Source organism: Pezoporus flaviventris, unplaced genomic scaffold (assembly GCF_033815535.1).
Source record: "Pezoporus flaviventris isolate CSIRO_AGI_PZ_B2104156 unplaced genomic scaffold, CSIRO_AGI_Pfla_v1 ptg000040l, whole genome shotgun sequence".
Classification (NCBI taxonomy): domain Eukaryota; kingdom Metazoa; phylum Chordata; class Aves; order Psittaciformes; family Psittacidae; genus Pezoporus; species Pezoporus flaviventris.
This window is the reverse complement of record NW_026892588.1, coordinates 9,044,263-9,184,839: the sequence shown is the minus strand read 5'-3', so window position 1 is coordinate 9,184,839 and position 140,577 is coordinate 9,044,263. Positions and strand designations below refer to the sequence as shown.

Sequence of the window (140,577 nt, the reverse complement as noted above, 5' to 3'; positions counted from 1 at the left end):
TGGGGAGCTCTCCCCTCACTGGGGAGGCTAAATTCCTTCTGCAGAAGAAACAGGAGCCTTGCCTTGGGTTCTGAGGTCCCAACAGCACCAGGGCAAGTTTTTTGTCCCTGCCTTTAAAGGGACTAAAGGAATTTGCTGAGATGAGTGTATTTCAGAAGCCTGGAGATATAATAGTTGTGATCTCATGTCCTGTTGGAAAAGAGTGTGAATTGCTTTTCTTAGCTGTTAGCAAGAACAGGAGATTCGTCATTTGTCTGAAGACGGTATGGCTGTAGATTTGGAGAGGGAATCATCAAGAGGAGAAAGTCATTGTTGATTAGGGCCATTGGCTAAAGCACAAAACTCAAAGACTATTCCAATACTGGGCACTGTGCAAGGAAAGCTGGATGAGTATTTGTAAGTAGCAAAAAAGCAAGCTGGGTCATTAGGACAAATGGGGTTGCACGGGGAGAAGGACCTGCTATGACCAGGGTCTTCCAGCATTCCTGGTGATGGTGCTGGTATCAGAAAGCAAAGGTTGGGTTTGGATGGATCTGACTCTGTGTTTTTGTTTGGTTTTGGTGGAACTGGGTTTCAAGAAGGAAGAACTGCTTGTCCTTCACCTCCAACACCAGCAGCGGGATAAGGAAAAAGATGGGGAAGAGTCAGACGGTAAAACGGGTTGGAAAGTTTAGTGGGATCAAGGTCTAGGAGACATCAAACAAGATAATTTTATGAGGGGCGAGGTGGTTCAGTGCCCAAATACAACCAAGGAGTGGTCAGCATAGATAAGATTACCATGAGCAAAGTGGGAGAGGAGTGTCGCTGATAGGGAGCAGGAGGCATGGCCAGGGCTGCGGGTGTGCGGGAGGAGTGTTTGCATACACTTGTGGGTCAGGGAAAACACAGTCAAGCTGAAGCTGCCTTCAAGGAAATCACGGGTGGATCCTGATGTACCATAAGGAAGAGAGAGCTTTGGGGAAAAACTGAAAGAGCAAAGACCCAACCACAGAACTGACCTGCACGCTCGGTCTGGTGGCAGGAAGAGGGAAGGCTGCTTAACAGCACACCTCGTAGTTTGCAGGCAGGAGAGTTTTCTCATCAGCAGCTTGGGAAGCAGCAAACCCTTGCACCCCACATGCTGTGGGTCTGGTCTCAGCTGTCCTCCACAGCCAAACCCCTCAGTTCTGTCTGACATCTGCAATGTACACCTGCATGTTAAGGCAGGGACATTAAGTCCTGGAGCATTCCCTCTACAACAGCTGAGCAAAGCAGGGCTTGCACGGACCTTGCAAGGGCATCGGGATACAGCGTAGGGAAATCCCTTGTGTACATTTGTTGCAAAAAGAGCAAATATTGTCTTTGCATTTGACAATTGAGGGTTGTAAAGCGTGGATTACTTGGCAGCAGACAGTCATCATTGCAGCCCATAACCTGGGCAGCGGCATGCTTCAGGCAATCCCCAACTATTGTAACATTTTTATGCCTTCTTTTCTTTCTTTTTCTAGTAGAAATATAATTTAGGAGCCAATTCCTGCCACTGGACCATGTTCTGGGCTCAGGGATGTACTGTGTGGCAGAGGATTTGGTTACTCCTGTGGAAATGTTGGGGGTTTTTACATCTTTCACAGTGTTTTTTGATCTATAAATCCAGGCAGCTGCATGTAGGAAAGAGATGCGAAGGAGGGGTGTGTTTCCCTATACACATCTGTATACTTTTCCAGCTTATGTATTTCTTTTGGACTGAGTGATCTCAGCCATTCTCCTGCAGGAGGATCTCTTCGTGTAGTGAGTGTTGCTCATATACAAGCTCTAAAATAAATAGCCTGTCTTCCACTGACTATTAAGATTTTGGGGATATTCTTATTACTTCCCAAAGTTCCACCCTCCTGTCTTCCCCCCCCCCCCGCCTTGGAAGCTCAGGAGAGTAAAGTGGAAGAAGCCTTCAGAGGTGGGCAGGTTGGGGTCTCCTGCTAGGGGCCATGACTTTCCACTATGGGCAAACAATATTGCTTTGGCCCTCTGGAGCCCAAAATGTAACTGTAACAGTACTGTGTGGAGGGAAAGAGCTAACATAGAGACCTTACTCCTAGGCCTCTCCAAACATTTACTCCAGACAGATTCATTTTGCACCTTCCTGCAGTGACTGCTCTTGGCCCCATCCTACCTCACTGTCATCAGTCACACAGGAGCTGTTTGACAGGTTCTGTGAGGATCTCCACTCCTCTTTACAGTTCCCCAGGCAGCTCTTGTGACCATCTAATGAATTAATCATAAAGTCACAGACTGGTTTGGGTTTGAAAGGGCCTTAAAGCTCATCCAGTTCCAACCCCCTGCCATGGGCAAGGATACCTTCCATTGGTTGTTGCCCCCACAGCTGGATGCAGGACTGCGGGTTTAATTATGAACTCCAGGAATTAAGCCCTGTCTCTTTCCATCCCTGCCTTTCCATTCATCATAGCAGTGGTGTTGCTATGGGAAGGCTGTTGGGCGCAGGGGTTAGCATAGATGCATGTACATGAAAGCCAGAGCCAGGAGCTGCCAGTGCTTTCTCCTCAAAGGTGAGCAGCACCATCAATGTTTTTGCCGTCCCTATCTCCAAGCAGGGCTGCCAAGTAGAAGACATTGAAAAGCGAGGTAGGGATGACTTTGGACATGAGTGCCACCACCTCAGCATGAAGCTGTGGAAGCAGAGCAAGGAGTTAACCTTCAAGTCACTCCTCCAGGTGGCAGAGAGGAAGGGAAAGTGACCATATCACGCATAGTAGCACCTTCCCAAGCCCCTGGTTCCTGCAAAGCAAAGCCAGGCTCCCACCTAGAGGAGTGTCCTAGATCCTGGAGGCTCCATAGAGGCAATTCACTGCTTTGAAATAAAAACAAACCTGATTTTTTTTACCTGACCTTGGGTCTGACCTGAGGCCAGCACATGCATGCTGGGGTTATCAAGCATTTCTTGTTTGTTTTGTGGGCTTCTTTCTTATTTAACCCAACTTGCCAAGCATTTTGCTGGCTGACTCAGTGACCAAGGGATGCTCCTCCAGCATGCCCCCCTAAAACCCTCTTTTGAAACAGCCCACCTTTCAGAATAGGCTTTTCTGAAGTCCAGTCTGTGTGTGCCTGTTTGGTAATGCCAGTGACAGTGTTGACAGTGCATTATCTTAAGTAAGCAATAGGGAAAGAGGGAGCCACAAGATAAGGGAATACAGCTCACTTGCCCCAGTATATGGCATGGGGTAGTGCGAGTGCCTGCTGCCTACCAGCACTGCCAGCAACAGTGCCTCCTCCTAGAGCACACATCCAGCCCCCGGAGCAGCAACCTCCCTCTGACCCTACAAGCTTCTGATCCCAAGAACACCCACCTCAAAGATGGTTTACCCCCTGGCTCTCGCTTCCTCACCCTTGTCTGCTTTATAAGTTCAGCACAAGGCTGGGAGACCCCCTTTCTCCTCCCAGAGCCTTACTTTATTCCCTGCTAGCTTGAGGGAAGTGCAAAATGTGCAAGTGGGTCTTTGAGGCTGATGCAAGGGCTGAAACATCACCTCGGACATCTCCCATGTGCACACCACACCAGCCACTGTGGCCATACCCGACATTTCACAGGGATGCTTTGGTGTCAGCATTGGACCTCAGCCTTGCTGCTGCATCCTCATACCTGGGGGCTGCTGGCAGCCCAGCCTGCACACCTCTTAGCCCCACCAGGTCGAGTACTTGTTGAACATGTCTCCTCTGGAGGAGGTTTTTGTTGGGATTGACTGGATAGTTGCCAAATCTTTGCTTTGAACTCTGAGAAGTGTTGTCCAGACTGGAGGGAACAGCCCCCTCTCTTTCTTACCAAAATGCATGGCCTGGGAGGTGCCCCATGAACTGCGTGTCTGTGAGGGACCTTCCCCCGTGTGTTTGCTTCCCTTTTAAATGAAGTACATCTTGGAAAGAAGTCAAGTGTCTTGTATAAACAGCCTGGAGTCAGGATCGGTCAGGCGCTCCAAAGGAAACGTGGGGATGATTAAGAGGGGATTTTGTACGTATGTGTGTGTGTGGGTGCATGTGGGTGCACGCCTCGGGCCTCTCTGTGCTGCTCCCTGTGATTGCTGCTTGCCTGCAGCTCCAAAAATACACCAGGGTCTGATGGGGGCATCTGATCTGGAGGGTCGGCACTTTGTGAGAGTGTCCCTGACTCCTTAACCTTCGTGTTCAGTGCAGTTATTTTGGCTTTGCATCAGCGAAACCTCTCTTCACATGAGCTTGGCTCTTGTTTAAAAACCCCTTCTTCGTTAAGTGTTATGGAAGATGAATGATAGCAGCTCCATCCCCTCCTGGTGTTGCTCAGTGAGTACATGCAGCCAGAGCAGCACATCTGGTGCTCTGTGCAGCTGGAACGGACCAGGTCAGTGCTGCTTTCCATGCACCAGCAGGCTGTGGGTGGTCAGCATGAACACAGGGGCTCCTTTTGGGGGGGCCTCCAAGCAAGCCCCTCTCCCAGCTATTTGTACTCAGAGCCTCCAAGGTTTGGGAAGTTGGTACTTTGAGTTGGATCTGCTGAATGCAGGGGAAGTCTGAGGTCAGGCACATCTCTCACCTGCAGACAAAGTACATCTAGAAAAGCCAAGCTCCAGTCGCACAGTCCTGCAGCAAAGTCATCCCCTGAAGTCTTTCTCTCCCCACGTCACCACTCTCCAGCTGTTTCTCTCACCATGCCACCCTTACAGCAGGCAGCCCCAGCTTGCTCCCAGGCATTTTGGAATCCGTGGCCCTGTTTTGTCCATCCCCACGTTCTCACCAATGCATATCACTAGGCCATCTCCTGGCTCCTTTGACCACAGCTTGTTCCTCTCATCTCCTGCCCTCCATCCTCTCATAAAGCACAGACAGTGCTGGTTCCCCATGCTCCTTCGATGCCTCTACCTTCTCCCCATCCCCTGCCAACACCAGCATTTCAGGGAGTCAGGCTGCTTCTCCTCATCTTCCTTCCCTGAGAGCATCCTCTCCCCCCAACACTTCTTGTGTCCCCATCTGCCCTGGGATTCGGCTGCCATTTGATGCACTAAATTCAGTCGCAGTGATCCATCTCCTTCCCTCCCCATTGGTAAACAGCTTTGCTTCTCCAGCTAATGCCTCATAACGGGAGAACTCTTCCTCCAGCTGCTCTGCATCTCTGGTGTCCTGGCCCTCCACTGTTTAGCCAGTGCCTCTTTATTTGAATGACTTAAATAGGGTCTGGCCAGAGATACAGCCTGGCTGGACTAATCACATGGTGATCCCAGGTCAGGATAAAAGGAGAAGGTGGCAGATCCAGCTTTCACCTGTAGGACTACGTGCTAGGATGGGTATTTTTTATGTAGGAGTCGATAGCTGGAGGGTGTAGAGGTCATTCTGCTTCAAGAGTTTACTCTCAGATGTTTCACTTCCACTTTGTCCCAGTCTGGGTGAGTTTCCCATGTTACACTCCACGTCATTGCTCTGCGGCTTTATACTGGGGCAAAGTCCCGGCCTGGGACTTTGTCCTCTCCTGCTCAGCTGCTGTGGTGGCAGATACCTGCCTGATGCTATCCTATCTGCTGACACCCCTCCAGAATGTGGCTGGGGAGTTCAAGATGTCAGCTTGTCCCTGAGACCCTTCTTCCCTCTTATTTTGTCTCCAAGTTGTTCCCAGCCTGCCCTCACACTACCAGGGCTCCATTTGCTCTTTCATCTCCATCCTCTTCTCCCCGACTGCCTGTCAGCATCTCTCCCATCTCTTATGCTTTTAGATATCCGTCTGTGTCTTCTGCCTGGTGCTATCCTGCCTTACTGGAGAAGCTTCCCATAAGCTCTCTTCTTCCCTATTTTTGAACCAAATTCTCTTGCTATTGCTGGAGCTGGTTCTGCATCCTCTCTACTCTCCAAAAAGCCACTTCACCCACCTACAGCATTTGTATCCCTTGTGTTGGATGGACAATTTAGTTCTTATTCTGGGTTGAGGATTTTTTTTTCATACAATGGGTCATGGCTCTGAGCACTACCACCGTTTCACATAAATACTAATACAGAAGATTGCTGCTCTCCTAGCCAAGGACGTAAGGAATTTGTCAGCCCTGCAGTACCTTTGATCCTACATTCATCATCTTGGGCTTCCAGCCGTTATCTTTGTGGGACATGCTTCCGGTATTCAGCAAATATTTGATTTCCTGTAGATTTAAATTAAAAGATCTTCTTCCCCCCCCCCCCTTTTTTTTAAATGACTTTAAAATACCTTTGGCACCATGTGGATGCATTCCATTCCAAGAAAAATAAAGGAGAACTGTTCTGGCTAAATATAGATCAAAAGACACTTGTGAACTGCCTCTTGCATCCCTGGCTGAGAGCACTTCCCTTTCCCAGGCCACCGGGGCTCTTTCGACCACTCTCCTGCCCTGCCCTATAAACTCTCTGTATTCTCTCCTCTGCTCTGGGGAGGCTGTGCCTCCCTCCAGCTTGGGTTCTGGCCCAGCTCATAGCCTCACTCAAGGGAAAGATGCTGTTTTTAGACTACTACAGAGGTTTTCCAGTAGTGAGGCTGCATTATGCATACTTCATGCTTTCCCTCTGGGGCTTTTAAAGCCCCTTTTCAGCTTAATCTTGCAACATGCCTTGGAGCAGGTTCTGTTAATTGGCTTTACAGCTGAGTGGATCCAAGGGACCAACTGGAAATACTGCATCACAGGTAGTCTAAACCAGTACAGCTCCCTTTCAGCTGTCACACAGCAGCCACAGGCTTGGCTCTAACATGGAGCACAAACCGAGTCAATGCAAAGTCAAGCCTGTCTCATTTATCTTTGTACGACACAGGAGGGACATGAAGCTGTTGGAGCGAGTCCAGAGGAGGCCACAAAGATGCTTTCCTCTGCTATGGGGACAGGCTGAGAGAGCTGGGCTTACTCAGCCTGGAGAAGAGAAGGTTCTGGGGAGACCGTAGAGCAGTACAATGGGTCCTCCTAGGGCTCTTGAAGTTTGCACAACAGTTGCCACAGTGCCAATACCAATGAACGTTAATAGCAGTAAAACAGAGGAAAGCAAAAGCAGAACTCATTGTCCTGTCTTCTGAACACTGCATCACTCATTTTGCAAAGCAAAGTTAACCAGGGACTGAGCCCTTCAAGTAGATCTGTTGCATGTCAGAGATGCAGCCATGTTGGTCAGCTTGAGTCCACTTGTGCGTGACTGTCAAATCCCTTGCATGGGACATGGTCACCAGCAGTTACACACCAGTGGGGCACTATCTGTACTAACTGGGATGGGACTTTCCTTTGCCCACAGGTGTTTGTGCTGTGCCATGGGCTTCTCCAGCTCTCCCAGCTCCTCTACAGTGCCAACTTCAAGAGCAGCCTCACCACCATCGAGAAACGCTTTGGGCTCTCCAGTCTCTCTTCAGGTTTCATCTCTAGCCTGCATGAGGTAACTGAGTGAGAAGCTCATGTGGGGGCCCTGAGGGGTGGCCAGTACCTTCCCAGAATAGGGTCTCAGAGTTTTTCACACATTGGTTATGCCTACATGTTCTGGATGAAGCAACTATTGCTGTGCATTTGGACACCTCTTCACACTTCACTTCTACTGTACCATATGGTGTGAGGTTGAGCATAAGGTTGTGTGGTGAGAACATGGCCTTGGAGAATGGCAGCAGAGAGCAGGTTGCTTCAGAGGAGACCATTTCACATACATCTCCAGCAGAGACAAGACTGGGAGGCAGAATACATGCAACATGATTCTTCTCTGTTCATTACAGTTCTTACAGCTTTTGTGAAGAGTGTTTTATTGTGAGTAGTATCCACACAACTCTGTGAGCAATTTCAAGTGGAAGTATCAGTTTTCATAGGTTTCTCATTGGCTTTAGAAATGAACCTGGCCCGAGTCATTCCAAGCTTTCTCTAAAAGGAGACCGGTTCAGCAGTCTCTCCAAGATCTAGCCTTTTTCTCCAGTGCTCCCAGCTCCTGACGGCGTTATGGCCAAGGACTGACTTTCACTGGCACATTGCTGAGCTGGCTGAGTATTTTCTCATGAGCACTTTCTAATCACTTACTCCTCTTGAACAGGTTTTCTAGTTCACTTTGTCATGAACTGCATCCTTTCTGGTAGCTCTTCAAGGCCAACTAGGAAAAGACTTGCTGCCAGAGCCTTTCTTGCGATGGCACAGAGAAAGAATTGCTTGTGGGCAGCTCACCTTCCATGCAGCTGGTCTTTTCACATGCGATCCTTCACCAAGAGGCTGGCCACTGTGAATCCTCGCAGGTCCTTGGGGAAGTGGATGCCCAGGTCTTTCCACAACCATTACTTACATCTGGTTCAAAGCCTAGTGACAACAGTGAAGGATTTCCCAGTGATTGTGACTAGGTCCAAACCATGCAAAGAAAGACACCCAGTATGGGCAGTTGTAACATTGCTAATGATGAACTGGCATAATTAAGCTCTGCAGAGTGTCTCAAAGCTGTAACCCATGTGCTCCTTATCCACTAGAAACCTTACATATACTTACAGGAATTAATGCCTGGAGAAGTAATACCAGAGCAAACATCATGTAGAATAGTCTGTTACTGTAAGAATATAAAGGGAAAATGGCTGGAATAGGACATATGCCATCTGTTAAAGAATAACAGCTTGCAGACAACAGACACATCTCAATTTCTTTGCTTTATAAGAGCAATTTCTGTGCCTTATTCCAGTTCTGTGTGAGCTGCTCTGCCTGTCCAGGGCCACAGTCTTTTTGCTTGGTGGGTGCAGCAATTTCAGCAACAGGAATCACAGACAGACAAACAAGGGAGCCTATGTAAACATAAATTAAAAGTATTCTTAGCTATACATGTCGAGAGTAAAATAACGTCCAGCTTGTCCCAAGCTGTCTAAGCCCATGTAATGGTCATTTTATGCTGTTCAGCCACTTGCCTGAGTAAGCTGCATGTTTTTGTAGCTTTTAGGCTGATTATATCTGCAGTTGAAAATGTCCAGAGTTACAAACATTTGCAATGAGCTGGACTTTGTAGCTGGCCTTGTGTCTGTTTAGAGTCATGGGAATGGAGGCAATATGCTTCATTTCTGACTCTGTTTGGGGGAATTATTAGTTTATGGCACACTCTATGGGGGAAGGGCAGGTGTGGGTGCTGAAAAAGCCCCAACTAGATCACAGGGAGGATATGTGGATGACTGTCAATGACAACAAAGGGTACGCACAGGTGACAGAAGCCGAAGAGCTGGCCCGCCGGCTTCTGATGAGAAGCAAGCACTGACGTGCTGTGAGTGTGCAGGGTGGGTATGCTCTTGTGGGGGTCAAACACCACCTGGTAGGAGAGCACTTACACAGCAATGGGGAATCAGTTATAGGGTCTTGACCTCCTCCACGATGCCTTCTGACATCCCCCCTGTTTCACTCTGCCCGCTCCAGATTGGCAATGTGGTCCTCATCATCTTCGTCAGCTACTTCGGCAGCCGAGTTCATCGCCCGCGGGTGATTGGTGCTGGGGGGCTGCTGCTGGCGCTGGGAGCATTCCTGGTTACCCTGCCCCACTTCCTATCAGGCCCCTATGAATACACCACGCTCAGCACCGGTAAGTGCCTCCCCCTTATCACCATCAGCCGTTCTAGCACAAATCCATCTCCAGCTGTCCTGGGCTGGGTTACCCGTGCCTACCCAAAAGGAGGGATTGTATCCACACAAGGTTTGGAAGGAAAACTTAGGGCAGAGATTTGCTATTTCATGCCTGACTTCAGCATAGCTTTGCAACTCCTTCTGAATGCAGTAACTGCTTTCGAGATCCCTTCTGCCTCTTCAGGGCACGCGTTCCAGCCGTTGTTTCAGGTGAGGAGGGCTGTAATCATGGTAACGTACTTAAATTCCCCGTAGAGGCTCCCGGAGGCCTCCAGAGGGAGCAGTCTGTGTTTCAAGTTCAGCAGGCAGGATCTCCTCTCCAGGCTGCTCAAAGCCCCATCCAACCTGGCCTTGAGCACCGCCGGGGAAGGGGCATGATGACAGCACTGTTATTAATGATGAAATGTCATTTAACTATCAAAAAATAACAGCCAAGGAGAGAGTGTGAAAACAACTGTGAGTAGAGAGTGCTGCTGATGGGGCAGTGACTTTGGGATACCCTGAAGCCCGGGGATGCAGGAGATGCTGGTTCTGCTGCTGATGCCCTGTGTGACTGTGGACAAATAATTTCACTTCTGCTTCTTCTGGGGCACTGTTCTGTTTCTTGAAGGGACTCAGAGGCTCTGTAGTACCTTGCTACTGAGGCTTTGTGCTTTTCTGAATGCTGAGCTGGATTCATACCCAAACAGTTCTTGCCATATCTGTCTCATTTGGATAGCTCAAGAAGTTAACAGCTGTGGCACTGCAGATCAGTCACAGAGGTGCTGCAGTATGAGAAGTGAGGTCGTCTCTGGGCTGCTGAGCAGTATGTGGGTGATAGAGCAGAATTAAGATCTCCTGTCCCCAGGGCCAGTTCTGTCTAGCCAGTAAGCGTTATGATCTGTCCTAAGAAGATTTTTACTGGTGTAACTGGGCAGACTTTGCGAACAAACCAGTGTGTATGACAGCAGCTCATTTTCTGTGCAGCATGCAATACGCAGCAGAGCCTACATCACATGCCACAAGGCTGGCTTTGGACTTCCCAAAGCAACATCAGCCCCTAAATCCTCAGGATGCCAATGCCTCAGGCTCCTAATGCCTCAGGAGCCTTAGCCTCCTTGGGGATTGGCACCTCTGAAAACCCTAAAACATATTGGCTCTGCACCAAGTTGTTCCCCCCGTACCTGTGCCACTGAGGGGAATGGCAGTGGTCGCAGCAGTGCCAGCAGGGAAAGCCTTCCACTTCTGAGTTAGAAGATGCTTTTTCCTCCTTTTGAGCCTCATGCACTGCATCCTAGCTTGATACTCTGGGCTCAGGGAGCCTTGGCTGAGCCAGGAAGCTGCTGCATGGCCTTAAGCTAGTTGCTGCCTTTAGTTAGGTCCTGACCTTGATGCACCTCAACAGAATGCAAACCCCAGTTGCAGTGAGGACAGGTTCACAGGTGCCTGACAACTTCTGCTCCCACCAAAGGGTTAGAGATCCTCTGGCTTTGCTCTCCCCCATCAGCTCAGGGAAATCTGGTGCCGCCATGGCTGATGTGCAAGCCCAGACCCCATGAAAATGTTATTAAAAATGATCGCCCAGCGTGGGGCTGAGAGTGTGCCAGGGCTTACACAGGAATATGAAGACCAGCTCTGTGCTGGCTTGCAGCCACCTCTCTGCTACACAGCCTCATAAATCTCCATGTTTTCCAAATCAGCCAGTTTGGAGAGTGGATCATGCATCAGAAGCCAAGTTTTCTGACAAATTTATTTGCAGGGGTAGAAACTGGTCAGGATTCAGGACAGGGGCTTCTCTTAGCACAAAGGAAACAAGTCAAAGGAGCAGGTATCATCCTGCTCCCTGCCTGAAGCCATAGGTGTCTTGGCCCAGTATTTACAGCCCATGAAGATATTCCAGTTGTGGTTAGAGTTTGGATGGAAGCCTTGAGCAGGCTGACATGTCTGGACAGTATGAAGATGTGAGGCCCTTGCTTTGGAAGGAGGTGGGCTGCTGAATGGAGATTCATGGGCAAGGTGTCCTGCTCGGGGCAGCCAGGTTGCCCCAGGTAACATCCCTTTCTGTTCCTGCCCAGGTACCACTAGGGACCAAAGACCAAAATCAGCCATGGGTTATTAGGTTTGTCCTCACTAAACAAAGAGCAGCCCCACTGTACAGCACGCAACCTGGTGTGAGGCTTCTGTGGCTCTTGCTTTGGCTGCAGTATAATCCTTATTAGAAAATGAGGCTACTTCTGATGGGCAATGTGAACCCTTTAGGCAATGCAGCTTGGAATGGACTCACATAGGGATTTTTGTGGTGACCTGCTATTAGGAATGTGCTTCTGCACTATGCCAATGGAAACCACCCATCACCTGAAAAATTTGTGTCTGTTTGCTCAGAAGCATAGAAAATCCACAGTTATTACCTTAATAAGAAAAATGTGATAGGAATGATGAGCTAATTACAAATAATAAAGAGAAAAAGAGAAAAGTCAGAGTGGCAAGAGATAGCATCAAAAGTCCAGGACTTACTCTGTTTGCTCCATAATGCTTTCTTTTTGCATGAAAACCAGGTTTTTTTCATCCGTGAATATTTAGGCTTTCCCACTGGCCTTGATACCTTCACAAAGGAAGGGAAAAGTGGTAAGAACTGCTAAATAAAATGAGCAACCCATCTGGAATCCATCAGTGTGTTCCGACTCAGCAGCTCTGGGAGATCCCCCAGTGTTTAAGGGGTTTATTGTGGGAGGAGGCAGGGGATGTGCTCAGGATTATAATGCTCACTCTTCTCCCTTTCAGGTAACAAAAGCCAGGTCCAAGCTGAACTCTGCTATGCAGAGAATAAGTTTGTGTGCCCAAACACCACCCAGGATCCCCAGAAGGAGGCCAGCAGCATATGGGCAATGATGGTCATTGCACAGCTGCTGGCTGGAATCGGGACAGTCCCCATCCAGCCCTTTGGGATATCCTATGTAGACGACTTTGCAGAAGCAAACAACTCCCCACTGTACGTTGGTAAGTGAGACCATTGCTGTATATTGTTTTGTTTCCACTGGACCTTAAAGGCGAGATGTAGAGATGACAGGTAGGAATGCTTTTCTGGAGAGGAACCTGCAGACAAGCGCTGAGCAGCCAGTGGGACTCAGATGAGATCCTCCCCATCAAAAGGCTGGGCTGTGTCCCCCTCCCTTTCATAGTCAGCTGTTTTCTGTAGGGTTGTATTTGTGGTGCGGATATTAGGAAGCTGAAGAATCAGGGCAAGGAGATGAGATGGATGCGCTGGGGCTTCTATGTTGTGTCTGCGAGAACTCATGTCATCCATAGGGGTAAAGAGTAGAAGGGAAACCTCCTTAGAGGCCATCTCCTGCTCTTTCTGAGCATCAGTTGATCATGGTTTAAGCAGAGATATGACAGCCTGCAGAGGCCAATTAACCCAGCTTTTGCATCAAGGCTTCAAAATTGACATTTTTGCCATGGGATCAGTGCCTGCCTATGGAGACTCCCAGCCTCAGGAGGACTTCCTGACTGCAGATGTGTGCTGGCTTCCATGTTAAATTGCTCTTTTTTCCCTGTGAATGGCAAAACCCATCTGGTGCTGGCCTGCCTATGTGAGTTTTGAGCTCAGTCCATCAGTTATTTAAAACACCAATTCCTCCTGATGCCAAACAATGTCCTTAAAGCAGCCAAAGGCATCAGAGTGATTTAGGAATCGAAAGCAGATGTTCCAAAATAAGGTAAGCACTAAAGGAGAAGGAAAGCCTTTGGAACTGGACTCCCAAGGACAGGTTTTGGACAAGCACTGAAGTGCTTGGCAGGGTCTCCAGACCCACCCAGGCGTGCTGTGCTCCAGGCTCGTGCTGGAAAAGGCTGCTGCTCCACCTAAGAGCTCTACAGAAAGCCTTCCATGTGGGTAGTACTCGCTCCTCTCAGCTCAAATATAGTAGTCTGGGCTGGCAAAAGGAGGGACAGAGCATCCTTGTCTTCCCTCTGCAATGAGTGGTCTCTGTTCCCAGGACCTCTGAGCACACTTTGGAATCCCAAACCTGCAGGTCCTGAAGATGAAGGAAAATGGAACTGGTTTGTTCTTTGTAATATAGAATATTATATATAAATATATATATTATATGTAAATATATAAATATAAATTATAAAATATAGATTTAAATATACATATATATGAATATATATGAATATATATGATTCTATGATTCCAAATATATAAAAATATATTTTATATATATTTATGCACATATTCCACAGCTGGGGCTCTGGGAATGTCAGTGTCAGGTGATATGGCTACTGAGTCTGAATTGCGTCAGTCTTGTTTTGGTTTAGGTCTTTACATCTTCCTATGAAAGGGAACACTACTGTCTATGTATGAGGTTAAATACTCCTTCTCTCGTGACCCTGCCCTTCAATACGTCAATTTATGTTGTAGAAACAAAAGCACTGCCTTCCCAACTGGGGGGAAAAATAAGAAAGCTTTTTAAACAGGTGCACAGCTGGGGCACAGCAATGGGATCAGGTGCTTTCATACCCAGTATACTCAAAGGCTCCTGACCACCAAAGTACACAGGAATAGTCAGTGAAGTTCAAGCAAACTATCTCTCTTTGATCATAAGAAGATTGTGCAGAGAGTTTCTTTCAGGGAGGGATCTTAAATCCTTTCATTCCAAAGAAGTCAAAAGGAAATATTTTGACCTCACAAGTTAGGTCCATGTCATCTATTTTTTGAAAGGGATAGTTCAGCTGAACCAAGGTGGATCTGCCAGCCTTCTTGCTCTCAGCATTTTCCACCTCCCCTGAAGTTTGCACCAAGAGTCTTTGCTTGGATCTAAGGACTGAGAAGGCTTTGTTTCCTTGGACTCCTGCAGGAGATGAAGGTCTCTGTTACCTGCTGGAGCCCAGGATGCAAGCATCCTGCCTCTCTCTGTGGCTCCCCCTTTTGTCACAGTGAATCATGGATATTCATGGTGTAGCTGACAGCTTCTAGCACATCAGCAAAGCCTTGATTACAGCAGAGCAGAGGGACTTCTGCAGGCAGCTGCCTGCCCTCCTCCTAATCCTTTTGGATAAACACCATGTTTAGTATCTGAGCAATGGGAATCTTCCCATCATCTGTTGCTTGATAAAAGATGGGTTTCTCTCCTCTCCATATTGTAACACCATTCATGCCTCACATGGGAAGACAAAAAACACACGGAAGTTATTGTTCCCTTCTCACACTGGCTCTGCTCCCTCTTTTCAGCCATTCTCTTTGCAATTGCTGTGTTTGGCCCTGCTTTTGGATACTTGCTGGGATCTGTGGTGCTGCGGCTCTTTGTGGATATTGGGAGAGTTGACATTGGTGAGTATTTATTTCTCAAGGAGCGATTGCCCTCCTAAAAGTCCTCTGTGAGGCAGAAGGTCACTCTGAGAGATAGCTTCAGCCACCAGTCCCATGAGCCCCAGAATGGCTCCCCTGGAAAGAGCCCTCGTACATTTCTCCACTCCATCTCCCCATGAGGAAGGCTACAGATGGTCCTGAAGCAGAGCCCTGTGGTAGGGACATTTCAGTGTCCTACTCATGGGGCTGAACTGAAACACTGGTGAGCATTGCTGAGGTCTACCTACTGCCACCATGCTGAGGAAGTATCACACTACTCCAACATGGTGGTGGAGAAGCGTAGGGACATCTGAAGCATTCAAGGATGGAGAAGGCAATCACAGGGCAACCACTGCCCTGTGGGTACACAGGAAGGCTCGAGTCTACTTCTCCTCCTCCCCACCGGTATCTGCAAAGAGAGGGATCAAGCCAACCCCACCACAAGGCTTATTTTCTTTATCTGTGGTGCGTGCTTATTATTTCTGGTAACTTAATCACTAAAGAATTCTCCCCAGCTCCATCATTAACATGGCTTTTTCCTGTGTTTCCTTAGAGAGATCAGAGCTCGCCTGACATTTTTGTCCGCTGCCTGATAAGAATAATAAATGAACCTGGGGCAGGAAACAGCAAAAAGCCTTGGCTGGCTCCCTGCAGCGGCAGACAGATTTAGCAGCCTCTGCCTGGTCGCTCCATGATGACGTCCAAGCTGCAGAGTGGAGTGGTCCTGTTTGGGGAAGTGGAGCGATTGTTTCAGTGGGGTGTGGGCTCCTCTCCTGCCGCACCCTGGCACAGGGCTCCCACCCGGAGGCTGCTGCTGGTTCCTTTCCCAGCCTTAACGTCCTGACGATGGGGCGATGCAGTCCCCATGCCAAGCCAAGCAATCCATCAAGCTCCCGTGAGCATCGCTTGGCCCAGCTGAAGGATGTCTGCACTGGAGACGGAGCGGCTCTCACCTTCTCCTCCTTTTTCCGGAGAAGGCGCCTAGAGTTTCATCCACTCGGAAACCAGGCTCATTAACAGCACTCTTCTGCCGGCATGGGTCTTTCCCTTGATCTCTGCAAGCAGAGAGTGACCAAGCCTGGAACAATGGGAGTGCAGTTTGTTCCAGGAATGTAGCTGTGCCCTTTCCCGGCCACTGTCTTAGCTCAGCATCCCTGGCAGGCAGCATGGTCGAAACCTACCATAGGCCCCAGGCAGAAGAGGATGGAATCAGGCTCCCATAGTCGCCGCCTTGCTGGCTGGCTCAATGGGCAAGAGTTGAGCATGTGCCATGAGCATATGGCAGTGCTGACTAAATCCATCCTACAGTCATCCAGGAGGCTCAGCACGGTTCAGATGGGGGGGTGGTGGGGAAGGATCCTAGCCAGGGGGAAGGTGGCAAAATGCAACCAAGGCTGGGCTTGCTACCAACACTGGTGGGAGCTCCAACCTCCATCCATTTGCTCTTCCTTGCCACTGGACAGACCCTTGGACTGTGCCCACATGGTCTCTGTGCCCCACCAGTCCATATGCTATGGATGTTTGCCCCTTTCATCGTTAGATGTTCAGGAGCAAAAGTCTTATGGTAGGTCCTTGTGTCTTGCAGCTACTGTGGCCCTGACACCAGGGGATCAGCGGTGGATTGGAGCCTGGTGGCTGGGGCTGCTGATCTCCTCAGGCTGCTTGGTGCTCACATCCATTCCTTATTTCTTTTTCCCTCGGTACATGCTGAAAGGACAGGTGAGACCTCATCTCCAGAGGGCCAGAACATCTTGATGGCTGGGCTGTGCCCATGGACAGAATACCTGTCCCCAGAGGAGAGGGGTGGGAGGGAGAAAAGGGAGCATTCAGTCCTTCTCAGATGTGGTTACAAATTCTCACAAGGGAAAAGTCTGGTTCTGCTGGTGATGGCTGTATCCACTGCAACACCCCTGGCAAGGTCACACACCCCTGATGCCAGCATCATCATCAGTGACAGTCCCTGCTCAGAGCAGAGCATCCTGAAGTGCGGCATACATGGGAGCAGCACTGGGTTAAAGCTGGGTGGAGAACTGGCATGTGTGTGTGACAAACGGGGTTTTCCTTTAGGAACAAATTGCAGAAAAAGGACAAATTTCCCATTAAACCACATTTTAAAAGATGCAAAATTATTAAAATGTTTCATTTCAGTGTTTTCAATGCCAAGTCCCACTGGTTCAGTTTCAAAATTGTTCTGTTTTGAAATTGTTTAATCATCAGTTCTTTAAAGGTCAAAATCAAAGCCAAAATATTTCATGACTATAGGTAGACGACTTTCCAGGCTTGAGCTGACCTGTGTCCAGCCTTCATTTTTAGACTTTTTGCAGCTATCTCATCAGGGTTAAGGAGAGAAAAGCTTTTCAAGTCCTTAAAACGTCTTGGATCAGGACAAGCTTTTGCCTTTCAGCTCTGCTCAGGAGCTGCAGTGATTTTTGAGCTAATTCACCCCTTTGGTCTAATGGGGGTCAAATGCATCTGGGACAGACCCTGCTCCTCTTGAGCCTTGCTGCGTTCCCGGATGGTGCCACCCATGCACGTCTTCTCACCATGGGTTGCTGCTCTTTGCTCCCTCCCCAGGACTCGAACATGGAGGCCGGCATGCTCAGGAAGATGGAGAAGGGGATGGCAGAAGAAACCTCCCTGCTAGAGTTCATAAAAAGTAAAGGACTGGCTCATAAAGGCGAGGGTGAACAGGGCCTCAGGCCATGCTGGGTGGGTGGAGATCACCACACTGTTGTTTTCAAGCTGAGGGTGCTTCTTAGGGGCCCCTGAGCCCATCCATCATGTCCTGTGGAGATTCCAGGGCCAGCTCTGGTGCCAGGAGGGCTGTATGATTCCCTTCCCTAAGGACTATGGGAAGATGGACACAGCCTCCCTCTTGCCATAAGACAGTGGGGCCTGAATTATTCATGAAAATTGGTTTGAGGCTCTTAAAATGGCATGAAAACACTAGGTTTAACCCACAGCTTCAGGAGAGGACATGGGACTGCTGGCACCACCAGCTGCTGCTTTGGGAAGGTCATTGCACTGCAGCTTACACTGGTTTGTTTATGCATAGCTGGAACAGGCTTGCATAGGGATGTCACTAATGAGACCAGTTTAATGACTTTTTTTAGCTCCATGATGGTTTCTTTCCAGATAAAGCCCCTCCCTCCTTCCCTCTCCATCCGCCGAAGTCATATCCTGGAGCTGTCAGCTCCCTCTGCCTCACTGGGCTTTGATGAACAAAGACGATCCCGTCTTTGCTAGGAGGGGAAGGCTAATTAGAGACCAAATAAACAGAACTGCTCCTGGGGAGCCTGGAGTCAGCCTGCCTCTGCTGAAAGGGCAGGGGGACATAATGTCCCACCAGGAAAACACGCTGTTCGGCAGCAGCAGCAGGAGCCAGACCCTGCCCTTACACAGCCAGCAGAGCTCTGCCAAAACCCTTGAGGCTTTGTCTGTTTGAACCACCTGAGGGTATGGGCCCTGCTCCAGACAAACAAGGGCATTGTGGCTGCTAAGTGCTCCAGATGCTTGTGCATTTGGAAAGCATGGGAGGAAGGCAGCTGGCAGAGCTATTTTCCACCTCGCTTCTCAGGGCACTTTGGCCATACTCTGGGCCGCATTAGGATGGCCTTAGACATCCCTTGTCTAAATTCATCCCCATGAGCTCACTGGGAACAGTCTAAGGGTGTGTGTTTTTTCACAGTATGAATGGCTGATGTGAGGATCATATGGCTGAAATACATTTTACCTCCTGATTCCCTGTAGGATTCCCAAAGATCTTTTTCAGGCTGCTCCTCAATCCCCTCTTCATCCTGCTGGTGCTGGCGCAGTGCAGCTTCTCCTCGGTCATCGCAGGTCTGGCCACCTTCCTCAACAAGTTCCTGGAGAAGCAGTACGGTGCCTCCTCCTCGTACGCCAACTTCCTCATTGGTGAGCAGCTGCTGCACGGTAGAGGACACCCATCAGCAGTGAGCCACCTCCCCGTATTCCCCAGGCTTTCCAAACCCTGCGGGAGGAAGTCACTGGAAACTCATTCTCAGATGAGACCTAGGGATCACCTCAAGGTGGTTGATGACTTTCCTGATCTGTCTGCAGCAGGCCAGGCTATCTTGCAACTCTCAAAGACCCTCCACAGTTGTAGTTCACATGGTGAAGCAGCTCTGGATCACTCAGATGCTTAAAAGCCTGTAGAATCCCAGACTGGTTTGGGTTGAAGGGACCTTAAACCTCATCCAGTTCCAACCCCCTGCCATGGGCAGGGACACCTTCCACTAGACCAGGTTGCTCCAAGCCCCGTCCAACCTGGCCTTGAACACTGCCAGGGATGGGGCAGCCACAGCTTCTCTGGGCACCCTGTGACAGTGCCTCAGCACCCTCATAGGGAAAAGCTTCTTCCTCATATCTAACCTGAATCTCTCCTCTTTCAGTTTACAGCCATTCCCCCTTGTCCTGTCATGACAGGCCTTTGTAAAAGTCTCTCTCCAGACTTCTTGTAGGCCCCCTTTAGGTATTGATGTTGCAAGAGCAAGTGATTATGCACCCAGCTTGATTAGCCAAGTTCCTGAGGCTGAGGTTTCTGGCGGTGCCAGCTGCCTTGGGGTTTGGTCTGTTGTGGGTAAAGGTGGGTCTGCGAGTTCTCCCAACCACCACGATGTCCACAAAGCCTCTACTGCCACCCACTGCCCACAGAGAGGTGCTTGGCAGGCAGGACCCTCCGCTAATGCCTTTGTTCTTCGGCAGGAGCTGTGAACCTGCCAGCAGCAGCACTCGGGATGCTTTTAGGAGGAATCATCATGAAGCGCTTTGCCTTCTCCCTCCGGGCCATTCCCCGGTTTGCTGTGGTGGTGCTTGTCTTCTCCATCCTCATCTGCCTGCCCATTTTCTTCATGGGCTGCTCCACAGGGCGCATCGATGGGATCTATCCCCTCAGGTGACTGCGGGTGATTCAGTTGGTCTTAGCTCATTGTTCCTCCAGCTCTTGACCTGTTTATCCATGGGGTGGGATACATGCCAGTGGATGGGAAGAAGCAGTAGACATAACCATGCTACTTACTGCTTGCTCCTCGATTGCACTGCCTGGAGGAGATCTAAGTGCTATACAGCACCAAAAGACTGGGAGGAAAGTTATTCCTGATTTTCTGTACTGACCAAACAAGTTTTATTTTTCACTCTGTATTTCTAGGGAGAAATAAGTAGTATTAGTGCTCATGTCCGCATTGGCATCTTGTGCACTCCCTTTGTTCCAGCTGGACATCATCTTTCTCCTCACCAGGGTGGAAACTTGGCTTTTACCATGTCTTTTTTTAAGATAAATATTGCATTTAGGCTCCACCCCAGAATTAGACTCCACTCCACCAAGTGCATCACGCTCATTTCCCAATGCACTGCCAGCAAGGGGATTTTGTATAGATGTTTCCCTTTGCCAGCAATAAGCCTCCTGCCCCAGGGGCACAGTGGAGGGGTAAGGAACAGGGCAGTCTATGTGCTTCTCCCACTTAAAAAACACTTAAATAGCCATGGTGAAGGAAAGCAAAGCACTCTGCAAATGCATACATGCTCTGAGATCCGCACAGCATGCCCCATGAACTCAGGAGTATATGGAAGACCCTGAGGCGCTGGCATCCCAAGCTTTCCATGAGAGAGCAGGGCTTCAAATGTGAGGAGAACCCTCAGCTCAAGATCAGGTGCTGCAGATGATGAATTCTGGGAGGCATGTTGGCCTTACAGTGTTCACCTCTTGCCACCAGTGTCAGTGCCTTAGCTCCTCTGGGACGCAGTAGTCTGAATAGGTTTTGCTGGAGTAACAAGAAGGCAATTGCATGGAAAAAGGTTGGTTCCTTATATTATTTTGGAAACCTCCACCCCACAATGGCAGCAGTGCATAAATTGCCAGGTAGCTGAGGACTACGTGGATGGGTTAACATAAGTTCTGCCCCATTCCTCCATGCCCAAGGGCAGGTCCCTGATGCCAGCTTCCTGTAGAAGACAGACTGTGCTGCTCCAGCGGATGCGTTCCCTTAGCTAGTAAGGCAAGACAGGACAGATAATTCAGTTTGTCCTCTTGACTTTCACGCTGTTGTCAGGCTTGTTTGGAAATGAGCCCGCTTCCAGTTTCTGTCTGAATGGTGTTTCCAGCTGGGGCTGCTTGCACATCTGTTTGTGCAGTTCTGGATGGAGCCCAGATGTATTTCTCCAGGCATTTGGATGTTTGGTTTTCAGCTGGGAAGGGGGGAAATAAGAAGTGTGTGAGTGCTTGTTTGCAGACATAACATAATTACTGCTAAGAAGTTCAATGTAAACTTGCAGAGGTACCTGCAGGGGATCAGGGCCTGGCAGAAGGCCAGCCTGCTGCTGGCAGTGTCCCAGCGCAAATAGGATCAGGGAACCTGGTCAGCCAGTGAGGGGGATTTTACATCCTTTACGTCCTATTTCTTCATTTTTTTTATGATCTTCTTTTTCTCCTCTTTTTTGGCAGTACATTGAGTTCCCAGCAGCAGGTTAAGACGCCAACAGGGTGCCACTGCTCTGAGCACATCTTTCACCCAGTGTGTGGAGAAAACAATGTGGAGTACATCTCTCCCTGCTTTGCTGGCTGCACAAACAGCACCGCTTATTCCTCCACTCCCAAACAAGTGGTGAGTAAAATAAGTGGTTTGCAAAGCAGAGCACGTCTTGCTCGCTGGTGGCAATGGAAGCTGCAGCAATGCTGTAGGAACCTGACTAAAGCAGTAACAGGGTAAAGTCTAGTAGGCAGGGAGGTCTACCAGAGGAGCTGTGGTCTTGAGAAGGCACGATAGAGAATTGCTGTCATGCCTTGGGGTTCTGCTTGGAGAAATAGGGATGGAGACACACCCCATTGCAGGATCCCATGGCCATGCCTTAAAATTGGATCTGACGCTCTTGTCAGTGTTCTGCAAAGTGATGGGGTCTGGTGCATCACTAAAACTCTTGCTCTTGGCTTTGGGAGTTCTATGTTTTGTTTTTTTCCAAATGTTTCCAACAGATCTACAGGAACTGTTCCCTGATCCCTGCAGCGAGTGGGCTGTCCTCTGCCAAGACAGGCTCCTGTCCGCTCAGCTGCTCTCACATGCTCCTTCCTGCCATATTCCTCATCTCCTTTGCTGCCCTGGTAGCCTGCCTGTCCCACAACCCCCTCTACATGATGGTTTTAAGGTAAGCAATGGGCAGAGAAGTCATAAGGCACAGGGGGAGCCCATGCTGTAATGGGTTCCCCATGCTGCAATCAGTGGGGCCTCTTTAACATGCAACAGGCAAAGAAAGATGCTTCACTAAATGCAGATACACCGCCTGATCTGACCTCCCATGGCTTCTCTCCTCCAGGGTGGTGAACCAGGACGAGAAGTCATTTGCCATTGGAGTCCAGTTCTTACTAATGAGACTGCTGGGTGAGTGTCCGTAGCCTAAGGAAGCTGGGGGAAGGCAGCAGCATGCTCGGAGGCTTGCTTGAGCCCCAGGAGGTGTTGAACCCTCTTGGTGACAGCAAGCAAAGCACACAGGCAGGGGCAGCATGGGCAGCCTGACTCCATCCTCTCTTCTCCAAAGCCTGGCTGCCAGCTCCGGCCATGTTCGGTGCCCTTATCGACTCCTCCTGCATCTACTGGCAGAAGCAGTGCACCCAGCGCCGGTTCTGTGCCTACTACAACAACGACTTCCTCCGCAACAGGTACCCCTGCCACATGTCATGTCCCCAGCAGGGATGGCCACGGGGATGATCCCCAGCTCAGCCTGGTGCCAGCTGGGTGGTGCCACCTCCAGACATGGTGTCTCCCTGCTCTTCTTCCAACAGATACCTGGGCTTGCAGATAGGCTACAAGGTGGTGGGCACTATCCTCCTGGCCCTCATCAGCTGGAAGGTGAAGAGGAGTAAGGAGTACAACGTGCAGGAGAAGGCAGCAGGGCTGGTGTAACCCACCCGAGGACTGACTGTACACCTCCCATTACCCACTGCCACTTCTTTGTCTCTTTTGGGTTTGTTTTTCCTCCTAAGGGAGCAACTTCACCTTAGCAGCTCTGAGCTCCTCTCCTGCAGCCCGTGACAGGGCCATCCTCCCAGCGAGGGATGCTCTATCCCAGCCCCATCCTGGGACCAGCTTCTCCCAGGCTCTTCAGCTGCACCTTGCCCATCACTTTGGAACAGGAGGCAGATGGGGACTGGATCACAGCCCCATTCTATATACTCAGAGAAGTGCCTGCTGTGGGCGACGATCCCTGCTCCGGTGTGATGTTTTCCAGCCAGGTAATGCCCTCCTGGCTGGGATGGGAGCAGGGGAGACAACTGCCAACCCTGAGTGTACCCCATGTCTCTCCCTGCCCACACCCCTCGCAGAGGTCAACGTGGACAGTGCACATGTGAAGTTATGTGAAATTATCACCAGGGGTTTACGGGGGGGGGGGGGGGGGGGGGGGGGAAGAGGGGGGGTTGTTGCTCTTTATTGTATTTTTTTTTCTAAATAAAGGTCACTTTTCCAACTGTGGTGCTTTGCTGGTCACATCCTGACAGATGCTAAGTGCATTCCTCACTGGCCAAGGTGAAGAAACGATAGCAGATGCGGCATGTGTTCCTCCACATAACTCCACAAGTGATGAGGGGCTGTAGAGGGCAGGCAGGCTGTGCCAGCCCCCAGGTCTCTGCACCCTGCCTACACCATTTGCAGGCAAGAGGCGACATGGGGAGTTTCTCAACCCATACCCCAAGTCCTTCTCCTCAGGGCTGCTCCACCCAGCCTGAGTCTGCGTTTGGGATTACCCTGACACAGGTGCAGGACTTTGCACTTGGCCTTGTTGAACTCCATGAGATTCACATGGTCCCACCTCTCCAGCCTGTCAATGTCCCGCTGGATCCCATCCTTGCCCTCCAGCACGCTGACACCACCACACAGATCAACTATCTAACATTCAGACTAAGGATTAAATACACACCCCAAAACAAAACAAACCTAAAGCTCTGCATGTGGATAACACATTGCTTTTTGATAACACAGACCTGGCTACCAAGCAGGAGGTTGATCTCTAATATCATCAATGCTGAGCAGAAGGAAAGCCCCAATCCATGCAGATTTGACACAGCTCAGAAGAATCAAGGCAAATACAGACAAAAACAAGTCTTGAGAACAAACACTTAAGAACAAAAAAGTTTAAGGAATATTTTTAATAACTTAAAAGCAACCACGGCCTCATGCTACCTTCCCACTTCACTCAAGCAGAGGCTGGTGCTTGGCCTCTGCTTTTCAAGGATGCAGGTCTTTCTTTGCAAGCAAAGTAACTACTCAAAGAAACAGCAATACTGCCACTTCAGCATCATGAATTCAAAGCAGGCAGTCTAAAAAGGATCTCCAGCTAAAGGCATTCAAAGCATGACATGTTCCAACAATATTCTGGCTGCAGGAAATACAACAGTTTGTAAATATAACCCATTTGTAAATATAACCCTCCCCACCTCCTGCAAGGATAGTAGAAGAGTCACTGGGTTCAAAAGACTAGAAATGCTTTGTTACAAGTACAAGTCTTTGCTGAAGACTGTCTTTGCTCTTCCAAACACTCCTAACACTTGGCAATGCTACAGTGAGGCAGAGAATTCCCCGGAAAGCAAATGAACACAATAGATCAGTTGAGCGATGAAGGGAGCACCAAAACAGAGCAGAGGAACCTGCAAAGGACAAAAAGAATCTACCAGGAGCCAGCCACTCTTTCCTACCCTAAAACAAAAGGGGATGCATCAAGAACAAAGGGGATGTGTCAATGCCATAGGACCTCACAGTGTGGAGAGCAATCATCCTCACATAGGTGCAGCACAGAAATGATACCCCATCAGAGCAGAAAGCTCTGTGAAGCTGCTGAGCAAGGCAACTGTGTTTTAAGGCTGATCAAGAAGGGGAAATTGAATTAACAGCACCAGGCTCTTGTCTCACATCTGACTACCACCACTGCTGTGGGAAGATCTCCCTTTGGATAGTCAATGTTCCTCACAGAAGCATAGGAAGTAGGAGTGCAAATGTCTCTTGGACAGTTCAGAAGCATGCTGGATGAGAGCCCTCCAATGCTCCAAGCAGCCTCCAGAGCCATCAAGACAGCTACAGGCATTCCATGAATCTTCCCTGCAAGACTGAGATCACATACACTCAGCAGCCACTTTGGTTTTAAACACCAGAGACAAATGAAAATTAACTGGGAAAAACATTTCTTTCCCCTCTTTATTGAGCATCTTCCTCAGGAGAAAGAATCACACTACCTCACTAGCAGCTCCTTGACTTTCCCTCTCTTTGCCATGACTACTGACTAATTACACACAAGAAAAGATCTTGCTACAGTCACTGGAGCAGCAGACAGGCAGGGGACTGCACAGCAAACGCCTGTCATGCCACATCTCACACATACTGTAGGTATGAATGTGAAAACTTGCCCATCTCATGATTACAAGCTAACACCTTACTATAAACTCTGCCACTTGGAGGGTGTGCATACATGTCTGAAGTAAGAGGAGGAGAAGCAGAGTGAAACAAGCTTTTAGGACATAGCCCTCATTAAATAAAAACTCCCAAGAACTGTCCAACAGTGGAAATCACCTGAAGATATGGACACCACAGCTGGACACAGGCAGAACACAGTGACAAAGGCAGAGCTGCCAGCCTCGCTGTGGTATCTGACAGGCCACTCCAGTCCCACAGAAATGGAACTGCACCATTTTGGAAGAACAGCAAGGTAGGAGACACAGAGGAAAACACCATTTTATACTCAATGATTGCCTAACTGAGAGTCTGTGCCTTTGCCAGGACAGCACAGGCAATGTGAACAGTGCTTCTAAGGAGTGAGAGGCTGGGGAAGGAATTCCGAATCAGGAGGTTATTGGCAGTTCCAAGAGGTAGCAGGGTCGCAATGCTAAACCAAGTAAGAAGAAAATAAGCAGACTCCAATCTGTAAAACTCATTTGGCAATGCACTCCTTCCTAATTTGCTTGGCAACTACCAAATGAAAGATTAAAGAAACACAGAAGCCCAGACAGTCAGCATCCCAGAGCAAGACAAAGGAAGAGGGGAGAAAAAAACAATGGTGCGGTATGGAGACAGAGGAAATCACACCAGCAATTGTGTCATGTTGCTCACAAGCCCTTGAGCAGCAGAGGAAGTTACCACAATGCTGATTTCCAGGTTAAGCTTCCTCTTTCTAAAGCAAGACCAGATTTGAGTCCTTCAGGCCCTCTTTTTCCTTTCAGTGCTCAAGTGTCCTGCCTCTCCAAGACTCTCCCCTCCAGCCTTGCTCTTCTCCGTTTAGGCGATCTTGGCCAGCCATTTCTCCAGACCCTCAAAGTCAGCATCTCCCTCCTCTCCCTTGCTGCCCCGAGCACTGCACTCCACGAATTCCACCTTCATGGGTAGCTGTGAGAAGTCGAAGTCCTTGCCCTTCTTCCCCAGCTGGGAAGGGCCCCCAATGGCTGAGCCATCCAGACTTGTGGGAGCTGCAGAGCGGGTCACTCGTAAAGTGTTGCTGCAGACAGAGAAGGGAAAAGTGTCAAGAACTGTGGACCAGGGAAACATTACCTACACCATGGCTGCTGAGGTGTTTTGTACCCAGCTCTGTCAGCAGGACGCCAGTTACACCAAGGGTAGATGGTCTCGTGGTTCTATCCTGTGAGGCACAGGCAGAGGCAGGCACTGTAGCCACTTCTTTTAAGTACCTGCTAGAAAGTACAGCTGCAGAGTGGCAGCTTACAATATAGCACAGTCTATAAGCCACTTTCTCCTCCTTCCACTTCTTCTTAGAACTTGAAATTAGCAATAGATCATATATCATTCTTCCCAGGTTAACGTCCTTCCTAGAGGATGGATACAGAACCAATATGGGGTCCCAGACTCCTGCAATGCCTGTTACAACAGGAAAACTAGAGGTTCTCTCCCCAGCTTTCTGCTTTGCATGCCAAGCCCTTTTGAGTCAGAGCAGCCTTGAAAAAAATCCAACCCATGCCAGTACAGCTGAGCAGAGCTACTGAGATCGTCACACCACTCACAGAAAGTCTGACATCTGGAAGCCAACTCTGGCTGTACCGGAGAGAGGACAGTGCCTGAGGCAAGGAAGGTATTGCTGAATTAGGTATGGCAGCTTTTAGGAAAGGACTGGGATGTTGTTTCCCCAACCCACAGCTTTTAGGAGGCCATACACTGTCTATGCCTACTGCTTTTTTTTGCATGATTTAACAAGAAGCAATCTTCTCTCATCCTGGTTACGCCTAAACAGACAAAATAGACTGCTCATTTTCTACAATGAAGTTAGATGCAGCTTAAAAGGGAGCTCACTGAGCCCTGAGGTAAGAAACAGAAAGAATCACATGGTTTAAGATCCAGTTTCATACTTACAGCTCTTTTTCCAGCTGCTGCTGAATAAGTTTTGCTGATTTTGCCATTGTGACATCTAGACAGAGAAAAGAAAAGGAAATCAGCTCTTTGGTTTTATGTGTGGAATCAGTACCTGGTACCTCTTCCTAAAGGCACAGTAAGGCACACTTACACTGTGCAGTCCTAAGAGCTACCAGGACTTGTATTACCTTACATTCTCTTCTCTTAGATTCTCTTAGAATCTATAAGAATCACTTAGAATCGCCCAGTCAAAAGAAAATAATACGTGATCTCACCAGCTAAATGGCTGTATGATTTTAACACTGAAAATATGAAGTGTGTATAAATAATTCATTATGTGCAAATTAATCCCATTTTCAGCTGCCTGCTGATTCAGGAAGACAGTAAATTCTGTACAAGCAGAAAGCCACCTGCCTTATTTCAGCTCATCTAAAAAGCTGCAGCTCTCCCAAGTGATGCTTCTCTGCAAAGCTATTAAGATATACCCGGCCTACGAATTCTTCCAGTGGTTGGTAGAAACGTTCCTACTGAGCAGTCCAAGTTTAAAACTAAATTCCAGCCTTCATTTTGCTGAAATCCCAACTCCTCAGAAATTCAGCATCTATGGCACGAACCCCTAAGGTTCATTCAATTCAAGGCCTGAATTCAATATCCAGCCTACAAGGCAGCACACATACCTTGCTTATTGCAAGCGATCAGGAGCGCGGGTGCATTTTTGAGCACAGTGCTATCAACTAGGACCTGGTACAGGAACTCTGCCACATCCTTCACCTCCCGCTGAAAGGCCACACTATCCACCACAAACACGATGGCTCTGGAAGAAAGAGGGAAGAACATGTGCTGGGTGTGAAGTTCTGCAACCATCTTCCCCTACAAGTATTCCAGCCTGAGCTAAGGTATGTGTTTCCACACATGATCTCATCCAAGTCAAGAGCAGGTTAGCATGTGCTGTCTTGAAATGCACCCCAATGTCCAGCCCCAGCAGAAAATCTTCTCCTCTCTGCCCCAGGAATATACCACATCCCCTAAACTCCCCACTGCAGTTGCTCTGCCTCCTGATTCACTACAGACACAGGTAAGTGGGAAAGCAGAACAATACCTAAGCCTTGCTACCCCATCACAAAGCTCTGTCCCTCAGGGCACCACCACACAGAGGGAATCCCGTCCAGCTCACAGCATACCCTGCACCATCATTTTCCATCCCTTTCCAAAACATTACCTGCTCCCTCCTTCCCTGCCAATCTCCTCCAAGTTACCTGGCTGCAGCCTTGAATCTCTCCAAGAACTGAAGCCGCAAACTCTCATGGCCTGGAAGGTCTATTAAGGTGACGTTAGCACTCTGAGGACAAAAGCAAGAAGGCATTAACAACACCTAATCTAGGGGCACCTACATCCCCAGTGATCGCAGACTGGGGAAAACCAGTCTGCTAGTGGATTCCAGTTAGCCTGGTGTTGAGGCAGCAGGGGGTGAGTGAATCCCTATATCAGGCAGAAGCATGTAACTCTTCCCATTATGAGCCCATGTATGGTTCACATACACACACAGCCAGCCCAATTCTGACAGGCAAAAAAGATGCTGAGGAACAACATTCACAGCCAGGACTCAGTAAGGACGGCACCAATACCAGCAAACCATTCACAGTTCCTGAGAGGACAGAGCACGACTGCAGAGAAAAGATAATGCTCAATCCCACTACAACTATAATGCATGCAGTGCAAGTGCCAAAGCTTCATCAGTACACCAGCAGATTTACACCATCCGTGGAGTGACAGCATGTAGATCTTTGTGCAGCAAAATCATGAACTCCTGTCCTGCAAGTCCGCAGTACAGAATACTGATCTTACAGCCTCTTAATCAAGTTATCTGTTCATGCACACCACCTACCCTACCGCAAGTCTACCTAAACACACAAAACTTTAATGGGAATAACACAAAAATGCCCTTGCAAGAGATTGTTTAAATTGAAAGCTGCAAATGGTTCCCTTTCCACAGCATGTCAGCCACAGCAAGGACATTTATGAGCACAAATGCCTCTCTCACACTCCTGATCAAGATGGGGCCAAGTAGGATCATGTCACTATTCTCAAGATGATGCTCATCGTTCTCAAGAGGGGAAGAGAACACTACCCAAGAGCCCACCTACCCACTGCTCTCAGACTGTAACGGAAACCTTGTCTACTATTTAAAAAATACTAATAATCAGAAAAGCAGGAGTCCACCTTGCAGCATTCCCCTTTCTCTCCCCCTCTAAATACTCCTCTGCTCAATCTTAGAGACACAAAAATTACCCTGTACTTCCCTTCACTAAATTTTTAGCCTCTTATTATCAACACTGTTACTGAAGATTGCCATAGAGAAGCCACAAAACCATCCTCTACTTCAATTCCCCAGCACATATCGTGCTGCCAGCTTGCTGCTTTCACTGCCACATGTGCACCCAGCACAAGAAACACTTCTGAAATGAAAGAAACTGCCATAAACTGAAACTGATTAGGTCTGTAGCAGTCCATCACCTGAAATTTTGAGACCACATGAAGTTCAACTGGAAGGTTCTTTTTAAGCCTGCTTTTAATTTCAGATTTTCTTGGGAGAAACTGAAATTACTGCCAAGTAAACCAACCAAATATGACAGAACAATGCTCCCTCATGCATCTCCCTTCTGCTCCAAAGCACAACACTGTCCCCACAGTGCTGCGTGTTTCATTCCACTTATAAAAGTAGCTCCTTTTGCTCTTCTACAGGAAAACCCACCACACACTGCCCCCCTTTCAAAACATGATACACAGATCTGGTTTTCAGTTAAATTTCACAATTTGGCAAATTAAAAAGCACCTGCAGAGCTGAGGAGCCCCTAATACCTCCTGGTATTTTCCTGCCTTGTCAGTTCTGATCACCCAGAAAAATCCTATCCTACACTCAGACCAAACCTGAGACTGATTTCGAGCTGGGAAGCCTGAGCAGCACAAAACCCATCAAGCCAGGTTTAGCACAGAGACCAGAAAAAGACAGACACCAGTTGCTGCAGCAACCCTTCACAAGTTACAGCCAGAAACCTGCCTGCTCACCTTGTCGTTGCTGACTCTGTAAACTGCAGAGCTGTCGGTTATCGAAGTCTGGGTATCCCGGTATCTGCCTGTCAACAGCTGTGGGGAAAAAAAAAGTCATTTTCAGGAGAAGGAGGCCGGAGGAACACTGGCACCACATTCCATCCACTCAGAAACTGAAATGACCTGTAAGGGGCTTGAGATATCCATTGATATCTCAAGACTTGAGACATCCATTTCAATTTATGTGCATGAAACAGTTTCAGGTTTGGGTTTGTTTGTTTGTTTTTTTCCTAAAAAACACTCATTAAAAGAAAAACATAAAGTATATTGTGTACAGTTCTGGTGTCCTCAACATAAGAAGACATGGAGCTGTTGAAGTAAGTCCAGAGGAGGGCTAGGAGGATGATCAGGGGACTGGAGCAACTCCCATATGAACACAGGCTGTTAAGATTTGGGTCTGTCAGACATGGAGAAGAGAAGGCTGTGTGGAGACCTCATAGCAGCCTTCCAGTATCTGAAGGGGGCCTATAAGGACACTGGACAGGGACTCATCAGGGACGGCAGTCACAGGATAAGGGGTGATGGTTTCAAACTCAAACAGAGGAAATTCAAGTTAGATGTAAGGAAGAAGTTCTTTACTGCAAGGATGGCGAAACAGTGGCACAGGTTGCCCAAAGAAGTGGCAAATGCTCCATTCCTGGCTGTGTTCAAGACTGGGCTTGACAGAGCCTTGGGTGACATGGTCTGGCGGAAGGTGTACCTGCCCATGGCAGGGGGTTGGAACTGCATGATCTTGAGGTCCTTTCCAATCCAAACCAATCTATGACTGCTAAGCCCAGAAGGAAGACTGTGCCTCCCAGTCTTTCAGCTCCGCCTCCTCCAGGTGGGCAGTTCCCCGCCTGGGGCTCCATCCGCAGCAGCTCCCCGCACCCCATTCCCCGCTCACCCTCGCGAAAAGCAGCGTCTTCCCCGCGTCGCAGAGGCCCAGCAGCAGCACCGCCTTCCGGCTGCTCCTCCTGCCCTGCACCAGCCTCCAGATCACTGCAGGAGAGAGCACAGAGCACCTCAGCCCGCCGCGGGCACCGCCGCCGCCTCAGTCGGGCGCTCCCGGGCAGGCCCACAGGGCGCGATCAGGGCGGGGAGGGGGATACACAGACCCGCGGGGTCCGTCACTCACGGAGTGTGACGATAACGGCGATCAGCGCCAGGAGGACGGAGAGCACGGTGGGGTCGGGCGCCAGCAGCTCCCGCCGCAGCGCCTCCAGATGCGGCTCCAGCGTCCCCGCCATGGCTCACACGTCGCCTTGGCCGCCCCGCTTCCGCTTCCTGCCCCGCGCGAGGGCTGCCGGGGGGCGCGCGGGAGCATGGGAGGTGTAACTGTGGGGGTACGGTGTGCTGAAGCGGGGGAGGAGGGGAGCGGGAGGAAGGCTGGGAGCCGGCGCAGGGCTCTGCGTGTCGGGCTGGCCCTGGCAGTCAGGGAGCGCGTTGCCTTTACAGCATAACGAGGGTTCATGCACGGGAAGGCGCTGCGCAGCTGTCACATCTCGAGAGCGGGGAGGTCCAGAAGGCGAATCCCCCCCTCAAATTTGGTTTGGGACTCTAAGAACCTTGAGGTGCTTGGTCACATCTAGGTACTCGGTGTGGTTTTGGGCTGCCTGTTTCGGACTCCCTGTTTCAGGCTCAGAGCAAGCAAAACCGGCAGGGGCTGGAGAGCCGGGATGTGTTGAGATTGAAGAAGAAATGGGAAGGCAAAGCGGGGCGAGGCAAGGCGGACCCTCGCGAGCCTCACCCTCTGCACCACGCCGCCAACAAAACCGAGGCTGACATTGCTCGCAGGGTCCCCTATGGGCTGGCAAAAGCCTGCAGCACCCGGGATTCCCAGGCGGTCTCCCATCCAAGTGCTAACCGAGCCCGAGCCCGACCCTGCTTGGCGTTTCCCCCCTTGTAAAGTTTCTAAAATAATTTCAGTGCTTTCATTCTAGCATTTATATATTTTTTATAATTATTTATTATATATTTATACTTTTATTCTAACATAATATTTATTTTCATTACCTGGTGGGAATCATTCATTGTATGTTAGCAGGGGTCTTTGAAATTTTTTCTTGTTTGTCATGTTGCCTGGCCACTGCTTGGATTGTCATACCATTAAATGCAGTGTTGCTCTATATTTGCGTTTTTACACAATAGATCAAAGTAATCACTAAAAAGATTATCAACATGGCTAATGCAGTGCTCATCAGTGATTTTATCCATGAGCTCAAATTCCATCCTAACCCCTTGAAGATTTTATCTCTCCAACTTTCTTGTATGTCCTATTGAAGCTTTTAGTATTCTCTTCTACCTTTTCCAAGAAGTCTAAGTCATGCTGCACAACTTGAGTCACATTCGGAATGTGTACACAACAGTGATCATTTCTGTCTTTCTATACAACCCCATGCTCTTTAAGAGCATATCCAAAGCCATTCTATTTTGTAACATCCTTGAAGTTGCCTGTAATTGTAAATTCAAGTCCTTAAATCTTTACTGGTTGCATTTGCTAGCCTTTCTACTTGTCCTGTTAGTTGACAGATGCATTCTCTGTTCTCCTATATTGCTAAAGGAGTCAACAAAGACTCCAGAGCCCAACCAGCTTTCACTCCAGTTAAAGGTTCATTCCATTCTTCATCTGTTTCTGACCTCTTCACCCGTTCCAATTTGAGTTTCATAATGCTCTTCTAAGCGGAGTTCTTTTCCAGATTGAACATGGAGTTGTCATGCCTCATGTTATTTGTCTTCCTTTACCATCTAAAGGAAATGAGTTGTCCAGGTCCCATCACTCATTGTACACACTAAGCGTCCTGGGCTCTGGAGTGCAGATTTCTTTGCAACTAAGTATTGCTTCTCTTTTGGGTATGTATGTGTCAGCCACTTTGAAGTCATTCCTAAGGCCCCTACACAAGCATCCATATTTTAAAGCACCAGCTAAAGGAGGACTAGCCTGGATCGCCATATCAGTGCTATTACAATTAGATACCTTTTTACACTTCCACCAAGACACTCAGTTTTCCTTTTCTCACCATGAACTACTCCTATCCTTTACATTTGGCCAGGTTGCAAAAGTTGTTCCACCCCAAATAAAACACCAAGGTGCCTTAGCCATGTATTCAAATGGAGATAAAATGGCCACAGGCCACCAGAGTCCCAGTTTGCCTCGCTCTTTTGTATCGGACTTATCTCATTGCATTTCCATTCCATGATCATTTGACACCCATTTGTCTTTCTTTGTTCATCATAGGAACACTATCCCTCAGTCTTAGATATCCCTATTTTGGTAAAAACAACAGTTTCTCACAGTCAGCCCCACTACCTGAGTATTTCCATTGTTCCCAAATGGTTTCGGCTTGGTGTTGCCGTGCAGCCACAGGTTTTTGTTCACAAGGTGTGGTTTCATGTTTTCTTTAAATTGTCAGATTCACAGTTAAAATTCCTCACGGGAGTGATTCACCCACTGCTCTTGGAATTGGGAAACGAGCAGTCACTTGTGACATGTTGTGCAAATTACCAAACTCTTTCATTAATCCTAACATCAGATTTTCATCCTGGGTTTTTCTTGGCAAATAGATCAATTGGTCTGTTTCTATTTGCCTTTTATTTCTTATTTCTTTCCTCCCCATCTTTTTCCTGGTTCACTTGCCATCTCATCGGGATTAAGGTCTGGAATTGGAGTAGAATGCCATCCCAATTTCAACAGATGTCCATGTGTTACTAATTCTCCCTCTGGTTTAGCTTTTACCACAAAATTATGTGCTCCCACTAACATCCAAATCCATATCTGTTCTCCCCAGATTTGAAAAGGATACCAAAAACTAGGCATATTTCAGAGGTGATTTTGAGGTCTTACCATGTCCCTATTGACAATTTTCCACGATGGTAGGGCTTTCTTCACCCTAGTGTAGTGTATCCATGCTTCCAGTTCAGCTCTCTTGATGGCAAAAGGGCCAATGGGAGTGCCTGAGACCATTTCAAATTAGTTTCCTGACATGTTTTACTAATCTGTCATGCAGCATGGGGTTAGCATCTCAATACATGCTCTGTTCCACTTATAATTGGAAAGTCCTGTGGAAAGACCTGGAGAAGCTCCCAGTCTCTATCATCTCAGTAACAAATTTCATTGTCAGTCTCAATGCTGCTGCCAGTGTATTCCTTTTATCACCACTGATAACTTACACTTTATGCAAGAGACAGGGGGTTCACACTTATCTCTGTGATGCCATGTAGCCTTATGACAAAGTGCATAAAACTAGTAATGTGTTTTAAAGTAAAATTACATGTAAACAGTGTGGGTAGCACAAGAACATTTGATGCTGCCTTCTCTCTTGTTCTGTGGAAAGACAATAAAACAATTCCTGTAAGGAAACTTTGGGCAAAAATAAAGTGCTGTGCAAAAGTCTGGCATGGACTGCAAGTCATTGAATCACAGTATCATAGAATCACAGACTGGTTTGCATTGGAAGGGACCTTAAAGCTCATCTAGTTCCAACTCCCTGCTGCTCTCCTAAGGGCTGCTCTACATCCATTCTCTGCCCAGCCTGTGTTTGTGCTTGAGATTGCCCCAACCCAATCTTTGAGTAAATAGATTTATCTTTTATATTATTTAAGAAAGCATCTGTAGAAAGGACAGCTCCTCTGCAGTCTGGGTTGTTTCACAGTGATCTTTCCAGCCTATGAACATGTTAAGATTAGCCTGTGATTTTAAAAATGCCTCTCTTGATTCAACTAGGTTTGCACGTGTGTGCAGGGATGGAGATGAAAGAGGAGCTGCATTTTGCATCATGTGAATTTTAGGCTCCCAAGAAGAGGCACTGAGATGCATTGGCAGCCAGCTACCAGGGTCGTTTATCCCCACACTAATTCCCAGTTTCTTTACACCTTCCCCCACAATCCCCATGTCAGAAGACACCCAGGGTGGATGGTGGGTGGTGGCTTGCGAGTGGTGCACCTTGAGGAGAGGGAAACCTATTTTTATTATTGATTTCTATCGATTTTCCACAAGGCAGCCCACCAGCCCTTTCCACTTCCTTCAGGTAAGGTCAGAAAAGACGGAGGTTTTCCAGATCAAAATCAGCCTGGTCTGAGGCTGGACATGAAAGGAGAACTCTGGATGTATTTTCCATTTAAGAACTTTAGCAGAGCTCTGGTCACAGGAAGCTGCTCTAATGCTTGGTCTCCACATCTCTTTCTGAAGGTCCAGATGCAGTGTGACACACAGCTAAATGGGGAGAAACAGCTGCTTTTTGTTACTGGGTTGAGCACTGACATAAAGCTGGAGGGGTGCTTCTGATGGTGCATGCTCTACCAGCACAACACACCCTTCTCAGGTAAAGCTACAGCACCATGTATTACTGTCTTTTATTTGTAAGTATTTTATCCTTTCCTAAAACAAGAAAAGCTTGCAGTGTTCCACCTGATGCTGCCAGGATGCTTAACTGGCTTCACTGTTAAGCAAGAACACTGCTCTGTGTCTTTGGTTGACGTTCAAAACTCAGGTCAGGACATCTGTGGACACACGCAATACACCTGGGTGTTGTTTGGAAAGGTGCTTAAATTGACCTCAGGTGTATCCTGTGCACAAAGCAGGTTGCCAGGGGAGTCTGGTGAGTGGGGATAGGAGCTTCAGAGCCCATGAGACCTTGTGGCACAAGAATATCCTCCCTCTGCAAGCATGGGCTTGCTTGGCAAGGGCTGAACAAAGAGAAATGGAAGCCCAGCAGAAAGCTTCACACAGTAAGTCAGGAGGGTGCCTGCAGTAAGAGGTTTGCCTTGGAACCTGTTGCTGGGGCTTAATGAGAATTTTCTTGAAGGTGTGAAACAGTGTGCAGTGAGGCAGTGGCTGGTTTAACAGGAGCTCATGGTCTCTCCTAGTAATAAAAAAGAGTTTGGATTGGAGAGGAAATACAGATGTTTGTCAAGGAAAATAAATGTCTGATGCTGCCACCCAGAAATGTTGCAAGATCAAGTTAGATTTTAAGGAAGTTTTTTGGATCCCTCCTAAAATGACTCTTAGAATTATGCTTAAAAGCTTCTCACTGCAGTCATAAAACCCAAGAACAGGTTATCTGTATTCATAACAGAAATGTTTTCATTTAGTCTTTGATTTGGAGCTTAGGCTTCCTTTAACTCCCCATGCATTCAGTGCATTGTCATAGAAACAAGAGTGAGGAAAGCAAGTTGCCAGCTTTGTGTTCCGTTTTGGTTTAATGCTCGTCCAGGAGAGGAGTGCAGCTTTCTCCTGGCAGATCTGGTGCTTTTATTCCACAAATCGGGTTCTTTACCCCAATGTGAGAGTCCTGAACCCAGCAGGTCCGACTGCAGCGCAGCACAGCACAGGGAGAGGTGGGGAAGAGCAAAGCTGGAGACAGGGCTTAAAATGGCTTGAGTCAAAAAAGCAGCAACGATGCTGGTTTGTCAAATACAAACATCTGCCTTGCGGGTTTCCCCATGTGCTGTTACCTGGTCTAGATCTAGTAAATTAGGATGTGCCGGGGCTTAGGAGTGTCATTGTTCAGGTGACAAAACCCCAAATTCCTTAATCTGAATCCAAGACAAACCTTTTCTAGTGCCCTTGTGCAATGCTAATTAGGCAAGGTCCATGCTGGTTGGGTTTGTTAGGGTCCAGGTCTGCCCTATGTGCAAGAAGGCAATTACTAAGTGCCTCCAAGATGTCTGTATCTGCATAACTTTATATCTGTATCCCAGATCTGCTTTTGGTGAAACTGGGAGGCTCTTCTGTCTCCTGCTGCAGCCCAAGCAAATCTGAGCCGGAGTGCGGAGCAGAGACGGGACCTGATTTCAGATAGCTGGGATTAGTGTCAGGTGCACAAATGTGCTTATTCCTGAGGCTGGGAAACCTTTGTCAGGATTCCCAGGAAGAAAGCAAGCGTGTCTGCAGGTGGTGCATGCAGGGCTGTGGGGACTCACAGTAGCAATTGCACATTTCTTCCGTGACCAGAGCATTCTTGGCACCTGGTTTCTTGCCTGGGTGCCTAAATGTGATTTTATGGCTTATGGAACACCTCATGCACAGGGAGGAATAAAACATCTGTAAGGAATGGCTTTTGCCTCCAACCACTAATTAACCGCAACCAGAATTCCATCCTTCTGCACAAGAGAGGTAGCTGGAGGGAGCTGAGCCTCATGTTTGGATTCACATAGGAGGTGCTCTGCTTTCCCTGCTCAAGGTTTTGGGTCCCACCTACACTGCCCCTCTGCTCACTTCTTGTCCAAGCAGAGATTCAAAGGCAAATGTCTATGGATTACTCGCCTAAGAGATGGAACTCTTTCTCCTCAGGGTACATGAAAATGCAAAGAAGTCTTCAGTGGCATTAATACTTTTTTATTGTTGAAGCTTGAAAAGAGTCCACCCAAGCAATGAGCGATGTCTTTTTGTAGCCAAGTATTTCCTTTTCCCCAGCCTTCCCCCTGTGCTTTTTCACCTTTCAGTCCCTCCATTACTGAGGCACAGTTTGGGCTGACCTCGAATGCTGTAGATACTTCCACCTCACTTGGCTGTGCTACAGGAGAAGGGAACCAGATGACAAATGTTAGAACCATTCATGATGTGCAGAACATCTTGTGTTCCCATGAATGCTTATGCATCGAATTGTCTTCAAAACCACACAGCTTCAACCCTAAGTGCAGTGTATGGTCGTACACCTTAATGAGTTGGGTTTACACCAGCATTATCCCAAGTTTGCCTGTTCATACAGAGGGGACACTAACAGCTCCCTTTTGGTGGGTCCAGATAAAACTTTGGACCCTTGGGCTGTGCCCTTGGTTCTGCCCAGCTCTAAAAGCTGGGTGAAGATTTGCCTCTGCAAATTATCTCTTTTTTTTGTTTGTTTTTTTTTGTTTGTTTGTTTGTTTTGTTGTTGTTGTTGTTGTTTTTTTCCCCAATAAATGAAGGCTGTGGAAAATCATAGAATCCCAGACTCATTTGGGTTGGAAGGGGCCTTACAGCTCATCCAGTCCCAACCTGCTGCCACAGGCAAGGACACCTTCCACGAGAGCAGGGTGCTCCAAGCCCCATCCAACCTGGCTTTGAACACTGCCAGGGATTGGACAGGCATAGCTTCTCTAGGCAACCAGTGCCAGTGGCTCCCCACCTTCATAGTAAAGAACTTCTGCCTAATATCTAATCTAAATCTCCCCTCTGTCATCTCAAAGCCATTAAAACCATCTCCCACAGTGAGTGTATTAGCAAGAATGATACTGTGGAAATTTCACCAAAAGCACTTAAAGCTGCCTGTAGCCAGATGAAGGTGATCTTGGGCTGTGTCCCATTGGAAGGGGACCACACAGCACCTGCAGGGACCTTCATTGCATGGGCAGAGGGACCAGGCCTCACTTACTGACTGCTTTCTGTAAGCTGTGGTTTCCAATATTAACACGGACCTCGGCCAAAGCATATAGGGAGGCAAGAGGGGAGAGAAGAAAAAAGCCCATTTCTGTCCTTTGTGCTGATGTCTTTCCCCTCTGCTATTGTAATTGTTCTCATCCCTGAGAGGGCTTGGAAGGTGCCAAATGGGTAATAGCAAGGGCCTTGTGCTGCACAAGGGGGAGAGCTCTGGGGCTCGAATGTGCCCTCAAAGTTCTCACAGCATCCTCTCACACTCACCTCTGTCCTCACAAGGGTGGACCACATGATTTAAGATTAAATCTAAATGCAGTTCTTCACTTGCCTTTATAAAAATAGAGGGCTCCATCACTATAAGGAGAGGTCTTGTAATCACTAAAGGGGGTTAATAATTAATTTTAAATATCAGGATATTAAAATTCATCGTGGTTGTTGTTTGCAAAAGCTCAAGTACCAAGTGTGGGTATGAACAACATCTCTGCAGCATTGGTTCATCTCTCAGCAAGGCTGGATTTACACAGGGTGGCCTGGGCAACATTAATTATACTCACTTCCCTGTCCTCTGGTCTCTTTGAGTCTTATTTCTTACAGTCTCTTCCCCTATATTCTTTCTCTTCCCTTAGATTTTCTTAGATTCTTTTCCTTTAGATTCTCTTAGATTCTCTTCCCTTAGATTCTCTCATATTTTCTTCTCTTAGATTCTCATCCCTTAGATTCTGTTAGATTCTCTTGGAATCTCTTCTCTTGTATTATCTTATATTCTCTTCTCTTAGATTCTCATTGATTTGCTTCTCTTTTATTAACTTACACTTTCTTCTCTTGGAATCTGAATCTTCCAGTCTCTTCTTTCGTATTCTCTTAGATTCTCTTGAAATCTCTTCTCTTGTATTACCTTACATTCTCTTCTCTTAGAATCTCTTAGATTCTGTTAGAATCTGTAAGAATCACTTAGAATCTATAAGAATCACTTAGAATCTCTTCTCTTGTATTATCTTATGTTCTCTTCTCTTAGAATCTGTTAGAATCTTTTAGAATCTCAGAATCTTTCAGAATTTCTTCTCTTGTATTCTCTTACATTCTCTTCTCTTAGAATCTGATAGAATCTCTCAGAATCCCTTCTGTTTCATTCTCTTGCATTCTCTTCTCTTAGATTCTCTTAGAATTTCCTAGTATCTGTCAGAATCTCTTTTCTTGTATTATCTTGCATTTTCTACTCTTAGCATATGTTAGAATCTCTAAGACTCTCTTGTATTATCTTACATTCTCTTCTCAGAATCTGTTAGAATCTGCTAGAATTTCTTAGAATCTGTTAGAATCTCTTCTCTTGTATTCTCTTACATTCTTTTCTCTTAAAATATCTTAGAATCTCTCAGAATTTCTCAGAATCTCTTAGAATCCCACAGAATCTCTCAGAATCTATTCTGTATTATCTTATGTTCTCTTCACTTAGAATTTCTTCTCTTGCATCATCTTACATTCTCTTCTCTCAGAACCTCTCAGAATCTCTCAGCAGCTCTTGGAATCTCTTCTCTTGTATTATCTTATATTCTCATCTTTTAGAATCTGTTAGAATCTCTAAGAATCTCTAGGAATCTCTCAGAATCTCTTATATTATTTTACATTCTCTTCTCTTAGAATCTCTCAGAATCTCTTAGACTCTCTTCTCGTGTATTATCTTACATTTTCTTCTCTCAGTATATCTAAGAATTTCTCAGACTCTTAGGATCTCTCAGATCTTATCTTACATTCTCTCCTCTTAAAATTTATTAGAATCTCTTAGACTCTCTTCTCTTGTATTCTCTTAGATTCTTTTAGATTCTCTTAGAATATCTTCTCTTGTATTATCTTTCTTACATTCTCTTCTCTTAGATTCTCTTATATTCTCTGGTATTCTCTTCACTTATATTCTGTTATAAGAGAATGTAAGAGAAGTAAGAGAATACAAGAGAGATTATAAGGGAAGAGAATGTAAGACAAGACAATATCAGAGAACATAATAGAAGAGAATATTAAGAGAATAACGGGAAAGAGACTATGAGTCTATAAGAGAAGAGAATCTAAGAAGAAAATGTGAGATAATACAAGAGAAGAGAATCTAAGAGAAGAGAATGTAACAGAATCTAAGAGATTATAAGAATAGAGAATGTAAGAAAAGAGAAGATAATGTAAGAGAAGATAATGCAAGAGAAGAAAAGAGAACATAAGAGAAGGGAAGGGAATATGAAAGAAGGGAAGAGACTTTATGAGAAGAGACTTTAAGGGACTATAAGAGAAGAGAATGTAAGAGAAGAGAAGGGAATATAAGAGAAGAAAAGAGACTTGAAGAGAGGAGCTTCTAACAGAGAATACAGGAGAATGTAAGAGAAGAGAGAATATATAAGAAAAGAGAATACAGTAGAAGAGAAGAGGAGACAGTGTAAGAGAAGAAAAGGGAAGAAAATATAAAAGAAGAAAAGGGAAGAGACTAAGAGAAGAGACTGAGAGAATAGAAGCAAATAGAAGAGAATGTAAAAGAGAAGAGAATGTAAGAGAAGGAAGGGAACATAAAAGAAGAAGGGCAGAGACTGTAAGAGAACATAAGAGAGGAGAAGAGAATGTTAGAGAAGGGCACAGATTCTAAGAAAAGTACTTTAAGAGAATATAGGAGAAGAGAATGTAAGAGAAGAGACTTTAAGAGAATATAGGAGAAGAGACTGACAGAATGTAACAGAAGAGAAGAGAATGTAAAAGAAGAGGAGAGAATGTAAGAGGAGAGAAGAGGGGAGAATGTGAGAGTAAAAAAGGGAATATAAGAAAAGGGAAGAGATCAAGAGAATATAAGAAAATATATGAGATTATAACAGAAGAGAACAAAATGTAAGAGAAAAGAGGGGAAGAGAATATGAGAGAAGTGAAGAAACAGTAAGAGATTATAAGAGAATATAAGGGAAGAGAATATTAGCAAATATAGAAAAAGGGAAGGAAAGAGCATATAAGAAAAGGGAAGAGATTCTAACAGAAGGGAAGGGTCTATAAGAAAATACAAGAGAAGGGAAGGGACTATGAGAAAATAGAAGGGAAAAGAATCTAAGAAACTCTAAGAGAATATATGAGAAGAGAATACATGAGAAGAGAATATAAGAGAAGGGGAGAGACTATAAGAGAATATAAAAATATAAGAGAATGTAAGAGACTATAAGAGAATATAAGAGAAGAGGCAATAAGAGACTATGAAAGAATATTAGAGAAGACAAGAGAAATGTGCTCCTGCCATAATAACATCTTGATTTTTTTTTGTGACAGCTATTTAATTTCATTAGAAGCAAGAATCTTCTCTTTAAAAGTATATAGACTTTTCTGTCATGGAGCTTCAAAGCTGTGCAGCAGTCACTAAACTGCGAGACGCAGCTGCGCAAAGGGAATCCTTTCTCCAAGGTGAGCAGTTGAGCAATGATCTGTTATAGCCACCCATCGATATTAGCTATGCAGTGACACTAATGCCATCAACAGAGTAGATAAGCTCTGCCAGCAGCCACCAAAGAGGAGGGGATGCTGGTGTGTGCAGGGAATGCAGAGGCAGATTCTCAAAGCGCTTGCTGGGAGTGCACTAAGTAGCAATTACAAGAGTTTTCCATTAGCATCCCCAAGGACCTTTCCTCTTCCTCCCATACCACTTTGCCATGCTTCACTGCAGGATCCAAGGACCTTGTCCCTATATGTCTGGGTTCATCAGCACACTGCTTGCTAGGCTGCATGTATCATCTGCAAGGCTGGGCTTCCTAGAGGCTCTGCCATCACCAGGGTGCGACAGAGGCATCAGTATATAGGGGTCTCTGGAAACGTGCTTTTTGCCTGCATGAACCTTTCTGTATAGTATTTTCCTGAAATCAGGGGGTTAAATACACATTTCTGTCCCTGTAGATGGTACCCCAGGCTGCAGGAAAGTGAATCTGTAGTAGACTGTGTGCATTATGGTCTATAAGGCCCCCATCAGCTATGATACATTTGAAATCTTGTCACTGTAAAATGTTTAGCAGATAGTACCCTTTACTGAACTAGAAACCTGCACTAGTGCTGCATGCCTGGCAGGCTTGGAAAGGTAGATAAATTTGGGGCTATGCACATGAAAGCTCTACATCCTGCTGTGGTTCAGGTGTCATTTTTCTTATAGGTAAATGGCAGAGCAGCCTCAGGGCTCCTGCTGAGCTCAGGGGCCCATATCAGCTGCACCAGAGGAGCTTTGCTTTCAGATGTGACCCTTGCTTCTCTGATAAATGACCAGTTCAAACAGGTTGCAATCGAAGTGAATTTCCCCAGAACTGGGTGTTGTTCACACGCGGTACGTGTGGTAGCAAACGTTCAATGTGAACCACGTGCCAAACAGACCTTAGTATCTCAGATAAGCCAGTTTCCCCTCTCTGGCTGCATTAAAATGTGTTCCCCCAGGTGAATTTAACCTCATGTCAGCAAAGCACTTCAGCTCAAGGTACTGAAGACGAGCTCCAGCAATGGCACAATCCCACCAGACACACCCTCAGCAGCTGTGGGAAATGCCTGCGCTTCCTGGGGTTCTAATTGTAGAATCACTGAATAGCTTGGGTTGGAAGGGACCTTCACAGCTCATTGAGTCCAACCTCCCCTGCAATGAGCAGGGACGTCTTCAACTAGATTAAGGTTCCTCAGAACCACATCCAGCCTGGCACTGAATGTCTCCACCACCTCTCTGGGCAGCCTGTGCCAGTGTTTCACCACCCTCATTGCAGAAAGTAATGCAGCAGACCTGCAGTTTGTGATTCTCCCTCCCTCCAGCCCTTGCCTTCTCCTCAGCAGTGCAACCAGAATCTGGCTCCCATAGGTAGGACAGAGACCCTATGATCCTCTGGTGAGGTTCCTTTTTTTTCCCATGCCTTCTACTCATGGAGCAAGAGGTTACGTCTGATACAGACTGCAGATGATGCAGCTTTTCTTGGGGCAAGTTTTTCAACTGCAGCCAGTTAGTTGCAGAAGCAGGCTCTCAGAGGCTAGTTAAAAAAAGCCATTTGTCCAGTATACTTCGTCCTACATAAATGTGAGGAACTAAACTTCATCACTCCCCATCTACATTTCTGTCTTTCAAGGTGATCTCAGTCAGGCTAGTGGACGTCTCACAGTATATACCATATGCATCCACAAATCATCAGTGTGGGCCCATCAACATACTAATTCCCTCAAAAAAGCCAGCAGCTCTTCCATGTCTGCCTTCATAAAACAGCTGGATTACCCCAAAGTCTGTTCCTCTGAAGCAGAGAGCCTCAGCAGACCTGTTAGTCTTTCCTTTTTATTTCACTGTGGATCAGAGTCAGGCTGCCCAGCTACAGGTTTGTTTTCAGGTCAGCATCACATCAGACAGAATACCAAAACACACGTTTCTCAGAACGCAAGTCTAAGCCTGGAGTCTCCCAGTCCATGTACTTACAATGTGTTTTAAGTGTAAGCATCAGTCATTGCCTGGTGCAAATGACTGGGATCTGGCTAGATGAGACACAAGGCAGCGATTTCTGTTCACACCTTCTATGTTACAACCACTGTCTTTGGTTTGGTGCTCTTTAACTTTTTCACCCTTCAGCTTCCCTGACATAAACATTCTCCCTCTTCCAGTGTCCCAACTACATGGGACAACTATCCTCTGCTGGGGAGATAATGGGATAACCTGGGTGAAGCAAAAGCACTGAGAGTACAAAACAGCTGTTAATTAGGCTTTAGGGCAGCAATAGCCTTAAGTGGCAATAGCCATGTTGGCATCTGGTACTGTCCTACGGCAAGAGGTACTGGGGAAAGGAATGGGCTTAAGTATTGAAGAATCTCAGGAATCTTGGTTAGATTTGAGAGTTTATTTTTTGCTGTGGTGGCAGGAGAGAAGGGTAAAATCTCCAACAGCCACTTTTAGAGTGATGAGGATGGGCAGAAAAAGCAGAGAAGGGAAGGAGCCCTCTGCAGGTCAGTGTTTGGTGCTGAGGGCACAAGAGGAGTCATTGCTTGGTTTCCTCCCCCTCCAGCAAGGGTCCTTCCCATCTCACTACTTGTCCTCAAGGAAGGTACACACCTGGAGGAGATCTGAAAATGGAAAGGACAGGGAGAAGTTCAGATCCTGCCTTTAAACACCCTCATCCCAACAGCCCACACCCAGCCATGCCAACATCATCATTGCCACATCCAGTACGCCACAAAACCGCCCCATGTGTATTAACCACAGATCGTACTGAACACACACTGATGGGACAGGGTGGGTTCTTTCTGTCATCTCTCAAAATGTCTGTTTTCTAAAGGTGAGTAGAAATATGTGATCCCTGTTGATGCCAGAGCAGCAGACTCTAAGACTGTTTACAGATCATTCAAGAAACTTTGAATAAAGTATACTGGCATCTTCATGAGTTATCCTCATTTTGCTTTAAAAGAATTAAATGGACACCTACAGAATAAACTGTTCATGCCTGCGAGGCTGAGAACTGCAGCTCTTCCTGAGGCTGTTACAGTTACCTGATGGATTGCAGGTATTGAGGCTAGAAACCGAAGCATAGTACTGATCTCCAAGGAAGTCCTTGTACGTTGTGCCGTCACGGAGTTTGACCAGACACTTGGTCAAGTCTTTAAACAGAAGGTCCTTGGTTTGAGACTGAAACATACTGAACCTTTCTTTCTCGATTCCTTTTGTTCCAAACAGTTTCTGAAATAAAGGCACAAGGAAGTAAGTGTATATAAAGCATAGAAAGCTGTCAAGATGCAGCTCATACAAGCCTATCTGTTAGTCCTAGTTCTCCACTATCATCCTGGGGGGCCCCCAGCCAAGCTCCAGGGGTTTAGGTTTGAATGTCCATGTGGTTAGATGAGGGATCTCAGTGGTAGGCACAGTTGTGGCACAACTGTCAAAACTAATATTTTCCATTTTAACAGGTCACTACATTTGGAACTCATCAGCAGATGCTGCTGGTGAGTTCTGTGCCTTAGCCGTAAGTTGGAAGCAAAAGGAGCTGACTTCTCAAGTGCCTCTGAGCAGACCCTGATGGTGGGGGAAATGCTGAGGTTTTCAGTGTAAAATCAGAGCTGGTTCATCCTGGTTACGTTTACAGCAGTAGCTGTAAGGCTCTGTGTGTCCAGGAAGGCTTCTGTCTTCCTCAGGGCTCTGACTGACCCAGCTGGTTTAGAGACCTCAGAGGAGTTTGTGAAACACACGTGCAAGAGCATATCCTGAGAAGGATTTGATAACCTCATGTCACACAAGTATAGCATGCCACAGCAACCACCACGATACAGCTGTTACCTAAATGCATATTTACTTAGGTGGCAGAGGAGACAGAGTGGTTTGAAAGGGATGAAGGAATGGGGAGGCTGGGAGGCGAGGCTGTCACCTTGTATCAGTAAGTTAAAATCTTTGCCTTGCACTGACTCGGGGAACCTCAGGGCATTGTTTCTCTAAAAGCACAAATATGCTGCATAAAAACAACCCCAGAACGTTTCCACCACTGCCAGTGCTACTGACCTCTTGTCTCTCCAGCAGCTCACGGACTCTCTGAGCTTTCTCAGGACGCGTGACCACACCGTGGGTAGGAACCTTGGCCAGGTTGCAGTCCCTGTAATCCATGATATTTGCCCGTCGCCCGTCAGTGCACAGCAACTCAAATTGGTCCATCTTCAGATTTTTGGCCCAGTCTTCTTTATTTTTGCCTTTAAAGGGAATTGGTTTGGAGATTCAAAGATCTCATGTAGCAGAAGAACATCAGCCTCACAATACCTAAAAGCAAGGCATCTGCTCCTGCTGGAGCGCTGCTCAAAGGTAGCAAGGCAGGGACCTGGAGTTATGATTCAGGACCACCTGAATAACATAGGTTAAATGGTAGCTAGCAGGAAAGTGTCCTTGCAGAAATGCCTGGGAGAAGCCACCACAGGCAAACAGCTCCTGCTAACACCTGAATTCTGCCTCTTCTGCGGGAAGGGTGAGGTTGACAAGACAAGCAGGTAAGGCTTCCTACTACGTTCTGCACTGGGAATAAAAAGAACGCAAGGAGGGGAAGGCAGCCCTGCCAAGACCCGTTCAACAGAATAACCACATACCGTCAGTGTTTTCCTCGACAATTGAATGCTTAATAAAGGCCACATTCCCCTCCTCGACCAGACACCTGGGAAGTACAAAGAAAAGCAAGTGATGTGGGTGCTTGAATCCTGGCCCTTTCCTGACAGATTTTATTCTGGCTTATGTCTTATTTTGTAAAATTACTCTCCAAAGACAGGTCTCTAAGGAGCCATGCCATGAATATGTTCAGGCTGTGGAAAACAGAGTCTTTGAACACATTCTGGAAAAAAAACATGTGTCCTCCTCACATGATAAGTAGCCAATTTGTTTTATTGTCAGACAGAGGCAGTTTGGTCAGGTCCAGAATTTGCTTTGCTTTCTGCAATTCTGCCTGAATGCATTAATTGCTTTGTAAAAACACTAACTTGCCCCCAAAGGACTGCAAATCCTGAAGCCAGGGTCTCTTTGCTATCAGACATAAATGAAAGATTAATTCTCTTTTTAAATTCATGCCCCACGTGAATTACTTAGACTTGACCTGATACTGAGCAGCTATGTAGGAGATGGTACTGGGGCTGACCTCTGGTCTCTGCACTTCTTAGAGGACGGCTCGTTTTAACTAAGCCAAGCAGTGTTGTAAACAGAGAGGGTCTACAGGCAGCACTGTTTGTGTGTCCCCATCTTTTACACTCCTTATTTGCATTAAAAGTGAAGCAATGCTGCCATTGTAGGAGGTCTGGCCAAAATGCTTGTGCCTCTCCAGGTTTGTGTGGAGACACCAGGATGTTCATTTTAGAGAATGGGAACTTTTTATATAAATTTGCATGAAGCTGCATAAAGAAAAAAACATATATATAGCATATGCATATATATAGCATAAAAAGCATATAGCATATACAGCATATGTATAATATTACAGACATTGTACCTTCAGCAGTGTAATGGAGGAAAAAAGGAGGTCAGCAAATTAGCTTCAGTGTAAGGCTGTACTCTATATGTGATCTACCCATAACTTCTGTCATTAGCCCTATGGTACTTGGGAGCAACCTGAATGTTTCCATCACCTACCGGAAAGCTCCAGTATAGCCATAGTATTTCTCATGGGTGCTGGCGACGCACTTCTCTGGTGGAACCCCACCTGAGCCCTTGCAGAGTCGGCAGAGGCGGGAGTTAGGAGGAGACCCAGGAGCACAGCCCTCACTAAAGTATTCATCTGAAAGCAGAAATAGGTAAAAAATTGACTTTTCTTTGCACTGAAAAGCTGGTTTTTCTTTTAGTAATATGTTCTTGTGCTGAATTTGTATTATGAGTCACTGGGAGCTGTAAACAGGCTGTGAGAAGGAGCGCAATTCAGTGGTCAGCAAATCACACACACACAGTTTTCACTATGAAACCTGTGTCATTATTATTGACAATGAAATGGGGGCTAAAGCTCCATTGCAACAGCCACTATCTTGGCAGAAGAAGAATATTTTTGCTGCAAACCATTCTCAGCTCATCCAGAGCCAGCCCAAGCCTCCACAGCCTTTATGGGTTATCAGAGGTTCCTTTTGCAGCGTTTGTCAGATCTCTGGGAGAAGAAGGGACAGTGGGAAAGCCAGGCAGGAAGATGGAGGGGCCGAGCCTAAAACTCACAATCTTCTTGCAGTTAGAAATTTCCTTTTAATAATGGTATGATTGATTTGCCTTGGTAGATGGTATTTCCATATCATTTTTTTGGACTCCCTGTAAATCTCGCTGACTGAAAGATGGATGTAGAAGTTGATCCTGTGAGCAACTTCTGAAGTTCCAGAGCAAATACAGACTTTTACTCCCTTATTCTCAGGCAGTCAGAGCAGTCCCTTTATGTTTCTCAAACAAAGATCAGCCTCTGTCCTCTATTCTCAGCCCTTCCCCTCCCTTCTGAGCTTGAAGGTGCACCATTCACCCCCACTCCACACCGTGCACAAGGACCAGAACCCCCCTACTTGGGGCAGCCCTATTCCCTTTTTGGGAGTACCTTTTGTGCTGCCGCAAAGGGAAGGGGATAGATGTGAAATCTTACTCCGAAGCAGTTACCAGCAGCCTAAACCTTTGCTCAGTGAAACCTTAAACAACAAAGTCTTCTCCATTTCCCACCTCTAGGTGGGGATCTTGGAGGCATAAGAAACTGAAGTTCAGCTGAAGGATGTCAAAACATTTTTGCAAGCAGATCCCCAGCTTGAAGAAATGGATGCAAAACTCAACTCACCAAAATTGCAGCTTCCTGTCCTGTTGTGAATCAAGCCCATGGGGATGTTCCAGCCAGCAGTTCTCCCGACAGCAGTGTGGCACGACTTCTTACCCTGCAGATTGTTCCATGTGATATCACCATCAGATTTCTTCACAACAGCCACAGCAAAGTAGGATGCTTTCAGAAGATAAAATAAAGGAGAATTAAGGACTGAACTGAGGATCCCACTATGCTCCCTTAGAAAATCACTGGCTCCACTTGGGAGAGGGGACCTATATGTAAACAGTGGCTCTTTGTGTGGAGACTGGACATTTATTCTCTACTCATAGAATGATAGAATCATAGAATAGTTAGGGTTGGAAAGGACTTTAAGATCATCAAGTTCCAACCCCCTCATGACTGCATATATACTTTTCTACTCATATCCATCAGGACTGTTTTCAGTCCCTCTGTTGGCAGTAATTACCTGGTTCTCCTTCTGCTTTGTTGCACTGACCGTTATCTGATGGAGGGAAAAAGAAGATAGTAGATAAAAGATACAGCAAACAAAAAAACAGAACAAAAGCAGTGCTTTTGCACCAGCCCATTACCCATCACCACGACCCAGAGGGGCAGCCCGGGCTGTGCTTACCCTCATAGACTTCTCCCATCACTGGCACCAAGCCACACACACCAGCAGTGTAGACAAAACCTCCGTCTAAGCTGATAGCATCTGCTTCACCTTTCTGCAATGAAAACAGCACAGCAGTCAAACAACCCTGTATGTCCCCAGAAATCAGACTGTAAAAGCAGCACTCGATGTAAAGGAGAAGAGCTTGTGGCAATGATGACATGAGAGGCCATCCCTTAGCTTATGGGCAGGCAAGGTCTCACTGATGCAGAGGGAGTTTTGATGCTCCCTTGTGCTCGTAACCACCTGCAGCAGCAGCTCACTTCCCCAGACTTTCACAGGCTTACCTGTGTGTCTCTCCTAGCACGCTTCCCTGCCAAACAGTTCTCCTCACCTCACCTGTCTTTTCAAGTTCACATTTTGTGCTCTTTTCACAGTACCAACCCAATGCCCTGAGCTGACACCAGCATCCTCATCTGTGCTATGGAATCACTCCTCTTCTAAGCAGGCAACTGTTCTTCTCTGTATTTTTCAATATTTATATTTTACCTTCCTTTTCCTAATAAAAAGTTGCTTCACAGCAGACATTTGGTTTTTGTTTAGGAAACCTCAAGAAAGAACACCGTTCAATAATTTATTTTCTTTTGAAGAACGTTAATTGGTGAAAAACTAGTCAGCCCCATTCCCTGTGATGAGGCTGGTTTCTACCCACTGTTTTCTCTTACAAAGCTCCCACTATCTTCTTTTAAAATCTAGCCCTGTCTCCACGCCATCTATTCCCAGGCTGAAGGAAGCAATGGTGCTTTCCATCTGGAGGGTTCACAGGGAGAATTAAAAAGCCATACCATGATCTTAATGATGCAGTCCCTGGTGTTGTCTGCCACGATGCACTCCACATCCCCGTTGCTCACCACACTCCAGAGGTCACACTTGCTCTTCTCATTCTTGCCTACTGCACACCACCGTGTCTTGTTTTCTCTGCGGTTGGGGTTCAGCTGATCTGTAAAACCAGCAGAGGAAAACCAAGGATAAGCCTAGAGCCCTGGTGAACAATAAGGCTACAAGCAGGCTACTTTCTATTTCTTTTACTCAGCCATGAAACTGTCTGTACGCACCAACCTGTTGCTGCTGCTCACTGCAAGAGGTTCTTGCTTAATAAGCCCTGGGCCAGTGTGAATAGAAGGGATGATTCTTGAGCTGAAGGATGCTCAAAAACCCATATGCAGATCAGAAAGGAGAACTTCTGCATAACACAAACCGTTCATGCAGATTCATGTCAGCTGAAACATCACAACCACTAAACCACCATGCGTTAATAGTACTTGGTATTGCTGCCTACGAGATATTGCACATTTTCCAAACCTCACAGCCCAGACAACCGTGAGACTAAGACCAGACCGAGTTGGAAAAGTACAACCTAGTTCTGTTTATGTGGAGTGGCATCTGAATAGTCTGTTTTGGTACTACAAATCCATGCACCCTCTTCCATAAAAGCCACGAAGGCTGAGCCTGGCACAGAGATCTCTGAGCAACTCTACATTTTAAGTGGGTTTTGGAGGTCATTTGTGGGATGTTTGACTTCCAGAAGTCCAGGTAGAACGTCAATTAAAGCTTGATGGGTCTAGATGGAAATAAAGCTCACTGTTTCCCTCAAGTGGCCAATACTGGACCTGGCCAGTCCAGTCCCAAACAACCTGGGATGTTTCTTCCTCTTCCATCCCAGAAACAGCTTTTCTAAGCTGCAGTTTCGACTATGCCAAATCTCTATCACCAGCTGAATGGGCTATTTTTGTAATCAGACTGAAGGGACAAGGGGTGGAGTGTGTGTAAATTCTCCACTTTTGTTGATGCGATGATGATGTTACTTTGATTTTGGAATCAACAAATTCCATTTGTTAATGTAAGTGAAGTTTGTGAAGATGGTGTGATTTTAATGATAATACCTTTCACAGAAAATCTTCTGCAGAGGATACTATCTGTCTTTGAAATAACTGTGTTCCTTTTGCCTAGTTGTATTTGCTGATGCCATCTCTTCAACACAGCTCGCACTGACGCACATTAGTGTTCCACATCCTGCCTACCTTTCTGAATGCTCTGGATGGCAGTGTAGTACTCAAAGCCCAGGTAGAGCTGGGAATCCATCAGTGCTGGGATACGCTTCAGCTGGACAGCAGAGTCTTTGAAAAGCAAGTCTTTGAGGGCTGGGTCCTTCTTGCTAGGTGGCCCAAAGAGCTGGAAGGAGCTGCTTGTGCCCACACCAAATCTTTCCTGTATTGAGGGAAAATAATCTGCAAATGACTGTACCAAAGCTCTTGGAAAGCTGGAGAGAGCAAGCAAAGTCAGAGGACAGAAGCAGGGTTTCTAGGGGAAGGACAGCTTGACAATACCTGCGCTTTTGAGAGGAAGTTCCAGATGTCATCAACCTTGCTATCATCTCGAGCCACAACAGCATGAGCAGGAACCTTGGCCCAGTGACAGGCTTTGTAGTTGTCCACAGGCTGACGGCTGCCATCCAGACACAGAAGCTCATACTCATCCTTCTCATCTGGGGCATTTTCTTGAGGAAGAGAGGAATTGTGAGTTGTATCATCATGAAAACAGAAAAGCCAGCCTGGGCAGCTTTGTAATGCTACCAGGTTGCTTTAGATAGATCTTGAAAACCTTCAAGAACGGAGAATGCATAGCTGTCCTGGGTAACCTGTCCCACTATTTGATTGTCCTCAAGGGGAAAACATTTCCCCTTCTATCTGGTCCAAACCTCCCTTGTTTCCATTTATGATTGTCTCTCATCTTTCCATTGTTCCCTCCATAAAGATCTTGGCTCCACCTTCTTGCTAGCCTCCTTATAAGTACAGACTTATAAGGACAGGCAGGCTGCTCTGAGGCCCCCTCAAAACCATCTCTTCCCCAGGCTGATCAAGCCCACTACACTGGGCATCTCCTCACAGGACAGGTGTGCCTGCCCCATGACCATCTTGGTGGTTCACTGAGCTCATTCCAGGTCCTGGGCATGCCAGGCCATCTTCCAGCTCCAAGAAGTGAGTGAACTCTTGCTGTGGGCTGAATTCCCTCCTTATTACCTCCCTGAGTCATGGGTGAGTGTAATTGCCTTACACCTCTTTTCCTGTGTTTGCTGTGATAACAGTACCCCTGGCCCTGAGATGTGGTACCAATGATAATATCACTGAACTTAAACAGATTTTCCTTCTTCAAAGAAGGAACCCAAAGAAGAAAAAGTGGACCCCACCATCATCATATTTCTCACTAACAAGGATGAGTCAGTCGGCAGTGTGCAAAACAGGTTTCTAACAATTAGAGAAGAGGTTTATGGCAAACCTGGAGAAGAATCAATGCCTGCACTGTGTAGACTAATTGCAGGATAGAGCAGCAGCGAGAGGTTCTACTAGAAAAAAGAGAAACAAGTGATCTTGTAGGCCTACCTTGAACAGTTGTGTGTTTCACAAAAGCCACATCTCCTTTTCCATCTTTTAGACAGCTGCAGGTGGGAATAACAGAAGAGATGTTAAAAACCAGACATTGTAACTCCCTATGTACTGTTTCTGCAAATTACCGCAGCACAAACTGCAAACACAGAGCAGTGGTTTTCCTCCCAAAATCCTATGCTGGCAGGGAAGAAAATGTAATGGCAAAGTAACAATGCTCAAGAAGCCCAGTTAGACTTAGCACCATGCTAATGCTTGTGTATTCTTGTGTATTCTTACGTCTGTGCAAAACCATGCAAGGCAGCTGCCTCTGTCATCTCCCACTAGCTGCCTGACAGTTATTACTAATTGGACCTTTAATTACTAGCACTCCCAGTTGTGCTATAAATTCCGTTTCCTCAGGATCCCTGGTTACAACACAGCCCTCCCTAGTATAACAAAAGCTGGTATGAATAACAAAAACAGGGCTAGAATATTTCCCCAAAGGAAAAATAACTTTCACTCACTGAAAAGCTCCCGAATATCCAGAATAAGGTGCTGTGCGGGAGCATTTGGTTTTGGAGTCCCCCTTGCACTGACGGCACAGTTTTTGTTCAGTGGTGGCACCAGGCACGCAGCTGGCAGAGAAAAAATTGGCCACCGCTATGGATGAGAAAGAAGCAATGGTTAGTCTAAGATCCACTTGTACAAGGACCTGGAAGGGAGGGGATGCGCAAAGAATGCCAATGACTACTCCTCCGTGAGCCATCTCTGGAGCTCTCTTGAAGGTCAGGCATCATCACTTTCACTGTACCACCAGCTTCACTCCAGCCCATCTCTCTCACTGTTTCCCACCTCACCTTGCTCGATGGAGCCTGAGTCTTTGCCTTCCCACTTGATGTCTCCCCGGCGGAGGAGTGTCCCAATGGGGATGTTCCAGCCAGCAGACCTGCCCAAGCCTGTGTGGCATGAGGTCTTGCCCTGCAAGTCATTTATTGTGAAGCCTGTTCCTTTCTTCACGACTGCCACAGCGTAGTAGCTGGTTGTGGAGCCTGCAGTGTAGGAAAAAAATCAGGAAAGCAAGGAAATAGTGGGATTCAGGAACATTTCAAATCCTGCCAGACCTCCAGGTTCAGAGAATAAAGTGCTGTACTTCCAAATAATCAGCAACATCGTCTTCCCATTTTCTTGGGGGTGAACTACACTGCTGATATCAAACCAACACTGAACCTCACAACTTGCAATGATAAGCGACCTGGAAATACTATCAATCACACACAAAATGCTTTACCACTGGGCAGACATTAGACATGCCCATTGTTTTGCAAAGATACTTCAACAAGTCTTTTTGGCAAATCTTTTTTGGCAAGTCTTTTCTCCAATGCTGTTGCCCACTGAAGCATACCTGTAAGCCTTGTAAAACCAAAATCACCCGTTTAGTCTTCAAAATTATACATAGTCCATTACATGCTACATATAAATAAAATTACTGTGTTTTAGGGGCAGTAGAGACAACATCTCTTGATTTAATATCAGTAATTTCTTAGCTACCATATTGGGAATGACTCTTCCACATTGCTTTGATCCTGATTATTGTGTGGAAACAGGCTGAGCTCCAGTGCAGAGGTCAAAATCGGCTTCAGTGACTTTCATTACAGCTAACATCAAAAATGGGGCACCCACCACCCTTTTCCCTCTGGGATCTGGGAGCCAGGGGCAATATCTTGGGCACCCAACACAAATAACATGGGAGCTCTGCATGGAAAGGACGGCCCTTGAACTATCAGTTTGTTACCACCACTTGGCTTAAAAGTACTGCATGAAAATGTACCTCCATTTTGTGCGTAGACCTCAGCAACAATGGGCTTCAGCTTGTAGGGGGCAAGGCCTGCCTCAAAAACTTGACCGCCATCCAAGCTGATGGCATCTGCTTCATTATTCTAAACAAGAAGAACATTTCAGTCAATAAACAAAGAGCGGGGACACATGAGGGAAAAACACTTGCCCAGTGTCTCCCTTGCATCCTTGTGGGTGCGTCCTCTACAGGGGGATCACAAGTAACAACCGATGACCCAAAGGAAACTTCAGCCTTCTCCAGGTGTAACAGGCTGCTGGAACATCCTCACAGTGCCCAGCACAGATGCTGCCCACTCACCGAAATGGCTTTTATGCAGTCAAGGTACGTTGCTTTCTGCAGGCAACTCAATGCAGTGTTCTCTTGTTGCATGTGGTCCCTTAGGCTATTGCATTTGTTCTCTTCTGCTGAGGATATTGTGCACCATCTGATGCTGGCCTTGGGGGGAGCAGCAAAACACAGGGCTGTAGAAAGAACCAGAAACTAATAGTCTCAGAGAGGTAGAATGACAACAATTGGACAGAAACCGTATCTCTGTGAATACAAGATCTCTGGTTCCCTGCAGTCATATCCTTGAGTGGTGGCCGGATGCAAGATCTCCCTTGCATGTCTCCTGGGTCATTTTTTCCTGCCTGATGTGTGCACCTTCAAGTACACCTGGGAGAAGCATTCCTGTCTCTGGGTAACGTATGTCCTGCACAGAATAATGATTCAAGCAGCTTGGTCTCAGAGCAACATCCACAGGAATAGGAGAACAAATCCACACACTTCAATAGCAATCAAACTCAAGACTTTGCAAAAACAGGGGGAAAAAAGTTGTGCACTGAAGCAGTGTCTTTACAAATAACCCCAAATGGAGAGCAACTCTGACCTGGCCAGACTATATTCAGTACATCACCAACTTAGTACATCACAACTCAGTACATCACTAAGTGACCTTGGCAGCTAGATGATCTATTTAACTGTCTCTTTATACCTCACCTCCTCCACTACACTTAATAACAGAGATGCCATACCACCACTACAGTCTTCTCTTCTAAGAACCCCCCCAGTCAGTAAATGCAGCTGACTGGCTGCTCTAGGAAACTGAAGCATAGCAAAGACCTCAGGTGGAGGTCTCACACCCCCTTCAGTTGCAGTTAAAATATCCAGCCAGCTTGTGCTAACTCTGTCCTTTTCTGGCAGGATTGTGCACACCAACAGGTGTCTGCACAGCTCACCCTCTCCAAACCCTTGATGGCACATTTAATTCAAACACCTCCATACTAACCTGTGCCACAGAGCTTTTGGGCAGCCTCTGTGCTCCCTCTATGCAGGGGAGGAGGAGGGATTCTTCACCATTAATAAGACATTGCGTGCTAGTACTCAGCAAAGGTGCTTGAGGACTTCCTGATGCCAGCGGCACAGGGAGCACTTCCCACCAGAGGACATTTATCACCACCACACTTTGTGGGGGATGCCTACAGCAAGAAGGGAACCCCTCTTTCTAGGCAGTGGTCCCCAGATCAGGTGTAGATGGCAGCAATCTCCTTGCCATGTCTACCTGCCCATTGCCTGCCGAAGCTGTGAGCAGAGAGAAGCAAAAGAATGGCTTCAAGCAGAGCCAGCTCTGCAGCAGCACGATTTAGGCATAAGATAGAGGGGAGTCCGAGCAAAGTGCAGCCGCAGCAGCAGGACAGAGCAACGCAGGAGCAGAGTGGGGAGCATGCGGAGTCTGTTGTATAAGCTCTATTTTATTATCACTGCCCTCAGGTTTAACCCAACACACATGCAGGCTTGGCAGGCAGGTCTCCCTCTGGTTTCTCCCCCTTGCTGGCTGACAGAGTTTCTCTTCCTACTCCTCTTCCAACACAGCAGTGGCTGAAGGATGACTTTTCACTTTGCCCCACAACAGCAGAAGTGTGGAGCCTCTCCAGAGCAGTCTCCTCCCTGGTCATAGATTCCAAGCATCCCTTCTGCTTGCCAGCTGGGTGCTCAGTAGCTTGCTGTGGGGAGCTGCAGACCTCTATGGAAAAAGCTGGCTGTCATTAATGCCCAAAATACCATCCTTGTTGGCAGAGATCCACAGCTGCTGAAGCAAGCATCGCTTTACATCCTGGCTTATACTTAACTGCTGCCTGGGTCAAGGCACATGCTGCAGCTCTAAAACAGCCTCACCAAGGGGAGAGCCTGGGGTCCCAGGAGGTTTTGACTCTTCCTTTCCCCCAAAACTGCTTTCAGCAGGCACTTACCCACTATCCCGAAGGACAGCACAGTGGAGAGTATGAGTTTCATATTTGGGCAGGGAGTCAGATGCCGTGGAGGGGATGCAGTATCCTTGGTCACAGACTGTCCCCTCCAAGTCTGTGATGGCTCTGAAGCTGCTTTCTCCCCCTTTTATAGAAGAACAGCCCTGGCTATGTTTGCAGAAGCAATGACCTAACACTGTTTGTTCTTCGTTGTTTCTCAATAGCTCCTAAATCGCCCCCCTCCCTGGATCAGCCCATTTTTAGGAAGCCTTTCAATTTGGCACTGAACCCTTCTGCAGGCAGGAGTCAGAGCAGGGCAAGGTGCTTTTCATTTTCCAAGGGGCTTCAGATGGAAAATTCCCAAGTTGTGACATCTGAATTCCTCTGCAGGCTGAAACGCTGCAGGGGAGGCTCTTTTTGTGCTGGCCACCCCCTGCCTTGCACAGCCAGATCCCTCAAAGTCCCTGCTGGATCCAGCCCTGAGTTTTTCATGCTTGCCAGTAACTGCTGCTGTTGTGCCTGTCGCCCTTTGCCTTGCAGCACACTGAGTGCATTGGCAATGGGGTTGAAAGGCAGTAAATGATCCTTCCACATGATCTGACAAGCCCATTGCACAGGCAAGGAGGGTCAATGGCAGTGAGCAGTGAGCTCGATAAACGCCCTGCCGCCAGCAGGAGACATCGCACTGCACCTTTGTTAAATTCTTGGGATGAACCTGGGAAGAAGTGCTGAGATTAGCAGTCACCTTCCTCTCCCTTCCTCTGCAAAACCTCTCCACCTGATTGTACCATTCATGATTTATCTCCCTACAGCCAGGACCAGTGGGGCATGGCTTGGTTTACAAAGGTCTGCCTTTGTGATGCTGTCCCAGGCTCGAATCTGTCTCGAAAAGGCTGTCCTGACCTTTGCTGCAGGCTGTGCTTCTGGTTGACTTTGGCACATGCACACTAAATAAGAGTCCCTGCACCACATCAGTTAACCCACAAATTCTAACAGCATCCCTAGACAGCACTGGGGGCTGATCCACCCAGCACAAGCTACAAGGGTGCTGTAGGAAGCCCAGCAGTGAAGTCCAGCTCCCAGGTTGGCTTTCAAGAGCACCAGCCTCCTTTTGTGATCTTCTGGATCTCCTGCACAGGTCTATCCTCTCCCATAGCCCGCACTCTCCATGCAGCATACCAGGCTCTTGGCTAAGGTTGGCTGGAAGCAGCCTGCATTGTGTTAGAAAATGCACTTCTATTCACACAGCAGGTCCTCTCTCTCACTAAATACACACATGAAAATGCACTTCTATTCTCCATGCAGCATACCAGGCTCTCCATGCCCATACCAGGCTCTTGGCTAAGGTTGGCTGGAAGCAGCCTGCATTGTGTTAGAAAATGCACTTCTATTCACACAGCAGGTCCTCTCTCTCACTAAATACACACATGCTTCTACAAGTTCTAGCTAGAACCATACCTCACTACCTGGGTGCATGGTTTTGTGAAAAAGAGAGCTCCTTCCATGATCGAATGCATGTATCTGGTTAAACTGAGATTGAACAGAAAGGGCCAATTCTTACTAATGACAGACATTCTTGTTGTCTTTCAAAAATAAGACATCAATGCTCTGGCTCTTGAAAGCAGGAGCAGCTTTACCAGAAAGGACAGAACTAAGCCAGTGCCTCTCAGATTTTGCCCTTGTTATCCAGAAAGCATCAAGACTTCTACAGCACATCTTCATGAAACAAGCTGAACTATTATTACACATCACAAGTTTGTTGTATTGCAACACTTTGGATCCTGGCTGTTCTGTTTTCAGAAAGAGGATGCTGCTAAAAATGACACAGATGATGGAGAAATACAAATTAGCACACCCTCTGGCCAGCCATGGGTCATTGGTGGTGGTGATAAACACATCCAAACCCCCAGGAAATAACAGGGCTCAGCCCAATCCTAAGTAAAATTGAAGGTAAAATAATACTGCTTGTTTCTACATCTCCCTTATTACTACAACCCTTTATGTGCACACTGTGGTTTGTGGTTGAGACAAGGCTGGACTGGAGTTTTGGTTGTGTCCTAAGGAAAGGACATTTGTTGTAATTGGGCTGGGATAAAGTGAGAGGTGGCACAACAATTCGTCTGGGAGAAGGCTTGGCTTTATCATGGAGCTAGCTGCTCCCCATGCAGAGCTCATCCTGGAGCCAACGCAGCTGAAAGGAGGCTGGACCCAAGCTCTGGTTGTGTCTGCATGTGAGGAAAACATTAACTGAGGAGAGAGAAAGCTTCAGTCAAGGCACCACACCAACACAAGCATCTCACCTGACTCTTTGGAGCAGTTACTTCTGTAGAGGTGCTCCTATCCAGCAATGGAGGCCTTTGGAGATAACACTGATGTTCCCAGGTGTCACCAGGCTGGCAGACATGTGATGAGACCCAGCTCACCTTGAGATATTAAGGATAAAAAGTACTGAAAGTGAAAGAAAAGGAAAAAAAAAATCAATTGAACCTTGAGGAGGGATAAGCTGAGGGCAGAGGACAATATACACCCCCTGGGACTTTGGGCTTGTCTATAAAGTTGACTTGTTTTCCTCTAGAAATGGGAATTTCTAAGTCTGTGGCTTGGAGAAGGCTGGAGCCTGCCCACAAGGACATAAGCATGGGCAGCCACAAGAGCTGGGATCAACTTCTTGTCCTGTCCTGGCCCTACAGGTCACATTGCAGCAGGTGAAGGCAAGAAGAGCAAGCTGATGGGAACCTATTTTCCTAGATCATCTTCCCTGCTCCTCCATCAATAGACCAGGGTGGGACACAGGGCTGAGACTAGCACTGAACTGTCAGTCATGCCCATTTCAAGAGGTGGGAGAGAACACTGCTGGGTGGTGAATGGATGAAGAGCAGCCCAGCAGAGAAGGATCTGGGGACACTGGTGGATGACAAATTGGACATAAGCTGGCACTGTACAATTGTGTGGTCCAGAGAGCCAAGTGTATCCTGGGCTGCATCCAAAGCAGCATGGCCAGCAGGTCACGCGAGGTGATTAAGTGGTTCTGCCCCTCTACTCTGTCCTGGTGAGACCCCACCTGCAGTCCTGCATCCAGCTCTGAGGCCCCCAGGAGAAGAAAGGCACAGACCTGTTACAGCCAGTCCAGAGGAAAATCACAAAGACAGTCAGAGGGCTCAACACCTCTGCTATGGAGAGAGGCTGAGAGAGCTGGGGTCATTCAGCCAGGAGAAGAGAAGGCTCCAGGGAAACCATTCTGTGGCCTTTCAGTATATAAAAGGGGCTTATAGAAAAGATGGAGACCTTTTACCAAGGCTTGTAGTGACAGGATAAGGGGCAACAGTTTTAAAATTAAAGAGGGTAAGCTTAGGCTGGATATAAGGAAGAAATTCTTCCCTGTGAGGGTGCTGAGGCGCTGCCAGAGGTTGTCCAGAGAAGCTGTGGCTACTCCATCCCTGGCAGTGTTCAAGGCCAGGTTGGATGGGGGTTGGAACAAATCTGATCTAGTGTAAGGTGCCCCTGCCTTCCAGGCAGGGGGTTGGAACTGGATGAGCTTTAAAGGTCCTCTCCAACCCAAACCATTCTGTGATTCAATGTTCAGGTACCTCAGAGGGATAGGGAGAAGTCAGGGGGCTTCTGCAGGGTTGTCTTACCTGGCAAGTGTAAGGATCTAAGGGAATTCCCAGCCCAGTGCCGGCTCTCTCCTGGAAGAGGGGTCATTGTCCTCTGGAGCCTGGGTTGGCACGGGGCTTGGAGCAGCTGTAAGATGCTCCATGGGAGTCCAGCTCTGCAACCATGTTCATGGCTGACAGAGGAACTGGGACCAGCTCTGCATTCCCCATGGCTCCCAGGGCCTGAGAGATCCCTGGAGAGCTGTTCCAGTCCTTCCAGAAACAGGTTTTCAGCCCCTGATTGTACCTACAGGTCAATTTTGAGGCTGTGCTCAAACTCCAGTCATTGAGGTTAGTTTATTTTTTCAAGGAATGCCATAAACCAGTTTCCCTGCTGGTTAGGAGAAATACTTGGTGTCAGGTTTTGACTGTGTTGCAATACACTGTTTTCTACCTGAGATGAGCTGACCTGGCCACTGGAGAGTGGGAGCTGATCTTGTTTGAACCAATATTTGCTCCTAAGTATTGCTTAATTTCTAAACCACACACAGCAAACAAAGAGCTCTCTGTCCATTTTAAGGAGCTCTTCCCGGCATGGAGCACTAAGCACAGCTGCACACTGTAGCCCCTTGTCCAGAGCTGCTTACCATGTCATGCTCTTAAAGAATCGCATTTTTAGGTTGGAAACTAAGGTCAGCTCGAAAGCCAAGTACCAGCAGCTCGACCCTTTCTGCCTTGCACAGCATCTCTGCAGGACAGTGCCACTGCCCTGCATCTTCTCCATGCACATCCCCCCTCCAGCAAACACCAACCGGTCCAGCACTGATGAAGAAGCAGGTTTTCTTGACCTCCTCTCTCAAGCAAATCACCATTAACTCCCCAGCCCCCTTGCTGAAGTCAGCACTGGTTTCTGCTCTGACAGCCAGCGGCCCATGCAAAACTCACCCTCTGGGATATGCAATTAGTGCTGGTCCTCCTAATGAAGGATTCCTGTTTGCTTAATTAACTCAAAGGTTAACAGGATTACCAACAACTCTGGGCAACCTTGGGAGCTGTGATATTCTTGAAGGGCTTCAGGAAGGGAAGGCAGAAAGACGTGTGTTAATCATTCCTTCTGAAGACACGCTTGCAAATAGAGCAGCTGATAACATTCACCCTGCTTCCCATGTATTTTCCAGAGATCTGTGGGAACAAACCAGTAAATATTGATAGCTAGGAAAGAAAGGGCAGGACTACCAGCAGCCCTGCATGGCCACAGTGCCCTTGGCTCCTCTCCTACAGGACCTCCAGGTGCCGTGCCAGGGCACACACCAAGTAGTTGCACAAGTCTTCTGTCCGTAAAACAGTTGTGTCCAGCTCCATGGGACATGCCAGGCAGCTTTTATGAGAGCATGTACTCCCGACAAGGTGCTGGACCATCCAAGAAGATGTGGTGGGTGAGAACAGAACAAGTGGCTTATTTCCAGAGGAGAAGGGAGCTATAGCTCACATGAGCCCCCATGCACACATCCAGGGACAAGGGAGTAGGGGTGTGAGCGGTGATGTTCCACTGCTGTCACAGAGCCCAGGTCACCGTGATGGGGACAGAGACAAGACAGCGGCAGAGCTGGTCAAGAAGACCCCATGGTGAGAGGGAAGCAAGGGTGAAGAAGATGAGCCTGGAGTAAGCCAAAGCCATTCCACCCCAAGAGCTCACCAAACTGGGTCCTGCATCTTTGGCTGCCAAAGGAGCAGGGGGACATCACTGAAGCAGGCAAAAGAAACCTCCTGTCAGATGCAGCCAGCTTTGTACATGATGCAGAAGGCTGCTGGTGATTTGGGTGGTCCAAGAGTGACTTTGCAGGAGCTGTGGGCTCAGAGCTGCCAGTGGGGTCAAGGAGAAGGACACAAAAAGAGAAAGCAAGGGGAAACGCCAAGGGAAGACTTCTGAACCAGTTTCATGGAGCAGCATCATCAACATGAGCCCTGGGGCTTGCAGCACTGGCTGGCTGCTGGAGCAGCTCCTGCTGCTGGATGTCGCCCAAGAAGCAGGGGCTGAACCTCTTTTCATCCTCCGCAGCCCATGGGCAGCCCAGCTGGGCTGGCACAGCCTCGCACTGCACTGCCTAAAGCATTGCATTCAGCTCTTGGATAGCCACGCTGGTCAGAAATGAGGTTTGGACATTAAATGAATGGGAAAAGGGTCAGCTCACCAGTGGGTCAAGCTGAACTCTACCACTTGCTGTTCAACCCCTTTCCAGTTAGTTATTTCATGGTAATTATTAATACCAAGCCTCTGTCTATATGTGGGGCCTCACAATAGCTAATTTTTAAACTGTCACCACTGTTACACACTGTTACATGTGTCCCGGTTGAAGCCACCTTCCCATTTAAACACTCTTAAGGCCAATACATTTCCTTGCTGATTAAGAGTGGTTGCTTTGAAACCACAAAATAATCTGTTGGCCAGCATTCCCTTCCACTTCATAGTTTTAAAGCAGCATTAAAGGGAATTAATGAAAATAAGGCTTCAGAATAACAGCAAGGCTTAGTCTTTACTGGAGACCCTTTGAACTCTAGTTAAATTAATTTTCCTCCTGCTCTCGAGATTTTCAAACAGAGATCTGGCAGCTCAGCACTCATGAACCATGCAAACATCTCATCCTTCTCAGGTCCATAGCTAAACTATGACACCAGTGACGAAACACCAGACCCAGGACTGGGCAGGACATCTCTTCCCTGTCAGTGTTGGAGACCACCATATCACCAGTGAAAAAGACCTCCCCTGCCTACAGGATCCCTGGGGACCCCACAAGCAGGGTTGACCTTTCAGTTCCACCTCTCCCTCCCAAGCGGTAGAGGAATTTGTTTCCTGGTCACTGATTAAGATGTTCTCATAGAGATAAAATCCAGATGGGAAAGGCTCCTCCCATCCTCACCGTTCCACTCCCTGGTCACCTGGGGCTGGAAGGCACCACTGGGCCCTGGCTCTCAAACCACCTTGTCCTTTCCAGTAATTACTGTTTTGCAATGTAGAAAGTAATAACAGTCTTGGGACTAATAAGAGCTCTGGGAGGAGAAGAGAGGGGGGAGCAAAAGACCAAAAGCTGAGCAGATTTCAAACCTCCTCCTGGGGGCTTTTAGACTCTCGTGGCATTTTAATCCTCTTGGCATTTCCAGTTACAGGGATAAAGGAGCAGAAATCCTAGGCAGAGGTATGGGGGGCTTCAGGGCACATGTCTGGCTGGGGCTGCTCAGCAGGATGCAGCAGTCATCTCCCACAGCCCTACACCAGCATCAGCCACCAGTCCCTGGCCCACACACTCTCCTCATGTGGATACCTTAGTGCTGGGAAGACGATGGCAAAGCCCAGCTGAAGGGTGACGTGGCCCTAACAGATCCTGAAAGTTGTTGCAAGACTAAGGAAGGAACCAGAAAAACTTGTTTCAGAAGCTTTGCTAAAAGTTGCATAATGTGGGGAAACACAGCTGTGCCCTGGAGGTGGGATGATTGGTTATGGTATACACAAAGGGTGCTGTATGGAGAAACAGCTTTGTGATGCTAACCTTCAAATTGCAGTGGAAAAGGAGAACAAACTCCTGGGGAGTCTGGTCACTGGTAGTGACTGAGGGTCTCAACATGGCCATGTCTATAGCCTTGCAAGACATGAGATCTGTTGTTCTCCCCTCCATCAGAGGTGGTGATCAGCCCTCTGATCACCAACACCCTTCTCCCAACATCCATGCCTGCCAGAGGCATCAACTGCAGGCAGAAAGCCCTGCCATGGGAAACGTGGATTAACACCACTGCCAGGGTGCACCAGGACCACATGCCGAGGACAGAAAGAGGGAACAAGCCTTGGAGAAACACTGGTCAGCTGTGCAGTGCTGCAGGAGACACCCCTTACCAAAAGGTGTCACCAGCTCTTTCATCCTCCTAGATTTCCAGCATCACCAGGAGCTTTCAGCAAGAATCTTCCAGGATGCTCAACCCATCAGTCCCTGTCCAAGCAATGCTGGAGGAGCACTGGTCCCCAGCTCTACCACAGCTCTGCCCGTCAGGCCATGGCCCTGTTGGTCCATACCCTAACCTACAGGCAGACATCCCAGCCACACCTTGGACACGCCTATTGGTCCCCAGGTTCTCTCCCATCCTGCTACTGTCTCCAGGCCTGATCCCAGGCTCAGACCTGCCTCTTCACCACCCAATTCCCAGTGGATCTGGACTCTGTGCTGATTCCAGCTGATTTCCCCAAGGCCCATCCTGCTCACCTTGTATGGAGACAGCGATGGACAAGTCCTGCCATCTGTGCCATCATGTTGGGCTCCCCATCCTTTTGGGAACAGTCAGCTCTTGTGGTACCCTGGCATGTAGGAGAGAACACAAAGCTATTGCCGGTTTAGACCAGAGAATGACAAGCAAGATCCTGATTCTCTTGTAGGGCTTTGATCCCATACTTCAATCCATTTACAGCCTACTTGATCCTGGACAATTGTTTTTATATGCAGCAGTAAAGATTTTTCCACCAAACCAAGCACTTCTACTGAGTGCTGGCTCTTGAAGGATTCCACAGCCCTGAGCTGTGTTCTATAAACACGCCATAGAGAAATAACATGAACAAACAGCATGAAAAGCATTAAGAAGATGTTATTACAAGGAAGATATTTGCTCCCCTTGTAGTGGGAAAACCCCAGGAAAAGACCAGGCTGGCCTTTAGTCAAAGGACATCAGACTTGCGTAACAACAGTGAGCTCTAGGGAAGCTGGAGCTGCCAACCTGCATCTCCTTGTCTGCCATGGAGGATGCTAGCATAAGAGCACAGCAGCAAGCAGTCTTTCAGGGGAGCGTTTAACACCAGAAGAACAATCAGTTTTTTACTCATTTATGTTATATCAAATAGTAACACTTGCAGGCTCTGTCTTGGTCTTTGTCTGAGCTCTGTCAAGCTCCTTAAGATAAAGGACTTAATAAATTGGAGAAGCCAAAAGAAGGGACCACCTTGGTCTGGTTTAGCCCTCTGCAAGTTACATCTGCGGGTAGAGATCTTCAGAGGCCAATCCACTCCACTACAGCAGAGATAACATGAAGCGTCTTGTGGACATGGTATTGGACATGGTGGCTTGGGGAGGTTATTCCCACCTTCAGCAATCAAAGCTGAATTCAAGGGTTGACTGAATCCAAGTCAAGCTGTACTGGCTTTAGGGAGAGATGCAGGTGCCTGGGGCAGTTCAGGGTTAAACCTACTGTACTCACAAATGTCCAAGTACAGGTTGCTCTTTTATCCATGGTGCAATTTCTCCTGGTCACAGGTGATTGCCTAAAAATAAAGGAGTTGGGGGTGGAAAGGTAGCAGAGGGGAACACGGAGGATATGCCACAGCCAGATTCCTGCCCCCTGGAATGTCCCTTTCTGAGCTCAGGGCTGCGACCATCTCCTGTCCCAGCTTATGCATTGCAAGCACACAGGGTCTTCATCAGCAGGGTGCTGAGCCAAGAAGCAAACTTGGGCACAAGACACAGCCCTCCTCTCCATGATCAGCAGTTCTGTCTGCTCATACAACTTGACTTGGAACTGCTTTTTGACGTCTAACACCTGGCAAGACTGGTTGCCACTTTGAGGAAAGATCCCACTGTTTTGGTTAATTTTTTTTGTTAACTCAGCCCTTTCCCAGCTCACAGTTGTCAAACTCTCTTGTTCATGCACCTCTTGCTCAGAGACTTGGATGGTGAAAAGGAAAGCAAGGGATATCTACAAGATCATTATCTGTATGGTTAGATAAGGGTAAGGAGCAATGTAAAGATAGAGAAAGGCTTTGTGCACTGTCTTCTAGTGTTGGTCCATCCAAAGGAAAATAATGGTCCCAGACCAGCTGGAACGAGACACATCCTGCACCAACAGAAAGACAATGGCGCAAAGGTCTCTGAACACTCTGAACATATTCATTCCCTGGGCCCCAGGTGCTGTTGTGAAGGGGCACCTTGCCAACCCCTCCCTAGAGCTACCATGCATGAGAACACAGAGACCACCCTCCAGAGATTGTCTTCACACTCTCCAAGGCTGGTGGAAGCCACTGCAGCTACACAGACATCATCAGAGCTTTTCCATTCCTTGTACTCTGACTTCATGTCTGTAGTTAGTCCTAGGCCACTTCAAGCCATACATGTATCTATGGCTTCCCCCTTTTAGCATTGACAGGACAATGCTAAACAGCCCAAAATGCTCCAGTATCTCTCTCCTGAGGCTCAGTTACTCATCTCTTAACTTCTTCCCAACCTGGACCTGCAGTCTCCTTATTCTGGAATTGCCTCTTTGAAGATGGGGTCAGCAGATGTGAAGATGGTGCTTCCTGGGATGTGATGTCCATCCAGAAGCCCCTCCAAGGTGTCCTGCTGGCTGCTCTGGGTCAGTGTATTGCAGAAAATACAGAGAATATGCATGAGGAAGAACCAGAAAGCAGGAAAAGTAGAAATAAATGGCCACAAGGAAGTTCATTCTCTTGGCCCACAGTAGAGAACAGGATCCAAAGCCAAGGCAGTAGAGGTAAGAGGGGCACAAGTTATAATACGTGACCCTCAGAACAAAGTTCAATCAAACTGTAGCCTAATGAATCCCCTCTGTGCAAACAGCAGCTGCTTGCTCAGCAAACACACCTACCCCAACTGCTGCAGCTTCAGGCAGGAGTTTTGGAGGAGATGATTTAACATCTCCAAAGAACTGGTATTTGGACCACTTACGCTACTGCTGTGTGTTGGTGGTGAAGAGTGTACATGCAGACACAGTGCACCCCATTCTCCTCACTGAACCACCATCATCAGTCCTCAGAGGTGCAACCAGGAGTGCCCTTGCTCTACTGGATGCAGGAGAGTCTACCAAAAGTGTTTGGTAAACACCCATGTCCAAATCCACAGCACACAAGGGGCTCCATTCCCACCTTCAGCTCCTTGGCTTTCTGTAGCATGATGTGTGCACAGCAGTGTTTGTTCCCCTGGTTTAAACATGCCCTCAGACCCCGTGGAAGAGAGTGAGCTCTCTAGGCCTAGGAGCAAGATGAGCAAGGACATCAGAGTCATCAGGACAGGAGTAAGGAAAGAAGGCCAAGAAGACTGTGCAGGGGCAGAATGCCTGTGCTCAACTGTGTAGGAAGGAAATGAGCCGATTATGCTCCTCTTCCTCGCCACATCCCCAGGACTGCTGCATCCACCTCAATCTTCTTTTCTCCTCCTGCCCCACAGGTCTACTCAGAGCACCCCCTCTGGCTCCTGAGATCACAGCACAGTTCTCTCAGGCCCCGACCCTATCAGTCTCTGATGAGTCACAGCTCTCCTCACACATAGACTCTGGACCCCAATCTGTCCCTTTGAACCTCCGACCTGCCACTGCCAACAAGAAATGGCAACAGCAGCCTTGGCCCGGCACGTAGTGCTGTTTGCATAGCCCTTGCTCAAACACAATGGCCAGAGCCGGCTCTGCACGGGGCTCTGCACCTCCCCACCATCAGTGCCGTGACCTCCCTCCCACCACGACCTGCTGCCTTAAGCAGGATTACAGTGCCACACTGTGCACCTCCATCTCTGCTTCAGCACTATGGGAGCTCACAGGCAGGAGTTCATGGTTCAGCTGCAGAGACTGAAGGCTCACACTCCATCCGTGACTCACCTCGTCACTCCTCAGCTCACCCGCGGTGTCTCAAGAGGGCACCGACATCCAAATCAAGTTAATTACTGTGGCTGCATGTGATAATCAAGCATAAACGTGAGGCAGCATTGTACAGTGGGGAGCTGTTGGTCTTGGAGAAGACAGCAGTAACTTGGCCAGTGTTCAAGCCCTGGATTACTTCTGTCAACACTGTCCCGAAGCCAAGAAGTGATGGGAATGTGGTTTACCTGCAACCTTGGTGCCAACCATGGCAGAACCAAGCAGAGAGCTTCAGAGCCCCAGGAGGAGCCTGACCTACAGCTGCTGCCCTAAGCAAATGCTCCCCATTTACACCTTGAGCTGTGAACCCCACAAAGCAGCACCACTGCCTGCAAAACCAGCAAAAATAAATAAATTAAAGAATAAATAAATAGATCCACCAGCAGGCACTGGGTCCCCAAAAGGAGCAACTCCCCTTGTAGAATATCTTCAAGTTCAGAGTCCTTTTGGCCAAAGGGAGAAGAGGCAGACCCCTATCTTTTGTGTACATTACGCATACAACAGAGGAGGTAGGAACAGAACATCAGCTCTCAGCTTTTCATTCCTAGCTGAAGGTGTCATACACCTGCTCGTGGAAGCTCCAGGGACCAGACCAAGAAGCTGATGGGCACAGCTCAGACCTGAACATCTTTCTGTGGGGATTTCATTTAAATCACAGAATGGTTTGGGTTGGAAGGGACCTTAAAGATCATCCAGTTCCAACCTCAAGCTGAAAAATATTCTGGGCATGTCAACAGATTCCTCTTGCACCACTGGGGACAGAAAATGCAAATCTCAGGGGCTTTTTTCCCTACAAAAAGTAGCTCTGATCAGGAAATACCTTACCGTGCCTGTTCTGTGGGCAGCTACCTGCGATTGCCACGCTGCTTTGATGACCCCTGCAGGGACAAGCAGTGAAAAGCCCCGAGTTTTTAATCCCTTCTTCACCTAGAAGAGCTGTGTGCTCTGGTCATGGGCACTGCAGATTTTGTAGGGGACAGTCAGTTCCTCCCCCAGGGGAAGCAAAGATTTAACACTCACAGGAAGCTCCCAGATTTTGAGGTCCTTGTATAGGGAACGATGACTCTCAGTAGTATCCAGCTGCAGTTGAGTGTGAATGGAGGAACCAGATACAGCATCTGCAGCATGGAAATTGCTGCAAAAGAGACAAATATGAGTGCACACACATTGCTGACAGCACAGAGTGATGCTGGGCATGTCCAAGGACACCTCCTGATGTTTTCCATCTTTCCCTTGCTTTTGACACACAGAGGTCCTCCATCCCACATCTCTGGACGGCTGTTTTCAAGCTCATCCTTCTACATAGCCACATAGCCAGTTCTTCTTCCCATTCTCTGGTGGGCACCCTTTCTTCTCCAAGTCCCTCAAGGACGCTAGCACTAGCTGTTCTCCTTCCTGGTGGGAATCCATGATCAAATTCTCAACAGATCTGACATAGCCTCATACAAGGACTAATACTCTTGGTATATGAGGAGGAGGCAGCTCTGCTGCTGTGATTTAAAGGAAAATACAAATCCATGACTTCAGCATCCTCCCTTTTACTGAACTGATTCTCGCTTGTGTGCAGCTGGGACTTGGAGAGAGCAGAACAAACTGTCATGTCCCTCCTCGAAGACATGCAGAGAAGATGGAAAGATCTGATTAAAGTGTGAACACCTCCTCCAACACTGACTATGGCCCACACAGTAATTACATTTCGTCATGGCTGCAAGTATCCCAAATGTGAACTGAACCAGTGTTTTAAGAAATCTCAGACAAAAGGCTGTAAATGAGCATCAAATGGCACACACCTTGCTCTTATGCCCTCCTTGCAGGGAGCTCACAGGAATGCTCTGTGGTATCTCCCCATGCACCCTCCACCACTGACATTTTCCTTCTTCTGATCTCATTGTCAAAGGCAGAAGGCAGGACACTTGCGGCATAACTCTGCAAAGACATCTCAGCCAGAAGGACATGTATGTAAGGGATACTCCCCTTGGAGACCCAGCAGAGCAGCCCATCTTGGCCATCATCTTCAGATGATGACCCTCAGCTTCCCTCCATAACCCAAGGAATACCCCTCAGTGAGATTTGAAGCCAGGGTAACCTGCACATCTCCACCTTTGGGGCAGCTGTTTAGTACTTAATGTCAATGCTGTAGCTTTCCTAGAAACCATAAAATCTCCCCTGCGTTTTGCTCTGTTTTGTTTGTTTGGGTTTGGTTTTTTTTCACCGGATGAAACATGGACATTAATCTGGGTGCCCTGTCATGCTTTTCATAAATAGGAGGTGGCATCAGACCATGGGGTCCCCACCCTGTTTGCTTGATGATTTGTTTCAAAAGGCATTTGCTCTGTAAACAGCTGCTCCACCTGGTTTCCCTTGGTCAACATGGCTTTTCTAGCCAGGCTCCACCTGAAAACAACTTCCACTATTCTGTTACAAGAGCTAGACTTCTGTTGCAGAGCCAGGACTGGACACAGCACTTACCCGCTCTTCCAGATCAGATGCTGCTGCACAGGACTCCTGGCATGGAGAGTCCGAAAGACATCTTTGGCCATCCCCAGGTCAAACACAGTTCCTAAGCTCCAGCAGCCTCCTTTCCCACTCTGCTCACTACCGCTGAGGCCACATTTGCAGTGCTCGGTCCAGCTCTGGGCTCCCCAGTACAAGAGAGAGATGCTCTACTGGAGCCAGTACAATGTAAGGCCACAAAGGTGATGAAGGGTCTGAAGCATCCTTTATATGAGGAGAAGCTAAGTGAGCTGAGGCTGCTCAGCCCTAAGAAGAGTAGTCTCAGGTGGATGTACATCTCATAGCTGTATATAAATATATCACAGGAGGGAATGAAGACAAGGGAGCCGGGCTCTTCTCAGAGGTGCCCAGTGACAGAACAAGAGGTAATGAGAGCAAACTGAAACACACACGATCCACCCACAGGGGCTGCCTCTCTCCACCTCTGCTGAGGAGAGCCCACAGCACCTCACGCTTGGGATGCCCACTTTCATTCCTGCTTCCAGTCACTTGCAATCAGATCAGCAAGTCCTCCCAGTAGCACGTGACCTGGTGTCTTTGGTGAATACAATATGGACAGCCATCAGGAATTGTTTGGAAGATCCTGGATCCTTCAAAACCCTGAGGGATCTGGTCTAAGGTCAAAGCCACTGTGATACATACAGGTCTTCCACTGCGGGCTTCAGAGGCTTCAAGTTGTGGTTTGTGAAGGATCACTCTAATCTCTCAGAGGTCTCTGACAAAGAAACAAAACCAACTGAAAAGAAATGGCAAAGCCGGTTCCCCTGGTGCGTGGAGACTTATTTGGTTGTTCAAAGGCTTCTGATAAAGTGACCAAGATTAAAGAACAAATAAGCATATGGTTAGGGCCAAAGTCCCAGTGCAAGCCAGAAAGCGTACAAAGCCAGAAGCTAAGAGGTACTTCTCACCTAAACATGAGCACATCCAGATGTTCTTCAGCATTCACGCTTCAGACGAGCCCTGCCTGGTCCCCTCTGATCCCCATGCTGGTGGGATTCCAGCAGCTGCAGCATGTCAGTACCAGTCCCACTGTCTATGCTTGGCTCCCAACTTACCAGCCAGATACATTTGCTCCCATTGGCCTTCAGAATCCTTTGAGAGGGAGCTGCTGCCGATGGGCAGGTAATTGCAGAGCAGACTGACTGCCATGTCCCAGGAGAGCTGCTGAAGTTATTGGAAATGAATTTAATGGACATGTCTCGCTGGCTCCAAAGTGGCACATTAACTACATATCAGTTCAGGTAGGCACTAATGGACCAGTGGCTGCCCAGCAGCGGAAGGGGAGGCCAGGTGTGTGATAGATTTCAAAATTACTTGGAAAGCAAACGTTGGCCTTGCTGATAATGTGGTGCACTGGATTTCCTGGAGAAAGTAATGCAGAAATTATTGTGTGTCATTTTATGAATAGGGCTGTCTGGAAACCGGTCTGAAAAGCAAACAGCAAAGCGGCACAAAGAATTCCCTGGGAGTGGGCAGCAAAGCTTGTCCCTTTCTGAATTTCCACATCACCAGATCCCAGCAGGAACAGGCAACTTTGCCTTTTGAGTTTCTCTTCCAGAGTTGCACTGGGTCATGCCCAAGAAAGAACACAGGAGATCCTGACCAGGATTACATACCACAACTGGACCTCCTGTGAGGTCCCCATGGACAGACTTGTCCTTAGGAGAGCAAGTGAGCTGAGCAGTGACAAGTCCCACAAGAGACAACCAAGAGAAAGGAAACAACCAAAGAGGAGGAAGATCCAGCCTGTCTGGGCACTCGCATGTTGAAGAGTCTCTGGATGCTTGCAGGCAAGGTGGCCCATGCCCTACAGCAATAGAATACCCCCTGAGCCCTCAGCCACCTCCTGTGCCCTCCCAAGATCGCATGTGCCATAGTTGTCCAGAGAGAAGGAAAGGGGAGAAGCACCAGCTCTCAGTCCTAACAGTAGAGAGGGATTTGAAGACAGGGAGCTCCCCCATGGCTCTCGCCCAGCGCTGGGCTCCCAGATAAACTGCCAGCCGAGGCAGATAGCAGGGACACAGGATGGGTGGAGAGCACCGCAGCCCCACAACAAACTTGTGGTTTTGATGAGGTGGACAGGGAGAGGCAGCGCTTGCTTGTGCCACGGTGAGGGGAATGGCTGCCTGCCTGCCTGCCTGCAAGGTCAGGGCCAGGAAGAAGCTGGTCTTTAGTCCCTCAAGAAAGCCAGGGTCTGGGCTGGAAGTGACTTATCTGCCTCGTGTGCATTTCCTGAGACCCGTGGGCATGGGTGAAGGGAAAGCAGCATCACCAGAGTCTTCCCCACTGATTCCAGGAGATGTGGGGAGTCTGGTACTGCCAAATTCAAGTACTGTTGCACAGGCTAAGCCACTGGTCCTCATGGCACATGTCACAGCCACACGTACTCTGTCTCCACCACTGCCCCGGGCATCTGGTGCCCAAATATGAGCGGGACCAACCATGACTGGGACGAGCCTTGAAGGGAAAGGATGAGAAGGAAAAGCCTGGTCAAAAGGCTGGCTGTAGACCTGGAGCAGCAAGTATGGTGAGAGGGAATAAAGGAGGGTGCTGGGGACTGCTGTTACCTCAGCCCAGGGTTGATGGAGCCAGGCTGCGTTGGAGAGGATTATCTCCATGGCATGCAGGTACGACACAGACTGCACAGGGTCTCAGCAGCACAGACCTGCAGACTATCAACACAGAGATTATTAAGACTAAACACTCATGTCCAAACCATCTCTGACCTCAGCCTTGTCAAGACATAAAAGCAGGATGCAAGAAGGGAAAAGAAGGGACAACTACAAAGAGCAGAGCAGGAGGACACTAGGGGTCAAAGCAGAACATCAGCAGCCATGGCTGACGCCAAGGAGTAAGGCAGGGATGCAGACACTGGTGGCATGGCCATGCCTGCAGCGTCCACAGCCTGCCCACTGCCCTGCCTGTTGGGGCAGATATTTTGGAGGAGGCAGCTTGCTGCCAACAGCCCTTGAGGCCAGGGCCATGTAACTGTGCCATTCACTGGAGCAGAGGCTGGTCACTCCCTGGGGCAGGCACCAGGGAGCAGGTCCTCTTCGGGGAGGGGCGACAAGGCCGCAGGCACACAAGCCAGGCTCTGGGTGTTTGCTTTCCATTCTCCTGGTGTGCCGATAACTGCCCGCTCCTCAGCCGAGGCTCCAGCTCACCATGCTCAGATTCAGGAGATACTTGACCACGTAAGTGGATTTTTAACTTATTTATCTGTTTAAGTAAAATACTACCTCAGTAAGGAAAATTGTGTTTCCATCCTACCTAGAGGTCATCTCCTTGTAGGCTCCTCTGTGCTGATAAATGGTTGGAGATTGAAGTGATGATGGCAGTGGGCAGAGGAGTGCTTCTGCTCTGCATAAACACAGGGAGGTCTGGGTTGACAGGGCTCTCTCTTCTTGTGAAGCTCCAAGGGCAGCTCTGCTCCCCTGCTTGCTAGGCAGAAAAATAACATAGAGTCACAGAATGGTTTGGGTTGGAAGGGACCTTAAAGCTTCCAATCACCCTGCCATGAGCAGAGACACCTTCCACTAGACCCGGTTGCTCCAAGCCCTGTCCAACCTGGCCTTGAACACTGCCAGGGATGGGGCAGCCACAGCTTCTCTGGGCACCCTGTGCCAGGGCCTCAGCACCCTCACAGGAAAGAGCTTACTCCTAATGTCTAATCTAAATCTCCCCTTTTTGTAAGGCCTGAAACAGCAAAGGAAGAAGAATGCAAAGATCTTGGCAGGGCAAGTAAGATGCTGATCCCTCCTGCCTTGGGTCAGGCAATGGCTCACCACTCTCAGCTCTGCACACTCACCTGCAAGGCATGTTAGAGTAAGGTACACTCTTCCACAGCCTCTGTTTTGGAGAGGGTGGACAAGGAGCACAGAAGGGCAAGGCTTGACTTGTCCTTTTGCTGGATTTTTGCATTTCAGGGCAGGACAGCTTTTCCACACATCATATCTGCAGCCACAGCTGGAGCAGGTGGCAATCACCTCCAATGGCAGGCCTCAGAGAGCAGGGAAAACAAAGATTTACTCTTTGTTTATAAGGATACAGTGCCAGTATTTCCAGGCCAGGCAGGGCAGGGAAAACGCAAGCGGTGCCTGCTCCTGCGGCCACAGCGGGAGCTGAGGCTGCTCCGGCGAGGTGTTCCTGAGCAGCCAAGGCACTGTGAGGTTATCACTGTTTGCCCTGCAGTGTGATATTCGTGTCCCAGCTGGAAATTTCCACTAGACTACACCGCTGGAGCACAGCTCTGAGGTGCATTGGTTAACACTGCCCGTGCACCTCTTCCACCCATGGAGATGCCACCTTACCTCGAAAAGCAATGCAATTAAAAAGCCTCAAGGCACCCTTCCGCTCTGCCTCACATTTGTCCTACTTACTACTGGCCTGCAATGTCTGTTTCCCTGCAGGAAGCTGAAAGCAATATACAGGTGCCAGCCAGGTGGACTCTGGGTCTTCTTCAGCCTCCTCATCCTCTTCTTGGTCATGCTTCAGGTTGCAGAGAAGCTGCAGCCTGCCAGGTAGGTCACAGGCAGGACTGCAAACCTGTACCTCATCCTCCAGCCTTTCACTGACCACTGCTGTGGGCTCAGAACTGCCCGCCTGAAAACCACCCAACAGTGTCTTCTTCAGACAGGAGGGGAAGTTCTTGCACCCAAGGCAACCTCCCAGGGCAGTGCTCGAGTCCTACACCCACCAGCAAGAACACCCACCCCAAGAGAGCTGGGGGAACAGGGTTTGGGCTGCCTGCAGGGGGGTTCAGTGGGCTGCAGAGGAGCTGCCCTCTTTCCATCCTCTGCATCTCAGATTTGTACCCTCTCTGTTACAGAAGCTGCCAGTGTGAGCTGGAGCGTGCCCTGCAGCAGACCACAGACCATGGCCAGAAGCAGCTGAGGGATGCCCTCCAGACCCCTGACCTGCTGTGGGAGGATGGCTCCCTGTCCTGGCAGAGAAAACCCGTGCCCGACACCACCTTGAGTGAGGGCACACAAGACATTCTTCAGTCTCAACCATACCTCAGCCAGGAGACCCCACTGGAAACCAGCCCAGGCAGCCAAGACGAGCACTGGACCTTGCCGCCTGTGGAGAGCAGCAAGAAGGTGAAAGCTCAGCTGTCACCCACGAGGCTGAAATCCCAGCTTCCTGGCCTGAGAAAAGCAACCAGAGAGGGCCCTTCTCCAGGTCTTCCCGGGGGAACCTCCACAGTGTTGGGAGATGCTGGTGCTGTCATCAGCAAGTTCATAACCTTTGCAAACAGGATGACCACAGAGGAGCACCAGAGACTGTCACCACCACCAGTGACACAGGTGGTGGTACAGAGCAAGCCTCAGCCTCAAGCCATAGATTCCCCCCAAGACCAGTGGGGCAGCTCACTTAAATACACCATGCCAAATCCTGCTCAGGCTCCACAGGCAGAGGACTTCCACAAGACACACACGGAGAGGGGATTATTCCCAAGCCAGACAAAAGTCCCTAAGGTTGAGGAGGTGACACCTGGAGACCAGCAGGGCAGAGGAGTCTCCTCTCAAGGGCAGAGATGTCAGCCCAAGACTGACATTGTTTTCCTGAAGGTCCACAAGAGTGCCAGCAGCACCGTCATGAACATCCTCTTCCGCTTCGGCGAGACGCACAACCTCACCTTTGCTTTCCCCAACGGAGGGGGTAACCAGCTCTTCTACCCACGCCACTTCTTGGCCAGCTTCGTGCAGGGCTTCTCCCCCTGGAACCCTCAGCGGTTCAACATCCTCTGCCACCACATGCGGTTCCTGCAGCCAGAGGTATGGGCAAAGCCATTGATGCCTTGGGACGGGGGAATGGGGAAGAGAGAGAGAAGCTGGTGGGGAGCCAGGTGGGACCAACCTGTAGAGCATGTAGACTTCTCAGGGTTGAAGCTAAAGAGAGACAGGATTGTACCTTGCCCATTATGGGCACCTCTGAAGAGCTTCCATGATTAGGTCTGATGAATCATTGCACTGTGACCCGAGACAAGCCAGGAGATAGCAACTATAGCAGTCAGGTGCTATCATCTCATTCTTGTCTGGTGGGCCCTTGGAGATGTCTTATCTCACAGATCTGCGAAAGGCAAGGAGTTAGAACATAACGCAAGCCCTGACAGGCCACCCAGCTGCAGAAGCATATAGTAGGGAGCTTTAGTCACTACACTCCCTGTGTACCTCTTCTGGGGCTCCCACAACTGGCACAAATGTTCCTTTGGTGAGCTGCACCCCAGCACCCCTCATCTGCAACCTCACCCAGTGTTTCTGCTTCCAGAGCACAGGACTGTGAGCGAGCAGGACCCTTCTCCCTGCCCCCCCTTTAAAACCTCCTTTTCCCCTCTGCAGGTGCAGAAAGTGGTGTCCAGCTCCGCTGTCTATTTCTCCATCCTGAGGAACCCTGTGCAGCTCATGGAGTCCTCCTTTGTGTACTACAAGGGCACATCAGCTTTCTCCCGTGCCCGCAGCCTGGAAGAGTTCCTCAGCCAGCCCTACCATTACTACAACCCTGCAAACAGTGACAGCCATTATGCCAAGAACCTCATGACGTTTGACTTTGGCTTCAACCCCGATGGAGAGGCCTCTGCTGAGCGGGTGCAACTCATGCTGAAGGTCATTGAGACATCCTTTGACTTGCTTCTCATCTCAGAGTACTTTGATGAGTCCATGGTGCTGCTGAAGGAGATGTTGTGCTGGGACTTGGACAGCGTTGTCTCCTTCCCGCTCAACATCAGGGACAGCAGCACCAAGTCGCCCCTGCCAGACAGCATTGTGGAGAAGATAAAGGACTGGAATAGGCTGGACTGGGAAATCTACATCTACTTCAACAGAACCTTCTGGGAAAGGATTGACAGGGACATTGGCAGGGAACGCATGCAGCAGGAAGTAAAGGCACTTCGGGTCAGGCAGGCAGAGCTGGCGAGGTCCTGCCTGCAAGGGACAGGCAGCGTGGCCCCAAAGGACATCAAAGACTCTTCCCTGCGCCCACTGCAGCACGGCAATGCAAAGATCTTGGGCTATAACCTCAAGCAGGGCTTGCATAAGGAGATGGAGCACACGTGCCGGCGGCTGGTGACCCCAGAGCTGCAGTACAGCAGCATCCTCTACAAGAAGCAGTTTGCCCAGAAGCAGCCCCAGACCCACCAGCCCAGTCTCTCCCAGCAGGACAACGCCCTGAAGAACAAGTTGAAGGGCACCCAAAACTGAGCCTCTTTGTCCCATCCAGGAATGGCTCTCCAGCTGTCTTTGCCAAGGACAGTGAGGCACCTGCCCACGAGAGCCCCTGCACACCTCTGTCCACGCAAGGCTGTGCATTAGCTCTTGGGTCCACTGGTGCAGAGCAGGACGTGCTACAACAGGGGTTCCCAGGGGTGCAACATGACACAACTCCTCCAGGTAGGCCCTGAGCAAACAGGGCAAACCCCCCATTGGCAGCTGAGCCCTTAGAGGAGGCGATGCGGGGCAGAACCAGGAGGGTAACCCGAGATCGCAGCAGTGCAGGACCAAGCTGTAAATCAGAGCTGTGGAGCTTGATTTACAGCTTGGGAACAAGTTTGTCTGCCCTGCCATAGCTCTCCTCCACTGTGCCTTAATGCTACTGTTGTGGAAAAGCAGCTTCTTAATTAAAAATAACAATGCTCACCATCACTCCTATGGAGTTCCCTGCAATTACACCAGTCTGCCCAGCAGCCCAAGAAACAGGCCTCAGACACCTGAAAATGTCCAGGGGAAAAAGAAGATGAAAAATCAGCATTTTCTCCCTGGCTCTGTGGTTCACACTGCCCTCGGATGCTGCACTCCTACACTGCATTTATAGGCTCAGCATCCTATCCTGGAGCTGATGCCAACCCCACAGTGTCAGACTGCGAGTTAAATACCCCTGCCTCTGGGAGATGTCTCGTGAGCATCTCTGCAGCCAGACATCCTGACCAACCACTCTGGAGCCACTATTCTGTAGGAATATTCTGTGCTGTGCCAAGGGCACAATACAAGAACGGGCTGTGGTGGACTTGTTAGCCATACTTTTCATGGCCTACACTTACCCTTGAATCAAAAGCAGAGCCAGCAAATGAGTCCGGATAAACAGAAACCCAAGATCAGGATCTTCAGCATGCTTCCCAATCCAGAAGAGGTTCAGTAAAAACCTACAAGAGGATCTGAGCATCTCAGGCTCTCCCTTGGCCAGCATCAGAGCATCAAAGGTTTCGGTTTCCACCCAAAGGCACTTTGTCTGCTGCTCACAGCTTAAATAGGATAAGAAACAGACCACACTCCCACTGCTCTTCCCCAGGAATGACTCGCAGTGCTGAGCATCCACCCCAGCACAATGCATGGGCATTGTTTTGGGGATGCTTGCCATATGGGTTTTTGGTGTTGTTTGTTCCATAAAGTTTCATGTCTGCGGCATATCCACAGATCACTGCGTTGTGGTCCCTTCCCTCATTTCTCCTGCTGGGACATGGTATGGTCTCGTGGCTTGCAGAGGCCCAGCTCCCCCTTTGGGTTCCTTGGCAGTCTGCAGTTCACCCCAGAGGGCAATCCCACACACAGGCAAGGGAGATGAGCAGCCTACAGTCAGCATAGCCAGTCTGTCCCCCCAAACCCCACAGAGGACATAAGCAGGGCTGCAGGGAAGAGCAGAACTGACACCAGGTATCAAACCTGCATCTGACACCTTCTCTGGTTTTTAACCAGGTGCCACTTTGCTATTCACTGCTTGCACCTCAGTAAACAGAAGCAGATCTTCCCTGCTTGAGTGCCTGCTAAGGTGACCCATGGCAGGGCACTTGTACAACCAAGAGCATCGCATGCACACTCCCATGAAAACCACAGACTGCCCAAAAGAGCCATGATGCACCCAGAATACATTCAAGCTCAGGAACTTTCTGCCCAGAGAGATCCTGCAAAACTGACTGCTTTCTGCAAAATGCATGAGATGGTCATTTTTGACCAGCTCTTGCCTGTGGAGAGAAACCCATATTTAGGTTAGATATAAGGTAGAAGCTCTTCCCTGTGAGGGTGCTGAGGGACTCGCACAGGGCGCCCAGAGAAGCTGTGGCTGCCCCATCCCTGAGAGTGTTCAAGGCCAGGTTGGACAGGTCTTGGAGCACCTTGCTCTAGTGGAAGGTGTCCCTGCCTGTGGCAAAGGGTTGGAACTGGATGAGCTTTAAGGTCCCTTCAACCCAAACCAGTCTGGGAGTCTGGGATTCTCAGCAGTGTCTCAGATGGTATCAGATGTGTTGACCACCCCCCACATTGCTCGGAGCAGCGACATCACTCACCCAAATGCCAATCACAACATTTATTTTCATTGCAATTTCCATGAACTGTAATTTCACCTTCAAGAATACTCCATGTGGACACAGAAAGGAGCCGGGGACACATTTGTTCACCCACACCAGTGCGTACTGGCTGCCCAGGTCTCATTTTTAACCACGCACACTTCCTGTATCTTGATGCTTTACAGCACATGAATCTCAGGCTAAGCACCATGTCCACAGGGGAGCGGGGTCTCCTCTGGCCAGTGAACTCACTTGTCCTGAAGCAGTTTAAATTCCTAAGAACTGCCAGATTCAGCCTGTTCAATCCAATGATCTCAGTTTAACTCAAAGAACACCCATTTTTGACCAGTATCCACATTCAGTAACTTGAAAGATCAAGCCCGCTTCTTCCTCATTCTAAGTTTCCAAGGCAGTTACTGGCTTACGCTTGTGTTTTTATGGCTGTAAGTTGGGTTATTTCGAGCACTTCACACTGCAATAACTCAGGAGTTGCTCAAGCCTACCCACGGGATGGTCCTGACTTTCTGTAAGCTTCCTGGCAATACAAGACAACCAGCAATTTATGCAAAAGTATTGGGGTTTTTCCCCCACCAAGCTAGTCACGCAGGCTTGAAACATTCTGGGCTCTCCAGGGTGACTCTCAAGTTATTCTCAAAGGAGCTCAGGGATTCTGATGTCCTGCAAGCCCAGCCTGGCTGATTCCTTTGTGATGCTTCCAAAGTATTTCACCCTGAGGTAGGGAATGAACGGGCAGGATGAAGGATGGGTGGGAGGAGAAACCCACTCCCAGGAGAGGGGCTGCAGGGACCTCTTGGGCCCCCATGCATGGCTCAGGCACAGGGCTTGGAGTTGCTCTTCTCCCCTTTACTCTTCCTCTGCGGTTCGTCACCCTCCATCTGCACCACCAACTTTGCCTTGGGTATCTTGTATTTGCTCTTCTGTCTGTAAAGGAGGTTTTTCTGGAAGAGTCGTGGGATGTTGCCTTGGAATAGCAGGAGGGCAGTGAGCATCCCTGAAACAAGAGCATGGACATCTTCTGTGTGCTGCACCAAGCACCTCCACCCTCCTCCCCAGGGCTCAGCAGTGATTTTCAGGTCCTTCCCCACAACCTTCATCATGACCAAAACATAGCCCAGCACCACTGGAGTCCCCACCGACGTCTGAGAAACCCTTGCTAAATTACTTGAAGAATTTAACCACTGTATCCTTAATGTAACAAGCAAGGCTTGTTTTGACCCAAAGATAGAGCCATAAACCACGCCAGCACTCTTCTGTCTCAGCTATCTACATTTAAAGCAACACTTACCCAGCTCCCTGTGATCATCTGGAAAGCTGTGGACAACCTCTACAGCATAGCTCAGCCTATTGTTGCCCTAAAACATCCTTGCTTCATCTCTCCCAAACTTTGGCTTTGGGGAGAGTCTTCCTGTCTCCCAGGTAGAAACTTACAAAATGGATAGCAAAGAGATGATTCAAGTGACAGGGAAGGACAGAGAAGGACACTTGCAAATGGCAAGACCCAAGTTCAGTGCTTTGCCAGGAACAGCTTGTGTTATGGCCAGCATTTCTGCCTTGCACCTTGATCCCCATCCCTGCCCTTTGGAACTCCCTGGCAGATCTCACCTGTGAGGGGCCCCAGCCAGTACACCCAGATGTAGTCCCAAAAGCTGCTCCCAGAGCAGTGAAAGGTGGCGGCGGTGGCCAGGGCAGGGTTGAAGAAGGCCCCTGTGTACGGTCCAGCTGCACAGGAAGAGAAGCATGGCCAGCAGTCTCAATTGCATGCTTTGAAAGACTGATGCAAAGCTGGGCCAGGAGACCCACGACCTCTCCTGCCTGCCAGTAGCTGCATCTCTTGTACCATATAATAGCAGCACATGGGGAAATCCCACCCTTACCACCCAGAGCTTTGTGGGAAGAGCTCAGTGCAGGATCATTTGAGGAAAGCAGTCCCAGTCTTGGGACAAGCTATGGTTTCTCATATGCTAGCGTTTCACCTGCTGCCTAATGGATATTCTGCAAAATAAGTAGAAAACAAACATCTTGGTAATTGTTACCTCTCGAGAGGTAACAATTTCACCTGAAGATGAAAAAGGAACTGCTCCTCCCTGGCAAATTAGGTATATCTGTAAGTGACTTAGAAAGCCAAGTGCTGCTTACCTATGTAGCTCAAGAAGGTGACAGTTGCTGCCAGTGCAGGGACCTGGTACACTGGGTGACTCTGTCGCAGCTTGAGAAGGACAAGGTGGAAAAGGAAAGAGCAGCTTCCTTCCACAAAGGCAGCGTGGTGCAGAGCGGTGTGGATGGAGGAGTTGCACTCTGGCGCTATCAGGTTCTGGATGAGGTGGAACTGCGTCAGCTCCCAGGACCAGTAGAGCTTGGTGACAGCCCAGCCCATGCCCATGCCTGCACCCTGGGCCAGCAGCTTGGTAGCAGTTGCTGCTAGGCTGGACTCAAGGAGAAGGAACTCCTGAAGAGAGACAGTCAGGTTGGCAGATGCTCCATCAAAAGAGGCACCATGAACAGCGAAGAGGAGGAAGAGCAGCGTAAGGACCACGTCTGGACCAAAGCCACCACCCCATGGGCCAATCTCCACCAGCATCCTCAGCTCAAGGAAGCTCATGCACAGCTGTAACGAGCCAGCAAGTTCTCTGGCAAGGCAGCCATATGCTCCAGGAGACAGAAGCCTCTTGGAAAGCTGCCTGAGCACCTGGCACACCCCAACCACCAGGAAAAAGAAAGCAATGGAGACATTCAGGCCAGCCATAGCAAAGGCTGTTCTGGGGGAAAAGACTGGACCAAACTCCAGACCAAACCCCCAGGGAAAGCTTCTGCACCTCCTCTTTATAAAGCTGCATGTAAGCGAACGTGGCGCAGCCTGACAGGCTTGGGAAGCACTGCACATGCTGCCCAGGGCAGTGCCTGCTGCCACAGGGAGCTGGGGGACTCACCCACAGCTGGATCAGCCACAAGTGTCCCAGGAAGGGTGGGATGGTATAGGAAATGTCATGTTATCAGGAACTCCCGGTTAACAGAGCATAAACCATTCAGTAAGTATCTTCTTGGTCACCAGCAGTGCCGGCAGATTACACAGGCCCCTCTCACTGCCCCATCACAGGCAAGGGACAACAGCTTCTATTAGTGCTGTTTTATTTCCAACACCTAGCCATTTATAGAATAAGCTGTCAGGAGACATGGGACTGAAGCATGCAGAACCATAGAATAGCTTGGGATGGAAGGGACCTTAAAGATCACCTAGTTTTATGATGAAAAGTACGTTCTCATCCCCTTCCTCCAAATACAGCTGGGACACGGAAAACATTGTGGCATCCATGGTAAAACTGGGGAAAACAGAAAAAGCCCAACATCTCTTCCTTCCCACAGAACAGTTTTTTTTCCCTTCTCCTTTTCAAGCATTCTAAGAGTTGGACCTCAGGAAGTAAATGTTCAGAGGTCTTCAAAAAACTATTTCCCGTCCATTGCCTGTAATTCTGCCCACGGCACATCCTGCCATTGTGGGACACTTATCCCAGGCTGCAGAGAGGAGCTGGAAGCTGTTGCTTATGAGGGTAATTTTATGGGATTAAATAATATCAATGGCAGATACACAAGCAGCTCATTTCCTGTCTCGCTTCAGTACTGACAGCACAAGGGGGAATGCTGCAAGCTCTGCTGTGGAGCACTGCAAAGGCAAAACCCCTTCAAGAGTCCATGTAGCTTTGCACAGCTGCTCTTCCAGAAACAAGACTGTCTAAAAACTCAGATACTGCCACTGAAAACCACCGTTCCATGGCTGGGACATCAGTGTCTTTTCTGAACCAAACTTTGCTTTCAGGGCTCTCAAGAACTACAACAGCTTAAAATGCAAGTATTTTAAAGGGGTAGGAACAAGCTGGCATTTCCACAGGTCTGTAAACACTCTCCAGAAACACTGGAGGGTAACAAAAGCTGAACAGAACCACCCTGGCTTCCTCACACCAGTTTTCAGCCACAATGAGGTAACAGCCACAGCTGAATAGAGCTGTACGGTTATTTAAGGAGGGTTTTACTGTGCAGGGGAGTGGACGAGAGCTTTCCAAAAGCAGCCACCTGTTATCAGCTGCTGTGGAAACCCAGCAGCAGGTTTCCTCCCACAGGCAGCCGGATGAAAATGGCTCAAGGAGAAGCACAAGTTAATTGTGCTTCATGAAAAAAACTGAATCCATGGAACAAACATGCACTGGGAGGCAATAAAGAATCATCATCCTTGGCTATAGATACCTTGACTCCAAGGGACACATCTGATCCTGGGAAGGTCACCCATGAACCTGGTATGGGGAATAAAAAGCACGTAGCTGTTCCCCCTCGAGAACATTCTGTGGAGATGCCTGGAGTCACATCAGCACCTTCTATGTTGATCCACATTTAAACCAAGCCGGATTCGTTATCACAAATCCGTCAAGAAACACCAGAAACTGGAATCTGCACATTCAGAAACATCCGTGCACTGAGACACAACTGTGCATTAAGAAATACTGCCTGCTGTTCCAGTCCCATCCTCCTTGCTTCTGACCTAATACATCTTCTCCAAAGCAGAAATCTGGTGGCCTTTTAGTGTCCAAAAGAGAATGAGGAATCGTTAACTTCCCAGTGGGCAAATCCCGCTAAAACCAAAAATAAACAAAATAATAACAACAATCACTCCCTAAATGCTGTTCCAATAATCAGATCAATAAGTAAATGGGATTTGAAATGAAGTTACAATGTGCTGGAAGATACTCCCCCCTGCTCACTGGTGGGCAGGAATAGGAAAAAGCAGTATCACCATTGAACTAAGGGAACACCAGCATGAGAAGCTGCACCAGCACTGCCCTCCTCGCTTGTAACAGAGCACAGGTAGAGAAATTACAGTCAGATTCATTGTTCTCATTTCTCGGCATCTCTGCTGCCTCAAGAGAAAAAAGAAAATCCTTCCTTTGGCTAGAGTTCAAAGTAGGGGGAAAAATCCCTTGGAAAAACCTGCTTCCTCCACACATCTGGAAAGCAGCATCAAGAACGGAGCTGAGCTCAGCACAATTGCACTTATCTTTCTCACATCACTCAGGATGGCTGTTTTTATGGAAAAAAAAAAATCTTCAGAGCAAAATGCAAGTTATAAAAATAGGGAAAATGCAGCTGTACAAGTACCCGGGAGCAGGCATTTGCAGGCAACTGCTGTGCTCACATGTGAGCCACAAGACTTGCACTGAAACACAACCACTCTCCCCAAGGCACTGCTGTGAAAACACGAATTAGAAATGAAGATCCTCAGTTTTCAGCCATCCTGGTTTTAACCAGTGTTGCTGGCACAGTCCAAATAATTGAGTTCAACTCACTGCAACCAAATAGCCCTGAAAGGGAGAAATCATTGCTCCCCATCTTCACTATCTTAAAGAACAATGCTTTAAATACCCATCTTCAATAAACGGATCAAAAAAGTTGGGGCTGCTCTTGGTTTTAGTCTAGGCCAGCTATATGCAAGGGATAAGCAAGCTGACACAAGATTTAACACAATTTATCAAGCAAAGACTAGCAACTTTTAACTTGTGTAAACCACACTGAGCCAAAACCCTGCTCTCCTTCAAGCAGCACAAGGATGAACACACAGATAATCAGTGAGTTCCACCTAGGCACCTTCTTCCTCCTCTTGTCAACATTTCCCCCCACAAATTAAATGCAAAATCACTTAAATGCAGTGTTAAGAGAACATCAGTTTAAATGCATCAATTATATATAAAGACAAAGATCTTACAACAAATTAACCTGGAGAGACAGCACTTTGTGCAAAACATTCTCATGTCTGGTTGAAAAGGCTTCTGAAGATGAGTGGTTTCTTCATTTCCCTTTGTCAGTGGTATGAGCAAAGCCTGTACAACATGCAAGAAAGGGGAAGAGACAATTTCCCAATAGCACACAGGAAACACACAACATGATGAGTCCTTAATATTCTCAACCCCAAAGTAAATGCCTTTAGACGTCCTTTTCTTTAGCTAGACTGCCATACCAACACACCACAGCACTCTTCTTGTTTTAGTGGAAAACAGAAGCAACTCTCCACAGCCTAAAGAGGCACCACTGCTCTCCTCTTGAGTCCTAGGTGAGCTGCCGACACCCAGTATCCTCGCCCCATTAGGCTCTATGGCTCAAATGCTGATCAGCAGTGACAGTGCAGACGCAGGAGCCATGTCTTCCAAGCAGGCACCAGGACAGCTCAGTCCCCATGTTTCCTGTGCTGTAATGTTTATACACAGGATAATGGATGACATTTATGGTGCACTAAAGCAGTCTTGCTCAGATTAATTCCCCAGTATCACCATATTGCCACAATCATGGGTGTGACTGGCCCATGAGTCCCACCCCAGTCACTACAAAAGGCTACCTTAAAGCAAATGGATGGTGGAGATGCGACTGTGGCAAAAGAGGCTAGCCTCTGCATTGCTCCCTTTGCAAGCAGGGCAAGGGATCTCTTTCCACAGTGGGTGAAAAGGGTGTTTCAGAGCTGCTGTCCTTCCACCAGCAACCTGGAATGCTTTGTGGGAAGCATAACATTCCACCAGCAGTGGCAGCAAGGAGAGCTTGCAGTTATCCCAAGGTTGGTACAGACTCTGACAAGTAACAGTTTTAAAAGAAACAGGGCAGACTAGTATAGCATAAACTTATATCCATCATCATTAAAGCATTCATAAGAAGTTTAATTACAAATACATTCTGTCAATCTCATTAAGACATCTAAACATGTACTCTTTGTCTTAGAAGGTATAAACTCATGATGGGGAAGACCCAAATGTTTTTTTAAAAGTTTATTTCTAGCCCTGAAAGAACAGTTATTAAACAAAGTCAACAAATACAGTAGTTAATATTGCAGTAACAATTAAATAACATAATGGGATTAAATTACATAAAAGGCAACATTAAAATCTGAAGACAGTTAAAAAAATAAAAACAAAGCTTGCACCTACTTCCATTTCCATTGACAGCATGAAGAACAAAGGGAAAAACAGACCAGAGACATTTATTTTATTCAACTCTAGCTGGAGAGACCTTTAACAACCTTCTTGCGCCCTCCCCAGCCCACCCACTATCCCCTCTGACAAAGGGACCCAGGCTCCCCCATCTGCTCTAACCACCCCTTTGCACTTCCCTGCACCGGACAGCCAGGGGAAAGCCTACAATTAGTCTCATTAACACCTAAGGCAGGTCAAAGTGCACATTCCCAGCGCCATGGCTGCTTTTAAGAAGCAGCACAGTTTATTCCATGGTAACAAGAAAACCTCAGGAGTCACACATTGCCTGTATATGTGCATCTCAGCCATTAGCTGCCCAGCTCCATCTACCCAACTAGCCACTCCACTGTATATTACACTTCATATGTATCACATGCGTATCCGATTCTGAATCAGGATCTTACATGGGCACATGATAGTGAGATGTACAGGAAATCCCAGACTGCATTCAGATGCAATCCTTCCCTTATCATCATCTACTCAAACTCTGCCTGGTCTCTACCTGTCTGCCCTAGTGATACAGCAGAGTTGAACAGCAGCCAAGTCTTAGGGACATAAATCTGCTCCCACCCGGGCAAAAACCTCACAGTTTGCATTTTTCCAGTCTTGTAGACACATCCAGCTGACATCCTTAGAAAAGCAATGCCCAATCCACTAAGACACAAAAGCACAACCTTCTTGTGGCTCTCCTCTCCTGCCAGCTCCGTCTCTGACCCTGATTTCTGGCAGCATAAGGGTAAGAAACCTTACCACGTAACGATAAAGCTGCTGCGTGGGGAAGGAGAGATGGGGACACTTCTCAACCTCAGAGCTTAACACCTCTGCAGGTCACACAGCAAGTGCTGGACTGGGCCAAGTTTTGGGTGCCAAGACGGCTGAAAGTTTGGAAATCATCTCCTAAGTAGACTAAATTGGACAATTTTTGTAACATTTTAAACCATTCTCATTCAGCAATAGAAGTGAACTAATAAGGTAAAATTACTTATGTTTTATTTCTATTTTATAAAAAAAACAACAAACAACAAACCCTAAATTTACCACAAGTTATTTTACTGTCTAGGTTGTGCCATCAAAAGAAAAAAGGAAAAAAGAAAGAAGAAAGAAAAGTTCCCAGTTTAACTCTGGCACAAGGAGTTTCACAAAGTCCATTGCCAGCAATGGACAAAGGGGGAATCATTGGTATGACAGGGTTTTTTCTCTCAGCCAAGCCTCCTCACTACTTCATTTGATCAGGGAGCCAGACACACTCAAACCAGGGGCATTGCCACTACAGTGTTCACAGTGTCTATGGCTCACAATACATTTTGCCTGGGAAATGCATCTAGATTTCCTTGCCTGGAATAAGACACTTGAGTTTAAAACCAGAACTCTCTTCTTAGGCTTATAGCTAGAGGGATTAATTCCTGTGATGGAACAAGTAACATAACTTACCCAACTTAGAAGTCTACTACCATGCCTGAGCAGAACACACGCTGAACTGTGATACTGCAGTGCCCTGCATAACAAAGGCATCTTGTTGGTACCACACCAATGCCCTGCTTCCCCTCCATCATCAACACAAACAGCCTCCAACTGCTCTCAGCTGGAAGGTGGTTCTGTCATACCTTGGCTACCAGTTCCCAAAACAGAGTTCTCTCTATTACTATACAAATACTGAAATTATCTGAAATGACCTCTATCTTCTGCCAGCAACATTTGTAAAAGTGTGCAAATAATTTTTATTCAGGATCCTCCACCCATACCCAGCTGTAACCTTACCTGTCCCAGGTCCTGCCCTACTGGGAATGCAATAAAACCCCACTAAAATAATGGTTGTTATTTCACGGAATCATTTGGCACTTTGTTACTACAGTTAGCTCTTCGTTAAACTGTTGGAGAAGTTGAAATACAGACTGTAGTGCTGGAAGCAGCCACAGGCACAGGCTCTTCTACACTTGACCCTGGTAACCTCAAGAATTCAACTGCTCAAGTCACTCACTGTCCTTCAGAGTGAGGCACTTTTTCTTGCATTGAATGTTTGACTTCAGCCATTCTAGCTGGTATAATGTCTTTAGGTGAGAAAGGGTCAGTGTGACACATCACGTCTCCTCAGCCTCGAACTAGCTGGTCAAATAAGCCCCATGAACATCTGACAGCACTGTTCTCCCCTAGCAGCTTTCATCTTCTCGGAACAGCACTTTGGCAACTCCAGGTGTTCATAATCTTCCATTTGAATCCTATTTAAAAATCCTGTATCTTCAGTGTCCTCAGATCTGATTACTTGTTCTTCTGATTTCATTAGTACAAATGGAGCACATAAGAAACTGGGGAAAATAGCTCTAATACTTAAACTCTGACAACTCCATAGGTTGATGGATTATTTGCTTGGGGGGAGAAATACAACATATACATAAATGTATTTGATACAAAGAAAAGAAATGTAAAATAAAAAAGTCAAAGGCACCAGCATAACTTCCAAAGCCCAAGTCAGAGCACAGATACAATACGTTTTTGAACCATCCACCGCACTAAGCACATTATCCCTTAAGCTTCTGGCCAACAATTCTAATGGGGTAAAAAAAGAGCAGACAGGAAGACAGCTGGAATTTTTTTTCTTGCCCTGACTATAGCTGATCATTTGATCATAAATAAAGTATCTGACCCCTAACTACATATCCATAAACCGACATCCAAAGACTTGACCAATCATTAAGTTTCTACAAAGAGGCCACATCTTTGATTAAAAGTCCACAGAGCACAGGCACATAAGAAACAGATGAATACTTGTCTTCCTCCTCTCTCCATATTTATCTTAGAAGTGAAAAATGTTTCAATACATTACCATGTTTTAAGTAGCTGAACTGCCAATCCTACAGTACTCTGACAACTAATCCATAAATGAAATGACAGGCAAGACGCACATTCACATTTGTCACACTCACTGTGCATCTTGTCATATGGGAGCTTTACTAGAGTGATTTAAAAATAAACAGGTAGAGGGGAGGAAGAGAAGTGTGAAAGAGATCAGCAGGTAAAATTACTACTGCTCTCTGAAAGCTTGAATCTGTCATTCAAGTATTGAAAGTACCCAGACAAGGGGGTACAATGAATGGGAGCTGTTACAGCAAAGTTGTTAACAACCCTTAAAACCTTGGGCACATTAAGTGGCATTTCTAAGGTTTCTGGAGGGAAATAATAAAAGGAAAAAAAAAAGGCCAGTAATTCAGTCCTCAATTCCTTCTGGACCCCAGACAGGGATCGCTGGAGTCACCATAATTTATTTTGGGCATCCTCTGGACGAGAGTTTCTTCCCTTTCACAGACGTGTGTTGTCCCGTGTCCCACCCCTCCAATCCCTTCCCTCCCCCAGAAGTGTAAAAATTTCATATATTATAAAGATTTGTAAAATACAAACGAAAAAAGGATGAAGGCTGTGGCAGTAATGTTAGCGGCTACTCTTCATTGCTTCTTTGGCTGCCAGGATCAATGGCGTCAAGCTAGACAGAGGTTTGGCCAGTTTCAAGAAGGGATGCTGCCAGGAACAGAGAAACACAGTGAACTACTGAAAGACATGGTTTAAAACGCTAGTAAAAGCCATGTATCTACACAGCCCTTTTCATTCCGAGGTATGAAAAGCAATCCAAATGCTGCCAGTGCCCAGCTCTTGAAAGGACAAATTCAGAGCTCCTCAAGCCTGGAGAGGGGCTTTTTACAAGGCCGGGTAGCGATAGGACAAGGGGGAATGGCTTTAAACTGACAGAGGGGAGATTTACATTAGGTATTAGGAAAAAAAATTCTTCCCCGAGATTGCTGAGGTGCTGGCAAAGGCTGCCCAGAGAAGCTGTGGCTGCCCCATCCCTGGCAGTGTTCAAGGCCAGGCTGGATGGTGCTTGGAGCAACCTGATCTAGTGGAAGGTGTCCCTGCCCTGACAGGGGGGTTGGAATTAGATGAGCTTTTAAGGCCCCTTCCAACCCTAACCATACTATGATTCCCAAAAGAACCTAGGCTTTTCCTTTTCCAGTAATTCACTACAAAGAGGTTTCCTGACCAAAACATCTCTTAGTCCCATTCTGCTCACTTCAATGGCTCTATTACAGCAAGTTCATAAATTGCTGGATGCTTTAGTAGTGGAAGAATGAAGACATTATTGATGGAAAGACTTCAAAGACTTCAAAGTACACAGTACAATCTTTCATGACTGTAGCTCCTACCAACTGCTATCCATCAGAGTACTCAGAGGAAGGCACAGAAAAGGAGGGCACCAGTCTACAGCATGGTTTATCACAGGATGACCTTACTTGTGGTTTCTGTTTCTAAGACTGTGAGAAGAAGCTGACCCTCACCTGTAGCAATTCTTTGGCTGATCCTCTTCTCTCGACATCCATCTCCAAACATCGGTTCAAGAAATCCCGGAATATTGGTGACAGTTTCTCAGGATTCTGCAGCTCTGGCGTGCCATTTGTTGCTATCAAATATAAAGCCTGTAAAATGAGGAATATTGTAAAGATTTGGCTTGGTTATACATGACACCAAGTCATCACCTGTTCTTGCTAGTAGCATAATAATGTTCCGTATCTTTTGGCAACAGATACTTACCTTTGCAAAGAAGACATCAGATTCTGACACAAGCAGCATTTTTCATAACCTAATGGATTTATTTTCCCTAAACTGTCACAGAAGATTGAGTTCAAAGGCCAGTGTTTAAGTTACAAGCAGGTCCTCATCTTCTAAACAGACAAATTCACACTGCAAATTCAAGACAGCCATCTTCCTTGTGGAGGAGTTTTCTAGCCCTGCGGAAGCTTGTTTTATTCAATTCATTTTCTTTTTAATGTAGATACTATTACTGAACAATTACTGAAACCATTCATATGGTAAACACCTGCAAGCAGTTACAGGAACATCCAGGCTTCTTACCCTCAGGGGGTTTTCGTTGAGGTACGGGGGTTCTCCTTCTACCATCTCAATAGCCATGATGCCCAGAGACCAGATGTCCACTTTAGGGCCATATGCTTTCCGTGTGACCACTTCAGGAGCCATCCAGTAAGGAGTTCCAACCATAGTGCTCCGCTTGCTCTGCTCTGGGGTGATCTGAGCACAGAAACCGAAGTCGGCTGTAAGGTAACAGAATTGTAAAAGTTAAATTGGTGCACCCCGAATAAGTGGCTGGCTAGAAGACTTCCCTAATACTACACATACATTTTACTCCTCTACACTTGAGCAGGGTTTGGTGGGTGTCTCCCCACTACATTCTCCGTGTTACACAATCTGTCATACAAGATAGATACAAAACCTGAAGGTGTTTAAGCAGGGTAGAATTCCATGGAATGAAGATAAAGCTTTTTGTTCTCTGGAGCAGGCACACAAGTATTACTCTGCAGAAGAACAGTATTTTGCCCAGTCCTTCATTCAAGGATCTTAGACTGGCAATAGCCAGAAAAAGTAATCAAGCAGATCTCAGAAGGCAAATGTTCTGCACATGGTATGTTATACAGCCTGAACTAGAAAAAAAAACAAATCCACAAACCATGGCTTCTGCCCTGCTAAACAGATTTTATTTGTGCAGCTATTGAGTTCAACATTTCACACAATAGGCCACCAAATACAGGTACTACAGCTGACAGAGACATAGAAACAAGGCTTCAGATAAGTGAAGTGCTAGCCCACTCAGCAGAAGGAACCTGGACAAACAAACCTTTTCACATGGTTAACTACCAAAGAGAACAACCACACTCAAGAAAACAAGAAAAGTCACCTATTCCTATAGCCTTCAGGTGCAGCAGCAATGCATGTTCCATCATGTTACTTTATCCAGCTGCAGCACTCCCACTTCCCAGGCATGTAAAGCATCAATAAGAACACAGTTAAGGCAGGAGACAGATATTACCTTATCATTGACACTAAGTTTGAGAGAGAGAGAAAAAGAGAGAGAGAGAATTTAAGATTTTGAAAGTGTTATGCCAAGCAGTGCTAACAAAAGAGCCACGGTCAAGAGAGTGCTAAGTTGTACCAAGAGGACAATTTAACAAAGAACTACCCCCACCCTGATTGTCAAAATGCTGCCTCAAATAAAACAGAAACATATAAATCAAACCTATAGGAGTCGACGAGTTCCATCTTGGCCTTTCTCCAGGCGTCATACGCCACATAATGCACAGCTTATTTCAATGAACACACCAGAGAAGCAACAGCAGTATACATCTCCTGACCTACCAACCAGGCCTTCAGCACGATGTCACCAGCAAAGACAGGCAAGATGCAGAACACAGTTTCACCAACCAGCAGCGTGTGTAGGTATGCACTAGTGACAGGCAGCCTGGTACCTCTTTCTTCTAGTCTCTCAGAAGCCAGGCTCTCCCAGAGAGTAGGAAGAGCTTGAAAAGAAGGTGCAACTTCTTCCACTCCCCACCCTAAACAACTGCTAGAAGCAATACAATCACACAACCAAAGAAGAGCTAGTCTCAACAGTGATTACAGTACCTCCCCTTCATACAGGACATTTTTACAGCTGACTCCGGTTTTCTCCTGTCTCTCCTTCCTCTTCATCTTCTCCCAGTCTCCTGGAGCTGATGCTTCTTTACATAGGCTGCTAACCTTGTCCTTTTGCCAATCTGCTTTGACTTTATAGCTCTTACATTTTTGAGCCTTCTCCAGCTAACTCTTCTCAGCTACATCCTCTATCGTAACTATTCACTTGAGCTTCTGAATCTACACAGCTTATGCACAGGTACATCACACCCTTAAAAAACATAAAACCTATGCAGGTGAGCAGTGCATCCAACAACGCTGGTAAACAAACCAAGTTGCTCCGAATCTTTTCTCACACTCCATCTCATAAAAAATATGAGCCTGCAAACAAACTAGATTAAGGAATATTACTGAGATACATTTTCATGGCATTTCAAATGCCTACCCAACTGTAAAAACACCATCCCTTAACTCTTTGGTCACTTCATGCCTTGCACATTCCTACATATGAAGAAATAAGATAATGTACCTCTCTCTCAACAATCCTGACAGCTTCTTCAAGTGGTTTCACATTTTTTTTATTGCCACACACACACATTTACACATACCAGAAATTGACTCACTGTATACAAGTCCATGCATGCATAACAATTACCTGAAAAGCAAGCAGTTTCTTTTGTCATTTCGTGATTATATTAATGAAAGTGTGTTACACTTTCAGTCCAAGAAAAGGAGACCCAGAACTGGCAGAGCATTAAGACTAGACTGCAACACAAATGGTTAATAATGTACAATTTTCTTGTTAGTGACCTTTTAATGAAAAGGGCAAAACATTAAAAGCGAGTCATTACAACCTGAAGAGACTAACAAAAGTTGGCTGCAACTTTTCTCTTGCAATCATTCACATCTTTGCTTCACTGTACGGTGCCAGTTACTTCACATTTACCAACATATTCATGTGGCAACAAGTTTGCTTCAACATCCTTCCGGTCAAATATGTTCACAGCCTTAGTGTCAGAGCCCTCAGAATTTCAATACCTGCTATTTGGGAGTTACACATTTTATAGCACTGAATGAATTTCTATTGCTCATAGTCAATAAAAATTCACCTCAGATTTCCCTGCCAGCTCTCCTACCAATTTATACTCTGTAAGTCCAAGTTTACCGGGAAAGGGAAAACAGACACTTTTTTCCATTTTCTGGTACTCACTTAGTTTAACAGATCCATCCATTCCTAACAGCACGTTGTCACTCTTAATGTCTCTGTGGATGACCTGGTTGGCATGTAGGAACTCAAGTGCTTGCAAGCACTGGATGGGAGAAAAAGAAAAACAAAACCAAGCCAAAAAAGATACTCAGAAAATGGAAACACAATCTGTGTATGTGAACACGAATTCAAAAGTAGTGCTTATACCCTTAGCCAGTGCAGAGTACAAAAATACAACAGTTGTTATTTTAAATAACCAGTAGAGGAAGCTCTTGTGCTAAAAAATACCCTCCAGGTCTCATGAAGTCAAAAATCATTTAAACATGGAGTTTCTCGGATAGCTTAACACAAACCCATAAATTAAAATCATCATCACCCAAGAGAGTCTCAAAAATCCCAGATGTTAATTTTGGCACATTTTATGAATTCTACAAAGGAATCATAAAGGATTATGTGAGTGCTTTTTAGCCTGAAGTCTCAGCAGGAGGAACTGGTGAGACTTCTTTCTCAACATTCATTCAAATTCTCTTACAGTAAAGGCTGTAAAACATGTTCATGATTCAAGTCACTAATATTGGGTTTGCATTTTCTTAGATAAAAACCGTTCACACGCAGTTTCTGCCTGAAACATAATGGAATTTACTTTTGCTATTTGAGAATAAAAGGAAAAGAATGTAATTGTGAGATTTTTCTCTTTTAATATAAGCAGAACATTTACCATTTGCAACTTGACATGGATGCAGTGCCCAGTGGGGTTTTCCATGTCTTCATTCACTTTAGCACAATAGCGCTGATTTACAGAATGAAGCACATCTAACACACTAAGCAGCAGAGTTTTGATAGTACAATAGTTCAACAATAGTAGATTTTTTTCTTCAGAAAAGTGAATTACTGTTACAGTAAATAGTTACTTTCAGTTCTCTGCTTCCAGCTGTGGTTTCCCTGGAAATCATTACCTGTCCATACACGTTAATGTACAAGTTTGCTTTCCATCCCCTCCCTTTGGGTGAGTCATCAAAAGCAGAAATCATGGCGATGTAGTCAAATGGGAGTTTTAAAAGTCTAAGTTTCTCCTGCACAGCAGATAATACAACTACTTCTGCCATAAAAAATGAAGCCTGATCTGGATGCCAGCACTCTAACTCAGGGCAGAAACCACTGATAAGTTGTGATATCAGCAACTTTTAACTCTTCCACTTGAAAACTTCATGCAATCTTCATATTATTTCACCTACAACCTTCTAGAGAATTCTTTTTCTGAGAAATCATGTCACAGGACCATGGATTTCATGCACTACAAAAAGTACTAAAATGAAAAGGGAAAATCTGCATCAAGTTCATCTTTATTTTAGTACGTGTTCCTTAAAGTATCCTGGTTTCATCACATCTACTTTCATGTTCTAAGCAGTTAACCTTCTTCCTTCTGAAAAACACTCCAAAGCTTTAATTCTTTTTTTTCCTCTTTTTTTTGTTGTTTTTTTTTTAAATTATATTCACACCTTTACCTTCTACACTACCTACATATGAACACTCGGTTCTCTTTTTGGTGCTTCTGAACTCTTTCCTAGTCAAAGCTAAAAAAGACACTGTTTCCAGCTGCTAAACTTGTTTGCTGCTCTTCCTTGAACTTCAGTTCTGTTTCTGTTAACATTGTCAGGACAAGGTAACCCAGGTACCAAACCCAAAATCTTTATCTGCTCCATCACTTAACATTCCCAAAACCTAGCTCAAAAACTGCCATAGCGCTTCTGTGTTACAACTTGTAAACTCCCAATTTTCTGAGTTAAACTAATTCTGCTATTTTCTGTAATTTTAATATTGATTTCTGCTCTCAGTATCATTTGTTATAATTCAATGGCTCCAACAGCAATTGCTGCCATTAGTCCTAACCTATCTATACTATAAAACCTAGGGGAATAGAGTGCACCTTCGTTCCTCTGTCCATCAACTAAAATACTCACTTCTCTGCAAACAGCAGCTATCTGTGCTTCATCCATACAAGTTTCTGTGACCACATCTGTTAGCGAGCCTCCAGCCAGATACTCCATCACCACAAACAATTCATCTCCTACGAGGTAACTACAAACACAAAACAAAAAGCATGTCCGTTCACCATCAAGAGATCGAGAACTGAAAAATGATTGATAAGAGCCAGTCAATAAAGTGATACATAAGTGCCCAAAGACAAGAGTAAATAAAGTTAATCTCTGGAAGGTAGCCAGAAATGTACCTGCTGACAATAAAAGCTGCCTGCTTCTTATTACCTAAACAGGGAGGATAACACCCTACATGTCTCACACACAATCATGCACAACAGAAGCACTCCTCCAGCTATGCTCTTGTGTACCACTGATTCCCAACTACATACAGCATTGCATTCATGACAGAAGAAGCCTTCCTACTGAATGAAGACCATTCCTTATAACAGATTACTCCCTTCCCTGCCCCCCCCCCCCCCTTTTTTTTCAGATGACAGCAAATACCATTTCATTTGCTTGTAAGACCCTTAGGTACAAGAAGTCTGGGTCTGTGTAAGTATGTCATGTTATAACCCCTTGAAACCCTGAGGGATGAAGGAATCAGCAGCTATCTGCATTTACCTGTCCAGGAAATTGACAATGTTGGGGTTCTTCAGCTCTTTCATTACCAAGATCTCATTAATAATCAACTCCTTCTTAGGCTGTTTCTGCAGGTTTATCTGTTTAATAGCAACCTGAACAGGAAAAAAGTAAGAGCAATCACTCAAACCTGAGTATCAAAACATTTTGATAATTCTTAATACAGTGAAAATTTAGAAGAAATTCTTTAACAGGATTAAAGGAGTTGAGCACAGCTTGCAGCTGGTAAGTGATTTATTTATTAGCATACAACTTAAAAGAATGCAACCTGATGAGCATATAACAAGCCTAAAGCAGAAGAGAATCATGTAGCAACTAAGAGAAGAAATATAAACCTTCCAATGCAAGCAAAGTTTTTCTGTATTCTATTCAAATTAGTGTTTGGGTATAAGGAATGCTGGGAGGCAGAAGGAATTCCTCTCAAAGCAGTTAAGCCAATGAACTATCCCAGAGAGAGAGAGAGAGAGAGAGAAGGAAAGATAAAGACCTATCTTATTCAGGAAATAAGGCAATCAGGACAAGTATTCCAGACTTTAAAATGGAGACCTGTCCCAGCTACGTTAGCTACAACACTTTCAGTCAGCAGTTCGAAGCTTTACAAGTTAACCAACCCATGAGTCCAAAACCAAACACAAGAAGCAATATAATCTTGTAGACACAATCATTATCACATGGCCAAGAGCATTACAAGAACTTGTGGCACAGAATCACAAAATAATAAAGATTGGAGGGGGCCTCTGGAGGTCATCCAGCCCAATCCCTTGCTTAAAGCACAGCCAACGTGGAACAGGTTGTTGAGGGTCTTGTGTAACTGGATTTTGAACAGAGATCTCAATAAGCAGATATTCCACAACCTCTCTGGGTCCTCTGTCCTGTGTTTTATCATTCTCACTATGATGGAAAAAAAAATTTCTAATACCTAACCAGAATTTCCCTTATGTCAGTTTATGTCTGTTACATCTGACTTGTCACTGTGTAGCTCTAAGAGGAGTCTAGCTCCATATTCTCTACACCTTCCCATTAGGGTGCTGCAAATGGCAATAAAATCCTCCTTGGGGGGTTTTTTCTTACCTACCAATGAAAAGACCTGACTATTCTCAGACATCAAGCACTGAGCAAGCAGCATACTGCATCTGTTTAAGGCACAAACACTGCAATCAACCCAATAGCCTACCTGCCTGACAAGATGCAGAGGAGGCTTAAGAAAGGCACTGGACTGCAAAACTTGCTCTGCAGTCAGTAAAACAACATGAAGCAGTGCAGTATGTAAAAGCAAATTAAGAGACAATATACTGAGATGATCAAAAGGCTTGCATTTTAACAAGAAGTGCTGCTCCACTACCACACTGGTAAATGTGGTTACGGTTGAAAGGGCAATTACTTATCAGTGACCTGAGGAATATTTACTTGTGGATAAGTTAAGGAAATCTGAATTTAAAGAGAAGCAGGCAATTCCTAAAATTTTAGTCCCAGGAACCATCAATTTCATCAAGTGGGTTTGGAGACACCAAACAGTAATAGCAAGGAACAGGATGTGTGGAAAAGGCATTCTAAATACAATGAAAAATCACATGCGGCAAGCTGTTTGAGCAGAGGCACATCCATCACCTTTCCGGAGACAAGAGTAAAGAACAAGTGGGCAAAGAATAAACAAAGTTATATTTCTGAAAATGCAGGGCATCACTGTCCAGTTCTTGAAGGGTTTTCAAACCTCCTGAAACTATTTTCAAGACCCATTTTTGGAAGACCTCACACCCTCTGCTTTTCACTGTAAAGAAAGAAAACTATTTTTAGCTTTCACCATCTTATTGCCATAGACCAGGGCACACACTGTTAGAAATGACTAGGGCAACACATATTCTGAGAGGTGACAGCAGAGCTGGCAACCACAGAAAGGAGCCTAATCAAATCATCTCAGCCACCTAGAGAAGGGCATTTATATCCATTATATTTCATTGCAATGAACACAGAAATCTTACCTCCTGCCCAGTCGCCACATCAATAGCTGTGAAAACTGTACCTGAAGCCCTGTGAAGAAGAACATTAAAGCAAGTGTAACAAACACGCACATGAACAGACAAATCACAGACACAAAATTGTGTCAGCTCTCGATCCTGCAAAAGCTGTATCAAAAAAGAAGGCTATTAAAAGTAAGTGGCATCACAGAAATGCCAGTCAGGTCACACAAAACAAAACAATTACAAATATACTCTCTTCTGACACCAGCTTAGACATCTTGAATATAGGAGACAAAGTCATAGAACAACAGAATCATAGAATAGTTAGGGCTGGAAAGGACCTTAAGATCATCAAGTTCCAACCCCTCTACCATGGGAAAGGATGCCTCACACCAGACCATGTCACCCAAGACTCTCCAGAACTTGTGCTGTTCCCTATACTGAGATAAGCTGGGTAGCCCTTTCTATAGTAGATATTACTTCTCCCCCAGGGGAAGCCTGTCCACAAACACATATAGATCTATTCGGAAAGTATACAGTAGAAGTTAGGCATATTGAAGTTGAAAAAGTTAGAACATGTATATACATTTTTTTTTTTAGTAACAGAAGGATTCAAAGGACCACTAGATGAGTAACTTAGCCATGACATGCCCTTACGCCATTCAGCAGTCATATTACAAAGTTGGATGAATGCACCTTACTGGGAGAGGAGAACACTAGATACACCCACAGAGAAGTTGCAGACCTATGCTTTTGCATTAAGAGACACAATGCAAAGCTTCCATCACTGTGTAAAGCCTTCACCGCCTGTTTAGCATGGCTTAATACAGCCATTTCTGCCTGCTTCAGTAAGTGGTGGCTACGTGACAGTATCAAACAGGGAACAGAACACCCTTTCAAACACTGACTCCAGGGAACCAAAGCTGGGGTGAACACTTACCCCTGCCCGATTTTCTCGTATCTGTTGTATTTTTTCTTGGGATCTCCTATGCTCACAATAGTGCCTAAAAAAAACCAAACCAAACAAACAACAATGACCAAAAAAGTCAATCCCACTATCCCCTTTTATTAGGACTGATACTTCCAAGATACGTCCAAGATAGGTCAAGCCCAAATATTATAGGCTTATGCATGAACAGCCAAAGCTTCCTGATTCAGTTCCAGCTGTGAATAGCCCAGCTTCAGGCAATCATTTTGTTATGTTATACTCTTCATGAGACAGGTCATACTGTTTCCTCTCATATCTCCATTTTATTATGATCTTCTGTGTAGCAAAACCATGTATGAGGTTACGACAAATCTCAACTTAAGCACAGGAACTTTAACATAGTGCAAAATTATTTTCAAGATGATTCTGAACAAGCAACCACAGAAACTATTTTATGTTATTACGATTGTATTATACACACAGATCCCGTTATCACAACTGAACTTCAATCCAAAACAACTGTTCTACAGGGTGTGTTTTTTTTTACCCAATAGGGCTCTGAAGCATATGAATTGGAAAAACTTCCAAATGCAGCTCTTGCAGCCACTGATACGCACCCAATTAAGCACAGTAACCCTGACACAAAAATGAAGGCAAACCTTAATATTCCTCCCCCAGACCTAAAGCCTTTGTTTATCTGAAGTAAAAAACACCTACGTAGTTTTTCCATGATGTCTTCATCTGACATTTTGGTCTTCTTTTTCTGCTTATCACCTGATTTTGCCGCACTGTCAACAGAAGTGTCACCGGCTGGCGCAGGGATGGGGTCAATTACGGACCGTGTATAAATCTGTTAAGAGAGACCATTTACCTGAGCATTTTCCTTGCAATTATTGACCTTCAGCTGAAAACAATCACAGTTCTTCAAAGATCCCTAAGCACTGTTTAATATGGCAAGTTGGAGGCAGAAACTAGACCTGAGAAACATTAAAGTCCATTAAACCAAGATGCTGGCAACCTCTGACAGAAAGCCCCAGGCACCTCCTGAACAGAGTGGATATGAGGGAACAGACGTTCTGCAGGTTTTCTACCTGCTTATTCTTTATTACCCATGCTAGTTTATAGAACAGAAATCACTATTTAATAGTGAGATCAATTACTAAGATCTAAAGGAAAAAGATTCATGCTTTGCCATGAAAAGAAGCATGAGACTCCCAGAAATTTTCCAGTTGTCCCCAGTTTAGGGAATTTTCTTGGAGCTTAATTTCACTTCCTCCTGAGCTGTTCACATACATGCAGCTACTCGAGATCAAACTGTAGATCCGTCATAGTTTATATAACTACGTAACCCAGGGACACTATCACTTGACAAATAAACACAATTCACATTTGCACTCCTGGAGCAAGAATAAGTGGGCAGAGCAGCAAAATGTACACCAATCACAGCCAAAAGAATGAGCCGGAGCAAATAAAATAAAGAAAATCCAGTAGACTACATTGCCCCACTGTACTATGCAAAGTTACAGACACTAGCTATAGTTTTTAGGAGTAAAAAAAGCCTCCTCCTCCCATGTTGGATTGAAGGATACACATAACTGTAGAGCTTCAACACAAACCAACAAACTAACTGGAATTACCGTCAGGATTTCTGTTCCAACTGATATTCAGAAATTAGGCATTTCCTTAGCAAACTCAAATAAAAAACTTACAACAGCTCATTTCACAAATGTAATACTTTGCTAGAAAACAGAAGTAAAAATACTGAGAAATGCAGGTCTGATCCATAAACTTTACAGCTGCTCACCGATTTTGTGTGATCTGGCCGTGGAGCAATAACAGGAGGAGGAGCTTCTTCATCATCTTCATCATCATCTGCCACAGCTGCTGATGGTTCTCCTTTGGCATTGGTCTACATTTTTATCAAAGTAAAAAACAAAACAAAACCAACCAAAACAAACTAAACAAAATTGTCTCCCCCACAGTGTTATAGACTTCAGGTCTTCTTCTCCTCACATAAAAGAATTCTTACAGATGTCAAAAGAAAATATTTTTATTATGAGGCTAAAATACTATTGCTCCAGTGAAATATGCTTTGTTGATTCCCCCAATTTATGTTTTTATTCCACAAAATTCTAATTTTAGTTTATACTGCAAGATTCATTATGGAACAAATACAAAAGACCTGAATTTTTACATGTTTAAGAATTTACAAAGCATAGTAAAGACACTCACCGTTGGTGATCCTGAAGGGAAACCATCTTTTTCTAAAAGGACAAATAGCAGAATACATAAAATCATCAGAATAGTAATTTAAAAAGTGAGCTTTAAATTCAAAGTGAACTTTGAATTTAAAAAGTGAAGAGTACAGAATACAGACTGCTTTGGAGATTTTTTTTTTTCCATCTTTCAAAAAGCAAAATTTTATGGTCACAAATCAGACACCAGTACTGCACTAAAGACCATGCAGAAAGAAGATGTACATTTCTAAAACTCCCCCTAAAAGCAGGGAAACCCATTCATTTCCCAACATGCTCTTCACCCACGTGAGTACCCACACACAGTTCTCCAATTGAGAGCTGCTTGTCACACTTACTGTGTTCTGTCTTACTGAGATGTGAAATCACCACCAAAGGGATGTTTCTGTTCCCTTAGCAGTCTCTTGAATCAAGGGTAAGAATATTACAAAGCCTCATTACTAAGCTATTTTCTGAAATAATTTGGAAGAAAACTAGGTAAAACTGCCTCTGTTCATAGGACACTCATTTACTCAGCCTCCCCACGCCCCATAGCTCTTGGCCTAGAAGCCACAACTTATTTTGCTTCTTTGATGTCACGACATGGAGACATCAAGTTCACTGATAGCTGTTTTCGCCATAGACAGGTGGAGCAAGATTGCCAGCATGAAATCAGTTAATCTCAGCCTCAGAGATTATAGCTTTATAAACACAGCCTGTTCCAAGTTAATTTTGGCTGCTACTTTGCATTATCTAGTTCCATTTCTTCCCTTCTCCATTCAAACCAGGAAAACAACTGGACAAAACCAGTTCCGGTGAGTTTTAAATCTGCCTTCAAGTATTTTTTCCTATTGAAAAGTTTGCTCTTTCAGTGTTTGAATTCGATTTATTATTCTCTGTACTCCAATATGTCTTACACACACTTGGATCTCACCTGGAGCAGAAAAACTCAGGTACTTCTGTTTTGCTGTGTCTTTGGAGTCATAGAATTTCAGCACATCTAGTACCGCTTGGGGGTTTTTCTTCTGTTCTAGCTTTGTGATATTTGAGGTCTGAAGCAACCGAGCCCATTGCTCTGGCATTCCCTGAAAAAAATAGGCTATTTAAAGCATACTTCTAACATTTTAAAGATTTTTCAGAAATAGAACAATTGTTTTCCTCTATAAAAAGCATAACACATTGAGCTTTAAACACCTTAACAAGTAGGATGGGGTTTTAGTGGGGAGCACATATGTCCATAGGTCACACAACGCAAAACACCATGTCAACACGATGACACCTCTTTTAGGTGTATGAAGCCAGATGTGAGGAACAGGAACACAAAACCACTCAACAGAACAAGTGTTACCCACTAATGAAAGTGGGCTAAAAAGGGTTTCTCAGGGAAGGCTCTCCCAGGTGACCCAACTCATCAGATACGACATTTACACTGCAGAAGTATTAACAGAACACAGACTCTTTACTCTGCATGCTGTACAAATACACAGTAAAATTATTTCTTTGATAAAAGCAAAGACTTTATTGTAAAACATCACAATGACTTCACTAAAGCCCTGACTCACAGCTGTTTTCTGAGCAACTCCAAGGCGGGTATACTTACAGTGAACTCTCCAGTAACAGCATCAAAACCAACATGGATGGTGTGCTCAAAATCTGATGGTGGGGAGATTTCTGGCCTTTCCTTTTCCTTCTTCTTGCTTCCTGAAAAAGATATTCAAAGATCTACTGAGCAAAGACTTAAAGTACTATTGTCTCCACTTAATATAATCAATCCAAGCATTACAACAATTAGGATGAATGTAACATTATTCTTTATAATGGATGGAAGCATTTAAAGATGCAGCACAGTTGGTGTTTTCAAGTGGATACAGACTTCATGTAAGAATCAACATCTTGTTTCATTCAAGTAATTTATAACATGGTAGCCAGGATATAAAGAGATTAAGAGCACCAGAGTGCAAAGAGCTCTGTTGAGTGTATGAAATTTAAACATATGAAATGTTTACAATGCAAAAGAGAATATTTTAATATGGATTACAAACACCACTGAAGACAAGTTCAGTTCAACCTCAAGTTCACCCTAAAGACAGTTAAAACTCAGCTGCCTCACTGCTGCAATTCAAGGTAATTAATGCAAACTAGGACTTCCTGTGATGAAGATAAGAATTTATAGCCTCGGAGCAATTACCTAATTTCAATTAAAGGAGGTAGGGGGGAGCAAGCATACTAAGTACCAAAAGCAGGAACAGATAATGAGAAGGACGGTGTGCTCAATCCAACTTAGATTCAATTAAATTCAGAAGATGTTTTATAATGCTTGGGGCTTGGTTGGGGCTTTATTTTTTTTTCCTGACAAAGAGAAAATAAATAAAACTGAAAGACAATTTGTAGTTAACTCTAAATGTAAAATATACCATTCTGTTCCCTTTACTCAAAAGGGATTTGGAGTTAAATTGGAAGGTTTCAGGAATATGTTTTATTGTTCTGGCAAAAAAGCCTGAGCCCTGCTTTCTTTCTCTGCCAGAGCAGAGAAGTATACTTGCTGTTTGCTGTCCAGGTAGAAAGATGATGCTCAGGGCCTCATCTCACAGTCCTCTGCCGAAAGGCAGAGCTCTGGCAGCGAGCTCTACAACGTGTCTAACCTGATACCAGGAAAACTGCATATGTAATCCCGGGAATGCCTGTGGGCTTGCAAAACATATAGCTGAATCAGCTGCGCTTATTCTAGTGTGCATGAAGCCGGCAGGAATGCCATACTGCTCCCAAAAGGAAAGCAACACACTATTTTGCAGCCTAAAAGGTTTTTTTGCTTTGCTTTTACATTCACCTGCAAAATGAAAGTAACATGGTTTTGGTACATAAAGCGCAGCTAAAACAGCACCCTCTGTTACAACATGTTCCTGCATATAGCAGGAGTTCCTGCATATAGCAGAATACCACAGAATCACAGAACTGTCAGGGCTGGAAGTGACCTCTCATCTAGTCCAGCTCCCCAACATGGGACAAGCATAGATTGTGCTGCTCAGAGCCAGAGAATCTGTCTGAAATTCCCTCACGTTGGCAGGAGGGGAAGGACAAGGAACAGAACACAATACATACAAATGAAAAGCCATGTGGGCTATCTCCAGCTGAACAATGCAGTGGAAAGACGCTGCTATTATAAACAGGATATCTTTAATATGGCTGCACAGGTCAGAGCCAAAAAGCAAATGGACTGTCAAATGTTCCCATTAACACTGTTAAGCCGCCATAGGACAGAATAAACTTGCTTATGTGAAAACCTTTAAGGAAAGTACTGTTTCTCCCCAGTCTTTTGCATCTGTTTATGCGAAAACAAGGAAGATGGGATATTCCCCAGAAGACTCCTATTAAGGAGCACTTGACATGTAGGGAACAGGAGCTGGTACTCAGACCCTCAGAAGTGCTGTGCAAAAAAACCCACTCCTAAAAACACATAGATCTTACTGGTAGCCTAGGCAAGGAGACTAAAATTCACTCCTCTGCCCACAGGAACAGCAGAGCAGCATTTCAAATGAACATAAGCAGTGAGCTTCAATCAAGAGCAAGTCCCTGGAGTCCTGAGTTGGCAGAACACACTCAAGGGCTCTGTGAACAAGGCCACCATGAGGCCACACTGCTTTTCAATCTCTGATTATATCTGCAACACAGTTAGGTACTTAAATGGGAATCCTGTTATTACAGGGCAACACTAGTTTCAAATGTCAAGTGAATCTAAGATGTGGTCCCTCAGCTGTGCAGAGAAAGCAGCATGAAGTCCCCCTGTTCCTGGGAAGAGGAAGCCACAGGTCCTTCATAAGGATCTGGCAAATTGGAGAATTGCCCTGATGAAGTATCTCAAACTGGACTTTTCCCCAACTGAAGCGACAGGCGCTCTACATGGCATCACCCAAGGTACTTCACACACCCTCCTACATCACAAACCCATCCTCAAGTACACCTCACTTCCCACCAGCCACCCTTCGTACATAAGGCACGAAACACAGGTGTTTCTCAACAGCCTGGATGTAGTAGTTAGATGACTCCAAATGGTACACTTTGAGTTACTGAGCTGCAGCTGAAACCACAACAAAAATTGCCCTGAGCCAGCAGGGCAGAGCATGTTCCATGCGTGATCCCTGGTCCTGGGTAATGCCCCACAGCACCTCCTCTAGTAAGTTCTGCTTGAAGACAAGCATTTCTTGGTTTAGGGGACTATTTTAAAGCTTTTCAAACACAAACAAGTTCATTTGACTGGCAAATTAATGGCAATTAAGTACTCTACTAAAAGATGACTATCACTTCATTTATCCTAAGCAGTGAAACTATGGGGAAAACCCCTCCATGACTAGGTCATTAAATAATCCCTTCAAACTCTTATGATTATGTCAAAGAACCCCAGACTGGCTTGGGTTGGAAGGGACCTTGAAGCTCATCCAGTTCCAACCCCCTGCCATGGGCAGGGACACCTTTCACTAGACCATGTTGCTTCAAGCCCTGTCCAACCTGGCCTTGAACACTGCCAGGGATGGGGCAGCCACAACTTCTCTGGGCACCCTGTGCAGTGCCTCACCACCCTCACAGGGAAGAACTTCTTCCCAGTGTCAAACCTGAACTTCCCCTCTGTCAGTTTAAAGCCACTTCCCCTTGTCCTGTTCCTACAGACCCTTGTCAAAAGCCCCTCTCCAGGTTTCTCGCAGCTCCATGAGGCACTGGAAGCTGCTCTAAGGTCTCCCTGGAGCCTTCTCCAGGCTGAACCAGCCTGGAGCTCTCACAGCCTGTCTCCATAGCAGAGGTGCTTCAGCCCTCGCAGCATCTTCGTGACCTCCTCTGGACTAGCTTCAGCACAGAACTAGCTCACACCTGGGGCAGAGACTGTGCATTTTCTCAACCTCACCATCTGCAGTGAGTCATCCCCCAGGACCACTGACTCCCCAGTGCCACCTTCTAAGCTAGAGAAAGCTGCCAAGAGAGGACAGAGAGGGCCAAAGCTGGCCAGGAAGGACCTTGCAAAATCATACAGACAGATCTACAGAACAAAGCCAAACATTACCCAGCAACAGGTCTGTGGTGGCATTGTACATCTCCTGGTAAAGCATCCCTTCAGATTCTGAAAAGGAGAATTTATCATTCCGGTAGGAATTTGTTAACATTTACACTGGCTGGAGAAATATTTCCCATGAAAAAAATTCTGTCTCAGGTTGACAGATTATTTTGCATATAGTTCCAACATATTTTTAAAATCCAAGCAGTAAATTAGCATTTCTGTAAAGAATCACACATTCTAAAGATTCCCAGCAACAGAATTTTTTTTTCCTCAAATGCATTTAAATGGGCATTTCTGGTAAGGGTGCTCAGTCATGCTAATGAACAGAACAACTAACTTCTGACTGCTGTTTTAGTGCCAGAAAATCACTGTGCCCATTTCCATTCTGCTTACATCTTGCTGACAGTTTTGCAGTCTTGAGAGACAAAACCACTTCTTTAAACGCTTACATTACTCCTGCAGCAGGTCACCCAATCCACCATGTTTAATCCAGATTAAAAAAATGCCACTTTCAGATAGTTTCTTTAAACTAAGTAATTCAATTACCATTTTTCCTAACCACTACTGCCATGCAGTAAAACCTCCTTTTTTCCAACCTGCCTTTAATGTAAAGGACATTACTTTAAATACTTTTTTAACATTTAGAAAACATAAACTGACACTATTTTCTCTAAAAAGTGTTTTACTCTGCAGAATTTATTTTCTCCATTTTTAGTGTGCATCACTAAATGGAAGTAGTACACAGACATCTGCTAAACAAGTATGCAGATCAACATCCGTAACTCTGATACATGTCAGCATTTACCAGAGTGGTCTGAATAAGCTTTAGTAAAGCACTTTAGCAAAGCAATTTCAGATGAGCAAATACAACTTCAGACAAGTCTTCAATTGCCTCCCTGGCCATTTCAGCAATGAACAAACCCACCCTCAAGATGGAAAGAGGAAACGTTCAAGGAGAAGTAAAGACACTGTGAAATGTCACAGAGCTCTCCAACTGCGCTACAGCCACTTGCATTCATAATTCATTTCACAACACAAACAAGTCTTACATAGTATTACTAATTCAGAGCAAGAAAAAGCTTCCTTTACGTGGGGTTTATGTTCCACTTCATCATATCCCCAACTGTAACAAAAGGGTTACAAACTGTCTGATGAATAATCCAATCCAACAGCCTTATGACAAGTGTCAGATCAGTTCATAAGCTGTTCTCCTAGCCTGAAGATGGCAGATGTGATCCTTCCACAAGATTTCCTTGCAACACTCACCATGAGAATTTCAAGGCACTTCCTCCCATGACCAGTGACATAATGATAAAACACCAGTTTCTGCAGTATTGAAGGGCTAAGTCAGAACCTGGTCCAGACACATGGCACTACACCAAGCTGACAGCACCCAGATTCATCACCTTTACCAGCCACAGGGGCCTGGAGTCTCTCTTTGGGGTGCTTCCACCAACCTGTAGTAGCTTCTCATGTTCTCCTTACAGATTTATCTCCTTAAGGTTTTACCCATGTCAGTAAAAACACCACTACTTCTACTGATGAAATCCAGCCACCGACAGTTATTTCACAGTAAGTGACCTTGTGAAATAACTATTCTGCTTCCAAAAACTACACTGGTCAAATCCTTCCATCCTCCAAAAAGGAAAGCACACCCGCTGTCAAAAGCGGAAAACTCTGCCAGATCATGAAAAGCCTGACCTTCTGAATACAGGGAAGCCTCCAGCATTTGTCTCCTGTGTGAGGCATGGCTGCAGAAGAACTGCTCATACAGCTAAGCAAGAGTAAATTCCAGCCCTTGGGAAAATACTGAGCCAAGAGAATACATAACCAGAGGAGCAGAGTCTCCTGAAACAGTCAAACCTGTGCCAGCATGACTGAACCAGTCTGCCCAGCACATCAGCAACATCAGGCTTGTACACCACTGCAACAGTTTTACCATACCAGATGTTAGAAGATATTTCTATCTATTCACTATTTTGTTCTACATGGATACAGACATCCTGGAGAACCAGGATCAGGACTCTTAATGCTGTATATACATTCATCATATAGAAAAGAGGATAGAAACAAAGCACAAACACAGTCCAGTTTCATTACAGTCATTTTTTCTCAGAAATAATCCTTGCTTACAGCATTCCAGATTTTTCCATTAGTAATTATTCCTAATGGTACAGTGACAGAGACTTAATTTCTCAATTCTCCTTCAAACACAGTGCACGCTCGCTACTATTTCTTTATTACCGTTTTTTCTCCTCAAGGTACCACATAAATAGTCATCAACATGAAGCAACTTCCCAAAACAGTTTAAACTAAAAACCTGCATTTAGTGTAGCGAAATGGTAAGTGATCTGACACCCAGGAATCACAAACATTTATCAGGGTTGTTTAGAAATGCATTACTTTAAACTGGGCAGCAAGCATGAGAAGCAATAGGTGGTGATTTTCCTTTGTGAACTGTTCAATTTTTCTTACTTAGCACTTCATCTTCAAACATCCCAGTGCAAGCAGGAAAAAACACCTCAGTTCACAGAACACGCATATCCAACTTTCAACCCTTCCTCCAATCCCCTGCACTTGGCCAGGCTGGATCCAAATGTCTGAAGCACTACCAAAACTTACAAGAAGAGTAAAGGAATACAACTAGTAACCTTGAAAAATAGAGGAATCTCACCTTTTTCAGTGATAAAGAATATGGAGATGATTTTATTCCTAGGTTTTCTCTCTTCTGGTACAGAGGGCAGCGGTTTCAAACTGTGGTTGGCAGACAACTGGTCTTTACCCCCTGCAGTGACGATAGCACTGCTCATCCGGACAGGAGGAGCTGGTGGCTTGTCTTCCACTTCTCCGTTGACAGACATGGTTCCCAATAGCTAGTGAAAGCACTGAAAGAGAAATATTTGTTTTAACTTAAGAAGGGAACATAGAATACATAAATGTATAATTTCTTCGGCTGGACAACAGGGAAAGGAGGTATAATTCAACTCTGAAGAACTCAGTAAGCACTGCACTGGCAGACACTGATGTGGGATCAGGGATGGGGCAGCCACAGCTTCTTTAGGCACCCTGTGCCAGGGCCTCAGCACCCTCACAGGGAAGATTTTTTCTCTAATATTTAATCCCAATCTCCCCTCTGTCAGGTTAAAGCCATTCCCCCTTGTCCTGTCTGTCCCTAAAGGTCCTTGACCGAAGCCTCTCTCCAGGTTTCTTGTAGCCCCTTTAGGCACTGGAAGCTGCACTACGGTCTCCCTGGAGCCTTGTCCAGGCTGAACAAGCCCAGCTCTCTCAGTCTGTCTCAGAACAGAGCTGCTCCAGTCCTCAGAGCATCCCCGTGGCTTCCTCTGGACTTGCTCCAACAGCTCCATGTCCCTCTTGTGCTGGAGGCCCCACATGACACAAAGCAAGAGGTTTATGTCATGAATCATAGAATAGTTAGGGTTGGAAAGGACCTTAAGATCATCTAGTTCCAACCCCCCTGCCATGGGCAGGGACATCTCACACTAAACCATGCCCCTCAAGGCTCTGTCCAACCTGGCCTCAAATACCGCCAGGGATGGAGCATTCCAACCTCCCTGGGCAACCCATTCCAGTGCCTCAGTAAAGAATTTCTTCCTTATATTCAATCTAAACTTCCCCTGTTTAACGCATTATCCCTTGTCCTGTCACTACAGTCCCTAAGGAATAGTCCCTCCCCAGCATCCCTATAGGCCCCCTTTAGACACCAGAAGGCTGCTATGAGGTCTTCATGCAGCCTTCTCTTCTCCAGGCTGAACAGCCCCAACTTTCTCAGCCTACCTTCATACGGCAGGTACTCCTGTCCCCTGATCATCCTCATGGCCCTCCTCTGGACTTGTTCCAACAGTTCCATGTCCTTTTTATGTTGAGGACACCAGAACTGCACACAATACTCCAAGTGAGGTCTCACGAGAGCAGAGAAGAAGGGCTCAAGAACGATTAAAATTATCAACATAAACACCCATGAAAACATAATTTCTGCACAAACACCTTCAGAGGCACAGGCAGCATAAAGTAAAATTCTGGCAGTGCAACTAAAAACTGAACATGTGCTGGTTTCTCCATCTACTTAAAGACCAGTGGGGACCAGCAGTCAAAGCTGTGCAGCACCCACCTAGACAAACGCGCCTTCAAGCCCTCTGCCTGATGATGGACTGATAAATTGACCTGCAACATTCAAACCTAGCTGCAGGGATGCTGTCATGAATCAGACTGTGATTCCCATCCTCTAACAATATTCCCAGTTCACTCAGTAATTGTTCTTTCAGATGTTGCAAGTTATCTACAGGATCTTCTAGATTTTCCAGTACCTACACTGCAATATGGGAAAAAATTTAAGAACCTTGCAATCTAACAGCTGGTGTCAGCACAGGGATTTTAACTCCAAATGCTTCCCTAACGTTACATTTTGTTTAGACAAAATGCATGCAACTTATTTGAGACATACAAATTTCTCATCTGAACCACCAAATGAGATATAGATGGTCATATTAAAGTGGGGCTTATGCTAATATCACAAAAAAGCAGGATACAGGGTACTTACTTATCCAGATGGGAACAAAAAAGAAAGCACTTCTCCTTTTGAACAAAGACATTAAATCAGGCAGCTAAATAAATTGTAGGTAAATAAGCATATCACATAACTTTAACATCAGAATGTTATGCTATGTGAAGAAAGTGACACCATGAGTAGCCCTTTTTTTATCTTTCTAAAATAAGTCCTATTATTTTCTCTGTATTTTTGTACTGCCTGATATTAGCAGGAGCAGGATATAAGGATAAACAACCAACCTGCATATGAAACCAGACAAGAACAGACTTGGCCCTCCAAGCCCATAATAATTCCCTGAAGAGTCAGGAGGAAGAGAAGCTGCAGGGCTGGTAGAGCAGACTGGAGTGGCAGAAAGAGCTCAGGCACCAGCTTCCCACTAAGGGACTGTCTCCATCAACTGCAGTCCAACAAAATCCTTCAAAATCATTAAATCTGTGGTTTAATAAAACCTCAGCTTTTCAGAAAAACTTGAGACATGTGACTGATTTGCTAACTCAAGGTACTATAATTTATGAATAACTGTTTCAAAGACATAAAAATAAAGTGCTAGATCCAAAACTATTTTGCACGAAAGACCATTTCAATGCACAGCAGCTTAGAATTCATAGTTTAAATACACTAGTCCAGCTTCAGTCACAACAAATCACTTAAAGAAACAAAAGTCTGATCCTTCAGTCATCCTCAGAAGTTAAAAATCAATCATTTTGTTCAGGTTCTAATACAAACAGCTAGTCTCTTTCTGACAGCTGAGTGAAGAAAAGAGCAGTTCCCCTCTCCTTTATCCCTTCCTTGTCTTCATTATGCAGGGAAAGTTTCCACAGCATCAGGAAGTACTTTTGAAATTGCTGTGGAGGTTTGGCATTATGGCCAGTGACTGGAGGTGGGATTAAAGAAGGGGAAAAAGAAAGAGGAGTGCAAATACCCCCTGAAGCTCCTTTTCAGCTCTCTCCCACAAAGAGAAAAAGGAGGCTGTTTATTTAACAGCAGCTAGGCATAATCTCTCTTGCACCATCGTCCTCGTGGCTGCCTTGCTGAATCATGGCTTGCACAAGGAATTGGAAAGACATGGGAAATTTTCCTTTTTTTCCAGAGCCTGCCAGGAGTCTGTACAGTGGCAAAGCAGATGTCAGGTTCATGTTTCTCTGACAGAATCAGACTATACAATAGTGGGGTGTTTTGGGGGTTTCTTTAGCTTGGTTGAAAGACATTTACTAAAATGGTTAACTTTGAGCAACCTCATACGGTATGCTGAATCATGAAGAAAGAGGACAGAAGCGACAAAGGTAACATACGGAAGATGGGAATAACAGGGGAAAGGGTTCACTTTCATCTTTGCCAGTGAAGACAATGCCAGTAATAATAACGCATTCAAGCACACCAGGAACTCCCCCACAATCACTGATTGTGCTACATTTAATTACAACAGCTAGAAAGTAATGGAATGAACCATAGAGACAAGCTGTGAATCTGCAAACAATACTTAACTATTGACTTCAGGCAGATTCATTCCCACCACAGGACAGTGCTGCAACCCATTACACTCACAAAAAAGTCACAAAAACACCTAAAAGCTTTTCTCCCAACAGTTCTGCTGATTACTCCACAAAATACACTCACAGGTATCACCACTATAGACCATAAGGCTCCAAATCTCAGTCCTCATCTCCAGTATATGACACTACTCTCAATAGCTGTCCCTTCCCTTCTGACAAAGGTTTCTTGCCCGGCACTGATGCGGCAGAAATGGAAATACTCTCTTCATCCTCAGCAGCCTGAGCCACCACTATAACATGAACTGCAGCAGCTGAAGAGCAAATGCATCCTCTCCTCTGCTGCAGAGGCAGCAGCAAGTGACATCCTAAACTCACTCACCACCACCGCTGGGAAACCTGCAGCCAGGTTGCTCAGAAGTGCAACACTTCTCTTTCCACCTCTGCCCAGCGAGGCTGAGGCAATACAAGCACAGGGAAGCTCCTTGTATAGCTTAACCCACCCTCCTCCTCTCAGCCTCTGAAGAGGCCTGCAGAGATTCTTTTCTACCACAAGGTTCTAGGAGTCAGTTCTGTTGCTCATTAGCTTTCTTTGTTTTGGGGAAGAAAAGGGTCCTATGGCCTATGGCATGCCAAGGTCACAGAAGACAGACATCAGTTCCTGCTACTGTCACTGGGGGGGGGGAAAACACCCAGAAACATAACTCTGACGGTGAATAAAAGCTGGAAAGTGAGAATTTGGCAGCATTTTCAGAAATGCTGATGAACACACACCGCTTCAGCATATTAGTTTGGATGCTCTGGCTTTGATTTAGGTTTTTTTTTTTTTTGGTTGAGTTTTGGGTTTTTTTTCCCCTCAATTCCCCCCTGTGTGAGCACAAAGCTGGGCTGCCTCCTGAAGAACTGCCTAAGTACAGTTCTTATGCTGTTCTGGCTCCCGAAGCCTCCCTCGTGATCGGTATCACGGCTGACAGGCACTCCCATCCCCGCTGAAGCGGAGAGCTTGTTCGGCAGCAGGCTCTACCACCGAGGCCCCTCTGCAGCACAGCACTATTTAGCTCCTCTGACTTCTAAAAATGGACAAACATTTCTCCTCTCAAATTTGTTTTCAGAATGACTAAAGGAAAATAAAACGAAATAGAAGACAATCATTTTCCTATCTGCTATAGTGCACCGTCACAGTTTTCATCGAGCATTTGAACAGATTAAGTTTTAAATATTCATTATACGTGCATACACATCAGTCTTGCAATGCAGCACTGTAAGGCCCCAAGGAGAGGTAAGAAGATGGTACCATCTGTCAAATGCAACAGACTGTGTAGAAAGTTCTCATAAGTTGAATTTGTCTTCTTAAGATGTTGAAATAAATGTACTTGAGGAGTTGAGGCTGCATCTGTATCTCACTGCTTAGGATCTGATGCAGAAGTAAATTAGACTACTGCTTGGAAAACAGAACAAAACAAAGCAAAAAGCCCCCCCCCCCCCCCCCCCAAAAAAAAGAAATCAAGCTCAGAGCTGTTTGATAACATGTATGCACATACATTCCTACTCCTGGCACACATCCTGGGGCTTTACACCACCACTAAGTAACAAATCTCTGAGGAGCCAGAACTAAGTCAGTGAAATAAATCTAATCCTCTGTGTATATATACCCTGACAGGAGGCTCACAGAGCTGCAAACTGAACTCGGTTCTGCTTACTGCAGGTAAAAATTACTCAACTCATTTACTATCAGCAATATAACACAGAAGGAGGCACACGCACATCAAATTTAAGCCTCTTTTGCAGGGCTGACCAGAAAGCACAAGTGACAGATTTCAGGCTAACACTAACGCATTAAGAAACATAACCACCTGGCTTTTGAAACCATAATACTTGATGCACCACTGCGGCTGCAGGACCTTATTGAGACACTACGTCTACTGCTGCAAGGAGAACTGCAAATCATTTGAGCCACAGACACTGTGCTTGAAACCAACACAACCTGGAGAATAGAAAGCTGTGGAGAGACATGGGAGCAGCTTCCAGTGCCTAAAGGGGCTACAAGAAATCTGGAGAGAGGCTTTTGACAAAGGCAAGTAGCAACATGAGAAGGGCAAAATGGCTTTAAGCTGAAAGAAGGGAGATTTGAATTAAATATTAGAGAAAAATTGTTCCCTGTGAGGGTGCTGAGGTGCTGGCACAGGCTGCCCAGAGAAGCTGTGGCTGCCCCATCCCTGGCAGTGTTCAAGGCCAGGTTGGACAGGGCTTGGAGCAACCTGGTCTAATGGAAGGTGTCCCTGTCCATGGCAGGGGTTTGGAACTGGATGAGTTTTAAGGTTGCTTCCAACACAAACCATTCTATCATTCTACGATTCTAAAACCATTTGTTGTCTGACAGAAGGAATGGAAGGAAAGAACAGAAAAAAGCTCTGAGGGTAAGTGCACCTCCCTGCCCCCACTCTATAAGAGGGCACAAGGGTCGAGTAAAGTGAGTTATCCTCACAACAATCTGCATGCTGGTGGCTGTCATTTGCTGTCTTCCTGCAGAGCCTTATAGGGTGCTTACTGGCAACATTTGTCACACACAAAGAGCAGCATCTGGGACAGCCAGGTCCAGAGCAGAGATAAACAGCAAAATAGATGTGTCTCACAAACAAATCCCCGGCAGAAGTCAAGTGCACAGAGGCACAGAGTAATTAAGAAACAATACAATAACAGAGCTAGCATGTGATGCTCCAAGAAAAGACCCATGTAACAAGACAGATTAAAGATGATCACATCCCACTCTTGGTTTATATTATAATAATCCTTGTTGAAAGCATCTGGAGGGCTGTAACTAGATGACTTTAATGTCCTTTCTAACCCTAACTATTCTATGATTCTATGATTCCATGATTCCCAGTACATTGACTCCAAGACTCCAGTGGTTTTAGCAGCTGGCTTATCCTCAGCCACTCCACACCACCACCTTTTAATTCCTGAAAAAAACACCTTATTGGAGGAGATGAGACTTGATGCTTCATTAGACATAAGAGAGTCATTAGTTATAAGGAAGTTCTTTACTGTGAGGGTGGTGAGGAACTGGAACAGGTTCCCCAAAGAAGTGATAAACGCTCCATCCCTGGCAGCGTTCAAGGCCAAGTCTGACGGAGCCTTGGGTGACATGGTTTAGTGTGAGGTGTCCCTGCCCATGGCAAGGGGGCTGGAACTAGATGATCTTAAGGTCCTTTTCGACTCTAACTATCCTATGACTATTCTGGAAATGAGGACAAACACAGTGCAGTTTTTAAAATCAGAGGGCTGCTCATTTCACCAGATATTCCCTTTTCTCGGATCAAGCAGGTTTTGGAGCCCAAAAGCAGAATGAACATCTCCATGGGTATTTTTCTTTCCCCCTTTCTCCCACCCCACACCCTTTTCTTTTTGCTCTGAGGCTCCTGTTGAGCAATAGATTTCCTGTGATTAGCTCACTTAGTACTGATTATAGCTCACTTCCTCCCAGGGATTAGCTGAAAGCAGCTTTCTGACAAGTTTTTATTCAGATGGTGCTACCTAGCCACAGCTCACTTCCTGCACCAGCACTAACAGCACGTTAATTCAGCAGCTCATCAACTTGAAATCATTTCACCACTGCACAAAAATTCACTGAACCAGTAAATCTCAGACTGTCTTCTCCATGACAAGCAAAACAAATCCTTTTGGGATATTTTGGTTTCCAATTTAAAGCATTTGGATCCATGAGGTTTATTTAATTGGATCCAAAAAGGAGTTTTCTGGAACAGTTTGAGACTACCTTTAGAGGCTGAAAATACTTACATCGTCATTTCAACTCAGAAAAATTTTGCACAAAAAAACAACCCAGCAGTGGCAGACAAAGAATTACTTTCTCACAGACTTGGCAAATGCAGTCACGTATCTTCTGCCTGCCAAGAAAGGACTTGTGCAAAAGCAGGAACAAGAGTAACCTTGATAATGGCCAGTAAAAGCCAGGAGGATAATCTGTTCCACCTACAGTTATTAAAAACACGTGCAGATGCTGTAATGCAACACGCAGCTCTCAAAGCCTTCCTACCTCTAGGAAGGCAGGCACCAAACTCCACTGGACTTGCTGCAATGTCTCTTTCCAGCTCTAGTGGGTCTCGAAGTATTCAGTCAATGCCAAACCACACGCTTGCAAAAACGAACAGTTATTTTTATTTAACTTTCCTTTATGGGGAAAGGAGAGGAAATTAGACTAACCTAAGATACTCCAAACAAGTACGGTTCTCCCTCATTTACAAACTCAAACAAGATACCCCCTTCAAATGATGCAGTTGAGAAAACAGCTGAAAAATAGAAATAAGAATATCTGAGCCTGTCAAACAGGAATTTTTCATTAGGATTTACAAAGGGATGCACATTAACCAACTGCTCAGCAAGGCCAACACAAACCAACTGCTCAGCAAGGCCAACACACTGACGGAGCCAATAAATGGCCAGCATCTTTTCCCCCCCACAAGATTAATAGCCATAAGCACCAATATACCTCCTTCAATGAGCAAGGTTACAACCATAAAATTTATCAACAAGTCCTTTCTTGCTGTCTTCCCTTTACTGCTACATGTGACAGAGACAAGGCATAATACTCCCACTCTAATGACAGCATAGGAGAACCTCAGTCTCCTGCAGAGTCAGACTAGATGACACACAGAACCTACACAGCTAAATTTTTTCCAATTTACCTTTTCCTGACCCCTCAATTTCCTTGTGATTTTTGCTGAGTCACATAAAAGAAGGGAAAACACAGCACAGAAAAATCACACAAATACATGGGAAAACACAGTACAGAGAAAAGTATCTCCCATTTAATTGACAAGTGAAGAAGAGTAAAAAGCAGAAAGCAAACTATGTTTTGTTCAGAAGAAGGAATAGTCTTTCCACAAATGCAATGAGATGTGCCTACCATGAACCAAGTTACAGAAGACAAATATCATATTCATGGGGTATTTGAAAAGGTTACTAAGGCTTCTAAAGAAAAATATTCCTTGAAGCCATTGCCAAAGTACATTACAACCTAAAGCCATTATTTACTCCTTAAGGCACTTAGTAGATGAGCAAAGTTTTGCACTGAAAACAAACAACTGGTCTGTGAAAATGTCTCTTTCAAAATAAAACCTGATCCCAGTCATCTTCTAAGAAGTGACCAGTGGTGGACATCACCTTCTCATCCCATTGACAGCCAACCCAAACAAGTGTATTTCAGCTATAACTTCTTCACCATCCAATGCCGACAGCTAAGTCATCCTCACCCTGCAGTACAAGCGTGATAAAATACAATTCTCATACCATCACTGATGAAGACAAGTGAAGCAGATTGCACTGCTAAGATGCTGGCAGCCTCCCAAACTGGAAGAGCAGATTCACAAAGCTGGTATACATACAGAAAAAAAAACAACAAGCAAACCGGCAATAACAGAAACCTTGGTAAGGTTTTCTTTCCTCACAGATTTTCAATTTTTGACTTTTAACTCTGTGTGTGTAATTTCTTAATTATCAGCTACATTTTGTGACTAAAGATGACATCAACAGGAAAAGTAAGAAAAAGCTAAAGACAAGCTGTGCAAGAGTCACGGTAAAAGCCCATTAGTGACCAGAAAATTTAAGCAAATTAATGATACTTGACTTCACTGTATACTGTGGCCATCTCTGAGTCTTGTGATACATCACCACTTTCTCCCTTTAAACCACACATAGCAACCAACTCCCACCCGAAGCATCATTTCTGCTTCACAGAATGAATTGGGTACTTCTGAACTGTGGTGGTGTATCTTATCACCACTGAACTAGAAATCTCTTCTCTGCTTTATAACCTCTGAAACAGCTCAAACACAGGCAACAGCACCAGATGGGCCTCAGAAGTGATTTCCCAACTACCCTTATTTCCCACTTTCCAAGTTCGTCAGGAAAACTCACTCAGCAAGGCTACAATGTCATTATCACCAGCTGATTACAGCAACACACAAAAATTCGAGGCCAGGCTGGACGGGGCTTGGAGCAAACCTGCTCTCATGGAAGGTGTCCCTGCCTGTGTCAGGGGGTTAGAACTGGATGACCTTTTAAGTCCCTTCCAACTCAAACCAGTCTGTGATTCTATGAAACGAGGCAGACTGCTGAGCTGAAAGCCGTGGACACCCGTTCCACCTTGCTCCAAGAAGCAGCCCTCTTGCCGTAGAGTGGAGGAGGAATTAAACCAAGAGGGACCCATTTCCACCCTCTGCCGCAGGGTTGTATTAGTTACCGCCTACCAGCTGAATTCAGACCACGCTTCATTTTATACAGCCCACAGCCACAGTTTTCCTTCAACAAACTATTGTGCAATGCTGCATAATGATAACATGTACTCAAAGGTGTTTGAAAAAGCCTATTCAACCTTCAACAAGGAAATTACTTACCCCAGCTCTACCTACCTGAAAACCTGAGTCAACTAAACACAGACAAGAGAGCCTGCAGCATACACATTGCATGCAAATCCATGGTTCAAGGTGTTTGTGCTTACTCATTTTTCACTAACTAGAAGATACTTTTCAGCCTTTATTTTCATGAGCTGAGGTTTTATAAAGATCAAAGGAGAATGGGGAAAAGGGCAAGTACGGAAAGTTTACAAGAAGAAAAACAAAAATGAAGTCTGCATCTCATTGCTGAGAGTCTCTCTTAATTAAAGCTGGCATTTACAGACAGGGAGGGATCACACATTCCAGAGCAAAAGTTATTTGAATAAAGGCTACCCTACACAAGGTACTTATATAGCTTGGTGCACGTCTAACAGGATTCACAATCACCACCCAACAGAGCAATGATAATGATGAAAAAACTGTTCAGGCTACTGGTGCTATGCAGAGGTCAGCAATAGCTTTAACCGAAAGCAAAGGCATTTTTTAACCTCTGGAAATACTACAGGCAGCAGTAAGACAAGGCCGTAGCTTACCCATCCCAAGTAAAGATGCAGGACTAACTGGACAGAGAAGAAACAACACACATTGTATACCAGGATAGCAGAAAAAGGAATAATTCAAGAGTAAGGGATCCATCCGTTCCCCATCACACTGGTAGAGCTGTCAAAGGTCAGCTACAGAAAAAATGAATACTTAGTGAAAAGACAAAGGGAAGAGAAAAATAGCTCCTCCCTCCAGGAAAAAGCTATCTTTTTCATATGCACACAGAATAGAGCTCTTTGTTTCTCTCCAGTGGCTGGCCAAGGCTTACTTCAACTGCACTTAACGCTAGCAGATAGTGGTAACTTTAGCTTAGTTCAACAGCCCTGCAGGCCAAACCCTCAGCTTACTGCAGCACTGTCGAACAGCGCTAGCCTGGCACAGTGGGAATTTCCACAATGGGAAATTCTGCCTCTTTCAAGTCACTTTTCCCAGCCACTTTGTGCACCAGTGGACACCAGTACAGCATTCTGCCGCCTGGATGGTCATAACCACTTGGAACAGTTTACCACTGAACAGACCCAAGCTCAAGATGCTCTACTTCTTCATACCCACACTGAATACAAATTTAGCCAGAAAGAGTCTATAAGCATAGCAACAGGTCATTCAAAAAACAACCAAAAACCATGCAGACAATTAGAGATAATTTCTCCTCGTAGAATTATATTCCATTTATGCCATGTGACACAAGGACAATGACTTCTTCAAATACTCAAACTCCTTCATAAGAACAGTTCTGTGCAGCACCCCATTTCTGCATCAGGCAAGTTCACATAAAAACTCACCCATGAAATGAAAGCTTCCATCCACAAGGTCCTCATTAACATGACTACCACTCCAATAAAAAATTAAAACTATTTACTGTAATAGAAATAAGAGATATCCCACTTATCTGAGGGTCTCTAATTCCATAAGAACAGTTCTGTGCAGCACCCCATTTCTGCATCAGGCAAGTTCACATAAAAACTCACCCATGAAATGAAAGCTTCCATCCACAAGGTCCTCATTAACATGACTACCACTCCAATAAAAAATTAAAACTATTTACTGTAATAGAAATAAGAGATATCCCACTTATCTGAGGGTCTCTAATTCCATTTCAAGGGATGCATGATAATCATCTATGGAAAAAAAAGAAACCCACAGAGGAAAGGCATCACTCATGCTGTGCTACCAACACAAGAACTGAAGACCTGCATTACAGCACTACATTAATCTTCAGCACTAGCTGAGCCTTAAATCACAGAAAATGAAAGATGTATCAGTAAAACATTACTCTGTGATAATCCAACTCCTTCATCTGGAGCTACTGCAAAACCAGGCAATTGCAGACAGCAGTTGAAGCAAGTCATTCCAACTTCAAAAAGCCATTTAAGAGAGTCCTTACACTGAAACAGATATCCACTGAGACTGCAGCCAGAACCCTGGGCGAGACACAGACAACCTGACCCAGAACAACAATTTTGTACCTACCAAGGCTTCCTCTTTTTAATTTACAAAACTATTAGCTAATACCAGTGAGTCTGAAAGTATGAACATAACACATTTTTTTTGCAACAAATGAGCATGGAAAACTTACAAATTCTGTGATTATGAAAATTCAAACACAGTGCTTTTTCTTACTAATAAAAAAAAAAAGTTTCCTCTCATAAAATTTCATGCAGCTATGGAAAAGGTTGACCTCAATATAATACCTTTAGAAATGGTCAACTTTCCATGAGTTTTTCATCTAAGGGAAAATTTTCTCAGATCTTTTCAATTCTGTTAAGAAAACAGGAAGCAAATTTCAGTAAGTCATTTCAATAGAGTAAAATAGAGATAAGGATTTCTATTAAACTTGGCAACAAAGAGAGAGCCCACGAAATATCCCTTTGAGCAGTCACTTGCCATCACACTGGTCACTGGAAAATGGCCTATCATCCACCATTGACCAGGTATGTATGAGCACATAGGCAGCAAATGTGAAGCCCAAGAAAAAGCACTGATACTACCAGTACCTCATTTAGGAAATTAAAAACATGAACAAGAGAAAGGGACAATTAAGACCTCAAACATTGAGGTTTACTGACAAGTTATTTGACAAAATGACTAAAACTTTAAGGGTTAGGAAGAGAAAGCTCTTTCAACAGCATAGGAAACACGATCATTAATCAGAGTGACATGGAGCAAGAGTTACATCTGTTTTCAATCTTGACCAAGATCCTTGAAACAAAGAGATTTCTCCAGTTCAGATGCAATCTTAAATTTAGAAAGCTGGCATCTCATTGTGGCCCATAGGCTTTGAAAGAATAAGGAAGTAAAGTACAACCATCACCCATCACTTCACCAAATAAGACCTGAGAGAAAAGTATTGCCAAAGTACTAGAGCTCCAACCTCTAGTAGTATTGCCGTGGATGTGTTATCATTTAGGTTTATCAGGTACCTTAACATCTTCAATGAGTAATACTCAATCCAGTTTTACCAAGCGTGAGTACGTTTGCTTGTGATGCAAAAAGACTGTAAGACTACCCATCATATACACAACAAGCCAAGGAGAATGAGAGTTATGCCTCTCAGAAGTAAAATATTTTACAAGGCAATAAATATTAATAAGAAGATAAAAGATATCACAACCAGTCACTAGACACACAGCCCTGCTTGTGAAGAGAGCATCCAAACCAGCCATACTGAACTATTCTGAATTTTTATTTTCCATTTCCAACAGCTACCTGGAAAAATAATCTACATAAAAAAAAATCTCAACACTGATCTAGTCTTAAAAAAACCCAAAACACAAAACCAGTACTGCACCACATACATAAAATCACTGCAAATAGGTCTAGAAGGGCTAGAAAGAAAAAGTGGCATTCACAAAAGCAATGAGTCACAGCATTGCCAAGACATACTTTGGTTCCTGTGAAATAATCCTCATCCCACTGCTCTGCCATTTACTTTGCAACATGCCAGCAACAAAAATCAGGAGGAGTTACCTGCATCAATTTCCTGAGTGTGGCTGTCAAGGCCCTCTTTACCACTAAGAATTAATTTGTAAGCTTGGACATTAATATAAAAGAGTCTTAGCATGTTAACACCGGATTAAAATTAACTGTTCCTGTTGCTAAACATCTTTGAAAATCCTGAACTTCACCTGCACCCTTGAGTAGAAAAAGCAAGACAACAGCATAAAAGACTAAGTATTTCACACTTCGTGACGCTGTCTCAACTCTGAAAAATCACACATTTCACATAACTCGTGTTTGTAATAGTGACAGCGAGTATTTCATACATGGAGGTGGGAACATTAGGAACCTATTTTCTATACGATAGAAAATGATGGTAGGATTTCATGACGAAATGTACAAATAAACACTCATTTGGTCACTTTTGTGTTTGATCTGAACTAACATTCCCAAAAGCTCAGAAACATACAAGAAAGGCACAAAGCCAAACACACAACGCTCCAGCTATTACAAACTGGGCCATTAGTGTAAGATCACTGAGCAGAATTTTCAAGTCACGTTTAACATCAGTGATTCCTTTCCCACCAATTTAGTTCCCTAACCCAGATCACCACACTCAGGGATGCAGCAGTGCCAGCTTATCAGAGTGGGTAGAAACAACTGGTTTGGGACTGGGGAGAACAATACCCTCGCCTTTCCCCCTCTAACCCAAACGGCTGTTCTCATGTTTACCTTGGTGTCAAATCAAGCAGCACCGCTATTCCTGGTCTAAATTAGTTGCAGTCAGGTGGACTTAATGTCAAGCACTCAGCTTACTTAATACTAGTATAAAACACTAAATATCTCATGAACAATCAGCCTGTTGACCTAATGTAAGCAAACACAGTGTAACAGCCACCCAAGATCATGCAGGAAGTCAACCAGGTTCAGAAGAAGATTCAGCTAAAATCCAAATGTTTTGAAGTTGCCCAAGCTGATCACTAACCCCACTGCTACATTCCGTATTCCTAAACTACGCAACCTGAAAACTAAAATCACATCCTTTATGCCACGTGCGCATTTAGAATAATGTTTCCACGGCCAAAAAGAGCTCTTACAGACATGTACTGAGACTCTGCACTGATGACTGTTCTCACCACTTGGCCCCTTCTCTAGCACCTTCAGGGAGTGTTTGCTATTGGCATTTTAGGCAGCCCGGATCTAGGCTGTCAGACGGATGTGACCTGCCTGTAGCAAGAGAGAGAGATCCTTTCCATGACCTTCTAACTTCCAAAGAGGCCCTTTTCAGCAGCACCTGGAATTGGGCCAGAAATTGTTTTTCCTCAATTCTGACGTGCTGAGTCCTGGCAAAAAGGTCAAAAATACTTAATTCATTGTCTTATAAATTCCTGATCTGTCAAACAGTTTAAAACAGAATTAAAAGTTGAAAGACACTTTTTTTCTCCTTTTACCTTTTCAGCAATGCTTTGGAATTTTAGAAGTTGTTCACTTTAAAGTATTAATTATATTTGTTATTATTTATTAATTATTTAAAGCATTTATTAAAAATAAAGCATTATTTGTTTTCACATCCTAAAGCAGATAATACCCAAACTGAAGTGTATTTCCAGTTCAGTCGCTTCCAATGAGCTATTTCCACAAGAAACTGCCCAGCCAGCTTCTCTCTGAAGCCCGAATTCCCAGAAGACCCCTTTAAATGAGGATGGCCCTTTACAGTAGACAGGCAGTCCAAAAGATACCTGTTAGCTAACATAGTTCTAGAAGGATTGTAAATAAAGAATACAACTTAGAGCATAAAGTATTACATTTGTTTCTAAAATAAACCTCATGCTGTTGGATAAAAGTCTAACTTCACTCATTAGGGAAGCAAGGGGAAAGCCTACATATGCTGACAGTTACATACTCGTGTGGGTACACACTGAGTCAAACATCCAGCACCTAAACAGGAAGCAGAAAACTTGAAATGAAAAAGAAAGAAAAAAGGTTGACTTGGAAACTTTTTAGCGTATTTCCATTCCTTAATGCACCTGCCAGCTGCTCCCATTCTGGTTCACATTATGTTAAATCCCGTTCTTGACATAGTACACCACTTCTAAAATCACACTCACCGTTGCCCTAACACACTGGTTCTTTCCTACAGCTGCTTTTCTTTGAAATGAAACCACAGAATTAGAAAGAATTAAATCTGTCTTATAGAAATAACTCCTTTAGAGATAGGAAATGATTTTTGCTAATTGGCATGAGAGAACAGCCCTGACCAAAGAGTCAAATATATACAGTTGTTGCCAACAGGTAACCACGTGTCTTTCAGGACAACATGAAGTATTTCAGTAGCAAACTCATGCTTTTTAAGCATTCAACTTTGTGCAAATTTGTTAATGCCAGAGCTACACCAACACCAAGGCAGGGCTTAACTTCTCTGGGGAAACAACGACCTATCTATTATATGAAGCACCCAATATTTTCTAGGAGTCTTAAAAATATTATATTTCTCTAATAAGGTGTGTTCAATTAAAACAATTCTAAGCACCAGTAAATTATTAGCAGCTGAAACGAAGATTTTTAAGAGCATTTTGAAATTCATGAACATGTTAGATACATCCATTTTGTACACGTGACAAAAGAAATAAAAAGAAGCATCAGCAATTTCTGAAGTGGTTTAATACACCATAACCTCAGCCTTTCAAAAGCATGAGGAATTCCTTTTGAATTTACAGACAGTGTTTTATCACCCAAAATTTAACAGCACAAATAAAACTCCTGTCAATTTTAAGGCGTGTTCCTAGCATGTACATCTCTGCCTGACCTGCCGCGTGAGACACTTTCAAAGCCTGATTAGTCCCCATTCCCAGCTGAGAAAATAGAAGCTGAGAAAATAGTATGATCAACTTAAAAAAACCCTGGCAAATCAGATACAGAATTGAGACCAAATCCAGTGCTTCCAGCTCTTAGCGACAGACACCATCCACTTAATCAGTCAAAATAACAAGCACTAATGTGCGTATTGTCCAACTGAAGTAAGGCACAACTTCAGGTAAAATCATACTTCGAGATCTGGCAAACCTTGAGTGGTGAAGTAAGGCTTGAAGACTTGCATTAACAGAGCTCACTCTACAACTTGCAACATGGGCCCCAGCTAGATAGGTCAGTAGATCTCTTATTTTCACCTGAAAACACATCTCCTTTTACCACCTGCATTTAAACGCAAATAAGAGCTTTCTAAAATCTTACAAGATCACAACCTCAAGACACCATAATTCCTAACAGCAAAGCAAAGTAAAGTAAGAACCCTCAGGTCTTACGGGAACACTGCAGAGTTTCCTTCCTAAAAGGCCTTCAAAATCAGTGCCTTGCCTAACCATTTCTTGCCCTTCGCCACAAGAAAAGTACCCTGGATTCCTTTCCTCTTCCCACCTACTGCCTACCATCCTCCTGCACAAGCATGGCTGCCCTCACACCACACCAAGAGTTCAGAGCTCCCCTCTTGCTCACACACACTTATGTACCTCTTCCCCTATGTCCTTGCTATACCAGAAAGTTGGAGAAAATGCTGATTTTTGCCTAACAAAGCCCTGCAAATACTGAAAGCTTGCAGAAGATGCAGCCTCCTCCATGGTCAAACTGACCTTGCCAAGAGGCAGAATCAACACAGCACCCAGTCAAGCACTGCATTAAGAGGACTGTATTGTTTCTAAGAATGGACCTAGTAGCTCAGCCTGGTATCCATCCAAGTGCTGGGCGCGATTCGTTACCTTTAGCACCACTGCACTTCACACAGCAAGTGGTAAGCTCAGCGTTTATCACATTAAAACTTAACTGAAAATGTACTGTTACTACCACAGCAGGTACAGAAATCTCCTCAAGACAACATTCTGCAATCACAAAGCTCTCTCCAAGTTTTGAGCTAGACAGACAAATTTGATTTAGATTTAAGGAAGGAGGTGCCATCTTGGAAAACTAAATATTGAGCTTGATGCAGCCTTTCCAAACCTCACCCCTAGTCCAAGAGAGTGCCCCTGGTTTCACGAGAACAGAGCAGAACTGATCACGGCAACTACATTTCTAGAAAATGAAGGGAAAGCTCCACAACCACCTTCTTCTGTCAACTCAGCTGCCTTTTCCCAACTGCTAGCATAAACACATTAGGATGCACGCTAATACATGGTGCCTGGCTGCTGCAGACCTTTCCTTCCCCTTGCTCACCCCATCACCTTGCCTCTGCTATCTATTCCTAGATGTTTTGGTGAGTCAACTCACTTTCGAAGCTTTCTGCCTGCATCCCAATTTCTGACCTCAGGACTTGCATCTCTGCTGGTGTTATCACTGGGCCTGGCCATCTCTGTAACTAAGGGGTTGTTTTCAGAACAAATAGCTTTTTCTTTGTTGTAACTGCTACACGGACATGTCAATAGATGTGCGTGTTGTAAGAAACAAGAATATACTGGCATAAAACTCACAGGGAAGCTTCCAGGGCCTTAGAAACCTCCAAATGCAGAAAACAGATAAAATGTAAATGGAAAAAAAAAACCCCACACAGTAAATGAGAAAAAAAAAACAAAACAAGAAACAACCAAAACCCAAACAACAACCAAAACCAAATGACTGATGCAAGGACTCTGAAGCAGAAGCATCTTTTGTTACTAAAACACAGACCTAGATTCAGATCCCCACAACTTTTCAGATCACCACAAGAACAAAAATCTGCAGCATCAATACCCTTAACACTTACTTTGAAGTTGTTGAGAAACCAAAGGTGCTTGAGTAACTTTTTTCCTTAAACACAACTGAAAGGTTCAGTTTAACACCACAAGCACACACGAGTTTTTAAAAGGATGCATTTTAAAACAAGCACAGGATGTGACCTACCATATACAGGCAAAGCCTTTACCCATCCATTCCAGCATCCATCCCAGAGAGGGAATACAAGCAGGTGCCTCGGGAAAGAAGCTCCCCCACAGTTGGCCGAAGGTCCAATATCTAACTGCACAAGCTTCATCCCAGTAAATCAGCCTGTGACACACTGCCATGCTTGTCACATACCTCAGATCCACCAAAATACATTGTACTGTGCTAAAAAGTGCAAGATATATCCACAGAGGCATTATTCCCCATTTAACAGTCCATCAGTTTTGTTGTAAAAACTACGTCAGCACATCCAACTTTAACAACACAGATTTGTTACTTGTTCTCAAACATTTTTGTTCCGGCCTCAAGAACTGAAATATCCAACCAGTGAAGTTTAGAGTAAAGATTTTCCTTCCTTTAAAATACTACTCAGCCAATTTTTTTAAATGCTATTATTTTAAAGATTCTACTCAACAACTCGTAACACAAAGGCTTTGCCTTTTTACATTTCTATGTTGCTTCTATTTCAGCCCATTAGTCCGTAAGAACGAAATCACTGATTCATCAGTTCTCTAGTAACATTAAAACTGCAACAGCTCATTTGGCTACACATGGGTATTTCTTAGCCTGCCTCCACAGTATCTCTGCAAGTTAAATCACTTCTATCTCCTAAATGAAGGAGCTAGTCCCCATTTTTTTTATGGGGGTACCATTCCAGAGCTCACATTGTGAGGACACTCCATACTGCAAGGTGGGTCCTAGACTTCCGCAAGAGCAGCTCCCTTTTTTCCAAGTATAAAAAAAAGACAGAAAAGAGATAGAAATAAGAAAAATTAAAACCCCCACAATATGCTGTGTTTCAATTGCACCTAACTTGCTTTTATTGCAAGATCTCCAAAATAACAAATATTAAAATGCTGCAGTATCTGCACTGTCTTCACTCACCGTAAGGCAGCAGATGAACCAACCGGTTTGTTTCGGCTACAGGCAAAGTGCAAGACTGCTCCTTGAAAGCCAGCTGGTGAACTCTCTACTCCCAAACAAACCTTTGGGCAGCTGCTCCCACGTACCAGGCTAAAATCAACTTTGATTTCAGCTGCTCCCCGAAGAGCCTCCCATTAAACAACTAAATCATCCTGCACGGCTTTGACTGAATAAATGCCAAAAGCGGTAACAAAAATAAAGCAGAAAACACAGGGAGGAGAAAAAACCAAGCAGGTGTGGTGCACAAAGAGCAACAGCTTTGTAACTGGAACGAAAAGACTTGGCCTAATGGCAATCCAGGTACCAGAGCAAAGACAAGTGATCCATCCAGCAACCTGCAGTGCCCGCATAGCCTGCACTCGCTGCACGGGACGGGTAGGGCTCTGCACTCCGCTTCGCTACTTAAACAACACAATTCTTTCCGTAAGGACTTGTAACAGCAACACCCGAACCGCTGCTTCCCCACAAGCACGAACAGCCCCCACCCAGGCGGCGAGTCCCCTCGGGGCCGGCTCCTGGGGGCGGGTGGCCGAGGCGGGGGCCACCGCGGTCCGCAGGAAGCCGGGGCCGATCTCCGGTCCCGCACCGCCGCCCTGCTGAAGCCAGACCAGGCGAGGCGCTCTCGGCCCGGCCGCCCTCGGTGCCTGGCGCGGCAGGGACAGCGGCCCCGCGCTGCCGGAAGCGCCGTGAAGCAGGACCGGGGCGGGGGGGGGGGGGAAGAGGGAGAAAAGCCACCGCCCCGAGTTCGCCGCCCGCCTCAGGCCCGGCCCGACGGGCTCCACAAAGGACGGAAGGCGCGGCCGGCAGGTGGGAGCGGACTCACCGAGCTGGGGCGGCGCCTGCCGCCTCGGAGGACGGACGGGCTGAGCGGGGCGCGGCCGCCACTCGGCGCCTCTGCAATGGCGGCGGCGTCGGGAACCCACCGAGGCGGCGGCGGCGGCAGGAGCCGGAGGGGAAGCGGAACCGCCGCGCGTGGCCACAGCCCGCGGGGGCGGGGCAATGCTCAGGTGACTACAACTCCCGGCGGGCACCGCGCCTGCGCCGGAAGCGGGTGTCTGCGGCAGCGGCCTGCATGCCCCGCTTCACCGCTGGGGGACGGGGCGAGAGGGGCCGCGGCATCACTGCTCGAGGCCTGCGTCCGCCCTCAAATGCCCAAGGCAGAGCAGCGCTGGTTTGGGGTCACGTCATTAAGCTTTACATACATAACTTCTTTTGCGGTGGGCTATAGCCAGCTGCAGAGCAGAGACCCGCCAGACCAGAAAAACAGAGGCAGAGCACTTCTGAACTGCTTCTTCTTCACCCTTTTTTTTCCATCTTCTGGCATTTAAATTTGACATTATTAACTCAATGCGTCATTTTGTGAGAGGAAAACTGGTTTTGCACAGCACAGTGGTGTCATCTGTCAGTGGCTCCTTGGGGTGTGCCCCAGCTTACTGAGTGAACAGAGCTGGTGGCAGCAGAATTACTGCAGAGCAAATGGTCACAGAAAACTCACCCCTACAGACCTGCCTTATTTCAGCCCCCCTCTTTCAAGAACAGTACACCAGAGTGACCCTGCTATAAGCTGGTATAGACTTCTTTGGTCTGCTTCCTACCACAGGCAAAGCCGTCATTTTCACTCCTCTTTGCATGCTGCTGTTACTTTCCCATTCTGACTCAATTCTATAGTTGATCTTACCAGGACCAAGTTTTTGCTAATTCATCTCTGCATGTACCTCTCAACAAACCACAGCAGGTTTCTGAACTTCACACTTCCCTCAGCTCTACTTCCCTTCCCTATAAGGTCTCCCTACTTATTGCTGTTTCAGCCTTGTACCCCTAAACCCAGTCAGCTGCCACTACAAACCACTCTCCGAATCCTTTCCCCCCTCCCAGTCTTCTGTCTCCCTCCCCAGGCACATCTTTTTAAACCAACTAGGAGGGTTGTTTTGTGATTCAGAAAATCTTAACTCCTAGCATGGTCTTTAACACCCCTACCTACCCCTTTTCTTAAATTGCTCTGATTCAGGCCTTACGCATATTAATGATAGATAATGTTTGTGTCCATCCCCTCTATGTATGTTCTCTTGCTGAGAATTCACTCCTTTGTCTCCAGAGTTGCCAGGAATTTTCCAAAGGGCAACAACTGCTTTGCAGCTCATCCTCTGTGTCTGGGAGTGATCCCTGTAGGACTGGCACCTGCATCCTCCAGTGTCTGGCACACCATCAGGGCATTCTTGCTAAATGCAGGGCTTGCTAAATGACAGCAATTTTCAGTATGGGAAAGAAAGCTTAACTGGCAAGTTCCTTCAAACTGGACGCTTACAAGAGTTATTAGATTTATTGACAGCTTTGGGAAAAAAAAAAAAAGCCAAACCAAACTACAAAAATCCCAAAATAACAAACAAAAAAAAACCCCAAACACCAAAACCCACCCCAAAAACTTGTCTACTATAATACAAATGCTAGAGATATAAAACTAACATCCATTGAGAAGTTCTGTGATTTCTCTCATAGTTTACATTGATCAGAAGAATTACTCGAGTTGAAAAGCTTATTGGTGGGATCTTCATGTATTTTAGATACACTGAGCCACGTGCCAAACAAAATTATTAGTGCACTTTTAAACCCTTCTGAAGTCAACTATTTGTTTAGTATTGACAGTGCCAAGCCCCCTGTAATTCAAGACCCTCCTCCCTCAGTTTCTCCTATGGCATCTTACCACTAATGTGAGTTTCCATTCTCACATCTTCACTTGTACAGATTCCCAAGTTATCCACTTACTATATTTTCTCTCATTTGTCCAAAGGATATTAGCATTTTCTTTCACAAGGCTGTGATATCAGGCAGCTTGTTTTAGCTGAAGAATCCAACCTGTGATACTCAACTGGTACTATCTGATGTTAAAAACCCAAAACCAAACAAACAAAGAAACCATGAGCTTTCAGGTGATAAGAGACCTGCCAGAACTGGGTGACAACCTGAGATGATGCCTTTCCAAGGGTCAGACTGCAACACAGAATGACTTACCTTTGTAACAGAGAGCATAAGAACTCAACTCAGGGAATTAAAAATCCCACTCAGACAATTAAAAATCCCACTCAGACAAGCATTACCACACTGGTCCACAGCCCTGCTATGATGTGGTTAAACAGGCCGCCAAATCTCACTGCAATTGTTCAGTTCAGTGTCTCCCTTCCCCCAAGCAGATGCAGAGCATGACTTCTCTGAGGTAGCGGATGAAGGACTGGCGCAGCCACCATCATTCAGCACAGTCGAGGGAAAACAAGAGCCCAGTGTCAGAGCACTTGCCAACCTGTCGTGGGCGAAGTCACAAGACGAGCTCTCTATTGAATTCAGCAGAAGCAGAAGAAAGATGTTCAAGGGATCCTGAAGCTACAGCTGGACAGTGATGAAAGGCCAATTCTGATGAGAAGCCTTGGCTGCACACTGAGCCCTCAAAAGAGGACAGAATTTGAAAACCAGAATATTCATTCGTCCCCTCACACACACTCCCAAAAATCACCTGCTTTTATTGACTTATTCTTGGCTTATAGAAAATAAAATCTATTTTCTCCACCAACAGTCCCAGGAGTTACTGTAAACTCATAATGCCACCTACTGACACTGAGAAGAAACAGCAGCCAACCCCTTGTCAATCAAGAGCAACTCGGGGTTTCCATCAAGTATTTTACTTCCCATTCCCTTGTATTTATCAGCTGTTCTGACAGCTCAATGCAAGTCTTCTAATTATTTGCTTCTACTTAGTATCTTTTCACCAGTTTTTATCTTCCAAGGGTTACTTCTTCCCGCATCTGAAATAGAGTGAAATTTCTTTCAAGTTGTCTAAATTCTTTCTAAACCAATCTGACCAAGAGCAACTAATCCCTAACAGTTATTAGGATGGGAGAGATTATTTAAGCCTTCTCCTGCAAGCACAGGATGTCTCTTCACAAATTCATACATAACACATCTGGACAACAAGCTTAAAATTCAGAAATTTAATGAGTAGTTGATGTTTCTCATACCCACAGGCTATGGGTAAGAACACACCACAGGTTCTGGTGTGTGTAAGGTGTTCATAAGAATTGGACCAAATGATTATAACCCATTATGGGACCCTCGCACATTACTTATATCGAAATAAAAGTGAAATAGGATTCATTTAGGAAGCAGATGTAATACCGTAAGTTTTGCTGGATGTAGGTCAGTCATTCCATATTTCTTTATTCTGAGCAGGTCACCTCAGAGAATTGTCCATATTTGCACATGGCTGCAAGAATCAGACTGGAACAGAGCACTGTGGCAAGAAGAGTCACGGCACACACCATGGAAATATGTTGCCTGAGCCCCACTGGAACCTGCAGAATGGATTCCTCATGTGCCTAAGAAGAAAAATAAATGGATGACACACATTTAACAAGCTATTTATTTTTGACTGCAATTTGGATGATTAATAAATATGTTTAATTAGCCCTTTGCTAAGGCTTCTTCCTGGACTCAAAATCAAAACTGTTTACAGCAAATGGAGCCCCAGCTGCTCCTGCAGTACAAAGCACAATAAATTTATCTGCTCAAAATCAATTTATGAGCATTTCACCAATCACCAAGACGCCAATTTTCTCAAAGGTGAATAACTATTTGGTTTCTCTCTTTGATGTGTGATGTGTTGTTACAAAAACAAGAAATTTGTTACGAGCCAAATGAGTCTTATTTCTGAATCTCTTCACTACTGCAACCCTTTTGAGTATCAAATGCAGTTGCTGACAACACTAAAGATCCCACTTTCCTTGGTTTTGAGTTAGAATAAAGAGACTATGTGTTTTCCTAGATACTCAGCCAATCAGATAACAACCAATCAAATAGAAGTGACCTTTTGTTTAAGATGCTATTCCGTCAATCTCTGCAGTTTTACTCCTCCTTTAGTTTGGGTATAAAGTAGTTTTCCATTTCACTACTCTTCTGAAGCACCTATGTTCTAAAGACTTCTCTTAGTTTGACCAGTGCCAATTATATCCTAGAATTCCAAGTAAATTTATATCCCAAAATTCCAAGGAAAAAATAAAAGGAAAAAAAAAAGGTGAGGATGTGCTCATCATAAAGACCAGAAGAGCACAGTTACTACAAGTATGTCAGAAGGGCAGGATAACCCCCACTAAAAGCCAATCAGAAAGGAAGAAAGGAGCTTCCCTAAGAGGGAATTGCACAACTAATCTTTTACTGATTAGTTCCTGTGCTATGGAAGTTGCTATTCACAAGGAAAAAGAAAAGGCAGCAATTGTTAGAAGAGAAGCAAGAATTCCCACAGAAATAACTCACAGACTTGTGTGTTATGCTGTACCACTGACAGGGGCCAGCATTTTTGCCTGAGCAGGGAGCTTCCACTTCAGCAGCCTTCCAACACTCTGCTGGCAGGCGACCTGCGGAAGATGTTAATGCATCAGCAAGATCCATGTGGGACAAAGCAATACAGTCTACAAGGCTTTTCCAAATGAGGTATCCTTCCTCCACAACAGCTTGACAGAATCTACTCCCTGAAAGCCACCAGGTGAAACAGCACTGACAGAAATGTGCCAACTAATCTGCACAGTTAAAGTGGTACTGGGCAGTCCTTTTCATGTACTTTGTAACTCTTTCCAATATGGTAGGTACCCAAGAAACAATTTCACTTGGGTGGTATCTTGGCCCTTCCATCCTTAACAGGGCAAAGAATTCATCATTAGCCTGTAGACCCCTCAACTTTAGCTGTACAGTTATTATTTCTCTTCCCCCCAAAACAAAGTCATTCTTTCATTTCTTGCTGGCCTCGTGCTGGCACATGCAGGAATTCTCCTCCAATACTTCAAATGCTTTCAAATGAAAAATAAATATGTTTTATTTATTATTATTTACTATTTACATAAGTAGTAAATGTGGCAGAAAAATGGGAAGACTTCATACCCTTTTTAATTGACCAGGCAGTGTTCCCTGCCCTTAAGTCTATCCCAGAAAATGATTGCTCAGATAATGCGCAAATGACGATAAAGTAGCTGAGAATCATTAGCATATTTGACTTGGCAGCAAGTAAGAATAATTTTGTGAAAGGAAATACAATTTGTAGCAAAAATCTAGGATTTCATTGTTAATGTAATTTGAAATACTGTCACTGGATTATCAGATTCTTGTTTCACACGAGTCTGAGACTCCAACCATGCTAACCTTCAGGCACAGAGTTTTCTACATTCCCCCCCCTTACCATGCAGGGAATGCAGGAAGTGTTACAAACCATCACAATACTCTGATTACTCTAAATACGTGACAGTGAATATTAAATATGCCCTGCATGGCTTCAGCTGCCAAGAGAAACACTGAAAAAGCCATGTGAACACCCAGCTCCTTACAAGCCAAGGATTGTGACAAGCAGATCAACTGCCAGTGCTGCCCACTACAGCACAATGGTACAACAGCAGCAGCACAACACCAAGAAGTGTATTAACAATTAATCTGCCTTTGGTCAGACAGCAGCAGCATTCAAAGAGGAAGAATGGGGGTCTTTATCAGGGCCACTATCTTCCCTTCATGTTCACATGACTACCGAGAGCTCCATCTCCAGAAGACAAATACAGAACCAGACTCCAACCTCTGTATTGCCCACTGTTACTCCTCTCTCCCCAGTAGAACAGGTAACAAGAATCTCACTGTCACAGCAGCAGACCAGTACTTCTGGGCTCTTCAGCATAACCAACACTTCCTCACTGTCTTCTGCCGGCCGGTGGTACCGGCCATGCACAGGCAAGGTAGCTGTAAAGCAGTGAAAACACCAAGGGTCGGGTTCCAGGTACAGCAGAACTAGAAGATCTGTTGCTAAGTACTCAGGAGCCTCCACATCAACATCAGGAATTAGCACTGCCTGCAAGTGAAGAAAGATACAGATGTGGCTGTGATCAGACTCCATGCAAGGGAGAGATGTGGGATAAAAAATAATGTATGCACATTTTGTGCATGATTCGGGGATTTAAAAAGCCACTGTCTGCTGTGGTGACCTGCTTGCAGTGACAGAAGGAAAAAGTATTTTCCTTATTTTAACACTGGGCCTTATTTCATGGTCAGGAAGAAAATTCTGTCCTGTGCTGGTTTTGGCTGGGGTAGAGTGAATTTTCTTCATAGTAGCTGTATGGGGCTATGTTTTAGATTTGTGCCGGAAAATGGCTGATAACACAGGGACATTTCATTACTGCTGAGCAATGCCTACACAGAGCCAAAGCCTTTTCTGCTCCTCACAGCACCCCACCAGCGAGCAGGCCGGGGTGCACAAAGAGTTGGGAGCGGACAGAGTCAGGACAGCTGACCCCAACTGACCAGAGGGATATTCCATACCATATGGTGTCACGCTCAGCATATAAAACTGGGGAAAAAAGAAGAGGACTGAATGTCCCCTATTCAGAGTGATGGTGTTTGTATTCCCAGGTGACAGTTACATGTCATGGAGCCCTGCTGTCCTCGAGATGGCTGAACACCTGCCTGACCATGGGAAATAGCGAATGAATTCTTTGTTTAGCTTTGCTTTGTTTAGCCTTTTGCTTTACGTGTTAAAACTGTCTTTATCTCAACCCATGAGTTTTCTCACAACACAAAATACCCTGCACGCCAGGTGATGCTGATCAAGCCAAGAGATACAATGAGGTGTCATGAAGATAACACTGTGTGGCACCTCCTTCCAGGAAAAGGAGTTCATGATCTTGGTTCAACGAGCCAGATGACCAGAGATTACAACTTCCTGAGCATCCTTATCTGAGTACCTGCCAGATGTCTTAGCTTTGGGGTTGTTACCTTTGTTAAATTGTGCTGCTGTAGGGATGCCAGCTCATAGGGATCCACGTAGATTCCTGGTGGAAGATGAGTTCTAGCTGCCACTGTGCATCCTCCTGAATGCTCCCGCACTACACCAAGCTCTACCTTCAATAGCAGGTCCCTTAAAACAAGCAACAGAAGCAAAACATTTACACCCATGCTTCAAAAGATGACAACCCCTCTTTCCCCACACAAGAGACATACTCTCAAATGTGCAAAAATGAGCTGCAGCTCTTACTATGTGCAATCAATTAAGAAATGGATCCTGCTCAAGCCATGCTATGCTTCTCTAGTTAGGATGAGGTAGTTCACCCTAACTCCACATCCATAACCAGAATGAAGTTTTGCTTCTTTGTTAATGTCTCAGTACTACCAACGGCCTCCACACAGCTCTCAGAAAAGAGCCTCCTACTCCTCCTCCACTATAGCTTGTAACTGTCAGTTACTTGATCATGCTAATATATCCTAGTACCTAACCATGCCTATGTATCAAAACCTCAGTGCATGGATACAACTATGCATTAATTAAGAGAAACTTCTTCACAGGTAAAATTACCCTGCACGTTATTCTGATGCAGCTTTCACATCTTACCTGTGAAACCCCTCTTTCAAAAGCTCCTGTGTGACAGTGGCACCCTCACAAACAGCCTGCACACCTAAAAGAGCACAGAATGAACAAGTAACAGCATAAGCACACATCATTATCACATGGACAATTTTAACAAGCAAAATATAATATATATGTACATTTAAACTATGAGCACGCTATCTGCAAAATCTCTCACAGAGAAGGGCAACAGCAATTCACTGAGACCAGCAGCAGAAGTTTATCAGGTCACTGCTCGAAGGGCCTCCACCACTTCTGCACTGGCCCGGGGCTGCCCGGCCGGCTCCCTCAGCCACAGCACCCGCAGCACCATCAGCACCCTCAGCAGCAGGAAGAGGAAGGAGCTTCCCATGGTCCCGCCTTACCCCCGACCCTCGGCCGGGACAACGAGGAGCTGCTGCCCCGCGCCCAAGCCAGGCCGGCTCTTACGGAAGGCGCAGAGGAACGCGGCCAGCGCGGCACTGAGCAGCGCCTCTCCCCGCCACCGCAGGCCGCCCGCCATTGCGGGGCCAGCTCCACACGGCCTGGCTCCCGTTCCGAGCGCCCACGGAGTCCGCCTGACTCCGGAGGACATATCTGCCCCTCGCTACTCGGCGACAGCGGGACTCACCGCTAAATACTTCTCTGACGCTTCAGTTCTGCCGCTGTCCCCACCTGGTGCGGGGATCCGCAGCGGTAGAGGCCAGCCGAGCCCCAAGCCGTCCCGCAGGCGCTATATTGGGCAGCCCAGAAGGGGCCTTAGGCGCCAGGGGCCGGCGGCGCAGCTGTGGCCATGGCAACCACAGCGGGTAGACCATGGAAACGAGGCCCGCCCTGGCCGCCGCTTCTCGTCCCCTGCGCCGGCAGAAGGCCGCTGCGGAACGGTTTCCTGCCTGAGGTGAGGGGAAAGGGCGAGAGGTGGGAAGGGACGAGAGGTGGGAGGGGCGAATCCGATCTTTTCCCACTTACCTCCTCTCCCTCAGTGTTTAGGCTTCCACCGCGAGGGATTACTTATCTGGCAGAAACACGCGATAGAAAAGCGGCTTTTTAACGGCAAAAGTAGTCTTCTGCAGCACAGAAACTGGCAAGTCAAAAACACTCACGTGACTGTGTTTCAGAGCTCCTGAAGCCCGTCTTTCACGCCTGGTAGCAGAGGTCTACTGCTTGCCTTACCTAGTGATATGAAACCTCTTTCTCCTCTTTTACGCGGATCCAAACAGCTTCTTATGTTTGTATTACTTGTCTAAGGATTTCTTTCCCATTTCAGAGGTGGAGTCCCACTCTAATGATCGCCAATGACCCTTCAAAAAGCTATTTCAGCTCAGTTTGAAGCATCGTTTCTCATTTTCAGATGGTAAAAGTGGCTCTTGAGAGAATTCTGCTTTTAAAAGTAAAAGGTAGAAGCAGCTGCAGTAAATTTTCAGTACTGAGAACATTATTGCAAAATTGAACTCTTTCTTATATTCTTTTTGACAAAGAAGAGTTTTTACTCAACTTTGAAGTAGCTTTTGAAGAATAATGCAATTTTTCTTGGTGTGGAGACATACGTTATTGGGGGGGGGGTGTAAAATTTCTTATTACTGCAGTCTGTAGGGCAGTCGGAGGAGATAACCTTCACATTTGGAATATTTTCACTTATTTAAAACCAGAAGAAAAATAACACATTTGGTGTTATTAGTTGCCCTACACTGGGTAAGAAGGATCTGCAGCAGATTTAGATCCTTCAGTCTCCTCTAACATTTTATCTGACTCAACGCAGGGATGAAGCCAAGAGCAGAGCTGACACTGAGTTGTTCTCGAGCATTTTGGGTACAGAAAAATGCAATAAGACATAAAAAGAGAAGCTGCTGCTGCCAGTCAGACAAACATTCCTCTCTCCTGCTGCAAGACAGAATACTTCAGATAACAATAAAAGGATGATTATGGATTAACTTCCTAACCTTCTTGATGTTATAGCTGACCGATGCACTGACAGGTTTTCCCTTACCATATGAAATAAGGAGTATGATATCCCCAGGTTTGTGATAGAGACACATAAGGATACTTGAAACATATCAGTCAGTTTGTATCTTTTCAAAGCAAATACAAGTATGTATAAGGTTTTTGCCTTTGTTGCATCTCCTGCAACATTCATATTAGTTTTCTGTTAACTCTTTCAGTGGGGTTCCAAGACGTTTCCAATGTTTGTGTTACCTGCATTTTTCTAAAGATAAATTTTTCAAATATGCTCAGATAACCTGACAGCAAAACTGTATTGTTATATCATTACTGAAAAGTCAGATTCTCCCTAATGTCACACATGGAGCTTCCATGTGAACTACAAGGCATCGCAAAGTTAGAAGCCTGCCGGTTAGAGCAGCAAAGGGTTTGGTAGGTAAGCAATTCCTGGCTTTCCAGAGCAATGGATATAACATGCAGTAAATACTGCTTGTGAAGAAACTGTAATACGTTGATTTACTATCTTATGACATTTTTCACTTTAAAAAAGGAGTATTGAAACCAACCATATTTTAGTTAACATTTGACTGTGTAGTACTTTACTTAGCTGTTAGACTAAAAGGTAATCCTGGCCAACCAGTGACAGAAGTCTTAACCAGCAGCCGGGAATCACTCTGCACCCTGCTACTGGACTACAGAGCACACAGGGACATGCTCAGCTTCCACTGAAACTGGGGAGACTTACACCTTGGCTGCATGGTTTTCTGCATTTGTACCACTCTGATCTTGATAAAAGTAACAGTACTAGGAGGCAGTCCCTTTTTTCTTTCCCTGTTTTTCAGTGAGCTTCGACATTGCTGAGGACATCTCTCATAAAGCTGAGCACGCTTCAGCCAGCAGGAAGAACT

The 140,577-nt window shown here is 45.8% G+C and overlaps 8 protein-coding genes across 13 annotated transcripts in view; 3 read left to right on the top strand and 5 right to left on the bottom strand.

Moving 5' to 3' along the window:
- SLCO2A1 (solute carrier organic anion transporter family member 2A1) overlaps positions 1-23,286 on the top strand; it is a 27,988-nt gene extending 4,702 nt beyond the window's left edge. Inside the window, exons 2-14 of one of the 3 annotated variants that reach the window (XM_061465203.1) lie at positions 7,252-7,389; positions 9,369-9,531; positions 12,333-12,548; positions 14,782-14,880; positions 16,484-16,617; positions 17,473-17,554; positions 18,649-18,813; positions 19,624-19,813; positions 21,359-21,518; positions 21,887-22,056; positions 22,225-22,289; positions 22,447-22,567; positions 22,691-23,285. In XM_061465203.1, the coding sequence (XP_061321187.1) occupies positions 7,252-7,389; positions 9,369-9,531; positions 12,333-12,548; positions 14,782-14,880; positions 16,484-16,617; positions 17,473-17,554; positions 18,649-18,813; positions 19,624-19,813; positions 21,359-21,518; positions 21,887-22,056; positions 22,225-22,289; positions 22,447-22,567; positions 22,691-22,811 (1,824 nt within the window). In that variant the 3' untranslated portion in view covers positions 22,812-23,285. Of the gene's footprint in view, positions 1-7,251; positions 7,390-9,368; positions 9,532-12,332; positions 12,549-14,781; positions 14,881-16,483; positions 16,618-17,472; positions 17,555-18,648; positions 18,814-19,623; positions 19,814-21,358; positions 21,519-21,886; positions 22,057-22,224; positions 22,290-22,446; positions 22,568-22,690 lie in introns of all 3 variants that reach the window. The other 2 variants (XM_061465204.1, XM_061465205.1) reach the window with 2 other exon arrangements.
- Positions 23,287-25,973: 2,687 nt separating this feature from the next.
- SRPRB (SRP receptor subunit beta) lies at positions 25,974-31,650 on the bottom strand. Its single transcript, XM_061465202.1, has 7 exons — positions 31,477-31,650; positions 31,246-31,340; positions 30,318-30,395; positions 28,508-28,590; positions 27,929-28,065; positions 27,252-27,306; positions 25,974-26,385 (listed from the first exon to the last, which is right to left on the bottom strand). Exons 1-7 carry the CDS (start codon positions 31,586-31,588, stop codon positions 26,169-26,171), a joined length of 777 nt encoding a protein of 258 aa, XP_061321186.1. The 5' UTR covers positions 31,589-31,650; the 3' UTR covers positions 25,974-26,168.
- A 12,878-nt stretch (positions 31,651-44,528) lies between these two features.
- TF (transferrin) lies at positions 44,529-57,205 on the bottom strand. Its single transcript, XM_061465200.1, has 17 exons — positions 57,051-57,205; positions 55,120-55,283; positions 54,796-54,904; positions 53,825-54,016; positions 53,492-53,627; positions 52,983-53,038; positions 51,930-52,099; positions 51,624-51,810; positions 50,388-50,542; positions 49,564-49,657; positions 49,399-49,434; positions 48,951-49,109; positions 47,789-47,933; positions 46,762-46,826; positions 46,190-46,374; positions 45,190-45,376; positions 44,529-44,766 (listed from the first exon to the last, which is right to left on the bottom strand). The coding sequence occupies exons 1-17, from the start codon at positions 57,091-57,093 to the stop codon at positions 44,729-44,731; spliced, it is 2,121 nt and encodes a 706-aa protein (XP_061321184.1). The 5' UTR covers positions 57,094-57,205; the 3' UTR covers positions 44,529-44,728.
- Positions 57,206-73,662: 16,457 nt separating this feature from the next.
- Positions 73,663-78,141, top strand: LOC133275386 (uncharacterized). Its single transcript, XM_061465356.1, has 4 exons — positions 73,663-73,679; positions 75,238-75,348; positions 75,465-76,605; positions 77,170-78,141. The coding sequence occupies exons 1-4, from the start codon at positions 73,663-73,665 to the stop codon at positions 78,025-78,027; spliced, it is 2,127 nt and encodes a 708-aa protein (XP_061321340.1). The 3' UTR covers positions 78,028-78,141.
- A 2,131-nt stretch (positions 78,142-80,272) lies between these two features.
- Positions 80,273-83,174, bottom strand: LOC133275316 (aquaporin-12-like). Its single transcript, XM_061465199.1, has 3 exons — positions 82,260-83,174; positions 81,726-81,842; positions 80,273-81,114 (listed from the first exon to the last, which is right to left on the bottom strand). Exons 1-3 carry the CDS (start codon positions 83,002-83,004, stop codon positions 80,933-80,935), a joined length of 1,044 nt encoding a protein of 347 aa, XP_061321183.1. The 5' UTR covers positions 83,005-83,174; the 3' UTR covers positions 80,273-80,932.
- Positions 83,175-89,425: 6,251 nt separating this feature from the next.
- Positions 89,426-130,295, bottom strand: PAK2 (p21 (RAC1) activated kinase 2). 2 transcript variants are annotated; one of them, XM_061465196.1, is made up of 15 exons: positions 130,160-130,295; positions 110,232-110,442; positions 104,114-104,214; positions 103,448-103,598; positions 102,512-102,543; positions 102,084-102,188; positions 100,997-101,129; positions 100,292-100,355; positions 99,373-99,421; positions 97,376-97,488; positions 96,737-96,854; positions 94,779-94,878; positions 92,018-92,214; positions 91,444-91,581; positions 89,426-90,631 (listed from the first exon to the last, which is right to left on the bottom strand). In XM_061465196.1, exons 2-15 carry the CDS (start codon positions 110,416-110,418, stop codon positions 90,545-90,547), a joined length of 1,575 nt encoding a protein of 524 aa, XP_061321180.1. In that variant the 5' UTR covers positions 110,419-110,442; positions 130,160-130,295; the 3' UTR covers positions 89,426-90,544. The 2 variants fall into 2 exon arrangements, with proteins under 2 accessions (XP_061321180.1, XP_061321181.1); XM_061465197.1 differs by lacking the exon at positions 130,160-130,295 and adding an exon at positions 117,669-117,765.
- A 3,006-nt stretch (positions 130,296-133,301) lies between these two features.
- PIGX (phosphatidylinositol glycan anchor biosynthesis class X) lies at positions 133,302-138,271 on the bottom strand. 3 transcript variants are annotated; one of them, XM_061465194.1, is made up of 6 exons: positions 138,182-138,271; positions 137,738-137,801; positions 137,125-137,266; positions 135,994-136,204; positions 134,635-134,735; positions 133,302-133,700 (listed from the first exon to the last, which is right to left on the bottom strand). In XM_061465194.1, exons 1-6 carry the CDS (start codon positions 138,252-138,254, stop codon positions 133,542-133,544), a joined length of 750 nt encoding a protein of 249 aa, XP_061321178.1. In that variant the 5' UTR covers positions 138,255-138,271; the 3' UTR covers positions 133,302-133,541. The 3 variants fall into 3 exon arrangements, 2 of the variants coding, with proteins under 2 accessions (XP_061321178.1, XP_061321179.1); XM_061465195.1 differs by having other exon boundaries at positions 133,476-133,700; positions 135,890-136,204; XR_009745465.1 differs by lacking the exon at positions 133,302-133,700 and having other exon boundaries at positions 135,256-136,204.
- A 2,203-nt stretch (positions 138,272-140,474) lies between these two features.
- The window catches only part of CEP19 (centrosomal protein 19), a 1,383-nt gene continuing 1,280 nt past the window's right edge, over positions 140,475-140,577 (top strand). Inside the window, exon 1 of the mRNA XM_061465193.1 lies at positions 140,475-140,577. This exon is cut by the window's right edge and continues 133 nt beyond it. The gene's annotated coding sequence lies outside the window, so the exon portion shown is untranslated.

What these genes read in the sequence shown, in the direction of transcription:
- LOC133275316 (XM_061465199.1), bottom strand. Translation starts at nt 83,004, where the DNA reads ATGTGCAGTGCTTCCCAAGCCTGTCAGGCTGCGCCACGTTCGCTTACA. An exon ending in CACCTTCTTGAGCTACATAG is followed by an intron (nt 81,843 to 82,259) that starts GTAAGCAGCACT and finishes CTTCCTGTGCAG; the next exon opens with CTGGACCGTACACAGGGGCC. An exon ending in CTGGCTGGGGCCCCTCACAG is followed by an intron (nt 81,115 to 81,725) that starts GTGAGATCTGCC and finishes CTCTTGTTTCAG; the next exon opens with GGATGCTCACTGCCCTCCTG.
- LOC133275386 (XM_061465356.1), top strand. An exon ending in GAGAAGCTGCAGCCTGCCAG is followed by an intron (nt 75,349 to 75,464) that starts GTAGGTCACAGG and finishes TTCTTCAGACAG; the next exon opens with GAGGGGAAGTTCTTGCACCC. An exon ending in TGCGGTTCCTGCAGCCAGAG is followed by an intron (nt 76,606 to 77,169) that starts GTATGGGCAAAG and finishes TCCCCTCTGCAG; the next exon opens with GTGCAGAAAGTGGTGTCCAG.
- PAK2 (XM_061465196.1), bottom strand. Translation starts at nt 110,418, where the DNA reads ATGTCTGTCAACGGAGAAGTGGAAGACAAGCCACCAGCTCCTCCTGTC. An exon ending in CCTGAGTTTTTCTGCTCCAG is followed by an intron (nt 102,544 to 103,447) that starts GTGAGATCCAAG and finishes TTGTCCTTTTAG; the next exon opens with AAAAAGATGGTTTCCCTTCA. An exon ending in TAGCTGCTGTTTGCAGAGAA is followed by an intron (nt 94,879 to 96,736) that starts GTGAGTATTTTA and finishes TCTCCCATCCAG; the next exon opens with TGCTTGCAAGCACTTGAGTT.
- PIGX (XM_061465194.1), bottom strand. Translation starts at nt 138,254, where the DNA reads ATGGCGGGCGGCCTGCGGTGGCGGGGAGAGGCGCTGCTCAGTGCCGCG. An exon ending in CGCGTTCCTCTGCGCCTTCC is followed by an intron (nt 137,802 to 138,181) that starts GTAAGAGCCGGC and finishes GTGCTCTTTTAG; the next exon opens with GTGTGCAGGCTGTTTGTGAG. An exon ending in AGCAGCACAATTTAACAAAG is followed by an intron (nt 136,205 to 137,124) that starts GTAACAACCCCA and finishes CTTCACTTGCAG; the next exon opens with GCAGTGCTAATTCCTGATGT.
- SRPRB (XM_061465202.1), bottom strand. Translation starts at nt 31,588, where the DNA reads ATGGCGGGGACGCTGGAGCCGCATCTGGAGGCGCTGCGGCGGGAGCTG. An exon ending in AGACGCTGCTTTTCGCGAGG is followed by an intron (nt 30,396 to 31,245) that starts GTGAGCGGGGAA and finishes TTTTCCCCACAG; the next exon opens with CTGTTGACAGGCAGATACCG. An exon ending in ACAGAGTCAGCAACGACAAG is followed by an intron (nt 28,591 to 30,317) that starts GTGAGCAGGCAG and finishes TTTTGTCCTCAG; the next exon opens with AGTGCTAACGTCACCTTAAT.
- TF (XM_061465200.1), bottom strand. Translation starts at nt 57,093, where the DNA reads ATGAAACTCATACTCTCCACTGTGCTGTCCTTCGGGATAGTGG. An exon ending in ACTGCATAAAAGCCATTTCG is followed by an intron (nt 54,905 to 55,119) that starts GTGAGTGGGCAG and finishes CTTCTTGTTTAG; the next exon opens with AATAATGAAGCAGATGCCAT. An exon ending in TGTCGAGGAAAACACTGACG is followed by an intron (nt 46,375 to 46,761) that starts GTATGTGGTTAT and finishes TTCCCTTTAAAG; the next exon opens with GCAAAAATAAAGAAGACTGG.